The 121,896-nt window shown below is 39.0% G+C and overlaps 1 protein-coding gene across 1 annotated transcript; it reads right to left on the bottom strand.

The window, feature by feature from the left end:
* Positions 1 to 996: 996 nt before the first annotated feature.
* On the bottom strand, positions 997 to 50,634 carry CNGB3 (cyclic nucleotide gated channel subunit beta 3). The gene is made up of 18 exons (XM_054167474.1): positions 50,501 to 50,634; positions 47,061 to 47,136; positions 40,146 to 40,257; positions 29,572 to 29,726; positions 28,132 to 28,326; positions 26,863 to 27,071; positions 24,393 to 24,443; positions 23,202 to 23,288; positions 21,903 to 21,967; positions 20,329 to 20,451; positions 15,587 to 15,728; positions 13,113 to 13,272; positions 12,642 to 12,739; positions 11,423 to 11,506; positions 10,004 to 10,122; positions 5,033 to 5,179; positions 2,501 to 2,681; positions 997 to 1,430 (listed from the first exon to the last, which is right to left on the bottom strand). Exons 1-18 carry the CDS (start codon positions 50,606 to 50,608, stop codon positions 1,197 to 1,199), a joined length of 2,346 nt encoding a protein of 781 aa, XP_054023449.1. The 5' UTR covers positions 50,609 to 50,634; the 3' UTR covers positions 997 to 1,196.
* Positions 50,635 to 121,896: the final 71,262 nt, after the last annotated feature.

Below are 121,896 nucleotides of genomic sequence, written 5' to 3'. Positions count from 1 at the left end.
CCATGGAGAAGTAAAAAGTAATTGACAATTAAATTTTAAACACCACTTCAGCCTTTTGTTTAATACATCATTCTTTCCTGTGATGGGTCACTGCAGAAGACTGACAGTGTGGGATCTGTATCCCTCCCAGCTGTGCTTCTCATTAAGGATGTGTTTGGGTTCACAGGTGTGATGTAGCTCAGCCCCCGTGAAGCATGGACCTTGCTGTGCAGCATCAATTGAGGTCTGTGAGTGGGGGTGGATGACTGGAACATTGACTGAAACTATGCACCAGAGTCAGAAAGTGCAATTCCTGGTTTTTTTGTAGAAGAGCCTTTATTTTTTAATTGCCCCATTTAGATCCCAAGATTCTGCAAAATTTTAGTCCATATCAACTTATTACTCCTCAAAGAGTAATGTCCCAACTGCTGAGAAGATGAAGTGTGTGAATTGGTAGCCCAAAGTTAAAAGGACACTCCTGGGATGGGGAGGGCAATATCTAAATGTCTACCATATTTATTCACCTGAGTTAAAGACAACTGGAGCAGATGCGTGTGCTTTCAGAGGGCTGCCACTAATTCTGCTTTCCCCTTGCAGATTTTGTGGGTCTGTTTTTTGACAGTGGTTTAGTTTTGTAGCCCTCTGTCTCAAGCTAAACCATCTTGAGACATTTAACATCACATTGTTCTGCACTGAGCCATACTGGTCACAAAAGCAGGTCACTGATTATAAGAGGAGGAAAGAGAAGGACTGAGAGAAACATAAGGAGCCTCTGCAGCAGTAGGGCAGTAACAAGAAAAAGGATCACTATGGGAAACCAGAAAAGAAAATAGAGAAGAATATACACAAAAGTTAAGAGCAAACAGAGCAAGAGGAACAGCAGTAAGAAAGCGAGGATAAACAGGAGAGGGAAGAGGAGAAGCGAGAACAAGACAGAGTAAGAGGTAAGGGAGAGCATGGATTAAACAAGAAACAAATGGTCCTGAAGTACAATCTAGTTCCTATTACAACAAACGTTTTCAGCCTCAAGACTTAAGAGGTAAGCACATAAATAATTTGTCCAATTGTGTCAGAGGAGGAGGGAGAGAGGAAGAGGAATTGGGGTAGATTTTTCTCTTGAGTTGCCTCTACTTTTATTCTCTGTACCCAAAAATGAAGCCACCCAAGCCCTCTGAATTAAGCAGGACAGTAGATGGGACTGCAGCCCAAAGCACCATCTACTTGGGTTTTTTCTCTTTAACTTCAACTGTAAGGATCTCTCCTTCTCCTGCTCTGGGGGATGGGGCCATACTAATGATCAGAGACTCCTTAGAGCTTCTTCTCTGTGTATCTGCAGGTTTAGGCTTATCTGCATCTGGTTCTTTGTTTTGTGCAGGGGGTGCAGGTGAGGCTGCTGGTTGCGAAGGTTTCTTCTCTTGTGGAGGCTCGTTCTGTGTGTCAGCTGGAGGTTTCTAGAAACAAGAAGTTAAATGTTTTCTAAGGCTGCAGAAGAAATTCAGGAAGTAGCTTTGTATATGCTGTGGAAAGGCACAGCAGGCATGCTGTGGTTAATGGTGTGCAGCATACATACATTTGGGTTTTAGATGCTGAAAATCAGTTTCTAAACGAGAAATGCACCTTCAGAATTGGAATGTCAGCACAGAACCTCAGAAAACCTTGTAGATAGTGATATTGTCTGCTTCTTGGTTATACAGCACAATCAGACAGACATATTTTGAGGCATCTAACTCTGAGGTCTTGCCTTCCCTTGTGCTTACACTAGTAAGCACAATACTAGTAAGTATTGCCTAGTGCCCCAATTCCTTGGCCAAACCTATTTGCTGTGAAGTTTATAAATGCACCTTAAAATGAGCAACGTTTCTACTCAAATCATGATTTTGTTACAAGCAAAGCCTTTTCTTTAGCTTAAATAAAAATACAGCTGGTTCAGCTGTAGGGATAGAAAAGGATTCTGCCACCTTTGGGTTAAGCTGTAGAACTGAGCAAGTTCTTACTAATGTTTCTCAGAACATAGTGTGGGAATTATTTTTTACTAACCAAAATAACAATTTTCTCATAAGTGCTGCATAGTAGAGATTTAATCAGTTTTAGCTGTGTGTCTTTAGGATTTGTGAGAACCACAGACTGGACTTGCAATTGGGAAGTTCACCATATGCTTGAGTCAGTTGGATCAGATTACTGTGTTGAGATGTTTGTGCATTTACTGGTGTTTACTTAAAACTAGAAGATCAGATGCCCTTAGGGTCTCTGTAAAATCTACTTTATCCTTGCTACTTTTGAGGATTTTTGTTTTCTTGTTTCCCCCCTTGTTTTTTCTTTGCTTTTGTTTGCTCTGCAGAGGGTGCAGGTCCAGGAAGATCTGGGGTAACCTTTAGAAGCAGTGAGATTAGGTACAGTGATTATATCTCAGCTACTGGGAGTTTTTGCTGTTGATTGCAGTAAGGCTGCATTTTCATCTACTCTGTTTGCCCAAGCCCAGTATTTTTCAGCACTTGGAACTATCTGTTTTCTGTGGCATTACCTGAGTGTCTTGTTCTTTCTTCAGCTGCAGCAGTCTAGCAAGACCTTCTTTTCCTTTTCCTCCAAGCATTGCTTTAAACAATTTTGGAGTTTCTGGCTTTGTCCCAAAGAGACTGGCCAAGCCCCGTGGTTGTGGTGCTGGTGGTCCTGCCTGAGGTTTCCCCTTCTCCTTCAGTAGCACCCTAGAGACAGAAAGGAGCAAGAGCATAGACCAGCACTATGAAACTGAACAAAATTCCTGCCAAGGCAGTGTCATAGTCATGGATGAAAATCTGGCAACTTTTCCCCTTTTTTTTTCCTTTTTCTTTTTAGTCCCAGGTTGAGTGGCAAAAGCAAAGCTGTAAAGGGTAAGGATTTTACCCTAGGCTGTGGCAGAGTTGGAGGCAGAGTTCAAGTTTGGAGTTGCTTATCTGCATCCTGGAGAATAAACAATTGGAAGCTCAGATCAAGGTGTTTCAAAGCAGAGGATAATTTTACAAGATGAGACGTTATGTGGAGGGCGACAGCTGCCTTGTACCTGAGGTGGTGTTTTCTTACCTGGCCTTCTAGATACAAATTCAGAGGGCATTTAGTGCTCAGTTGGGAGTTCAGCCAGTGCTCGTGGAAGTGCTAGTTTGCTAAACTGACTTCCAGCATGGCTTATCTCTCAGATAAGAAGACACCCTGCAGATACAAAAATGACTGCCAATCGTGTGGCAGACTGGGTTTTCACACTCTTCCTTAGCTGTACTGATTTGCAGCCTTAACGACAAGAAGTGAGAGTGAGTGACGAGGGGAAAGATTCAAACAGCTCTGAGATAGGTGGAACCAGAGAGAAGCGGAGGCTTCCCATGTGTTCACTTTCTGTTGGCTTACTGTGCAGTTTTCAAGGAAACTTTTCTATACTTGCAGTCTGAAGGACAATAAATCTCATAATGCTACACTTTTCTCCCACATCTTGTACTTTGTAGTGAAGATATTTCAGAAGTGAAGATAGTACTTCCACCCCCTTCCCCCCAGTTATTGTTGTCATAAATTTAAAAATACACTTAAGCAGCTTGCTTGGGTGTGTTATGTAAAGACTCTTGGGTGGCTATCAGGCAGGTGGCAAGAGGACAAATTTCTTGATTAAATAAATCCTCAGAGTTTCTCGAGGAGCTCTTTGAAGGTGTGGGGTGGCCGATGCAATCCTACAGAGAACTCTTAAAGTAAACCTTCCAGAGCAGAGCGCCTGGTAACTGGATTCCAAAACTGATCCTAACTGCAATCTTCACCAAACAGTGCACATACCCCTTTTGGTGCCTAACTTTTCTAGGTTTGAGTGACCATACGTGGAGCATGGGAGTTTTAGAAGCATTAGTGCAGACCTAGGCAGGGGAGCAGAACACATGGCAGTGCAGGGCAGGCACAGTGATTCTTCAAAACTAAAGAGATTGTGCTGTATCTGTGTTACCTAGAGAGGGTTTTGCACTCAAATGGGAGTGCAGATATGAGGTATGAAAGTTGCATTTTCTGCAGTTGAGAAAGCCTGCCTGAAAGAAGCAGCTTTTAATGGTTTGGGTGGCAAGAAAGCAGAAGGTGGTAGTGTGGGACAGAGAGGCAAGAATAACAAGGAATGATGGTCACACGACTGTTTACAAAGAAACCGGAGAAAAGTCAGGCAGGATAAATTCTGAGGACCAGCAGATGGTGGATTTGTTTCACCTTTCTACCTGTTGAAAACTGGGCAATCAGCCCACTCTATCTAGTTCCTTGTTCCTTAGGGACACGGTAATTCTCCAGGTACTGTCATTTGACAACCAGGGCTGTTGAAACATGTGAATGCAATCACCAGCTTGTAGTTCCACCTAATAAAATACCACTCTGGTACTACATGTAGTCTTTGGTGGAATTTCAGGTCTGCAATTTCAAGCAACCTTACAGACTTTGATAGCAATATAAGGCAACAACTGAGAACAGTAAGAGTGCTGAAGGATACTAATATAGGCAAAGTGTTTCTGAGTATTTGGACCTTTTGACAAAGTAGTTGCACCCCTGTGGGGCACGGGGAGAGGGGGGAATGACTGTTTACAAGGTCATGGAGCAATAGGACAAGGGGCAATGGCTTTAAACTAGAGCAGGGTAGACTTAGATGGGACATTAGGAAGTTCTTTACTATAAAGGTCATGGAATGCCACAACAGGTTATCCAGGGCAGTGGTGGATGCCTCATTGCTGGAGACATAAAAGGGCAGGAGTCCTGATACCCATCTGCACCTCCTGTTTGTTTTGGTGGGGGTTTTGTGTTTGTTCATTTGGTTGGTTTTTGTTTGGTTTTTAACCTTGTATCTAGTCAATTGCATTCAGAATGTCATTCTACTTGCCACTTTTCCATGTTCCTTGGAATCTCTGCCACGATCATGACTTCCACTGGGCAGTACCAGGCAAATTTGACTTCTGAATACAAATGTGTTTACATTTGTTACTCTTCTAAGAAAGGAATGCAAATCTGTCTAGAAACCACAACTGCCTCTTCTGCTGCTAAATCATGTTATTTAAAAACTATTAGAACATACTTTGCTTTCTTCATGAGAAGTTTTTCTGAGTCAGGATAGTGCACCAAGATTTCATTGAGTGTTTTCTTGTCCAGAATGAAAAGGTTGGCAAAACCATGAGCCACCACGTTGGCAGTCCTGCGATTTCCTCCACCTGCAGCTAACAGGCTGGAATGAAAATAAACATTGTCAGTCACGCTGTAACTTTCCTTAGTGAGGAATCTCTTTGCTGGTGACTATCCATTAAACTAATCATAAAGCTCACTTATGCATCCGGTTGTTCTGTCTGGTGTTCTCTAAAGGCTCTTTACAGTCGGGCTCACAAGTATGTTCTTGCCTCAAGAGTGCAAATTGTCACTACTAGTCAGGTATATGTAGATGCTAGGGACTGTGAAATGTCTTCCTAGATAGAGACATTTTCCCCAGGAGACACCCACTGCAAGGACAGCATTTAGTTTAGTCCTCGTGGGAACATTTCCCCAGTTTCACTGCTGAAAATGATTTACATCAGAAGTAGAGCAGCACATAGTCCGCTATTATGTTAGGAGTTACTTAAAATGAACGAATAGTTCTCCAAGAATTTTCATTCTCCAAGAATTTTCATTCTCCTGAGTGAGTAACTTATGTGGCCCTCTGCTTCTCAGTTTTCTCGCATACCGTGTCTCACATTTGAGTGCTGACAGGTTGAATGCTATGGATTAGGAAGATCCTTCAGTCTGACAGTTCTAAATGTGTCTGCTCGAAAAGGAAAGCTATTTTACTTTAAAAGTAAGGCACTGGACCAGTTTATCACCAGTTTACCAAGCATCAGTTGGCCATAGGAAGGACATCCCCATACAGATTAGATGTTGCACAAATGTTTGTCTTGTAGTAAATGAAATTTAAAAGCTTCATTTCTCAGCTGTGGTCATAAGCAAAAGAAGTTGCATTTTGCTCTTAGTGCTAAAATTGCTTTTATCACTCTGTTGAGGGAGATATGCCCTAACATATTTCCCAGTGTGTTAATACTTTTAGAAAATATTTAGCTATCTCTAAAGGTTGTTAATAAAGGAAAGTCTGGATCCCAGAAAATAGGAACTAACACTGATTTGTAAGTTATTAGTCACGGATATGTAAATATTTGCTTAAATATCCTCCCTAAAAGTATTTAATATTAATAAATATTAGCTCATACAGATACTGTAACACTATAAGTTATATTTATTATGAGACTTTTGACACTGCTTGTACAAAGCCATTTTTACACGCATGCCAGGCTTTTCTGCAGCCCAAGACAGCAATCGAGATACATGAACTGAAGCTGAAAATGCAGTATTTCATCTGCTTTTTAAACAATGATGGGCAGCTCCTCAGCCAGAACAGAACTACTTGCACAGTAAGAAAAGCAGCTAAAGAAAATGGTGAACTTTTCAGTTCTGATGAATCGCTTCTCAACCCGTCACGAAAGAATCATTTTCAGGCTTTCCTAAGAGAGAGCTCATTTTGTCAGGGCAGACTAGGACTAAAGTGGTCAGCTTTTTTATTAAGGGGATGATGTAAGGTGAATTTTACAAGGTAGTGTCCATGCTTCAACAGAAGCATATTTGACTAAGGACAACGTAATGGATTTTATCATTGAATCTGTTCTGGCTGGTGTGCTAAGGATTACATGACAGACCAAATTTAGAAAGCACTACATTTCTCTTTGTAATGCAGTACCTATACTCCAGTTGTTAGTCTGAAATGAGATGATAGCTTCTGAACTCATGTGTTAGCAAATTTAATTTTGAAGTATGATGTTGTCAAAGTGCTGACTCAGCTTATCTGTTTAGGGTATATATATAGAATAGAATAAACCAGGTTGGAAGAGACCTTCAAGATCATCACATCCAACACCATCTAATCAACTAAACCATGGCACCAAGCACCCCATCCAGTCTCCTCCTAAACACCTCCAATGATGGCAACTCCACCACCTTCCTGAGCAGCCCATTCCAATGGGTAATCACTCTCTCTATGAAGAATTTCTTCCTGACATCCAGTCTAACCCTCCCCTGGTGCAGCTTGAGACTGTGTCCTCTTGTTCTGATGCTGGTTGCCTGGGAGAAGAGACCAGCCCCTGCCTGTCTACAACCACCCTTCAGGTAGCTGTAGAGAGCAATAAGGTCTCCCCTGAGCCTCCTCCTCTCCAGGCTAAGCAACCCCAACTCCCTCAGACTCTCCTCACATTCTGGACACATTCCAGCAAGTCAACATCCTTCCTAAACTGAGGGGCCTAAAACTGGACGCAATACTCAAGGTATGTATCTTTAATAGCTGGTATCTGTAGGAAGCTGCTGCTCCTTGAAATTAGCAAGTTGATCCCGGGAATGGTGCGTGTATTAGCTGTTAAGTATCAGGGTTGTGGTGACTCGGCTCACCACTTCTGTGTGTGGAAAGGGAAATGAGGCAGGATCTTGCTTCTGAGCAGGATGTCAGACACCAAAGGGCAGAGCTGATTGAAAAGCAGTAGCTGCCACTTGGGCCAAAGTGGAAAATGCAGTCTTTCACAGAGCTAAATACTCCCTGTAGTTTTGGGGTTTAAAATAAAAACTAAAGTTACAAAAATAGCTGAAAGGCTAAAGCTGAGAGCAAACATTACAAATGGCCCTGTCAAAAATGTAACCATAGTGGAGAAATATTTTCATTTTTCTAAAATTACCATTTTCTGATAGAAAATAGTTGCAGTGAAATATCAGTAAGGGGATGAATGAGGACATCTGGCTTAAAGTGTAAATTTCTTTGGGTTAATGAAGTCTTATAGCTGTATTTCTTCCTTTCTCAACTGTCTTTGCAGACAGGCTCATGTTGAGGCAGTAATCTGTTTGCCTCTGATGTTGTTTTTCTTCCCCAAACTGATACTATCTATACAGGAAGGCAGTAATGAGGTTAAGATGTTAATTGTAAGGCAATGCCTATTATTTAATCTCTCTCTGTAATAACTTATAAAGCTGACATTGGCAAAGGACTTGTTTGAACGTTAGTCTTGCATTGGTCCTCTAGTATAATGCAAGGAATTATTTTGGAACAAACTTTGGTTTTCTTCAACACCTTTGTCCTCAGAGACTTCTAAAGCATCATTAACATGGATTTTGAACAGTGAAATTAAATAGCAAGTGTCTTAGAAATCATGCACTCGGAATGAAGCTGACATTTCTTTAAACAAGTCTTGAAACAGAAATCAGAAGGAAATCTGTCTGATAGCTGGTGATAAACATGCTATGAATACTGAGCACATCTAAATCTTCTCCTAAATGAAGCAGAATTTCATCCATTAAAGATGATTTTGCTTCTGCTGTATAGTTTTTTAGAAGACCTTGAAAAAACCTCTATAGAAGGGCACTTTACAAACTCATTATTTTCTAACATTTCCACAAGGAAGAGGATAAATCTCTACTGATAAACTCAGTGCCTCATCTCTTTGCTTTTCTTCAGTTCTGGAGGTGTCTGCCAGTTGTGCTGTCTTTTCTCCTTGAGTTGATATTCATCCACTGCCTGACATTTATAGGCAAATTAGGTATGTCTGAAGGGGTTTGCTGCTGCAGTAGGTCAGTGATGAATAAAACAAGACTTGAAGCACACAGTTACAGCACTGCTGAGGTTTTTACCGGGCATGTTGGTAATTATGTAAAGAGTAACACGTACCAGGAAATGAATCTTTAAAGGCCTTTGTGTAGCTCTCACATGGAAACAAGTGCTCACCTCTATTCCATCAAAAGTTTGAAAATCCCTTGTTCTGGTGTGGGTTTTTTTTTAACTAATCATTAGCATTTCTCAGTTTAAAAACTGAAGGTCCTTCCTTCAAATAAGAGACTATGTAGTAAATAATGGAAAGCAATGAAACCATTACTGAAACCATCCTCAGCCATTCCACATAACTTAAAATACAGCATTTTGTTTTGAGGCTTTGCTCAGGCATTACATTCTCACACAGCAAGCGCTTTCAAGTAACCTTCTCTGAAAGAGCTAATACAATTTCAGTCCCACTCAGTGTAAAAGGCCTGTATCTATGGGATATATCAGGTGTTTTCCACTTGAGGTCTAAGCGAGCTCTCTGTGCTCATTACTGGATGAACAGGAATGTCTCCTCTACTACAAAGGAAGAGACAAGTAGAAGATAAATGGAAACCTGGCACAGAGCTGATTTCCACTTTTTCAAAAGGCAGACTAAAGCTACCAGCATGAGGATTAACAATAACAGGAAGGCAGCTGGAAGAAATCAAGGCTCCAGTTTATCACATACAGCAGAACTTGTATTTCATTACTTTTCCTCAGGCCAACCTCAGCAGGGGATACAGTGCCTAAAAACTAGCTGTTGATTGGCTATCTGGGGAACATGGCATAGAAGAGTTAATGGGTTTTGCATAGCAACCACATGGAAAATAGGAAAAACATTTGTAGCCACGAGGGAAAAATTTTCTCCTCTAGATAAACTCAGACTCAAAAATCTGGTCTGTCAGACTTTTTCTTACTTTGTATACTCTTAAATACATTTTCAAATGTGGATGCCTAATTTTTGGTGTCTTAGTCCCTGCTTCAGCTCCTAAATGAGCTATTTTTGTTTTCTGGTTTAGATTTGTTATCTCTTTTGTTGGTAATTACAATTTTTACCATCTGCTGTGTAAGGACACCTAGTCTCACTGTACAGGCAATAAAATGTCTTTGGGCCTGATGTATTGCAGACCTCAGAACGGGAAGATGTGCTCTTTTAAATGCTGAGGGAGGAATTTGTCTGTGTATTCCTAGGTAAATTGCCCCCCACCCCCCAGATGGTTTCAGATCTTGCCAGATTAGTCTCTGGTGCTTTGATTGTATTTTCCTTCACTTATCTGCATCTCCTTGTGTGCTCCTGGTTGATCCTACCCACTCCTTGGCCTCTCTGTGGTAGCTGTCATGCTTACCACAGAGAAGTTAAACAGCCATTGATTATCTGACCAGTTCTAAAGGAAGTGTTAAAATTTGTGATGAACCTACCTGATCTCCCCAAATACAGCTCCAGCTCTTAGTGTCACCAGGACTTTTGTACCATCAGGGCCTCCGAGGACTTGAACTTCACCCTGTTTGATGATGTACATCTCTCTGCCAATCTCTCCCTGGGCATACAAACACATAAAGGTTCAGTATTTTAGCAGGGCAGTGGTTTGGTTTGTTGGTGGTGGTGGTTGGGGTTTTTTGTTTGTTTTGTTTTTATAGAATAATCTCATAGGCTCTTCTGTGAATAGCTTTCCACTCTTTCACAGATTTACTTTTTGTATCCTGTAATCCATTCTTAATGTGGACTGTTTGAATCTGATTGCAGTATCAAGACCTAGAATCTGCTACTGTTGTTTATTATTTCTTGTAGCAGAGTCCCAGCCACAGTCTGAGATCCTTTCATGCTGCATACTGTACAAGCAGAGACCCCAATCTACACTTCTATCCTTCTTAGCCAATAGTAATTCTGGGGTTGGTCTCTGAAAGGACACACCTGATCCTTCAGTATATTCACAAATGTTCAATGTCCCACACTGTGGAGTCAATGGGACTAGCTCAGCATTTGAGAAGAGGATGATATGCTTAACTCTTGGAGGGAACAGGTTCTTAGTGAATGTGCTGGACCAGGACTGCCAAAGATAAGTGGAGGGATTCTGAGGGTCATTTTCTGACTGTGGTATGAACTAGGTCACTTGTCAGAACAATAACAATACTGCTACTCCTTCCACTCCATGCTCTAACTACATCCAACTTGCCTATGAGTATGTTTATTTGCCTTCTGAAGGGAGATGTGGGCTTGCTTGCTCAGGAGGTGAGCAGTCTAGCTGTGTTACTCTAAGGCTATCATTGAGCCAAAATGCTAAGGGGTGCTATACACCTTTGCTAAGGCACAGTGCAACAGCATTCAGCTGGACATCTAGAGATTACTTGGAGCAGGGGAGGCAGGGCAAGATCAGATTCTGGTGTAAACTGTGCTATGGGATGTGGTATATTTCCTGCATTCTTGGACAATTCCATTTAAGTTTCTGAATACATGAATGAAGCACATGCAAAACATCATAGATTGAGATCTGTAGGCTAGGCTTGTATGGCTATATGTATAAAAACCCCTAAGCTTGCTCCATTTTAAATATTAAGACTTCATGGTGTGTCTTTACACAAGCCATGTTTACATTAAATACTTTCCCATATTACTGTAATGTTCTGTTTGATAATACAACTAATGAAATCCATACTGTCATCTTCTGTGTGGAAACTTGAGAGCACATTTGTTATTATTGCACCAAGTACCTTAATTATGTTTATACCATCTAATTCACTGAAGATTAATTTTATCTAAAGGACACTTGACCGATATCTGAACCCTTTTTCTTATAATGCATGCTATCATTATTGTTTGAAAGAGACAATAAAACTCACCTTTTTGCATACAAAGTCCCCAGGTAAATACACAATGGATTTCAACCTTAGCAGCATGTCATAGATCATCTGGGTATCACAGCCCTGTTAAAACAGTCAGAATTGATTGCTGTGTTAATTCAGTCACACGAGTGCCTATTAGTGCTTACAGTGGGCATCAAAATCCAACAGCACATGAATGATCTGAAGATCCATGAGTGGAATGCAAGCTCAAAACATCCTAAGGATCAGCTTTTAAAGAAGAGCTAAGACTGAAAGAATTACAATTTCAAGTGCTTAGAAAGTTCTCCTTGGTTTAAACATCATCTCGAAGGTCTCTTCCAACCTGGTCTGGTCTACTTTACTCTATTCTATCTCACTTTTTACAAAGGAAGCTTCTGTACAGCTAAATTTGCCATGGAATCTCAGTTAATGCTATGTTCAGAGCTTTATGGGTGTTTCATGGGATCTTTGGTTGGGTTTAGTTTTTTGTTTGGTTGGGATATTTTTGGTTTATTTTGGTTGGTTGGTTTGGGTGGGGTTTGTTTGTGATACTTTTGGTTTGGGTTGGTTTGGGTGGGTTGTGTTCTTCTCTCTTTTTTGTTGGTTGGTTGGTTGGTTTTTGTTTCATTTTCTAAAATATCTTCCAGGGGCAAAAAAGTTGGTCCAGATCTATAAACTCTGCATCTTCAGCAAATGTGGCAGGAAGTGTGCAGCTATTTAATGTTTATACAGAGATACCACGTGATTTCTTGCAATTATCTTAGCAAATAAATCAGTATGAAGGTGACTGCATGTCAAGACTTCTAAAAATGCAGTGTCTGGTTTGCTGGCAGAAATCCCATCTTAAGTACCACATTTAAATTGTATCTCTGGAAAACTCATGATCTGAGAGATTTCAGCAGGGCGGGGGGTGTTAAAAACTGCTTTCTTCTATGTCTGACTTCTAAGGTGAGTTACACTCTGAAATCCCTTGCAGTCCTACGACAACATCAGCTTTAGTATGCGAATCTAACAGGACTGAGTCTTAATATCATTTCCTTTTTTGAAAGATATCTATGCTTTGACACAAAAAACCCTCAAAGGCAGGTCCTGGCATGTCTATTAACTGAGGTATTTCTTAGACCTGTTTTGCCTTCCATATTAACAAGCACATCCTGAAGTGCTGCAGGATGCACAGAGCAAGATTTCTGTCTCAGGAACACTGCACGTTTATGCATTCTCCTCTAAAACTACTTGCTTTGAATAAGTCAACTTTATTGACGATGGCAAAGTTCACATCAATTGCAATGGCTAATTGCATTTTGAGTGGCATCTGCTCCAGTAGTTCTGATTCATCTGTAAAAGGAAAAAGAAGGGCTTTGTTAGTTATAAAGGAAACAAGAATGAATATCCATGAAAATTAACATTGTAAAGAAAAATGACGGAGCTATTGTAGCATTTATGAGTTCAGATGAGGAAGCTGCTAATATGCTTTTATTCAGCTGCTGTCTGTTAAAGCAATATATCTTGTCTGAAGTTGTAACTAGAACATTATATGAATGAATAGAATTTCTGGAGTAGTGCATCATAGTGTTTTGGAATTGTTTTTCTTTTGTAAATTGAATACCCTCCTCTCACTTCTCACATGCAATTCAGAAGAGGAGAGATGTGAATTTCACCCTCTATCTATACTTGGAGCTGCCTTGTAACTGGAATTGAGAAGCCTTACCCAGCATTCCCTGAGAGTCCCATGTGTACTCGTACCAGGTTCGAACACGATTTTGGACCAGTTTTGGAATAGAATAGGTGTTCATATAGGAGACAGTGTTGTCCATACAGGAGCGGTAGTAGTTCTGTCCTGCTGTAGCTGCTCCAATTACATCTCTCATCTGCAAACATCAGGTGTCATTACTACACATTTTGGCAAAACCAGTCTTGATTTGCATATCTTGTCAACAACGTGTAAAAAGAACAAACCACTTGTTTACAAAATCACTGATTGATTTTGCATTCAGCTTCGTGTTCATACAGTCATAGAATTGTTAGGGTTGGAAGGATCCTCAAGGATCATCCAGTTCCAACCTTCCTGCCATGGGCAGGGACACCTCACACTAGATCAGGTTGCTGAGAGCCACATCCAGCCTGGCCTTACAGACCTCCAGGGATGGGGCTTCTACCACCTCCCTGGGCAACCTGTTCCAGTGTCTCACTACCCTCATGGTGAAGAATTTCTTCCTAACATCCAATCTGAATCTACCCATTTCTATTTTTGTTCCACTCCCCCTGATCCTATCATTACCTGACATCCTGAAAATTCCCTCACCAGCTTTCTTGTAGGTTCCCTTAGGATACTGGAAGGCCACAATAAGGAATAGGTGCTTCACCTGCTTTTTCCAGAAGCACTGTGGATTGGATCTAATTGTCTTGGAAAGTCTACACAGTTTTAAACTAATCATTTATGGGGTTTGGCTTATTCTTCTGATTATATTTCTGGACATAGAGGAAAACTATAGATAATGCCTTTCTTAAAAATCTGTAATAAAACCACTCTGCATTTGGTGTGCAGAGGAAGTCAGAAGTGAAGCAAACTGGACTACATAGCTTCTGGCACCATTACAATTAAGATCCTGCCTCTGTTTAAATAGTTAAGGGATTCTAGATTAGTCCTAAAGATGCACTTTGAGCTGAAAGGTGACCTTGAAGGTTTTAGTGCAGAAAATTCTTGTAACATTCCAAATCAAAATGAATTTAGCTTTTGTAAAGTGGATGCTTTAATGTTCATATGTATTCTTCCTTCTAAAGCATATCTGTACAGACATGTTTTTAGTAGAATGGGCTCATGTTGCAGTGGCCAAGGATTCCTGTGCCAGTGGGCTGAATTTTGCTCTTTATTACAGAGATGCAATTGATTGCAGTGGGAATAACAATTTTTAGGCAAGTATGCTAAACCAGGAGTAACTCAGTAACTTTAAGAGCCCTTTGTAAACAAGAGCTGTAACAAACTGCAGTGAAGCTGTTTGTGTGCTAAGATTTGAGGTTTATTTCTGCAAATGACTATCCTGGTGACAAAAATAATCTGCAGAATCATCTTGGGGGGTGGTGCTTTCTTTGACAGTTGTATCAATTTAGGGTACAATTATAAACATGCAAACTCTGAATATTGCTCCAATATACCCAAATGCAATGTTTTCCAGAAGAAATCTTTTGTATGAGCTACTTTGTTTCTGATAATTCTTGCTTGTGGATCCTACAGGCAAGAATCTGTTTTGTAATGGCTGTTTCCTCTTGCACTTCTAAACAACTTGTGGCCGTTTGAGGCTGTGCCTTTAAGGAAGGGACAAGGAAGAGATGTACAATTTTTAACTGAGCTTTTCAAGTGCTGTCTTCAAAATGAAAGTTAATTTTCTGGCTTAATTTTTATTTTATTTTTTTTTCATAGTAATTCTTCCAATGACACATAAGTATAAACCAAGAAGTATGGAATGATTTCTGCAGGAATCCACTTAAGACACAGTCTCACCTAAGAACCATGGTATTTGTTTTTCTGTAGGCAAGGTATTTTAAAACCTGTGAATCTAATGCTCGAGTTTAATAGTTCCAAGCCAGAAATATTTCAGTTTTATTCACTTGGAAATGCAGGTGTTTTACTGTGCTATGGGTTTTGAGTTTTTTTTTTTTCCTCCTGCCAAATGAGAGCCAAGAGAAACAGAAAACAGTTGATTTTCAGGTTCAGAAATACACTGAGAAGAGAGCAGAATTCCAGTTTGGCACAACAAATGGGCTTAACAGTATTTAATTGGCAGCAGTACCAAACATGACTTATTCAATAACTTTTACATATTAACATCATGCCTACAATTATAATTTCAATATCAGATTTAACAGTACGATGTGAATATCAGGGAGCTGCCTCCTTGGTTGTGAGGAAGAACAAAGGAATTACACAGAGTTTCAAGGATCACCTGTGTCCTGCAGAGTCTTGGCTTGAAATCAGCTTGTGTGCAAAAGGCCTACAAACCTGAGAACTGACTAAACACATGTATCTGTCAGAAGAATAAGTACAGATGACTTCTAAATAGAAGAACATTCAGATAGAAGCTAAACTTCTTCACAGAACTAAGCTCCATTAAATTAAATATATCATCACTACATGACAACAATTTGAGCGTATCCAGTTATTGATTTATTTTTTTTTCTCTGTACCTGACCAATCAAGCTGGAGAAGACAAAGACACCCAAGAAAAAGTTCAGCAGTTGAAAAACTATCTCAAACAGAGTTTGTGGTTCTGGAAGGCCACCGATGGTGATTAAAGTACGAACAGCCCAATAGTAACACCTCAGATACCTGTGAATACAGACAGAATGTTTGTTATTGATTGTAGTTCATTATGTGGTTGAAGTTAAGCATATACCTGCCTGAGCTGGACCTTTCAGTTGCTTTTTAGTCCAAAAGACATTCAGCTTTTTCTTCTTTGTTTTTTTTTTTTTACAAAGGATTATGATTTTACAAATGATACAGTTGTGTGAATAGAATTGAGCTGTATGTTCTCACCGAGAGCAAAATAACAATGTATGGGAAATGCAGCAACTGCTTACTCTTCTCCAGTAACTCAATGCAGCAGTTGCCAAGGTGGGCATTACAGTGTTAGGATGCTACTAGTGATGTCAAATGCAGTGCTAAAGTGTTAGAGACTTCCACAGTTTGTCTGTAGCACACTGGATGCACATACATATGAAAGTCTCTTCCACGGCTTCACTCAATGAACCAGCACAAAGCCTTACGGTGGGTACAATGCATACAGTGCTGTTCTCAGGTCTATTCAGTTTCCTACTCCTTTAGGGACACTGGTCTTCTTCCCACTCTGCTTCTGAGCACCCTTCCATGACTCCGCTTCCTAGGTTTTGTCAAACAGATGTTACAAGTTTCCACAAGATGTATGCTAATCCAGCTTCTCCAAACAGCTTTGGTTACGTGGTACTTGAAAGGCTGACTCTTGTAATAACTTCTCCTAGTGCTGGATTTTCACTACACCTGCTGTTGCCTTAAACACTTTCTTGCTTCTTCATTGCTTTCCTTCAATCCTGAAAATAGCTAGCTGTCCAACAATGGCTAAAAAACGACCTTGTTAATAGTTTTCAAGACTTCTCTTGAATTCTCAGAGTTATCTTGATCAAGAAACCAAAACTAGCAGTGAGCAATAATCAATCATTTTACTTGGATTCACCAAAAAAAAGTCATCCAGGTATGTTTTCAGCAAAGTATGCAGAAGTGTCAGCTTTCTCTTAGGTGTTCTGTAGTATAAATAAACATTAAGAAAACCCTCAGATTTGTTTTGAAGGAATTTAAGCAGAAAATGATGTCTCTAACTTGTGTGAAGGAACGCTCATAGCAAACATATTAATATCATGTTCGCTTGCTGTAACTGAGAACGTAGTTGTGCTTGAAATGTGCATAATTTATTAATATGAAAGTAAAGAAATTAACATTACTTTTGAGCTAGTTACTGTAGGAAACATAATCAATTAGCCAACTCCTCCCCCACAGTTACTTTGGATGTCAAGCTTACTAAGCCTTCCATGAGAGACAATATAATCTCTGTTCTGGGACTGCCTGCAAAGAGTAAAATCAGCTTCTTGAAGGAATTTAAGGGTCACATTCCTCTTTGCCCTGTTGTGTATCTAAAAGGTGTGAAGTGGTTTTATTTTTTTCAGATCTGCCCACCCTTTTCTGAAGATGTATTTAATACTGTATACTCTTCTGTAATTTGACTTCCAATGACATTTTCTACTGGCAAAGTCACATGGTATTCACTATCTCTTAGACGCAGGTTTTATATTTTCTCCATTTACACTCTCTTATTGGTTTTATTTTAATCTGAAATGAAAGTTACAGAGTGGAAATATAAAGCAGCTTTTTATCCCTAAGAAGGGGAGAAATGAGATTGTAAATTTGGTTTAAGGAGAGCCAGAAAAAAACAGACTCCTATTTCAACAGTATTAGCAGCTCTGCTTTCTACTAGCTAGTGTCTGGAAAAGATCATTGCTTACCGTACATCTTACTAGCCTGCTCTAAAGTTGCTGTTGAAGCAAACAACATGAGACAAGTAAGGGATTTTCCCTGTGCACAACACAGATAGTGTGTTTATCCTTCAGGCAATCAAACTACTAGATTTTTCCCTAAGGTATGTCCTAGGTATGAAAACATTCAGAAACAATACCTTGTAATACTTTGCCAATAGAAATATCTTTTCTACAGAAGTCCATTTCAGAATATGATAAACTTCTTACTTGGTTTTGGTTAACACAGTGAATTTTAATGTGGCATTCACATGCTCATTTCAGGCCAGGGAAGTATTTCAGGGCTATCACATTCGACTCCTCTTAGATTGCAGCCAGGATGGGTTTCAAGCAGAGTAGAAAGGTGGCCTTCATTAACTGGTACATTTATAACCTCCTTCTTGGTACCTATTCCTTGAGCAACTCATTCCTCAGGTGCATATGGGTATGATGATCTCAGACAGAATGATGAAAACTATGAAGCCATAGTATGCCTGCTCAGGAACCAACCAATCAAACTGATAAGGGAAACCTTTGTTTGTGTATTAGTTTTAGCCTGGAAAAGGGGATCCTAGAAGGGTTGACATTAAGAACTGGTTTTGGCCATAACTAGCAACATTTTATGGACACAGCGTACATGAAACACTAAATCAGTGCCAGGTCATTTGCTTTGGGTCAATGTAATCTGAGACCAATAGAATTTTGATTTATTTGTTAATCTGTTTACTGCCATTTTAAAGATTATCTAAGAAGCTGTGTTCATCTTATCTCTCTTCTGAATGTGTTCCCATTCTATGTGAGACTGATGACACATTGAGTTTCAAACACTGTCAAGGCTGACTGCTATGTGAAAGGAAATCTGCACTCTAGGGCCATTATATATACTGCAATATCTGGTCACTTTTTTTTCCCTGACAGATTTTCCCTGTATTGTTCTTAATTCCCAGTTTTCAAAGAAATGACTATATCTAGAAGTATCTTGTCTGATATATTTAAATTGACATTGCATCTCCAATAATAGCTTATGTTCACACAATGCCCCAGATACTGGACAGTCAGATAATATGTCATGTCTGATTCTCTGTGACAATGACTATCCCACATAGAAAGAAAGTTAGTGAGATACTAAACCATCCTATAAGAAATGCAGCTCAATGTGGGATACTCTTCAGGTTTCCATTAGCATGGGACCATATACAGGCAAAAAAAACCAGTCATATATTCTCCAACCAATGTCAAGATGAGGTAGATTAATGGCTTCATGAGGCTCACATGAATACATCCTAATATTCATTTTATTTCAGCATTTCTGTTTAGGACAAGTATTGAATTAATAGTTTATTACTGTTTATAAAAGAATATGCCCTAAATCTGATATGATTTTAGTATGACATCATTTGAGAAGTGCTTTTGTCTCTTCATGGAAAAGGAGTCACAAAAAAAAAGCACAAACCAATGATTGTAGGCATCACTGCAGTGCCTGTGATCAAGTTGGCAAATAAGTTTTACTGTTTCCTTAAGTGAAATGTAAAATAATCCTATCCATGAAAAACAGGAAGACTTTCTTGCCAGTTCTCTTGGCTGTTCTGAAGACACGTTCAAAACTTGAAGACTAAGTGCTCTAATTACAGAGATTTCAGGTTGCAGAGCCTTAGTGACTTCATTTTTTAATGATAGTGCAAGTAGTCCCAAGGATGACATTAACAAAAATGGCTATAATGGAAATTCATTCTGCATGTTGCTTGTCAGATTTCTGGAAGCCTTGATGCTGTGAATGAAATACATGTGCACAACTTTAAGTGGTCCCACTGAGCTCCGTGGCCCTGCTTGCATGTGTCTGACTAGAGTAGTCAAGCTGTGTGTTTTAGTGGTGTGCAGAAACTTCAGCCATGCCAGTTTTTTGGGGTTGTTTTTTGAGAGAGAGCCCTAATTAAAAAAAAAAAGGGGGGGGGGGGGGGGGGGGCAACTTTACAGAAAGTATGTTTTATTCCCCCAAACTGTATTTTTGTCCTTCAAAATAACTGCACACCAAGCTCACAAATGAAGTCTGACAAAATTAGAACTAAAAGGAGCATGTCTCCAAGAGAAATATGAGAAGTCATCTCAAGGGTGGCTTATGATAGCAGGATTATATTGTGTGTGGTTTTGCAAAGCATGTAATTAATGGACAAATTGAGCTTCTGTGACTTTAATTATATGGTGGCCCTTGGAAGAAATGGACATTCCTGCATCTGAACCCACTAGGTAAGTTTTTATGTAACTGCACACAAAATATATTATGACTTTGCTGTTTCATTTCACTTCCTCTCCATCCTCTTAATCAATGTCCCTCACTTGACCCTTACTCAGCCTAGTGCTGTCACAAGGAGTTTATGGAAAAGTGTGGCAATATCCAGTCCTTCCCACTGGAGACACATGTTTAAGCATGACCTTTCCAAAAGATCAGAGAAAGTGGGTGGAGGTTTTTCAGCCCAATCACCATGGTATTTAGAAGGCCTAAAATGCTGCATGTTAGTGAGGCAATGCTGTGTGACAGCAAACAAATAAAAATCTACATGTTTGATCCCTTTGAGGGATTGTTCTGCAATCCTTCTAAGAGTTCCCATGTGCATATGCAATCGGTGAGTCTTATTTATGGCCCTTGTTACTTTCTAAATGTTTAATTAAGTTGGTGCTTAGCACTGACTTATAAACCTATAAAAGCTGAAAGTGGTAAACTGATTGTTTGCTGCACCTGCCTTCCAAATATGTGTTAGTAATGAAAGCTGCTAATCAGCAGTCACAGTGCTAAAATTTTGCTATCCAAGCACTCATAAAGTATGGGAAAAAGAAGGGGATGCATGAATTAGCAAAAGCAACAGAAATCTCTTGCAAGAGAAAAGACTTACATGTTCCCTTCGCCATCATACACCCATCTGGTGCTGCCAAGTCCTTCATAGTCTGAAGCCCAGTAATACAGGCATGCATTAATGTGCAAGATAAACAGCAAGTATCCCGTTGTTCGAATGACCCTATAAAAGCCAGCAGATTCCTGTAAAGCAACTTAGATTTTTCCTTCCTTTTAATATGGAACTAATTCCTTTTTTGGATCAATGGTGTTTACATTAAAACATCTACTAAGTAATTCCCCACCTGCACTGATTCTGAGACAAAAAAATAGCTGGCAGTTACATCTCTTTTGTTTGTCCAAGGTCAAATAAATATCTTTCCTAGAATATCTGACACAGGGTAATTCTTAAATTATGGTTCTCTGAGGGCTTTGTAATCCACTTCTTTAACTGGCTATGAATATTTACAGAAATTTGAAGCTATATTAATGAGGCTGTAAGGTACAAATTAATGTCTTTGCCAAACAGTTCAAGATATCCTTTAAACTTGTGAACCAAAGCCAAGAAATATCTGAGGTCAGAAATGAAGTACTTTACAAGAGCTGTGCTAGAAAGCCTGCACAGATCTGTTAAATAGTGTGATTTAGTGGCTACAGCAGAAGTTATATCATTCCTAATCCCAGTTCTTATGTTTATGGCCAGTTCTTTGAAGAACACCAAAGATGAACTACTTAAGAACCAAGCAGCTTTCTGTTTAATACAACAATGATCTCATTGTGTATCTTCTGTTCAGTGCATGAGGATCAAAAGAAAGATCTCCTGGATTTATCTCTCCCTTCAAATATTCATACAGGCAAGGGATAAGTAAGCAGGAAAAGTACAGCAGTTACCTAAATGCAGGGAGGCACAAGAGCTTATTTGCTGCAGCTAGAATTCAATGCATTTTGCAGTGCACAGTAACTGGATGCAGGGGTCTTAGCAGCATCACTGACAGCTGAAAGACCTCCTGAACTTGCTGCAACCACGTCCATGAACTGTTTGAGTAAGATCCAAAATTCTTTCTGTCAGTGCAGAAGGTGAGAACATAGTGCAGTGGACAACAGTTGCAATCACTATTTGAGGTCTGTGCTGAACTGATTCTCATTCCATGTTTAGTCAATTCAATGGAGCCTCAAGTATCTGTATACATCAGGTTCATGCTGAGAGCATACTTGACTAAAAATGTTGACATAAGCTCAAGCTCATAACTCTTATTAAGTATAAATAAACAGTTACTGAGTATTTGGCACTGCTATTAGCAACATATAGTAAACATTTTTTAGGTCTTTCATTAAAGAAACTTCTTTCTGATACTTCTGAGCAGTTAAATTTTGGCAGGAGCCTCAGCTTGGTGAACACTTTGCTTGAAGCAGGCCAGCTGAACTGAGCTGGATTTCATGTGTGAGTGAAGTTTTACATTTATTGTATTAACGATTGCAATAAACCAAGATGTATAAAAAAATAAATAAAGCTTAAGTTGAACAGTTAAAGATGCATCATATTCCACCCAGTGCTTCACTGACAACTCATGAAATCAAATGAAATAACGTTCTGTGCCAAGCTCTGCGTGTTACTGGAGTTTAATAAGCACATACCTGTAGATGTATGCTTTGTCCAGAATAGCTTCCAAACGATCATTAAACTCAAAGAATGTGTTATGCTGAATGGAAAACAAACAAAAGTAATCCAAGCACTAGTCCTCACTATACAGCTTTATATAGTAATACTGACATTAATTCATATACACATTGTAAAAAGAATGGTTTGGATTTTGGTGTTTGGGGTTGGGGTTTTTTTTAATTATTTTTTTTTTCAACATTCCTTCTTTAAACAGGTGAACTGCAAAGTAAAGATGAAAAAGTAATTAACATTGTTTTAGGTGTTGAGTGGACCGTTAATCTCAATATAGAAATCATCTCAATATAGAAATCACCTTGCTGCTTAGGTCAGACTGCTGCAGAGGAATGACTTCTACCTCCTCAAACATATGTGATTGCTGGGCAACTTGATCAGAGAGATTCACATGCATAAAAATCCATGTTTTGTCTCTCTGGAATTCCAGTAATTCTCAATTAAGTGATCATATATATCAATAAACAATTACTAGATGATTCTAGGTAGGGTATCGATTGCTGTATTGAACTCTTGCTGTTAATTGTTTGTAATTTACTTGTAGCTATAGCCCCTAATATTCACATGGAACTTGTTTCAGTACATGTCTTTGCCTAATATGAGGTAGTATCTAACTTTTCATTCATTAATACTGCTTTGATTCTGATTTATTCAATGTTGGGGGTTTTTTAATTGAAAACTGAAGTGAGGAGCACCCTCATTTTATTCTTACTGTTCTTGTGTTTCCCTCCAGCTTTGAGGACTGTTGTCTAATCCCTTCTCAGGCCCTTCATTACATAACTCCAGATATCTTTGGACTTGATAATAAAAGTGAGTTTATGTTTAGTAAATATGCTGTGTACTGTTTCTGTTGTCCTTAAAATTCCTTCCTTTCCTGTTAAATGCCTGGCACTAGCAACAGAAGGGGAAAAACATTGGCACTAACTAGTAATCTTTTTTTTTTATTCCTTTAAATAAAACTTTGAAAACTAAACCAGTAATTTAAGATTCATCTAATTTAAATAATGGGAAGCAACTAGTCTTAATCACAAAACACCTTTTGACAGTAGGAAATTATAAAGTCAGAAGAAAAATAAGAGAATAAGATTTCATTTGACTAGGCTGCTATCTTGTATTTTTTGTTGATTTGTTTACTGATGTTTAGCTTATCCTGATTATACTTTCCAATTGTTTCTATCTCTAAATATTATAACAACTTTTCATTGGGTTGTTAAAACATTTATATGTTTTTACATGCCATCCATCACTAACAAAGACCTTACCTTTAGCATCCTGTTTGCTCTAAATGCTGGGTTAAATCCAAAGAAGAAGTATAGAACATCAAACGGCAATACTGATGCCACATCAAGCTGTGGAAGAGCAGAGAGGTCAGTTTAAACTTCACAAGAATCATAATGCATTTACTTGCTGTCAAAAACCTATTTGGATTGAGTATAATATTTAAGCAGTCATCATGCTAAACCCATAACTTTCTAATCACTGACAGGCAAGATTATTTCTTTGAAAGCACCAACGGCTTTACTCTGCCCTGCTTTTCTGTCCCCTGTGCCTGAGATTTTAATCTGTTTCATGGGGATTATGAACAGTTTCTCAGGAATTTGTTTACTAATATATTCTGTCTAGTTCCGACAAGGCTAAAATGGTAGATGTGTGACTGGTGAGTGGAAATGGGGTGTGCTCCACCAGTGCTCCATAAGTGCTCCACAAGCGCTCCACAAGCACTTTTTGGAAGTCCTGTGGCTATAAAACCCAGGCTGCACTTTTGAATATCTCAATCTCATGTATTTAAGTAGTGGTATCACAGACACCGAGATAAGTTTAACTCTGAAGCAAGGCAAGTGCAAAAGTATTTACAGGAGAGGAAGGAGCAATGACTGAGATGTCAGAGATGTGGTCACAGTGTCACAGAGCTGTGTGTGCATCAGGAATTCAATAACTACCTGTCCTCTGTTGGCAAAACCAATTATTTAGGAACAAAATGAACAATTTTCCTAAATAAAAATGCATCTTCATTTTTACAGTGTGCAGTGATCATCAAAAGTCTTAGTCTGAATTTTTGTTGTGTGAGTACCACAGCATTCTTCATAAGTGTTCACCCAATACAGTTATCATCTAGCGTCAAGATTTATGTTGTTTAATGAATCTCTGGCAAGCTGTTCTTATTGCCTTTCAGTGTGTGTGTGTATGACCTCATGCAGATTCCTCAAACCAGAATTTTATTACTTCTATTTTATTAATGTAATTATCAGAATTAATAATTATTCTGTTTTGCAGCTAAACACTGTTAAAGACAATGGCAATCTTCAGCTGGTGAGCGTTGACATGCCATCAAGCCACTGTTTCGTGGCGATGTTCTAAACCCAGCAATGATTCTAAGTGAATGGAAAAAAATTCCTCTGAAATCCTACAGCCAGAAGTTACATTTTGACGCCAGTAGCATGAGGTCTACTTACCCGAAACTTCAGAGAGCTGTAGTAGAATTTCTTCATTTCCACTTTGTCTGACTAGAGGAGAAAAAGGTACAGTCAAGAACAGAAAGTTAACAATGAGCTCCTGCAACTCAACAATAATAATTCTCTTTTGATAGTAGGGATAATGACAGTTGAATGGAGAAATTCCTGTAGGCAGAAACAGTACTTTTCTTAGACCAGATTTTATTAGACCTGCTTGAAAAAAATCAGGTTTGGAGTTTGATTTTTAATTTTTTTCTAACTCTGGCTGTTGGTCTAGCAAAATATTCTGCATTCTTCCCACAACCTTCTCTGTCAAGACACCTAGATTAGCTGGTGCTTGAACTAACCCTCTTCAATTTCATGGCTAAAACTCCATTTGACTTCAGTGGTTCAAATAAAAATGCAAAGAACATTTATGATGGCGCTGTACAAAATTAGCTCTTTGAAAGCTAGCATTCTCATGCTACCATTATTAACCATTATAATAATCAACAATGCATCCATTAGAAATTACTAGGTTGTTTTTTGTTTTTCTGGTGAGGGGTTTTTTTTTGGTGTGTTGTTGTTTGGCGTTTGTTTGTTTTTTTCTCTCCATGGGAACTGATGCTAATAACTTCATATGAAATTGTAATCTCTAGCATCTAAATAAGTGATTCTATTCTTAGACTTTCTTTTATTTATACCACTAGCATTTTAAAAATAGCTTTGAAATGAATGCAGGAGATCAGGCAGTAAATAATTTCTTTACACACTAAAATCTGTTGAATTGTGCCAACAGCTTCAAGGAAAAAAAATAATAAGGTAAGCTTCCTATGCTGGAGTTTTATCTTTGTTCATAAGACTTAATTTTTGTAGGATTTATAAGAGATTGCTAGTTAATGACTGTCTTGGCATGGAAAAATACACTACACTGCACTGCATTTAATATCAAAGTATATATCCGAAAGAATTTTGGCCAGCAGATCAAGAGAGGTGATTCTGCCACTTTGCTCTGGTAAGACCTCAGCTTGGGTACTGTGCCCAGCTCTGGTGCCCTCAACACAAGAAGGACTTGGACCTGATGGAGCAGGTCCAGAGGAGGGCCAAAAAATGATCAAGGGCTTGGAACACCCCTGCTATGAGGACAGGCTGAGGGAGCTAGGGTTGTTCAGCCTGGGAAAGAGAAGACCCTGGGGAGACTTAATAGTGACCTTCCAGTACCTGAAGGGAGCCTACAGGAAGGCTGGAAAGGGGCCATTTACAAAGACCTTTAGTGATAGGATAGGGACAGTGGTTTGAAATTAGAGAAGAGCAGATTTAGATTGGATGTTAGGAACAAGTTCTTTACCATGAGTGTGGTGGAACACTGGAACAAGTTGCCCGGGGAGGTAGTTAAGGCCCAATCCTTGGAGATATTCAAGGTCAGGCTCAAAAGGGCTCTGGGCAACCTGATCTGGTTGGGGATTGTCCCTGCTCACTGCAGAGGGGTTGGACTAGATGACCTTTGGAGGTCCCTTCTGACCCAAACCATTCTACGAGTCTATATTTGCAGTTTTATTGGTAAAGGTATCTGTAGTACCTTGTATGCATAATGTGTAAAATTCTGTGCAGAAGCACTGACCTGAAGCTAATTTCAAATTACATTTGAGGTTATGTAATTTAGAATTCTCTGTTTGTTGGGCACAGTAGTGCTACACTAAAGATATCAAAAAATTTGTTCCACATTAGGTTTTCTCCTATTAAAACTTAAAGAAAAAAAAGTAGAGGAGATTTGAAAGAGTAAGTTGATGTACTACATGCCCTTTGGATCTGTTATGGGCAAGACTTTACCTTCTTTCAGATACTTGGTTAGAGTTTTATTTTGCATTTTTTCTATAACAACAACGATAACAAAAAGTAGTAGCAAGAATCAAATTTGAATGTAAATGTTTTCCCAAAATAAAATGTATCAAATTACTTTCAAAGCATCCAGAAATTACAAAGATTTGTTCTGATTTCATGGAAAACAACATATCTGCCAATCTGTAGCAGAACACGCATATCCTGTCCGGCCCTAGGAGAACATGCACTGTCTTCAGTTATGATTCTTGCACAAGATGAATAGAAAGTTGAAAGTTTCACAGATGCTTACATATAAGAATATATATCATGTATGTCATATATGATCAGGCATATAATCACTGATTCTGGTGAAGCTGCCCTAGTTTACTCTTGGTGAGAAAGAGCAGAAAGAGCTTGATGTCCGTTCCGACTGCTCTCATCTGTCACTGTCAAATATTTTCTTTTTCATTCTAAGAATGTAATCAATGGATACATTTCCTTCTTTCAAAATAAGATAATGGAAAGTCAGTGGAGAAGAACATAGGCATCCTTTGATAAAAAAGTCAGACATGTTTGACATAGTAGGAAAAAGTGTCAGATTAGAGGTAATTTCTGTAATGTACTATGACACAGGACCACTGCCTGTGAAAACGCAACATCCAATACTTACTATGATATCTCCACCTCTTAAAAATTGCACTCGGGGCTGGAAAACCAGCAAGTCACACAGGTAGCAGATATCACAAATTATATCTATGGTAACCCAATAGATTGTGTTACTGGGGGTTTGGTATGGGAACACGAAGCGTAGAGGAATAAACCAGCAATTCCAGTTATAGGCGATTGTCACGAGCATGAGCCACGCTACGTAACGGCGATCTGAAAGACATGACATCGAGGTTAAAGGCATAAAGCTTAAATGCTTTCTTGCTCTTTTAGACATATTCATTCTGCTGCAGCCTCTGGGAATGCTTCTGCCTACCACTCTCCCTTTTTCAATGGCACAGGCTGCTAAAATTATATCACAGAATCACAGAACCTTACTGATTCTATGATTCTAATTTCAGGGGCTGGAAGGGACCTCGGAAGATCATCCAGTCCAACCCCCCTGCCAGAGCAGGATCACCTACACCAGATTACACAGGAATGCATCCAGGTGAGTTTTGAATATCTCCAGAGAGGGAGACTCCACAACCTCCCTGGGCAGCCTGTTCCAGTGCCCTGTCACCCTCACAGTGAAATTTTTTCCCCCTCATATTTACATGAAACTTCCTATGCCACATCTTCCACCCATCGCCCCTTGTCCTCTCATTGGGCACCACTGAGCAGAGCCTGGCTTCATCCTCTTGACACTCACACTTTACATGTTTATAAACATTGATGAATTCACCTCTCAGTCTCCTCTCAGTCTCCTCTAAGCTAAAGAGCCCTCAGCTCCCTCAGTCACTCCTCGTATGTAAGATGTTCCATTCCCCTAATCATCCTCGTGGCTCTGTGCTGGACACTGTCAAGTAGCTTACTGTCTTTCTGTAGGTTGGAACTAGGAATTACATGAAGAATTTTCAAAAGGGTAAAAAGATCAGTTTAGGAGATCATACAGGCTTTAATGCAGCTGAAGAAATTTGATATGTTTTGTGTGCTTCTGGTGTATAAGTGGCAAAAGAATTACTGGGCCTAAGTGAATGGGACAAATTCTAGATCAAGAATTGGAAGACCTGGGTTTTAGTTGTGGTTTGTCTGCATACCAGCTTTATGACTGTTGTCACTTTTCATGTCTTTTCCCTGTTTGGAACAAATCTTTGTGGGATGAGATTTATGTGTGTTACTCTTAGTTGCAAACTAGAATGTGGATCTTAGGGCGGTTCAGGGGTGCTGTGTATTACTAAGTCACTTCAATATGCCTTTACCCCTATTTCTATTGAATAGCATTTGATTTTACCTGTGTATGAGTCTATGCTTTCTGGTAGCTGCAGATACTCCTTGTATTTTTTCAGCGGAGGTTTTTTGAATTTACAGCACAGCATATCACAGTAGTGATCCTCCTCTGGCTTTGCTTCTGCTTCTTCTTTCTTTTCTTCTTTCTTTTCTTCTTTTTTTTCTTCTTTTGGTGGGGGTGGAGGCTTCTTTTTAGGTGCTAGACACATAGAATGCAGCAAAGGGTGACATTTTAATTAATTACTCAATTAATCAATTACTACAGTGTCCTTGGACAGTGCCCACACTAATGCCATAAAAGACTGACAAGAAATAAGGTAATTAATAATTCAGCATTCATTATTGCAACTGGGCATTTGTCTTTGCAGGATTGTTGCAAATAATCCATACAGTTAGGATGGAGATAAGAAAAGACATCCATGACATGGGATGATCTCTCCCCTCTCCTGAGACTTGGCACACAGCAGGCAAAACTAATAGGAAATGATGGGTTTGTACATTTCTAAGCTTACAAAAGTCACCCTTTTGAACCAGATCTTTCATCTTTGGGCTGGACAAATGTGTCCATGCATTTATCCCTTTAATTCTGGTGGCTTTAGCTCTGAGTGGTCTTAGCAGTGAACTAGCAAACTGTATCTGTAATGATTTAGGACATAAATGATTATAAGCTCTACAAAGAGAACAGAAGAGGTAAATAGGCAAGGAAATAAATTTCCAGAAAAGGAATTATTTTATCAGCTGGTATAGTTTGTAATACTTCAGGCACTATTTTTTTGTTACAGCTTATTAGAAAACAGAGAAGCCATACACATCTTCTAAAAATGTCAGAATATAAAATCATCACACTTAATTCTTTGTGAAAAGGAAAAGAATCAGACTTTCCTCTGAAGAGGAAAAATATGTTTCTCTTTTGCATTGTACTTTGTCAATGTTTAACTAATTTCAGATGAGTTTGCTGTATTCAAAGCACGAAGTGAGAGTCCTCAGTGTGCACAGAAGATTGCTGCCATGGCTAAAATTTTATTTACTTTTACACAGCAACTCTAATCTCAGAGTGACTACTATCTACTCACAGGGTATGTATGATTCTTCATCTGTTTCAAATCCATCTTTATGAATAAACATATTTAGGAGCTCTTCTTATAGAAATATAGAAAACTCCTTTTTTAAAAAAAGGGGATGTTTCTAGATACTGTTGTGTTTTGAGTTTCCCCCCCCAAATTCTCCAGTGGTTGGGTTCAAAGGGAGCTCATCCTTAAACACCTGAACTTACTGTATCTACTATGGATACACTGACTCCGGTGGACACAAACTGATCCATTTCAGTAGGTAAACACACTTAGTAGGTTATACATGAAAGTTCTATCACAGTATTTTCTGTTCCTACAAACTAATTTTCACCTTTAAACTCAACCAATGCACAGCTATTTCTAGAGTTACTTACTAGATGTGGGACTGCCTTCGGGGGAGGACAGCACTGGGTCCTTCAGCTTTTCCTTAAAGGCTGTTGACCTTTCCCGCAGTTTTTTAGCAACCTCTTTGAGACAAGCTTCAGCATGCTCATTGATTTGTAAATCTGCAGGTGCTGGATTCTGTGTGCTTATTGGGAAACAAAACAAAAGATAAAAAGACAACAACAACAAAAAAAAGGTGGTGGGGGGAAAGGGTTAATATACTAGAAAGTAGTGGAAGGAAGTCAGACATCAGGATTGGATCCTTACTGGCTACAGCGCTCATTCACATCATGAATTCACGGTAAGTAGACACCTAAGTCCTTCCTTATGCCAGCAGCAGTCTACACAATATTTCAAGCAGAGGAGGTTGGGTCACTCTGTGCTCTTCACAGCACATGACACAAGTGTTTTCCCACTGCTGCTTTTCACCAAGTGCTACTGTGGCTATGTAAGGCTTAGAGCTTATGTATTCACTAAGACACAAGGCATGCTTTTCACATCTGTGCATAAAAATGTGCTTGTTTTTACATAGAAACATTCTAATGATATCTGGATGTAACTGAGTTAAAGACTGATGTGCAGGTGAGGAAAAAGAGACTGTGCTTAACTCACTCTTTCTAATACTGTGGAAACTGATTTCATCTAGGTTTTGTTATGGGTGTAGGCTAACACAAGGTAGAAAATGCAATTGTTCTAAGTGAAAACAAAACACTGGTGTTTTTGCTGTAGTTTCTTCTGTTTCCATTAGGAGTTTACTCAGGGTCCTAGTATCACTGGGATAAAATTCTAATGCTTACAGCCTTTCTTTAAACCTGACATCTATTTTCAACATCTATTTTCAAACACCTGTGAACTCACACACCGCACTGAAAGGAATCCTTTTAATGAGATCTATTCATGCTGCATAGTCAATTAGAAAATCTAGGTGAGAGTGATTCTTGATCAACTCTTTTGGGTTTATTCATACTTAAAATTTATTCTTCAATTATTTGTTGTTGCCTGCATATGCAAGCTGGGGCTAGTTTGTTATGTCACCCAGGTGACAGAGGGGCCATGCATGGACCATGGGATATTTCTTCTGTATCTTAGACTAAACTCTTTTTGTCTGATGTCACACATTGATGTTAGAGCAGTTTGGAAATGGCTATGACTGGTGCAGGGCAGCTCAGTGCCTCCTTCCACATAGGTCACAGCTGCAACCACTGTACTGAAGCCCTGCCAGCTACACACAATAAAAGGAGCAGAGCAGAGAACTATTCTTTCTTTCTTATCAGTTTCTCTTCTTTGTCCCAAATACCCTGGAGATGTCAATCCTACATCAAGAGAAAAGGCAGAAAACAGTGAAGCATGCCTGAAATTCCCAGATTCTTGAGAAGAACTTTGCAAAGGTGAGTAGAGGGAAAGTGATATGACAGCACCTTGGGTAGGGAAGAAATGGAAAACACTGGAAAGTGATCTTTGAATAAACATCATGACTGCTCAAGACCCAAACCTACTTTGAAGTTCTTAACAGAAGGAGCTGTAGCTAAAAACAGAGAGTGTCAGAGTGGGATGCGGGTAGCTTTCTGAGAAGCAGTTTTCTGGAGATACAACACGTATCATGGTGCTCAAAGAAGTATAATTTAATGAAGAGAAAATTCTTGAGAAATGGGATGACATGGAGATAAGCTGCTAAGAAGCAGAAGTCTGGAAGTAGGTGCTTATTATTCCTCTAATTTAGGTTTTCTGTAGTGTCTGTTTCTTAAAACTCACCAGACAGAAGATTAATCAACCAGTTCTGATATACTTTGTAATCTCATCACAGTTCCTTTTATGTCACGCATTCCCTGTGCTCAGGCCATCTGCAGTGTAATGAAATCCTTTCTTGTTTAGAGCTAACATGTCACAATTAGTTTTTCAGATTCTATATAAAGACTTTGTAATAACTCTTACTCTTTGCTGTTGCTGTATTTGCTCAGGGCATTAGCTAACTTACAGCAAAATATTCTTATAACAAGTCTCATGCTCAAGGCCCCTTCTATCTGCTTTCTAGGGATAAGCTATAAATTGCTTGTGATTTTCTTGTTATAATAGCCTTTCCAATAACAGTTAAAGTCTCTTCTATCATAAATTTGGTGCTTTATCAATGCAATGTAGTCTAAAGGAACCATGTTACTCAGTGCTGATTAGACACTGTGAATTTGTTTGAAGTTATTTGGCCACTCTTGATGAGAAATTGATTTTCCTTGCCGTGCTTGTCATTGGGTTTGCATTGTCTCCTCTCCTATTATTCTCTAGTAATTCTTACTTTAAATTTGCTCTGCTTAATACAGATGGAAGAAGCTCCATGTCACACACTGCTAATTTGAAGGTGCATCTTGTACATGTGCTTTGTGTGGAGATGTATTTTTGAATTGCCTTGGCCTATTCAAACCTGACAAAAACACTCTCAATAAACTTTGTTTCTAGCGTTAGGTGATGCCAGGATTTGTCTCTAACATGAAATGTTCGTTAAAGGAAATTTATCTCTGACCTTTGTGCAATATGTTACAATATGCCTAGGTCTATATTCCTTACTGTACCATGCAGTTCTTTACAGATGGAAAATGTTCCCTGCAGAAGTAATAATTCCACCTAGCTGGGGAAATGAAAACAGCATCACTACTCATGTACTATGCATGCAGTTCATTATTACCTCAAATGTATTTTGTTTAACAATAGCAACATATGTAATAAAAGTAGTATAATAATAATAATGTAGGGTTCTTGTGTTTTTGATTTGTAGGTATTATATATATTCAACGTGAAGGTTTAAGCTTGTTTGTTTAGTGAATGAAATGACAATCCTTTAACTCTCCCCAGGCCAGTAGGAAAGATTTAGACATTTACAGCACAGTGGAAGAAAATGGCCTTGAAGGAACAAGCCATGAAATGACTGTGTCCTAAAGGGCAGCTGTCAGGAGGAGAGAGACTCCCTTTTTACAGAGTAACATGGTAAAGACAAGGAGTAATGCATACAAGTTGCTACTGGGGAGATTCTGACTGGATGCCAGAATTTTTTTTTTCACCATTCAAACTATTGGACATTGGAATAAATTCCCAAGAGAGGTGGTGGATTCCCCTACATTAGACAGTTTCAAGGCCCAGCTTGCCAGGGTGCTGGGCTGTCTCATTTAAACTATATTCTTACCCTTTTATGTTGTGCTAGATGATCGTTGAGGTCCCTTCCAAATTGGTATTCTGTGAGTCTATGAATCTATGAATTTGTGCTGGCAATCCCAGGGTGGGCAATGCTGTAGAAATTAGTGTCCTCTATCTGTCCCAGATTGCAAGTTTAAGCTCACACATCCTAAATGACTAAGGAATCTAATGTTTCTCTGTAAGAGAGAAACACCTTAGTCTTCTGTTTGGTACAGGAACAGGGATATTAAAAATGTTTAGCTATTCTGATTATGCTCCTTTTATAGTCATTAGAAGGCTGCTCTGAGAAGAGTTTCAGAAAGACTAAGAAGGTTTCTACTCTGAATTGCCTGCCTATCCTCTTTTACCCATGCAGGAAGCTGATGGAGTTTTAAGAGTGAGCTTCAATATTTTCTTTGATGACTTTGGTACAAAATGTAGTAGTGTACTAATGATGTTTGACAGCGCATTGAATTTGGAACATTTACAAACTAGGACTGGTTCCTATCCACGTGTGAGTATCTGAATAAGAATTTTTTAGCTGATATATGCTTCAGGAAGCTTTAATTCAACTAGCAAGGGTAAAAATAACAGGAAAAGAGGTGAAAACATAGATTCAGCTAGTATGGCATCTGAAGTTGTACCACTATTGGGAACCCTGACAGAATTTCACAATACACTGAACTTCATGCCATGTGTTATAGCTAGCTTGGTGCACCCAAGTTTGTTGCAGTTCTGCTTTTCTTAGAAGTAAACTCCTATGCAGCTGCCTGTGTAGGAACTCAGTTCATTTAGCTTTTCCCATATCATGAAGAAATGTGATAAGAAAGACCCGTTCCTCTGAGATGACTTCCAATTACCATTATCTAAGACCATCTTTACTCTTTCTGCAGGCTCCTACCAGATTATTTTGTAAACTCAAAAAACAAAGTGGGCATGTTCCCTGCAGACAACAGATCATCACACATCTCCTCCAGAGTATCATTTGTCCAGGGCAACAAATAAGACTGGGATGCCAGACTTCTCATCTGCTCTCTGCCTTTGTCTGTTTCTTCCTTTCTCCTCTTGTGCTGCACAACATGGGAAGTTTTCATTTTAAGTAGCTAATATTTGGAAAATGAGTAGATAATCAGAGACATTATGCCTTAAAAAAATCTGTTGGACAAGAGTAATTATAGGCACAAATACTGAACTCTTGTGATGAAGTAATAATCAGTTTTCCTTTGCTAAACAATAATAAGCACTCTATCTTTTATTTATTTGTCTCAGGTTTATTAAGAAAGACCCGGATGTATTGGTATTTAATTCATACTAATTCACAGTGTTTCTGTTCACATTTATTCTTATTAAAATGCTATTCCTTAGCTCAAATACCTCTTTTCCCTACATCTTCTCCACCAAAATTTGAATTTACAGACAACAATCTTTATAGACAACAATCATATTGCCTCTCAAATCCATATTGCTAGCCTTTTAAAGCCATGTTTCCAGCAACCTTGATTATTCTAAGAGGATTTATATAGTTTTCTATGTGTATTCACTTCTGGAGTGGTCAGAATAGTTCCCACCATTGGCTTATACACCAGAATAGAATAGAATAGAATAGAATAGAATAGAATAGACCAGGTTGGAAGAGACCTTCAAGATCATCGTGTCCAACCTATCATCCAACACCACCTAATCAACTAAACCATGCAACCAAGCATCCTGTCAAGCCTTGTCCTGAACACCCCCAGTGACGGCGACCCCACCACCTCCTCAGGCAGCCCATGCCAATGGACAATCACTCTCTCTGTGTAAAACTTCCTCCTATCCTTCAAAGATGCATTCTATGGTTATGTTTGCACCATTTCTTTTTATAGCCAGATTACTGTATGGCTCACATGCCTCATAACTGCTGTTAACTAAAACTCAGATCTGTATCCTCTTGTTATCTGCAACTGATGATCCCACCATTTACAAAGTAAATTCTTACAATGTTTTTCAAAATGTATCTCTGCATTATGTAGTGTATTTGCAAATGTCTGGTGTAAATGTAATTTAAATGGAAATGCAATTAAAAAATAAACATTTCATATTAAACACAAGTGTAAACACAAGTGTACCTGTCACAATTTTCATTGCTTTCCCTTTTTTTTTTCCCCCTGAAAATTGGTTCAACGGATCATAGTAGAGATAAAATTACCATTTCCTCCTTCACAAGAAAACTCCATCTTTGAAAAGTGTTAGGTCAAGGGAGGACTTAAACAAAATGCTTTTAAATTAAAGAAACAAGTCAGTGGCAAAGTCTGACAAACTAAACCCTTGCTTTCTTACATATTCTGATAAAACCATAGAAATCAGCCACTTAGAATTTAATATAAATAAATATCTAATGCAAAATAATGGCAGGAAACAAAACCAAACCCAGCAGCATTTCAGTCAGTATGATGACATTCCTGTCCCTTTGCTTCTTCTTTTAGTTTTCAAGGAAAAACTTCTGAATCTGCTACATTTTAAACTTCAGGCTACTTATTTGATTGTCATGCAGGGTGAGTGCCTTTAAATAGCAGGATGACTGCATCCTGCAAAATGGATAAAACCTGAAGGCTGTAGGAAAATCCATCTCGGCAATGACCACAGCAAGTTTAATCCATTTCGGTACAGGCAGCACACCATCACTTTCCTATTTAATTTGCAGGTTCTCAGTTTAACCATTGCAGAAATTCACATCCAAGCACTAAAAGTGATGAGCTCTGAAAGAAAGACCTAAGTAGAAGGAATATAAGCGCTAAGAAAAGTACTTGGGTTGGGTTTTTTTACATACATTAATGTAGGTTTACAAATGTCCTGGATATGCTCCATCTGTTTACAATTTCAAATACCACACTAATTAGCTGGAAACAACTAAGGAAAAGTATTAACCTCTTTATGAAATGTGCTCATAACTATGTTTATACTGCTTTTTTTCCTGAACTGTCCACCACTGGCCTTGTTTATCTGAAATCAATTAGAGTTCAGGGCCACAGGTGTCACGTTTATGGGTCCCTAGCATTGCTACGGTAGTCAGGGATTTCTGGAGACTCTGCAGAAGGCTGATACTGGGTCTGTTGCACCAGTATGCTGAGATTCTGTTCTTTTAATAGGACATAGTTTCTCTGAGTTGTGTCTGCTTAGTGAATTGATGTGTTGCAACTAGAGAATGGCAATCGTTAATAAGCCTGGTAATTTCCTTGGTTGAGGTAACTGGGTTAAATGAAATGCATTACTCACTAAGAACATCCTACCAGTAGGAGTTCTCTTTATTAACCTGGCTATGCACTACATAGCAAATTGGATCTTAATCTCTTTTTTTTTAGCCAGATTAGAAGGGGGAAAAAGAAAAAAAGGTCCATTATGGACCTGGGAAGGGCTGATATAGCCTAGTATGTATTAGTAATCTGCCTATGAAAAAGGCAAGATAGGATCACAAAACTTGGTCGTTCTGAACCGCCTGCATCCATATGGCAGTTGGCTGTGTTTCTGCATTTGCAAAACCAGAATCAGAAGAATATGTTTACTAGGCAGGAATATTAGACACACTTTCATATTTTTTTTTTCCCTAGTTTTATTTATGTTTCATAAAATTTTATTTATTTTATGTGAACATGTATTGTTCACAGTACCTAGATTCTGAACATAAACCAGAATGTGTATGATCTTGACCTGAAATCTAAAAGCATCCTGGCTACCCACTGTTACTTTTTTCTTTAGCTACTTCTTGATAAGTAGCCTGCAAGTATGGTTTGTCATTTTGCACAGCATTTTGCAGAGTAGAGTTCATGATCCCTCGCTGAGGTTTCAGAGTACTGCCTCAGTATAAATAGTACATTGTAATCACCTTGATAATCTGGGAAGATGAAACACACAACTTCAGCCAGATTTAAAGGCTTTTAAAAGGCACATAGGAGAGAAGAGGTTATGGAAGTGCTCTGTGTCCTTCCATTTTCTCTGATCTATGCTCTCAAATGCTTTGTCTACCTTTCTTCCACACTCTACCCTTTCTAGGACATTTTTGTCTCATCCTCTGATGCCAGGCATCCACTATTACTTCTTCCTTAGGTATCTGTCTGTCCTCTACTCTTACATGCCAAATAATTTATACAGGCCCACTCTTCATCAGCAACAACCTGGGACTGGCTCTCTGTTGGTTCCCAGACTCCAGTGTAGAGTCATACAGAGGTCTCATATTTACTTCTCCTGTGTCACCTTTGTGATGATCTAAATCATATCTGTTTAATTTGTATTAATTTGGTTGCTGTTAGAATTTTTAAGCCAAACAGAACCCTCACAAAACATGCTGCTATTTTCTTTTAGGTACAAATGGCTGTATTCCTCTGCAGAGGTCTGGAGACCTTTTCTGTGGGTAGATGGTGGCTGTAGTGTTTGACCCATCTGAGTGGCAGATGGGACCTGATATGGGTCCTGCTGATCCTGACCCACACCTGCAGCCTGACATCCCATCTGGCTGAGGCCAGCCCTGTCTGGCTGTCTTGCTGCTGTGCTGATCCCAGTTCCCCTCCCTGGGCACTGACTGGTTGACTGCCTTCCCATCCTGGCCCTGGACCTGCCCTGTCACACAGACTTGACTGGTGATGTGGTCTCTGGGTTGGCCTTGGCTGCTACAGCTTGGCTCAGGCTGAGCAGCTCCCTGTCCCTCAGGCAAGTGCTGGTCCATGCAGCATGTTGGTAATGCGCTGCATTCACTGAAGTCCTGGGCAGTACCTCATGTGAAATGCTTGCACCATGCTTTAAAAAAGTGCAGGACTGTGTTCACACAGACATGCTTTTATGAATCTTCTCCAACAGAAAGAAACCTTGCTATATTATAAAGGCTGCAATGATGTTTCTTTTGGGGTGTTTTTTTGTGCTGGTTACCTTTTAATAAGACTCCACTGTCTCCCATTAGAGTGAAAATTAGCTCCTGAATGTTGTTCTGTTCCCTCATTTCTTGCTGTGAAATACATTGCAGTCTTACCCCTTCCCTCCAGAAATTATTATTGCTTGGCAAATAGCTATTCATGGAAATTGCCTATCATTTTCTTACATTATCATTAAGGATGGAGGGAAGAAACAAGTCATTAGGAAACAGATACTAAAATTTTGGTCACTCAGTTGTAATTCAGTGCCTTGGCACTGCTATTCTTGTATCTCCTCTTTCAGAGGTAGTGTTCAGGTGGCTGAGAGCAGTGCTAAATTTGTTGTGCATTTAGCAGGATTTCCAACCTGAGCTACTCTGTGACTCTTCAATATCTTTGTCAGTGACATAGATGGTAGGATCAAATACAGCCTCAGCATGTTAGCATATGACACCAAGCTGAGTTGTGCAGCTGACATGCCTGAGGAACTTGATACTATGGATAAGGACAATTTTAAGGTGTGGGCCCATATGGACCTTATATGGTTCAACAAGGTCAAGTGCAAGGTCTTGCACCTGCTACTTGGCAACTTTCCCCTGCAACCCCAACCCACCCCAATGCCCATATCAATACAGGCTGAGGGATGGTGGGATTGAGAGCAGCCCTGCAGAGAAAGATTCTAGTGGATGAAGAGATGGATATGAGCTGACAATGGGCACTCACAGCCCAGAAAGCCAACCGTATCCTGGGCTGTATCAAAATAATTGTGGCCAGCAGGTTGAAGGAGTTGGTTCTCCTTCTTTGCTCCTCTCTAGCGAGACCCCACCTGGAGGACTGCATTCAGCTCTAGAGTCCTCAGCATGGCTGTGGCATACATAGTGCCTTGACATAAACATTACAGTATGACAGACACCTGACAAAACACCCAGGCTTGCTAAAGGCTGATAAAAGATCAGACAATTGGTGCCTCCTGGTCTAGGCTCTTATCCTGATTTTGTGTGGGCTTGGCCCTCCAGCTGATTAGAATTGACCACAGAGCACTTTTGACTTAGGGCATAAAAGGAGTCCTGCTGCAAAGGTTTTTCTCAAAGCAAGCAGTGTCTGGTTTTCTCCCCTAAAACCAGGATGCCATCTAAGGATACTTGTGCAGACAGAGTCCTCACACCTGCTTTGGTGAGTACGTACTTTGGGTACCCTTGAGTTTGAAGTTTCCACTTTATGAGTGACTGCACTCACATTTTGGTTTCTTTTTCTTGGAAGAGTATGTGTTGAAGCCCAGGGTTAAAGCTTAGCTGGTTGTGTAGTAGTATATTACTGACATGCTTCTGAACTTGTAATTTTATTGCGGCAGAAGGAGCGCTGAGAAGTTTTGGTTACAATAGAGCCACACTTTTGGGTAGCTGTTGCAGTCTTTTGGGAGCATGTCTGCATTAAGGAGAAAGACAAGGACCTATTGGAGCAGGATAAAATGAGGGCCAGAAAAATGATCAGAGTTGGAACATCTCTCCTGTGAGGAAGGGCTGAGAGACTAGGGGTTGTTCAGCTTGGAGAAGAGAAGGCTCTGGGAAGACCTTATTGTGACTGTTGAGTGTTTAAAAGAGTCTTATAAGAAAGGTGGGACCAAACTTTTTAGCAGGGCTTGTTGCAATAGGACAAAGGATAGTGTCCAAAGGATAAACTAGGAGAGCAGATTCAGTCCATGTATAAGGAAGAAATTTTTTTGTCATGAAGATGGTGGAACAGGTTGCCTGGAGGAGCAGTAGATGTCCCATCGCAGGGAACATTCAAGGTCACGTTAGATGGGCCTTTGAGCAACCTGATCTGGTAGAAGATGTCCTTGTTTATTGGAAGAGGGTTGGACTAGATGACTGTGAAGGATCCCTTCCTGGCCAAATGGTTATAACAATCTAGGAATCTATACTTTTCCAATGAATGGAGAATATTCCAAGATTACTGTTTTTGGACTTGCTGTTTATTTCTATTTTAGCAAAATAGTCACCAAAGTCTTTTTCAAAGGTTGAATAACTTTGTATTCTCCTGAATGAATGTTACTGTTTAATTTATTTGTCTCTTTTCAAGAAGAGACAGACCTAGTCCTCTGGTTGCAGAGACTAATGTTGATTTAATGGTGTAATTCAGCAAGAGAAACGTGCAGGGTAAAAAGTCAGAATGATGTGACAAACATTCTAGCTTTTCAGGGCAGTGTCCTGGCACTTACTGGTTTGGTAAAGTAGAATAACAATAGCTGATCAGCATCATTGTTTACAATTAGTATGTAAGTATAGCTGAGCAAATATTTTCCCTTGTTCCTGAAATTTACAGTGGTGCATGCAACAAACCAGCAAACCCACATACTAACAGAATACCTCATATATACGGTGGCCTTGGAATTGAAATAAATCTCTTCAGATCCTTGCAGGACAGGAGGGACTTATAAATAACTGATATATGGCATACAGAAATGTTATGGCAGGAAAAAAAACCTTAGATTTTTATTATTTATTTTCTTTTTAGTTGAATTTACTCACCCAGCATTTTGTTTCCCACCACTGAGCTGACACTGCTCCTCTTGATTTGTCTTAGCTGGTTCAGTTGATTTTTCAGTGTTTGAAGGCTCAGGTGCTTTTGCCGGTACTGTATCTAGGGGGGAAAAAAGTTTTAGTTTCTGAATACCACTTTTAAAAGAATTGTGATAACACTTTTGAAGGCATCACAACATGGGTGTCACTATTTCTTCAGCAGGCAAGCACTACACAGCACTGACTCTGGGACCTGTCCCTTGAATTATTTCCTGCATAAATCTGTTTCAGTGCCAGCTGTATAGAGCATGTTTATGTTGAGTGTCCCCTACAGAATAGGTAACACTTCTGTGGTTTTTAAACTAGAGTCATCTATCCAGCTCCACAATGGTTAGTACAGAGCTCATCTATTATGAACAGACACTAAGTTTCTTGAGCTGACTTTCACACTTTTACTGGATAGAGAATTGATTACTGGACCAGAAGAATATTTCCAGCATCTTTTTCATAGTATTTAGATGAATAGACTAAACCAGGTTGGAAGAGACCTTCAAGGTCATTGTGTCCAACCTATCATCCAACACCACCTAATCAACTAAACCATGCAACCAAGCACCCCATCAAGTCTCTTCCTGAACGCCTCCAATGATGGTGACTCCACCACCTCCCCAGGCAGCCCATTCTCATGGGCAATCACTCTCTCTGTGTAGAATTTCTTCCTAACCTCCAGCCTAAACCTGAAGCACTGTATAAGCCCTGCTGTGGAGGAAATGATTTCTTAAATAGGATCTAAGACAAGACTTAGATAGAGCTATCTGTGAATGCCAGAAATACTCAAGCCAGAGTCAGACAAGGAACTGAAGAAAAGGTGAATAAATGGATGTTCCCAAATATGCTGGTCAAAACCTGGGTTTTGACTTTGCAAGTTTAGGGTGTAATTTTCTAACAGTCTCTTGTAGAAGCATGCTATTGAGTATGAAGAGACAGGGTGCAGGGTTTGTATTGCATACCACCTATATTCTGGGAAAGCTTTCATGAGGAATTTCATTTAAAATTCTGACATTCACTTGGATTTATGGCTCAAATTGATAACAGTACCTTGATCATTTAATGCAAAGGCAGATTTTCTTTTTGCTGCACTTAGTATTGCAGTACCATCCTGAGGAGAAGTCTGTTGAGAATACAACACTAGGGAATGTTCCATGTTACCAGAAGATCTGCCAGGGAATATTCAAAGTGTGGAATAGCACGCATTCAGGAAAGTGAGCACTCCAAAGAGGACTGTTGCTATTCCTGGTCCCAGGAAGGTTCAGAAAAGGGTGAAAGCATTTCTTACCACTTGGTTGCAAGAGTCCAAAATGCTTTTCTGAAAGTTCCTGTCAAAAAGACTTTTATATGAAGGAGGAATTTTAAAATGGGTTCAGGCTTCTAGCACTGTGAATACATTCACACAGTGGAATAATTAATTTTTCCTAGGAATTTCATCCTCTGTAAGAAAATAGCAGAGGAGCTGTGGTTACAGAAAATAAGGGAGTTTTGGTCCTATATATAACTGACTATTTTGTGGGTATTGCTACTGAATCTTAACCTGTTACAATTCTATTTAACCCTTATCCCAGTGGATCTTAACCAATGATGCTACTGACTGTGCTTTCCTTGGCACACAATCCTCTTGTGGTGACAGAAGAAGGGTGCACCAGCCAAAAATGTCAACTCTTGTTGCACTTTCTACTGTTTTATTAATCTATAGTTCCCCCTGCCCTGATTCCCACAGCCAGATTGCCATGTACTCAAGAGTGACAGCAAGGTTAATCTCAACATTTCTGTAATTACCTCACTTGGGGAAATCTCTTTTTTATAATAATTGCCCCTAGTTACATGTATCCTAGCAGAGAATGCAACCTGATAGGAATAATCAAAACAGTGAAATGGTGCTGAAGGCAACGGGATTTCAAACCAAGTCTATTGTGATACTCTGAAGTGAATGATTATCAGCAGTGTAAGTAAAATAGATTGACTCAGTGTGTTAATTCTGGCTTAGTTTTATTGTAAAGAAATCCAGTCATCCATTCCTAGAGGATTTTTGTGGGGGGAAAAAAGAAACAGAGCACAGTAGGGGACAATCAGATTTGTTTCACAAGGACATTCTTCATCTCAAAGTGCCAGCACAGAAAACCTGTCTCTGGAGTGCAAATGTGTATGGGAAGGGAAGACCACAAAGTACAAAAACAAGGTGCTTGCACATGAGCATCCCCTTGCAGAAGGATAATGGCTTCTCAGCCTGCTAGGATACTCTCAAGGTATTCAACCTGAGGTCTGAACCCACGTCAATCACTAGATGGTGACTGGACACAGACTGATGGAAAACATTGTACTCCTGCGAATATTCCAAACCTTTGCAAGTTTTTTTAGAGTTCATAAATCTCCATGACCAGCACAGGGCTCATTTGCATTAGGTTGCTGTGGCCTAACACCACTTCCAGCTGTGTGTCAAGTCATCATAGAGACTGAGGTGCTGAGCTGCTTGTCTGCTGTTCAGAACAAAAGAAGAGATTGCTTGAGCAAACAGGGTCTGACTCTTACTTGTGCTCATTTGAGCAGCAGCAGGAAGTTTTGGGACAGGAAAGAAAGTACTTTGTGCTGTGAAGACCACCAACCTTAGTGGTTATCAGCAGGAAGAGGTGTGCCTCTGGGGTGGTCAGACAATCTGAAGGGACTTTCTTCCAGGAATTAATGAAAGAAAAATCTCTCAGTGACTAGGCTGGCTTTAAAAGTTCTGTTTCTTGGATCAGTTATTTCCATAGACACATTCCACAGCCATCATAATTGCCCTTCAACATCACAAATGTGTTACCCTTATTGCAAAAGAAGCCAAGTGGATTAGCTTTTAAACATAAAGATGTCAATTAATGTCAGGAGCTATGTCGTGGCAGCTAAATCTATTCCTGTGTACAGAACAGGAAAAATGCCTTTGCTTTGCCATGCTTCAGAAAGCAAAGACTTCCCTAGAATTCCCAGCCAGCTCCATGGCCTTGCACTAACAGGGCTGACCAGTATCTTATCTCTGCTTCCCCTTCTTTTCTGGACTGGTTGTGTATATGTCACAGTAGACCTTTTAAAGGTCAGTTACTTGCAGCCCTTATATGAAAAGCAAATATTTCCCTGGGCTCCTGATTGTATAAAAGCACATTTATTGCAGCTCATCTTAATCTTCAGTGGCTAACAAAAGTGTTACAAAGTTTATTTTCTGGGTAAGGAAAGATTTGTATGGAGAAGCTGGGTTTGTTTTCCTAGCATTTACCTCTGTCACTCATGTGAGAAATGAAGATCTGCAAGGAATTTAAAAGACTTCACATCAGCAGGAGTGGATGCAAGCTCATTAAACATATTCAAGTTCTTGGTAAGCTTTACAGAATACTTTTTTATGGTAATAATAGCTGCCTGTTGACCGAGTACCAGTGAAGAGTATAAAGGATAAGACAAGGAATAAGAATATTATTTAAGTCTGTCTGCATTGACAGGTTTGGTTCATTGAGCTGCAGCAATTTATCAAAATGCTAATACTTGATCCGTGTTTTTGAAACACAAACCACTTATTTAACCCTGGATTTTGAGGTTCTAGGGGACAAGTTTTCTTAAGCAGCTTAAGAGTTGGATTCCTAAGAGGCCAAAAGCAAGTTTCAGCAGTAAAAATGTCATGTTTAATGCAAATCTGTCTTTTCAGGTGCTTTTAACTCCGTGGTAGCCCAGGTAGAATTATTTGGACCCTAATTAGCAGAGGTTTCCCAGCAATAGGAGCTTGGCACACTCAATATATTTCTATCTTTAGGAAGTAAGAGTGACCGTCTTCTGTGTAAAGCCAGTGACCAAAGCTTTCCTCTGGGAAGAGGCTATTTTTGTCTCTGGGCCTTCTTTATTTGCACTATGATCAGCATCAATTGTGAGAATTTTCCCTTTTCTAGAATATTCAGGGTTGTTATAGAGCAAATGCCCACTGACATCAAAGTTCTTCATTCCTTCTCCAAGTTTAGTGTTTCAATTAACTGCTGGGTTAGTTCCAGGCTCCATGTTGTACTTTATCTTCTCAGACCACACATTTTTGCATTCTTTTCTGCATGATAGCCCAGCAATTAAGAAGGTCACAGAATTTCCTCTTACATCTCTCTAGTCCAGACTTTCTGTGGGTGGTTGGAAAACCTAATGAAATGTGAGATGAGTTTGAATTCCCCTTCCATGAAAGCAGATAGGCTGATATGGGAAAGATGGCAGCTATCAGCATCTTCTGCTGCTTTTATATTTTAGACCTTTTAGTGGGGAAAGTGAATGTTCCTAAACAAGAGTGTGGTCACTGGTAGCAAGTTTGTAGTGAACTGAAGTTACTGTTGAGCTTCCCCTCCTTTGAGGTGCTACACATTTGGAGATTATTAAAATTCTTTGTTGCTTGGTTTTGTGAAATTTTGTGATCCTCCTCTGTAAAAAAGTACTTAAACCTCAGGTGCTAGAGAATGGCACTTCCATTTAATCCATGTAAATCACCTTTTATATTTTCTGTGTTCTTTCCAAAGCACTTAGGCACTGGACACACTAAATATCACTGAAAATTCACATGGTGGATTCCCAGGTGGGAATTTCAGCCTAGTTTCTGACCAAGAGGTACAATTGTAGGTAGTTTTAGTCTAGCTTTCTCCTTCAGGTCCTGCCAAGAACAAAGCGATGACAATATGGACTGTGAAACTATGTGCATGAATCCAGCTAAAATCTTTGAGATGATTGTTGGTTTAGTAGAAGTAGGAAGAACAAAACCCAGACTATTGAAATAGGGTTGGTTTTGAGTGAGGGAAAAGTGGGAAGGGGATAAGGACAAACTTCAGAAGGATAGTAGGTGAATGTAGTGCTGAGAGTATTTAGAGAGAAAAAGGCATGGCAGGAGATGAGTTTGAAATTACCATATTGGCAGGGTATTCTAGAAGGATGAAAGAAGTTGTGATATGGATAATAGCAATGCAGACACCAACTAGCAGGTGGGTGTTGGATGTGGCCTTCTAAACAGTATAACGATCAAAGGAGCTGCTGAACAGTGCACAGAACAAACCAAGCATTTTTATAGCCAGGCAGTTATGAAAAGTGATAAGTATGCAGACAAACTTCAGCAACTGGATAAACACCTGTTCTCTATGATATTGTGTAGGTGAATCACACTTTACATGAAGGAGTGCAGGGAATAAATTAAAAGATTAATCCATTATGGAGCAAACTAAGCACAGAGAATTGATTGGAGACTGTACTAATTATGCAGAGAACAGAGCAAGTTTACGAGAGAGGGCAACTGAGGAAGTGGAGGTGAAGTCATGAATAGCCAACAAAAGTGCCAGAACCAGATGTTGCTGAGTAGTGCAAGTTGCCAAGTTTTAACCAAAGGGGCTCCAACTATGCTTCCTGATGAGTTTTCATCGGTGCCGAGAATGACACGCTGCCTTGGGAGGTGCTAGGAGAAAGGGAGAAGGAAGTGGCTTGATTTGGCCATAGGGGGCTGAAAATAAGCTAAGCACTGTCTGTTGGTTTGTTTTTCAGGACTAAAGAGCTGCAAAATGGGACTATGATTAGGAGCTTTACAGGTCTATTTTATTCTGGTTATTCCAAAGAAAATAATGAGAAATATTGGAAATGGTTTTTTCTAACTAGTTTCTGACTTCATTTTAGTACTTAGAATCATAAGATGGTAGGGGTTGGAATGGACTTCTGGAGATCATCTAATCCAACCCCCCTGCTACAGCAGGATCTCCTAGGGCAGGCCACACAGGAACACATGCAGGCAGGTTTTGAAAGTCTCAAGAGAAGGAGTTCACCACCTCTCTGGGCAGCCTGTTCCAGTACGCCATCACCCTCACAGTAAGAAGTTTTTCCTTATGTTGACTTATGGTGGGACTTCCTGTGTTCCAGGATTTCCCTTAACTAGTGTTGGTTGAGCCCTGGCGGTGCTTCTAATAACTTTCTCTGAATGTATGTGCACTGCAAAATGCTTTCTTTGGTCTCTTGTTCTTTGGTTACCCACAGATGTTCTTATTTTCTTCTTCTACCAGCTGTCCACATGATTTTAGATCAGATAGATCACCAGGTTTTGCAGGATTCTTTATCTAAACTTTCCTGTGGACTGCTTGAGAACAGCTTTACTTTTTCTGCTCAGAGATAATGAGTTCCTTATTTAGCTTGCATGGTGATGTCTTGCATACAGGGTGCTGGAATTTATCAGCATCTTCTGCCTGTGTAAGTTCTCTGGTTTGGTGGCTTGGCTAGCTGTTGTCCATCTCCTATCCATATGGAAAAGCGGACTTTCTTGTGGCTGTTTGAAAAGAAAACTTGAAGCACCTTCCAGAAAACTTCATGTTAAAAAACATCCAATCAACCAATGTAGCTTAGGTTGTAATAATTTTCTAAAGTAATTGATGAGGTTGGTACTTCTATACTACTTCTGTTTATTTTATATTTTACAAGGGGGGGGGGGGGGAACTTTAGTATCCCAAAACAGACTAAAATTGGATTAATATGTAAAATTAGATCAGATTTTGGATGGAAACTACACCATTTTTGACAATAACTCCACTTTCTCATGGGATAGCAGCTGTGATTTAATGTTGCTAAAAAGCCATGAAACAGCAGATTTGGTATTTTTTCCATTGTTGGCTTATTACTACAGAAGGGATTATGTGTTTGAAAGCTCGTTGCCTTTTATTTTTATTGGATAGTGCTTGTGTTTCTGTAACAAATAATTGGCTTGGCCTCAATGAGAATTTGGAGTTCTTAATTTCTTCTGTAACTGTAAAACAAGATCAGCATTTGGAGGAAGCACAATTTTATTCACAGCCCTATATACTGTGCATATATTTTGTCCAGATAAACATGGAATACTCATAGCTTATTACTGACCTTGCTGCTTTGGTGCCGGTTCTGCTTTATTATTGGCATCTGCCTTCTGTGGTTCATCTGTGTTTTTATTTTCACCCTTAAAAAAATGAATAGGATTAGACACTGTCTGCTTGCTGCTGAAAATAAGGATGGCTCAATGTCTGCTCTGCAACACTCTTCTAGGAGTTTGATTAATCACGTTGATTCACATTAAGCTTTGTTTCTGGATGGTCTCTTTGTGTTTTTGGACAAGGCTTTCTAGATAGGTTGACAAAAGGACTTAGATACTGAAATAAAACACGGATGTCTTCATATCTGCTGTGCAAACACAGTTACTTAGCCTGAATTTCTGCTGCTGCGTGTTTGCAGAGTCTCTCATGTTGTCAGGGCTGACTTGTTCAGTGCTGCCACTCACAAGCCAGTCTGCATTTCTGATTTAGTCCTGTCTAGACCTTCTGCTGGGCTTATTGACCTGTTACGTTTTGAGCTACCTTAACCATGGTGACAAATCTTAGTCTACAAAATTCAGAGACAGTGTCAACTTTCACTGCAAAAAATGAACTTCCTCCCACTCCTGCTAGCTTAGCTTCAGTAACCAATGTGTCACGTACCTGTACTTTGATTTGTCTTGGCTTTGACAGTGACCCTTGAAGGAGGGAGTGCTAAGTGCATGGGAAGCCTTAGGTGCACAATACTGTGTAGCAGCATAGTGCTAAGCAAGCTCATGAGCATTTGTTATCCCAGAGAGAATGGCCCTGCCTGGTGTTTATCATGCTGATTAGCAGGGAAAGATAATGGTATAAGCATATAGAAAATTATTTCTGTTTAGGAGATTCCAGGTCTTCATGCATACTTCCTTCTCTTTCTTTTTTTTCCCCTTGAATTTGAGATTAATTTGGGGTTTGCCTTTTTCTTAACACTTTTTTTTTCCTGTCTGCTTTTATTCAGAAAATTTCACACTTAATTTCTAATACATATATAGATAATAATAAAATTATACATTAAAAGATGTGCACAATAGCATAGAATCAGAATTCTCTCTGTGTGTGTTCATATAAATGAAAACTTTAAGCCAAATCAATCTTTCAATGCTAGAGGAACTTGCGTGTTGTTTTATTTGTAAAGGTTGTTTTCTTTGTTTCCAGTTTCTCTCTCTGGGCTCCTCTATTTAAGGAGGACATTGAGATACTTGAACATGTCCAGAGAAGGGCAACAAGGCTGGTGAGAGGTCTAAAGCACAAGCCCTATGAGGAGAGGTTGGGGGACCTGGGGTTGTATAGCCTGGAGAAGAGGAGGTGCAGGGGAGACCTTATTGCTCTCTACAGCTACCTCAAAGGAGGTTGTAGACAGGTGGGGATTGGTCTCTTCTCCCAGGCAACCAGTACTCCAGAACAAGAGGACACAGTCTCAAGCTGTGCCAGGGGAAGTTTAGGCTCGAGGTGAGGAGAAGGTTCTTTGCAGAAAGAGTAACTGGCCAGTGGAATGTGCTGCCCAGGGAGGTAATGGAGTCACTGTCCTTGGAGGTGTACTGTGGTACTTGAAGCCATGGTTTAGTTGCCAGGAGGTGTTTGGTATTAGGTAATAGGTTGGACTTGATGATCTCTGAGGTCTTTTCCAGCATGGCTGATTCTGTGATTTTTGCAATAACCTAAGAACATTAATGGAGCATAGTACTCTGTGGTTACCAGATACACTTTGCTCTTTAGATGGTATCTCCTTATAAGCAGAATATACCTTTAATTCTTGACCCATTCTCCTGCCCTCGTATTAACCCTCACTACCATCAGCTCCTACTAATATAGAATGATCCGAATGTTGTGCTGCTGTATGGAACTCTGGTGAAAAGTGTAATCCATGTCTCCAGGCAAAGCAAATGTGTTTTTCACAGAGCAGTTTGCCAAGTGAGTTATCAAGCTGTGTTGAAGTCACCTGTTGAGTTTCAGGATGTATCCTTTTTTTTTAAGACAATGTTTTATTGACCAGAGAAAACTGACGTGCAGTATTTTGAAGAAAAATGAACAATCCTTTGCCTGCAGACCTGCAGTATATGAATTTATTGATCACATAAATGTTGGCCATTTTGTATGGATAGAAGCGTGGATGTGTCTGTTCATCAATGATTTATGGGTTTCTTCTTGCACATCAACAAATCGAATCTGACTCACGGTTATGCTGAACTTCAACAATACCAATTCTTGAGGTTATACAAACTTCAGCTGAAAAATGTTGCAGAAAACATTTGTAAGACTGGAAAATGTGGGGTTTTTTTTATCAGCTTTATTGAAAACTGTAACATTTATGGAACTTTTGTACATGTAAATCAAGGCTCCTGGAAGTTCAGTTAGTCTCTGTATATGCCTGAGTGTTGTCAATGGGCTAAAAGAGACTGCTTAGTTAAAATTAACTTTAAGGGTAGAGTTTCAATTGTTTTATTAAGCATGAATTGAGATTAAGAGATCAGGCTGATACTAAAGAATGAACTTGTTTTACTAATTAATTGGCAACAATTTAGAGCTTCACTGTTTTGTCTTTAAGTTTTGATATTGTTAAGCTGGACAAAACCAGGAGACTTTCTAGGGCATTATTGGGGAAAGATGAATATTCAAGGTAACAAGTGAAGAAGTATCTATCCTTCTGTCTCATTTAAAAATAGAATAGAATAAACAAGGTTGGAAGAGACCTTTGAGACCATTGAGTCCAACCTATCACCCAACAGCATCTAATCAACTAAACCATGGCACCAAGCACCCCATCCAGTCTCTTCCTAAACACCTCCAGGGATGGTGACTCCACCGCCTCCCTGGGCAGCACATTCCAATGGCAAATCACTCTTTCTATGAAGAACTTGAACTTCTTCTGAACATCCAGCCTAACCCTCCCCTGGTGCAGCTTGAGACTGTGTTCTCCAGCCCATTCTTTTAATTTTCATTGATAAAATCACTTCTTTACAGTATAGGCAGAAGACAGTTATGATTTATTTTTTTTTAAACAGGAATTATATTAGCAAAACTGAAGCAAATAAAATAGTTCTTAGAACTACTCAATTACTTTACCTTTCCAACAGATATTTAGAAGCAGGCTCATATAGCCCTCTATGCCATCCCACTATTAGGAAAGGATATTTTGCTTCTGATGTTTTCCTCCAGCAGGGAGCAAGATGAATACATCAGCACATCAAAAGCAGCTGTGCCACTATTTGCAATTCTACATTTGCAGTGCTGATCAAGATAACTTTGTACTTCCAGCTTAGCTTTATTTTGAAAAGCAACTTGCAAAATGAGGATTTCCTTTTTTTCTTATGTAAAGAAAAGGTGGGAAAGAGAAGGGGAATAAAAGCATTTATTTGCCAAATAAAGCTTGATACAATGCACAGGTTGAAAATATAACCTTCAGTATTTATGTAAGTGAATGCCATCTTAAACTAGTACTACTGAGTCTATACTAAAGAATAAAGATCATACCTGTCCTGTAGATGCCTTGGATGGTGGAGGATCATCTTGATTCTTGCAGTCCACTTGTTCAGGGGCTAATTTTGCCCTAGAAAACAGTACCTTTATTTTTTTAAACATTGTACTCGTTCAGCTCTTCCTGTAGTGTCTTAACTCTTTTACCATGAACACAAATATAGCACATGCTTTCTTGCCATCAGTAATCAAGCCAATTAGACACCTAATCAGATTTAGGTCTGATTAATGCCTTAAAGAAATTTCTTGCACAGTTAGTTTCACTGAGGGCTTTTTCTCACCATGAGTACTTTTGTTTTATGATGTAAACTAAGTTATTTCTGGATCTGATGATCACAGTACATATAAACACAACTCTTTGTGCACTTTGAATGGTTCCTGGTTAGGATAACTCAGTACCTAATTTTTTTTAATGTACTGGATATTAAGCACTTAGTTTATATTTAGAAATGAAACTAAGTCCTGAAGACATCTGTAGTTCAACCAGGAAAATGAAAGGATTACTTGACCAATAATCACCAGTTATTCAGTATATTACATGAGATCTCAAGAGGTTCATTTTCCTTGCAATATTGAAATCTTTAAAATGTTGATGTATTGTTTGGGTTGTGTGTATTATGGGGTTTTGTTTGTACATTTGTGTTTTGGTTTTGGGGTTTGGTTTTTTTTGAGTGAATTACATTGAAAGGCTTTCCCTCAAAGTGTTTATAAGTAGGACATAAGAGTTGAGATTCTATGGGCTTTGAATTGTCCTATATAGATCTGTATAAAATCAAGCGTAGTTTTACTTGGAGATAAGACTCCAGTTTCAGATACCTCTGGCACCATGTTGCTTCAACTGCTGTTAGCATCAATCTTCACTTCTCTCTTGTCCTTAATTCTGTGCTATTACAAGTCTATGCCTTCACTTCAAAAATCTTCATTTAAACTAACAACTTGATTTATGCTGGCCATCAAGAAATACACAAAGCTATTCCTTTTTTTCTCACCGTAATTATGCATCTAGCAATTATATGGAAGCATTAGAAATGTCTCTGTGTCTGCCCCCCAGGGGCTTCCAGTGTCTGGCAAGAATGGTTTTGAACTCTTATTCTACCATGATAGTAAGTGTAAAAACGAATCAAGTATTTTCACCACTTTGCAAATCTCTTTTTCTGCACTGACATTTATGAGTCAGGCCTTATAATAGTTGTCTGGACTTAAGCTTTGTACTTGGGAAGCCCTCCTCCCCCATGCATGATTTTCATAGCAAGAGCTTGGAACCTCTCTTTTTATTAAGGTCTGCACTTTGCTTTACATTAAAAGCAATGCAGCTCTTGCTAGTGCTTCAGTCTGGGATTGAGCTTAGTGTATGAATAACTAAATTACAAATAAGTGAAAGCAATTAAATGTTAATTTTAAGAGGTCTGGATAATAGCTGCTTTTTGATGTGAAAATCTTCCTCCATGCTCTTTTTACATTAGCTTATAATAGAAAAATCTCAGAAGAAATCATAGAAAACAAGTTCTTGCTTAAATCTTAGTGGAAGAAATTGGCTAATACAAGAAACTTTTATCAATTGCCACATACATACTACCTGCAGACTGCCTTATTGAGAGCAACTGGTTCTTATTATGATAAAGAACCTGTTAATGACTATGGACATCTGCACTTAATAAATGTTTTATTGGTTTAATCTGTGGCTAATTAAATGCTTGAAACTTCTTCATATGATGTGCTTTTGTAAATAATAAGCAGACCAAAACAAAGCTAATATTTTGATGCCAACAGAGGCACAAGTTTATGCCCTGACCCTGGTAAAATGATTAATCTGCCTCAGTATTTCATTTCTCCTCCATGTTCTATGGCTTTGTAGTTATTTTTATCAGGCTCTGAACATGCAAAAAGCACTTTGGTTAATTGAATATAATGATGCACTCTTAAGTAAGAAGATTAGGAGCGCAGCAGCAAAGCAGATAGCCTGTATCCAGTTAGCTTCTTAGCTAGGTTGGCTTTGACTGGCACTTACTATATGCTGTATTTATGGTAAACCCTAGAGGGCTTTAGGGTACAGGGATTTCAAGCCTGTCTCATATGTTCTGTAGAAACAGTTGAGGGTGCAACCTGGACTTTCTTAATGTAGCACTTGTCTTTTTTTTTCTCCTCTTGAAGGAAACTTTAGATAACGTGTTCTTTGAGGGATTTTTGGTTTATTCAAAAGTAAATTTGAAACAAAGCACTTGCAGAGTGTGTCTTATGTTTTAAACTTGTACAAGAGATTATGCTTCATGAAATGCAGCAGGTGTCTGTAGAAACAGAAGTAGTCTAAATGCCTTATGTTCACTTGATTTGTAATTGCAGTGGAAATGATTGGCAGGACTCTTTGCCAACATCCCATTTGAAGCTATATTTAAGTAATGGGAAGGTATGTCCTTAAGCAGTCATGGTCAGATGCATTATAACTTAGCATTCAGTGAGGTATTTTCAGAAATAACAAACACTGCTGAAACAATGATTGTGGCTATTTCTATTTAGCTAATTCTGTACTTATGAATAAGGTTTTCTTCTGTTGCAATTTATATATACTGGCACAAATTTACCAGAATGAGCCTCTGCATCCTATGATTGGGGTGTTACATAGGTCTTGTGGTCTGGAAAAATCTGTAAATAAATAATCTTGATTGGTTTTGCCTTCAAGGAATGCAGACTTAATTTTTCCTTTCAAATTCAGCTTTATATGTCAATTCCAATAAACAGGATTTGTTTGGCTTACATAAAAAACAGATGGGAACACTTCTGTGGCAATAGGCTGGAAAAGACAGGGTGCTGATATTTCCTATTCCTTCTCACATTCCTCTATATAGAATTACTTAGTTAAGGCAGGAGTCATATCCTAAACACTCCTTTTCTGGACCCATCACCAGATTTTGGCTAGCTGTGAGTGTGATACTATCATCAGGCCATAATGTGATGGGTGGGTTGGAGAAGGTGATAAAATTGACTGTCAGCCTGCCAAAATGGTGATGGCTGATGCTGTCTCTTGCTAGTGACCTCGTTTGATGAAAGTAACATGTGAACCAAAAGAATGGGGCATAAGAAAGAAAAGTGTAAGCCCATTTATGTTTAATTTTGCTATTGGTCTACAGGCATAATAATATGAAGCAAACTTCTCTACTAGTAGAAAGTACATCTCCCTTAGAGGGGGTGGGGGGTGTGAAGCTAGGTATGCCTTCTTCACAGAACAAAGATACTACCACTAGGCATTTTTACCTGGATTTCTTGTGCATCCTTTCAGGCAGGATTTCTTTTAGTAGCAGTAGGTTACTGCTCATGTGACTCACCACATAGAAAGCTGTATCAACTACTGTAGTGCTCAAAGTCTCTCTCTCTCTCTCATTTAAATGAATACCCAAAATAAGTCTCTGGACCTAGAAGAAAAAAGGAACAGACCCTCAAGAAAGGTGGTTGTGAGATATCCCTGAAGGAGCGTCATACATGGGCTAGATTACTGCAAGAATTAGGGCTCCTGCAGGTCTTCCTGAAAAACCATATAATCTCAAACTGGCAATTTAGGGTCTAACTACCTTAGTTGGTATGCAGTATTGATTTGGAAGGTATAAGAGGTTATTCTTGTAAGAAAAACAATTAAAGAAGCGGTGTTCTCATGCCACATTTAGTCATTTAGTAGTCTTATATTGCTGAGGTCATAGTGCACCTTCTCTTCCCATTTTTTCATGTATCTCCATGGAGAAGAATAGATTACTACAGAAGGGAATAGGTTCTCTGCCATCTCCTTCAGCTGGGAAATTGCCGACATGTGGTCTGCTGGGTATTTCCCATGGGAAGCCCTCTGTGTACATGAACCACTTCTAAGGAAAATGGAATTGTTCAAGTGCTAGAGTTTCTTAGAATATGAGATGAACTCAAACATCATTTTGTACTGCTAGATTTTTGTGAATGAGGACTGTAGCTGTTCACAGTAGGGAAGCTGGCAAGGCTCTTCTGCTGAATGTGTTCAGTTGGAAGTCCCAGGGAGAAGGCAGGGAGGGCAGACAGCCTTTGTATTTGAAAGGGCTGGAACAGTGTGGAACTGCATGGGCTGACTGTGCACCAGATTTTTGTTGAAAACCACTGGACAAGTTAGGTTTTTTCCTACCTGAAGGCTCCTTACATCAAGAGGTTGAAAAGTAAGTCATTTCAGTAAAATTTGCTCCTCCCCTTCAAATGTAGGATCAGCAAAATCTTTTTCGAATCATGGAAGCACACACTGAAATCTTAGGCTGCCAAAAGGTCAGGAAAATTCCAAGACCCCGAATCCTTCAATTGAAGACTTAGCTTTGATGATTTGTTTTCTAGCCTCTCTACAAAATGGAAATATTTCAGAACCACTGTTTTCCATATAACTTTATGCTCAAAGCTAGGATGTAAAGTTATTTTCTAGTCACTTCCATGCGATTTCACACATGACTCACTGGTTATGCCTGACTTATTAAACAGCTACTCATTGTTTCTGTTTTGTAGAATACCCATGGAGGGTTGTAGCATTTGCCTTTATGGAGTGGAGGGAAAGAATTTAATTCTCAAATAAAACTCACCTGTTTGCTTACAGTTTAACTTTCATGTGTGAGCACTTCAGGAAAATTCAATGTATATTAAAAGTGGATAAATTCTTGAACCATGACTGAATCTCAGATTTTTGGGAACATTTAGGTCTACAACCTGTTCTATTCTGGAAGTCAAACCCATTTAAAATGGTATCTCTTGCTCAGAATGTTTTCAATATATAATCTCATTCTTGGTGACTGACCAATGTCCTCCCAACATTCCTCAGTTATTTCTCTTGCAGGAATAAGGGTGGAGGAAAAGGCTTTTCAGAAGGAAATTTACACCAAAAAATCTGAGCATGATCGAGACAGAGATAGGTTTTTGTTGCCTATATTTGCAGGCTTTGAAGCTTCCTTTTAGAAATTGAGAAGTTTAAGAAATATAATCAAATGTCCTTTATTTTATATTTTTTTTCTAACAGTGTTTTACTTTATAATTATCTTAGCTATAAAAGCTTGACACATTTTCTTGAAGAGAAACTGGGGACTTGAACACATGGCTTGCTTTGGAAGAGAAAAAGACCTAGAGGTGTGAGGCAGGCATCTGAGGGGATGCAGAAATAAGCATGAAAGACCAACACCTGTGGCCACTGCATTCCTATACACTCCTGTAAGCACGACGCTTGTGGAGAGCAGAGGAGGAGGGAGTGATGCATTTAAGGTGTTTACTTCCAGTGATGTTTAACTCTTGTATAATGTTAACATTTCTGTCAGAAGGAAATGGAACTAGAAATCTGGTTATAAATTGCATCTCTTCTGGGAAGATGAAATCTAAAATTTAGGCAAAGAATGAAGCATGTAATGTGTTCCCCTAAACCCATCATATTTTTGGCCTGTCCTCACAGCATCAGCTTCTGACTGCAGCGATGTTTAGCCTCAGTTTTTCGAACAAATATTTAAAGCATGCCACCAACACAAACTACCTAATCTAGTCAACAACATAGCAGCAGAGAACTAAGCATTGTGAAGACAATGTCTTAGTGAAGAAAGAGCCAAACTCTTAAAAATCCACTTTAAATATGGAGCTCATTTGAAAAAGCACTGAAGAGAAAAGCACAGTTGATAAAGTGCTGAACTGGGACTAGCCCCAGTTTTGACCAGTCTGTCGCAACCTACAGTTTTCCTGTTTGTATTTTTCTCTACTTAAAGGTAGATTTGTAATTGCTGTCTGAGGAGTCATCCCTGCCATGCATGGATTGAGACCAATCTATTTGATCCTAGCTTGCTTTTTTTTAATGGTTTTGCAGTTGTAATGAATGCCAAATTGGTTGTGTGGATGGGGCAACCTCTGGAGAAAGGCAAAGCAACTAATGGCACTTCTAATGCAGATTAACAAGCTAGTTCACTCTGAGATAGTGTATTAGAACAACAAACCCAGATGTTAGGCAAACATTTACTTTTGTGAACCAGGCTACTCACACAAGAAGTAGTGTTTAGCATGATTAACTTCTTCAGAGTGCTGTACTGGCTTCTTTCTTTTCTTGTCTTTTATGAAAGAGTAGTGAGAATATTTCCATGAGACTCTCTAGTGGGCTCTAGCCTAAGCTCAAATACAGGACCTGGCTTCGGTTCTGACCTCTGAGAAAAAGGAATTCACATTCACAGCTCCCATTTTTCTCAGTATTATAATGACCTTTTGTGAAGATGAGAAGTACTATTACACAGAATCACAAAATGGACAGGGTTGAAAGGGACCTCTGGGGATCATCTAGTTTAAAACCCCTGCTAAAACAAATTCACCTGGATCAAGTTGCATAGAAATGCATCTGGGTGGGTTTTGAAAGTCTCTAGAAAAGACTCTACAACCTATCTGGGCAGCCTGTTCCAGTGCTCCATCTTCACATAAAAGATGTTTTCCTTTAGTTTGTGGAACTTCTGTGTTCTAGTTTGTGCTTGTGCCCCATATCGTATCATTGTGCACCTCTGAAAAGAGACTGCCCTCTTTCTCCTAACTTGCCCTTTATTCCTAAACATTGATAAGGTCCCCTCTATCCTCTCTTCAGGTTGACCATTCCTAAGTCTTTCAGCTTCTCATTATAAAGGATAGTCCACTCCCCTCATCTTTTGTAGCCGCTGGACTCTGTCTATTAGTTTTCTGTCCCTCTTGAACTGGGAAGCCCACAGCTGTGCACAATACTTTAGATGTGGCCTCACTGGGGCAGTGGGGAGAGAGCAGACCCACCCTGGACCTTAATGCACCTCAGGATACTGTTGGTCTTCTGACCATGAGGATGCATTGGTGACTCATGGTGAACATGTTGTTCACCAGCATTCCTAGTTCCATGGCAGGACTTCTTTCCAACAGGTCTAGCCCTCACCTGTACTGGTGCATAGGGTTATTCCTCCCCAGGTGCAGTACCCTACACTTAAGAAGGGTTACTTAACTTTCTGTGGCTCAATATATTGGAATTTGCTTGCACCCTTTTGAAATACCAGTTTATTTCCTGTGTCCCCACACAGGTGGAGTAATTCCTGTATATACACATACGACAGTTACTTATACTAGTAATACATCTACTTGCCATCAGCTATCCTGCCCTTTGATTCTGGGTTGGCTGAGATTCCTACCTTTGTAAAAGGTAAATTCCTTCACTGAAATTGTGAGGGGAAAGAAATGGAATTATTATCTGATGGAATTATTCCTGTTCAAAGTTCACCATGTCAGTAAGTGTTTGGAAGCCTTTTTTTCTTAAGTGTTAGGAGTTATGCTTGAGTGTTTTAGATTCTGAAGTACTGTATGCTGGAGAACAGAGAATCACAGAATATATCTGCTTGGAAGAAACCTCGCAGATCATTCAACCCTTGATCCCGCACTGAAGGGTCAACACCAAACCATGTTCCTAAGTGCAGGTCCACAAGCTGCTTCAGCACCCACAGGAATGGTGTCTCCAACACTGCCTTGGGCAGACCATTCTAATGTTACTTCTTCACTGAAAGGGTTATTTATTTCCTAATAGTCCTGTCTCTTGACACCAAGGAAAAGAGGCTGGCCCCCTTCAGCCTCCCTTCAGGTAGTTGTAGAGAGCAATGAGGTCACCTCTCAGCCTCCTTTTCCAGACTGAACAACCCCAGGTTCCTCAGTCACTCCTTATAGGCTGTGTGCTTCAGGCCCTTCAATAGCCTTGCTGCACTTCTTTGGGCATACTCCAGCCCCTCAATGTCCTTCCTGTAGTGTGGGGCCCAGAACTGAACATAATACTTGAGGTGTGGCCTCACTTGTCCTGAGTGCAGAGGATGATCACCTCCCTGCTCCTGCTGGCCATAGTGTTTCTGATATAAGCCAGGATGCCATTGGCTTTCTTGGCCATCTGGGTACACTGCTGACTCATGATAAACCTAGATAGATTCCAAAGGTGATGTATTATGTTTGGTGGTAAGGTACAATAGAATATTTTCTTTTAAAGGTCAGTAGGGCTGGAAGTCTAGCTCTATTTACAGAGGGGTAAAAACCCACAGCACATCTGGAAAGTTTAAAGGAGAGACTAAAGCATAAACTTCTTCCCTCTCTTTTATTAGACTTTGCTTAGGTTTAAGCTTGTTCTTGGAACAATGCAACTTTTATCAGTGTGGGAAAAGAGATTTATTTAGCATTTAAAAGCTCTATCTGTGCTGTGAAAGCTGGAAAGAAGCCATTTCCCTTTTGTTATAGACTTGGCTTGGTTATGGCTTTCACTGCTACGAAGCAGCTATTTCTTATTCAGATAAAATATGACTTTTTTTCCTTTGCCCAGTCATTAATCAAAAGCACTAGTAAGTTTGTGATTAAGTGGTTTATGAAGAGCAGTAAATTTTACCAGGGAAAATGAGAGATTTATGTCTCTTTAAATCTATGGGTTGTGTGGTCCTCCCTCCCCCCCCGAATTATAAAGCAGAAGACCAGTAGTCAGCTTTCCTTCAGATGAAATCCTAGAGGAGTTCTTAGTTATAACCTTTCTGTTTATTTGTATATAGCTGTCTGATCTTTGGCAAAGACCCCTTACTTCTAAGGGCATCTGCACGGTGAGATCCTGGATAATCCCATTCTTCTAGTTCCTTCTATGTGCATATGTGTGAACATGGAGGATGGAATCAACTTGTGCCTCCCGTTACCCTGGTCATTTACATCCTCAACCCCTGCATATTGTGAGAAATAAATTCGTTTAAGTTAACAAAACTTGCTCTGGAAATTCCATTAATCTTCCTATCAATTGTATAGGTATTGATTTTTTTTTTTTTTATTTTTTTTTTGTTGTGTAATCATTCAAAATTCCCTTCTTCCTCATTCTGCAAAATGTCATAGAATCAGTCAGGGTTGGAAGGGACCACAAGGATCATCTAGTTCCAACCCCCCTGCCATGGGCAGGGACAGCCCACACTAGATCAGGCTGGCCAGAGCCTCATCCAGCCTGGTCTTAAACACCTCCAGGGATGGTGCCCCAACCGCCTCCCTGGACAACCCATTCCAGGGCTTCACCACTCTCATGGTGAAGAACTTCCTCCTTGCACCCAGCCTGAATCTCCCCACCTCCAGCTTCATTCCATGTCTCTGAAATACTTATTTTTTTATTTTTTTTTTTCATCTTATCCACAAGCACTAAGTATTATATTCTTTCTTAGGTGCCTTATCTTGTTTCCTACCATGCCAACACTAGAGCATCCCAAGATCCAGTATCGTTGAGACCGCTAGACTTCTCTTGCTGCTCTGGTCTGCTCCCACATTGAATCTTCCTCATCAGGGCAGATCTTATAGCAGATCTCCTTCACTTGCTTCTTGAATAATTGTCTATTAAGCATCTGTAGTTTCTTTTGTTCTGTCATAAAGAATACAGCCTGTACAAGCTGATGGTGATGCTTTTTTTGGGTCTCAGGTGGTGCTCTAATAGCTAGTACCCTGCCAACTTTTAATGGTCAGTAAAGTTCTTACACTTCTAATGTACAAAACAAATTACAGTTTAGGCCAACAAGAGACCACAGTGGCTCACTAGGTGTTGTTTTTCTGCTTACTGATCAAAAGTAATGAGCTGAAGAGTATTTATCAGTACATACACTGGACTTGATTGAATGTAATACTAAAGCCTCAATAGAAGACTGGATTTGTAGCATCCTTTTTCATACCAGTAAATGACAAGTCTTTGGTAACAGCTAAGTGGTAGATCTACAAAGCTGTTTCATTGCTTACCTGCCTTTTAAGTCAACAAATACTAAATGACTATTTTGGTATAAGGTGCACAAATACTTTTGTGACTGTAATCCTGAATGCTTAGGAGCCAGGCCTGGGGAATTTGCAACCAAATTAGAACTGGAACTTCCTGCTGCAGTGTCTATTCTCCTGCTGGGAGAGTACTTTAAAATGTTCATGCGTTAATTTATTGGAGGAGATAACATTGCTCAAAAAGAGGACTCTTGTGTCATCAGGTCTTGCTTCACTGTTGCAGTTGGGAGATGTGTTACGGTCCTCTGGAAATTAATCAAACTTAATCTTGAACATTAGTCAAACTTTTAGCTAGAGCTCTCTTTATCCCAAGGTTGTTCTGAAAATGTGCACAGGCTGCAGGTAAACTACTGATATGTCCTGTAATTTCTCACAAGTAATCAAGCTCTGCTTTCAGTACTATGTCTCCTTTAGTGGTGCCCTCAAGCATAAGTGATGGAGAAATTGTCAGGTAATTGCAGCCCTGTCAGCTGGACAAAAGTGTAACCTTCGTACGCTCAGCTGTATTGGTGATCATGAAAATAGTAACATTTCTGAAGTGTGCAGATAGTCTTGAGCTCACAGGAGAAGCCTGTTTGGTAAGATCAGGTCATGTCTTTGCAGTCTCTTTTCACGTAGATTGAAAATTGTATCTTGCTACTTCTAAGTGAGATAAACAGTTCATGGTGAATATACAAGCTTTTAAACATAGATTAGTTTCTTCCAGACTTGTTTTGTTAGAATCAAGCATATTTTCCTGTACTGCTTTGTAGCACAATAGCATGAGATGACTGTGTCCTATGGGATGAGCTATACGGAAGAGTTTATGCATTCTCATTGGATTCAGTAGCCTAAAAATGTCTTTGAATCTGCCAAGAAACCAGATTTCACTGACAGAAAAATACAACAACCTCAGGTACCTACTATGCTTTAGCCTTTAACAAATAGCAGGCTCCAAATCATCAGTCACTTCCTTGACAACTCTTCGTGGTGTATTAATTGTTTCTTAATTCCACTGTGTATTTTATTTGCTCTCCTTTTCACTCTGTTGCACACCTGCCCAATGAATTTGAAAATGACAATTTGGAAATGGAGTCTTTTGACAGTTATCACTGTAATTAAAACCTCAGACATGGTGTTGTCAAGTAACCTGTAATGTATTTGTTTATCATTTCTTTGCTGTGTCTTCGACTAGTATCACTGGGGAGCTGAGTGCAGAGACAGATTCATCTCAACTGTCTGGAGGGGGAGCAGTAGACATCTTCAAGGGAGATTAGGCTGATTTACATCTCTATTCCCACAACATTAAACAATAATAAAGACAAATGAATTCTTGAGTTGGGCATTTTTCTATGAGTGCCTGTAGACAAAGTTACTTGACATCCTCTTTTCGAGGACTTGTTACGACGCCACAAGAATGTGCGTATCAGGAGTTCTCTAACAGATGGGCAAATTTTGTTCAGTGGTGCATGTTAACTCTATAATAAGTCCTAGCACAGAAGGCATGATATTGCAGTAGTACCCAGGGATGGGAATGTTCTTCCACATTTCCTTCCCATTTTGGAAGATGCACAGCTCTTCTGTCTTCTGGACTGAGTCATCATGTTCTGTTCTCAGGATCGTTTGTAGCGGAGTTCTGCGCCATCCTTACATGTACAACATGGCTGCCATTCTATGTTTTGTTTGTTTACCTGTGTAAAGATAGCTCAAAGAATAATATGGAGGGGGGTGGGGTTGAGGTTTGTTGGTGGTTTTTATGTGTACCCTCTTTGGGGAAAAGATGTAGGTATGAAACTCCTACCACAGTTGCTGACTTTGGATGCTAGATAAATTCAATTAAATTATGTGCTCCAGGTACCAGACAGTTACTGGGTGCATGCAATAAGAATAAGGAGCATTCTGTGAAGGGAGAATTTTCTATAGAGCACACAATGTTTATACAAGGCTGCACATCAAGACAAACAAGGAAATGTGACTTGATATCAGTCACAATGAATTCAGCGTGTCCCAAACTATCAGTCAGAAAAATGGGAGGAAACCCCCCCAAACTTTCCCACCTTCTCAGCTGCTTGCAGTGACATCTTAATCCTGGAATATGTCTCCTGCTTAAAGACTGTACTTCCATTTCTACTGTGTATTAGAGCCTTAGTGAATGGATTTTTCCACTATTTGGAGATTTGTTTGTTTAATTGTTCAGTAAGTGTCTTCCTGGGAATAAAACCAAATTAAGGAAATAAAATGTTTCTTTGTTTCTCTGACTCGGCAGTATTCTATGAAGCCATAAACCCTGGAGTCACATCCTTGTATAGAGTGATCGCTGCTCTCTGCAGTTTCCTTTAACACTAGTTTTACTGACAAGAATTATCTCTGTGTATATATCTTTAATGCTTTGCGATAGCTCCATAGGATTTGTGAATCATGGACTGTACTGAGTCTGATAGGAGAATTTGTATTTGACTAGGAGTGTTAATAAGTATTTCTTCATATAGGCTTGTTTATCTGAAAGAAAGCTTTTTAAATCTCTTGAAAGAGATCGAAAAAAATAATTAAACTGAATACATAATTTTAGGGAGAAATTGACAATAAACAGAGGAGGGAAAAATTGCATCTTTGAAAGCAAGCTAGTGGAGCAGTTACTGAGCCATAAACAAAAGGAGGATCAAATATATTGAGTTCTTAAAGCATATTTCAATAATATTAAATTCAATTTTCAGCCATGCAATCAGTCACTTCAATGATCTCCATTATGAAGGAAAGAAAGTCCTTGTCTTTGAATCCATGCAAGGTAAATGATTTTGAGCAGTCAATCCCAGCAGATTTTTGTTTCTGCAACATTTATTTCAGACTTTCACCGTTTGCTGGCTTAGAACAATTTTTAATGCTCCTCAGTTTATAAAAGGCTACAAGAGGTTAATGGGAGCTCTTACTCGAGGAACCCACATAAGAATGGATGAATTCCTACCCACTATCCTGAGATAGAATAGCAGTTCAGATGAGAGTGCCACATCATTAAGCCTGTCCTTGTCAAGTCCATTTTATTTATCAGTAAGGCCACTGTCACATAAATAGCTTTTACATGGCATTGTAATGCTTATACCATATATACTGAGTACTATATTTGCAGCAGTTTTACATCTTCTAGCTGTGCAAAGTGATAGAATGCTGCAAATGTATGCTGCATTTCTGTTTTGGGTTTTTTTTTTGACTGAACTTGAGTGATGCTATGTCTCTGCTCAGCTTCATACTAGTCAGTTGAGTCTTTTCAATGGGAAACAAAAAGTATTGTTTTTGAACAAGTATCTTATAGAACTCCTATAGCCATGCCATAAATGTGAAGAGAGAAAGCCTAGCTGTTTTCTGTCTGCACCTTACATAGAAGCATGTAGATTTCCTAGAGTATAGAGGTAAGACAAACCTGTAAGAGCCTGTAATTGCACAGAATCAGACTTAGCTATGTATGAGAGAAGTAGGCTCTGTGGAGACTTTTTGGTGTCTTGTCTGGCAGCAGACAAGGAAAGCTGCCTCAAGTAGTGGGAGGACAGGATTCCCTCCCTGCTGCGTTTTTCCCTCAGATCTATGGGATAGCTGTGTTTGATGGAAACATGTATCATAGCTGGGACATATGGCAACAGGCTGTGCCTGGTCTCATTAGCCCCATTGCTATTGCTCTGTGCTGCGGAGGGCAGGGGCAGCTGCCCTGAGACCCTGAGTTCTGTGCAGCCAGGAAGGTGTGGTCTGGCAGGAGGTGACACTGAAGGATATGCCTCATACCTGAGATCTGTGAGCACTTAAAAACTTTTGCTGTATCAACTAGCTTCTGTGGCTGCTGCTCACATCAGCTTCAAAACCAGGCATTTTAATAAAGGGAGGGTGGGAGCTGCAGCTTTAACAGGCTTTTTGATGGGCAGACTATCTCTGGGGCAGCAATTTTGGGCACCCAGGATAACGCTTTTGAAAGAGCAGCTTGTCCAGTTTGAAGTTACAGTGGAAGCATAGCTGAAATGAATATTGTAACTTTCATTAAGTTATTATATCCTTGAAGGGAATAAGTTAGTGGAATATTTTCCAGTCAAAAGGCCTATTTTTCCCCCCTACCAGAACATGTTTCTTCAACAAAACTGAAGTTTGTTTTTTTCTGAAAAGTACATATTGGATCTGACAGGAACCACTCTTCCAGTGAAGGAAGAATTTCCTCAAGAACAGAGCAGGAGACAGACTGAATTTTAGAAAGGTACTTTTATTTTTAGGAACGCTGCTTGTGGTTATGTGGATCAGGTTTGTGTCTTGACTTATAACCTGTACAAAATGAGTGATTGCTACACAAGGAGGACAGTTGAAAGTAGGATCACTCAATTCTATGGACAATCGTATATCTCATTTTTCTGTCAGTGAGATTTGGAGGCAGCTCCAAGCTGTCATGTAGAAGCTTGAATCTTTATACTCACATCCACACCTCTTCACAGCTTAGCTAGCAGTTATTGTAAGGTAGCTGCAGATTTTTCCAACAGTAGGAGTTGCTGTTACAAGAAAAGGAATATGCAAAACTTTCACACTGGAGTTAAGATATTTAGTATAAATATCAAAACTAGATGGCAAAAAGTTCAGACCAGGATGAGTACAGTATTTTTCCAAATGAGATAATCTCCTTGAGTTAGATACAAAGTTCAAGTATTCTCAAGTCTAGAACTGAATTGATAGAGAGCGATGGTAATAGTTCCTGTGGGAAATAAGTGCCAGCCCACATCTGTGACCAGCAGCTATGGATGGTGGGTGCTACTGTATGTAAAGGTAGCTGTTCTTCAGGATTCCTTTCTCCACACATTTAAAATTTCTTCATGTATGTTACTCTATTTTTAATATTTTTTTCTTCTTGAAGACAGCACTCACTGGAAAATTAAATCATAATCCTACATACAGTCCTTTATAGGTAACTCCTCCAGCCCTTTCTTTTGTAAGCTTCATCACTAATTTCTTGGAAAGTTGTTCTTTATTCTCCTTATAAATGGTTTTGAATGTGCCAATGTAACCATGAGAGTCCAAGACTGAGCAAGAAAATAAAAATAGAGCATTTTTACCTTTCAGGATATGTCCAAAGATAGTAAATTAGTAAACTACTAATAGCTGCTTCTAGAGCTCTGAAGCTTTCAAATTTACAATAAATCCCAAAGCATTCTCAGGTCAAATAAGTAATACTGCAAACATAGCATTTCCTTTGTTCTGCTTTCATTTAAGGTCAAAGTTACATGGAGCATTGCATTAAGCTTTTAAAACATCGTGCAGAGTCTTCACAGAGCCAGAAGATGCAATTATTTCCTGAGGGTATTTAACAGTCTTTTATGTGATCTGCAGTACATGCTTATTCAGGATTTCTATAGGTTTGCAGTTCTTTAAAACTACCCACTACAAATGTGACTCAGTGTAACAGAACAAAGTTGCTTGGATTAACAAAGTGATAATGCTTTTAGCCTGACTTATTACTAAAACCAGGCTTATGCGGTCACGTTACCTGTCTTAGGTTCACCCTAATTTATCTTTATTTTTCAGTTTAGCCAACTTTTACAAAAATTTCTCCCAAAAGAAGAGCTCTGACTTGATGTTCCTGCTGACACTGCAAGTAGATGTTAATCTTCATCTATCAAAGAGAAATCATAGTATCAGTCAAACAAGAAGTCTGTGAATACTTATCAGTTTGTCCATAGCTCTGAATAAGCCAGCTGCATGCTGGCTTGCTCTTGGTCAGAGTGGTGGGGCAAATGGATGGGTCTGAACTCTGAGGCAGGAAAGGGAAATACTGTACTTGTGAGAGGTGCTGCGGGACACACATTAACAGATAACTGAGTTTTACTATTCCTGTTCAGGTACTAACTTGGAAGGCAAGAGATGTCCAGATTTTGTTTTTAAGAGGTAAAATACAACAACAAACCTCAACTGAGCAATACCAAACCAACCAAACAAAAAACCCTCAACCCCTCCATCCTTGAAAAAATAACCAGACCAAAACACCTACCCACAAACTTATCTACTTAGGAGGAATTTTTGAGGAATTTCTTTCAATGCCTATTGTCTTTCTGTAGTCATTTGAGCTTTGGAGCAAGTACTGTCTTCAAAGCTCCAAATCATTTCCACTTGCAAAAGCTCATCAACATCTTGAAAGAGAAAATGAAGACTGGAAGTCTGATTGCATCTCATATAAGGTATATCCCAGTACTATAGTTCATGGTTTGGTTTAATTTATGATGAATAATCACCTCAAGTTCTCCCTTTTTATAAACTACTGTAATGCTTATTACGACCCTGGAGAATTTTAGCCGAGTGTTCAAAAATGTCTGAGACCTTAAGCCTGAAAAATACTAATTTTTGTTCAGTGCTTTTGATTTCCCTCCAATAAAACAATGGGAAACAGAAAAAAGAGAAACCAACAAACAAACATTTGAGTAAAGGGTCCAGAAAACAGTCTGTTAGCCGAATAATCAAGTGAGTGAACTCCTTGACTTTCCTCCTTTGGTGCTAAATGATGATGATTATTTTTGTTTTCTTTTAAAAGAGACAAAAGCAAATAACATTCAAACTGATTTTTATGTGGATGAAGAATTCGTGCTATTGAAGCCAATTACTCCTCAGATTAAACCTAAATGAAGACCAACTTCTTTGAAGTCGGTGGAGTTGTTGTAGTGTAAAATTTGTGCTATTGTGAGGGTAATTGGGTCAGTTAGTGGCAAAACAGAAAAGATGGTGCTAGTTTTACTCCTAGGAAGTAGATCCAGTTACTTTAGTCTCTGCAGGATGCTTCTCTCGCCACACTTTGCTCCAGAGAGTACAGTCATTAGAGTAAATATATTGGTCACATTCTGAAAATTAGAATTACCTAAGGCAATTATTAGTTTGAGTGTTCAAAATATTTCAAGATGAGACAAGCAGTTTTGCATACTGAGATCCAAAGCATGACGGGTAGGCATGTGATGTTATTTGCTCTGAGAGAAAAAAAAAGTAAGATCAGAAGAAATTCACTTCTGCTGAGATTGGAGGTGGCTTCCCCTCAGTCTCTCCAGTAGCCCTGTATTTGGCAGATGGTCATTACTATTTTTTTAATGTGGAAAGAGCAGTACTGTTGTGGTTAAATCATGTACCTTAGCATCAAAGATTTCAGATGTATTTCTTTGCACTGTGAGTAGTGTAATTTGCTTTCTCCCTAAAAAATAAATGCTTTAAAAATAAGTCAGTTGCTATTAGAGTAACGTTTGATACCATGACAATGTGGCTCAGATTCTCTTCTCTACCAAAACTCCCCCCAGTGCAGAAATAGGCTTGGGTAAGTAGAAATATTCATAATGCCTTTGTCCTTAAAACTGAATGGTGTGACTTGCACTCTGGTAAGTTAAGTGCAGCACAGTGTAGAAATACCCATTCTAATTCCTCCACAGGTATTTTGGGTAAGTTACTGAAAGCAGTAAAATTCATCAGGTTTTGAAGTTTTAGCTGGGGAAACTGGACTGCATGAAGGAGTATTAATGCATAAATGTTAGGGTACATATTGGAGGAAGAATTTATGCCAGTCCCCAGTCCTTGCTCTTAAGGGTATTTCATGCATTTTAAGTCAAGCTAAAACAAAACAAAACCTTCATATACTCATGAGAACAGAGGTTGATAACCATATCTGTCTTGTTTGTTTGGGTTTTTTTTGCTTGTTTGGTGTAGTTTGTTTTTCTTGGGTTGGTTTGTTTTTTTAGGGTTGTTGTTTGTTTAGGTGTTGGTTCCTGCCCGCCCCCCACCCCCCATAAGAATGCCCTAGCCTTATTTTTCTGGTGGTTAAGATACTGTTATGGAAAATGTGAACTTCATCTGGATAGTCCAGATGTCCTGCTCCCTAGAGGAAACTTCTAGGGTAGAGCAGAAGTCTGGCAGCATTCATTTCTCTTCAAGCCATGTATTTAATGGGAACAGCTGAAACTGCTGTGCTTTGCGTGAGCTTCTGCACTGGCAGGGTGTTCTTAGCATTTCTCTGGGGCTGGGCTGCTGAGCTTGTGAAGTCCAATAGGCCTGCATATGAAACAGGGAACACAATTGCTAGCACAGATAGAAAACCATCAGTTCTGACCATTAGCACTAGCAAAATATAAGGCATGCAGTTTCTCTAGGTATGATGTTAGTGGCTTGCATTTCTTAGGTGCTTTCATTACAGGTAATTTTCACCCAGTGCTTAACAGCTTGGGGTTTTTTAAATTACAAGTTATGCAGATTTTCTTTCACCCTGAGGAATGTGAGGTATGATATGATGAATACTATTCTCTAATTGTGAAAGAGTGTTTTGGAAATAGATGCTGCAGACTGAGGTGGAATGCTACCAGGTGGTATGGATAGCACTGGATTAGAGAAGTGTGTTAAACTTGTCTGCTCACTCTTTGTTCCTTTGTCTTAGTAGGGATAACAGATGATGGAAACATGAACAAATCAACAATGTTTCCAGAACTCTTTTCTTTTAAGGAAAGAATATTTAAGTCTTGCCCAGTCCCATTCCAGCTATGACACACAAACAAATGCCATTCCTCTCCTCTTAATGCATGAAGAGTGGAGTTAAAAAGCAGGGCAAGAAAACTAAGAGCACTTGATTGTCCAGAGTTTCTAAAACCAGGCTGGAAATTGAGATAGCTCCCCAGATGTCATGGTGTGGTGTTCATTTCCCCTTCCATTCTGAGGGCTGGTTTCTGCCGCACCTGGGAACTGATGGCAACTATGTTGGTGAAACAGTGTTACATTCTGACCATATAAGTAAAAGAATTGCAAATCGAAGTAAGGCAAGTGAGAACAACATCATGAACAATGATTTGTGTAAATTACAGCTTACATTTTCAGGCACAATAGTTTGTAGTCACTTTTGCCATGCTGTATTCTGGATTTGTGTTTATTTTACAAAGTAAATCATCCCTGTAGGGTTTTGTTTGTATTTTTGCCAAACTACTACACAATCTTACCTTCACATGAGATATTGCAAGGAATAATTTATATCCTGGCATTTTATTTATGCATTTCTGGGAGTATTCATATGGGCAAATCTTCTTGGTGGTACTGAAGAAACTTGTTTACAGCCTGTGTTTTCCTGATCTACAAAAATCTGACAAAACACAGAATGTTTTTTGATAGTTCAGGTCATTGACTGTCAGCTCACCCTTTCTTGATGGTTATTCCTTCTTATCACTCTTCTTTTCTTCACCTTGTTAGTATCCCATGCATATCACTCTTTTGTTTGCCCTGTCCTCTTCTACACTACAAGTTTTTTGCATTAAGTATCATGTTTCTTATTAGTGCACAGTGCAGGTTTACAGTTTGCTTATTAACATGGTTTACTATTACTTATGAAGATTCCAAAGGTTTTATTTTTTCCTGCCTCCCCTCTTATCTGTCATTCTGATTGTTTCAGTGCCTGCCTCTCATTGTCTAACAATAATTATAATTTCTCCTCTTTCCTCTTATGAAATAGAGTAGGAAGCCAGGCTACTAATGCTAGAGAAAGTGGAGACTTCATATAAATTGAAATGTAAAATAGGTGACACTAAAAAGGCACTGCATTGCAATGTCCTTTCAATCATGTATCATGATGTTTTAGTTTACAGTAGCTCAAACTGTTTGGATGTGATGAAGGGAGCTGAAACAATGAAAACAAGGGGCTCCATCTTGCCTGCAGTGAAAATAGGATGACAATGAGAATACAGACTTCCTCCTTATCATGGTTAATTAGTTTTTATGCTGTCTGAATACAATATTTTATCCAAAATAAAGACTGAGGAAAGTGAAGTTAACCTTTTTTTTTTTTTTTTTTAGAGTTTGCTTACACAGGAAAAATTCAGAAACATTGAAAACTGATGGAGATTGTCAAGTCACTGCCAGCACTCTAAGGATGACTTTTCAGCTACTTAAAAAAGTTATTTTACTTTTTAATGAAGGAGGTCATACAGAGATTTAATACCTGCTAAAGATGAGAACTGAATTTACACCATTAATATGTTCGCCTGTTTTGAATATTGAACATAGTCTGTAAAATAGTCTGAGTGAATAGACAGGGGAATATTTAATGTAAAGCTTTAGTTTTCTAATTAGGAAACACACTTACTGAGATTATTTGATGTAGGGTAAGGAGAAAATTCTTGTCAGCCTCAGACGTCAGTGGGATCATAAAGGAATACAAATGAATCTTCCCCTAAGCTCCAACTTGCTAGTCATAACATTTATCTATGGCAGTTATGTATTCATTAACAGATATATAGAATTATTGTTCATTAAAGTCTGGAGTACACAGTTGTTTAGATTTGCTGAGGTTCATGAAAGTCAGAAAGCGAGGAACATGTTTTGTTGTTTTTTTTATAACACCCTAGAGTGCTTGGAAAAGACTTAACACTTTCCATTGTTCTGGGTGTCCTGGCATTAGTAGCGCAACAAAATCCCAAGCAGATACGTTTTAAAGAAGTAATCATTTTTAAATCTATGATTTTTACTTGCAACCAGCTGGAATCAGAAAGTTTCTACCATATGGTAGCGAAAGAATATGAAAACATATGCATCCGGCACCGGTACTGTGTTCCTGAGAAAAACCAGTTTGCTAATTTTATACTGGCCGGTAGGTGTCAACGCCCCGAAGTGAAGACACTACCCAGCAGCCAAGACACAGTTAGAAATCTGAGTGTGGCTGGAACAGGAAGTATGTGTGTTTAGGATGTCTCACTTGGAAACCTGACTTTGTGAAGTTTTTCTGTGCTTCAGCACAGCCATTGAGGAAGTTGTCTTCTGAGGGGAAAGGAGGAAGGGAGAGCACACAATTCTTCCATGCCAAAAAATGATTCCTCTTAGCTTCTTTTCCTACTGATTCTAGTAGTAGTTTTTTCTATCCCCCTTTCCCCATCACTGGAGAAGTGATTGAAGAGTGGGATACTTGGCTGTTTTCATCAGTGCAATGGAGTTAATCAAAGCTGTTGAAGTGCTACTGCACACTATCTATTTTTCTCCTAAAGGTGCTATTCTAATACATATTAATGTGTTTTAGACTTTTATTGCCTAGAATCTTGTCATGTTTTGTGTTGTTACATGCTATGTCTCGCTTAATTTAAGACTTTGGAACTTCTTCAGTGAATTGCAAAAAATGTCTGTCAGTGTCAATACAGATTAAGGATTGTGAATGCAGACTGGATAGCTCTAAAGATGTACAGTTCCTTAAGGTATTTCAGCCTTCTTTTCACAGTTTCCACAGAGGTGGTGCCTGTGGGATATGTCCTACTCTTTTAAACACTGCCTAACCAGAACAATTAAATGTTGCATTCTTTTACTGACTTTTGTTTGCTTTGTTTATTTTTAGGTAACTTCTCAAGGTAGGACATTTTACTCTGGAACAGCTTTTTTGACCTCTGTCAATATGCAAACACTAGGAAAAAGCATAAGTCAGGCAAATGTAAAATTTATCATGCTGCTCTTCTAGGATAGTCTCTGTCATTCACTATGGAATTTCTGGCTGATGTTGAATGTTCTGAGCCATTGAAATTCTGGCCTTAACTTCCTACCAGCTGCTATTTTACACTGAGCTGTTATGAGCTGGATATTTACATACTCCATTTTTAATTTAATCAAATGTTGTCAGTCAGCATTGCACAGTACATACTGTATCCATTAGAAGGAACTTATAAAGCAACAACCTGAGAGATTAAAATCCTCTGCCTCTTGAAGATAATAATCTTGGTGAATTTTGACAGATTGCTTTAGCAGATGGGGATGTGATATTCACTACAGTAAATTACATTAACCTCCTCTCAGAGATGTCACATTTGCCACAGTAATTTACATTACCTTGATTTCTGATTTCCCAAAAAGAATTGGAAATAATGTTTGATGATTCCCTTTGACTTGTCACTTCTTTAGATAATTGGCAGTCTGGAGTGGGACACTTTTGTTTTCTTTATCAGTGGACTTGATGATCTTTGAGGTTTCTTCCAACCTTAGTGATACTGTGATACATGGTGAAGAAGGCATTAATACCATTTTGCTGTGGCCATCTAGGAAACAATATGACGTGCAGGATCCTGCATGGTACCACACCAACCCCATGTGCCAAGACAAAGGATCTCAATTATTGATACAGACTTGGGGAAAATAAGATACATTTGATTCAGTGTAATAGATTGATCTGAATCCTGGGCACAATATTTGCACTTTTGTGTGTATAAAGCTTTCAAATACTCCAGGAAATCTTGTCACCCACTTTAATAGGTTGATGGAAAGAACTCTGAGAAGAAGTTTAGTTATCTCTACTGAGTTTGCAGCTTCAGCCAGAGTGCTGTGTGGGTGCAACTCAGCTGTCATCCAGTACTGTGCAGGGAATCTGAGAAATGTATTTATGATGGCATCTGCTACAGTTCTTGAAAGAAAGTATGCCTACATCTCTGTGGATTATGTGAAATAACTAGTGGTCCCAAGATGTTCTTAATCTAGTTCTGAAATCAAAGCAGAACATACAGAACCTATAAGCAACAAACAAGCCTAATAAAGCTGCTTTGGGAGAAAATGAAGCAGCCGTCTGAAGCATTACGGAGACGCTTTCAAGTTCTGTTCCTCTAATTATTGGATTTCTGAGTAACACAAGCAAAAGGCTCCAAAGTTCCTGCTATGGAGCTTCAAAGGAATTCTTATGGTCAGAGGATTAGAGGCCAGCCTTGGAGAAAATGCTTCAAAGATATTTCAGGAGGGTAACTTGAGGCTGTGGTGAGACCATTTCAAGTGTTTGTTTCTGTGATTTCACACAAAATAGATCTAAGCAATGACCAGAACAGTTTGGGAGGCATATTTTCTTGGATTATGAAGCCCTAAAGTCTTAAACCCCATCCTGCTTGGAAAAACTAAGGATACATTTCCCCAACTAGACGATCCTATATAAAATAAAAACCTATATATAACACTTCTACATGCCTTTTAGAAAAGCTGTTGCTGTGTGTTGGGGGATACTGAATGATATTAGGATGTTTAAAAAGGTTGTGCTAATGCAAGACACTCAAAGTCCTAATGACTCTCCAAAATACTGTCAAAAGGCTGTGTGGTGGTACATAGCAAGATTTGTCTGGTTTTGCTTGGCTTTAATGTAGGCATTCATGCTTGAACTCCTAAATTGAAGAGTATATAATGTTACACAGTTGTAAATCAGATTTTTTTCAGTGTTACCTGGAGAGAACTGTTAATGGAATTCCTTAAGATAAGCATCATTTTAATTTCAGTATAGTACATACACTTTTTCCATGCAAATATGAGATAGCACAAGGAATCTGGACAGCAATGTTGCTACATTAGAGCGTATAAAAGTGAAATACAGAGAGAACTAGTTCTTGCCTCTCTTTGTTTTGGGAAAAAATGAGGTGCAAAGAACTGCATTAGTCTGGAAGGAGTGGATGGCACACTATCAGGCTGTGCTACCATTCAGTGAGACCTTGACAGCCTGGAGAGCTGGACAGAGGTGAAACTCATGATGTTCAAGAAGGACCAGTGTAGGGCCCTCCATTTAGAGAGGAATAACATTGTGCACCAGTACAAACTAGGAATTATCCTGCTGGAAAGCAGCTCCATGGAGAAGGACCTTGGAGTCCTAGCGGTCAGCAAGTTATCCATGGGACAGCAGTGTGCCCTTGTGGCCAAGAGTCACGCATCCTGATGTGCATCCTGAGGTGCATCAAGCAAAGTGTGTCCAGTAGGTTTAGGGAGGTTCTCCTCCCCTTCTACTCTGTCTTGGTGAGAAAACAGGTCAAGAGAGACAAGGATCTACTGGAGAGAGTCCAACAGAAATCTGAGTGACTGTGGGACTTGAACATCTCTGCTATCAAGAAAGACTGACAGAACTGGGGTTGTTTAGTCTTGAGAAAAGAAGGCTGAGAGGGGATCTTATCAATATGTATAAGTATCTGAGGGTTGGGTTTCAAGATGAATGTGCCAGTCACTTTTGGGTGGTGCCCAGTGATAATATAAGGACCAATGGATTCGAGCTGTCCAGTTCTGGGCTCTGCAGTTTGAGAGGGAAAGAATGTCCTGGGGCAGTTTAACCTGGAAAAGACTGAGAAGGGATCTTACTAATAAATATGTGAAGGTCAGGTGTCAAGAGGATGGGGGGCAGATTCTTTTCAGTGGTGCCCAATGACAGGACAAGGGGCAACAGTCACAAATGAGAATACAGGAGGAGGTTCCACCTGAATATGAGGAAAAACTTTCCTGTAAGGGTGACAGAACACTGGAACAGGCTGCCCAGAGAGGCTGTGGAGTCTTCTCTGGAGACTTTCAAAACCTGCCTGGATATGTTCCTGTTGCATCCTGCTCTGGGTGACCCTCTTTTAGCAGGATAGGTGGAGTAGATGAACCCCAGGGGCCCATTTCAACTTCTAACCTTCTGTGATACAAATTTATACTTGAAAAAAACCTTCACAGAAGTCGGTGGGATTTCATAGAAGCACTAGAATCCATCTGCATGTATCAGCTTGAAGGACTGGGGGTTTCAAAAATTAATATACATGGTGAAAAGTAAAGCTTTAATAGTCTAAGACATCTTCAGTAAAACTAACATATTGTCCTGGTGTTGCTGGGGCACAATCCCAGTGCAGCCATGGGCTGCAGACCCTGTTCTGATTCATCCAGGACAGCTGACTCCAGTTGGCTACAGGTGTGTCCCAGACCAGCATAATATTTAGCTAAAGGGGGAAATTTGCAGAGGACAAGGGAGCTTTCTGTTAGAGCTTTCTTCTTGAGCCCATCTTAATCCTGCTGCTTTTCCATCTCCTGGTCTTGAGGACTGCCTTCCTGGATATTGTGACTGGTGCACTTTTGCAGGGATGAGTATGACCTCAAATAATTTATACTGACATAGGGATCAGTTTGTCCAATTCATTCAACCTGTTTTCATTTCAGCCTGTGGGTCCTCTTTTACTGATTCTTCTTCTGTGCTAGGGAGGGGTCATCAAATGCTAGCACAATTGCTGCAGGTTAGCCTCAGGTATGGGCTAAACACAGACACATATAACATTTATTGCTCTTGAAGCTGTTTCAGAGCAATGGCTCATACTTTGTGAGGGAATGTGTGTGATGCTGCTTGCATTCAGAGGGAACTAATAGGTTAGAACTGGGCATAGAAGGGTGGACAAAATACAGGGATGTTTCCAAACTGTTGGTTCCAAAGAACTGTCATTCAAGAACACTGAGCAGCACTGCTATGCTACATGGTTCACTTCATCTGAGTTCTCTTGAAAAGTTTGGTTTCAGTCTGGCCAGTGAAAAATCTTGGATGCTGCTGAAAATGTTACTCTATGTTCTCAAAATACAAAGTGCAATAAATACACTCATTAGAATTGCAAAGCACCTTATTCAGTTTGGATCTATTAAACAGATTCATTTTTTTTATTACTCTGAGAAGATATCCCCAATCTTGTCTTTTTTTACACTTTGTGGAAACAGAAGGGTTGAGTTGAGTTTATTTTTATAAATAATCTGCATTTGTAGGTGCAGTTTGACAGAATGTCACAACTTGCTTTCCGTTTAATTTCTAGCAATTGTCAGTCTATGCCTTCTGCTGAATTAGAATAGAATAAACCAGGTTGGAAGAGACTTTCGAGATCATCACATCCCACCTATTATCCAACACAACCTAATCAACTAAACCATGCAACCAAGCACCCAATTGTCTCCCCCTAAATACCTCCAGTGATGGTGACTCCACCACCTCCCCAGGCAGCCCATTCCAATGGGCAATCACTCTGTGTAGAATTTGTTCCTGATCTCCAGCCTAAGCCTCCCCTGGTGCAGCTTGAGACTGTATCCTCTTGTTCTGGTGCTGGTTGCCTGGGAGAAGAGACCAACCTCCACTTGTCCACAACCTCCCTTCAGGTAGTTGTAGAGAGCAATAAGGTCACCCCTGAGTCTTCTCTTCTCCAGGCTAAGCAACCCCAGCTCCCTCAGTCTCTCCTTATAGGGCTTGTGCTCCAAACCCTTCACCAGCTTCGTTGCCCTTCTCTGGACATATTCCAGCAAGTCAACATCTTTCCTAAACTGAGGGCCCCAGAACTGGACACAGTACTTAAGGTGTGGCCTAACCAGTGCAGTGTACTAATACTGGCCAGGGTGCCATTGGCTCTCTTGGCTGCCTGGGCACACTGCAGGCTTATGTTCAGCCTACCATCTACCAGTACCCCCAGGTCCCTCTCTGCCTGGCTGCTCTCCAGCCACTCTGACCCCAGCCTGTAGCACTTCATGGGCTTGCTGTGGCCAATGTGCAGAGCCTGGCACTTGGATGTGTTAAATCTCATCATTAACAGCCTGGCGACAGGCACATTTCACATTCTGACTCAGCTGAACTGACATCTAACCTCTTTTTTTTTTTTTCCTTGAAAACTTTACATTTACTGGCAAATTGCATTTATTTATCTTTAATTTTATAAAAATAAATTCTAGGTACCAGCTCTGAGAGATTTCCTAGCACAAATTATAGTCATTGCTGCTGATATTCCTTGAGACATAACTTTACATTCAGTCTGTGATGTAAAATAATGAGAGACCTGTACAGATTTTCCTGAATGCTTTGTTTTCAATTCAGTGCTCCCAGGTTGACTCTGTAGCTCTGCAGTGTGGGACTAGTGTAGTTATTCAAAAGATACTTTACTGTCATATGTCCTGGTTATCCTGGCTGGGGATTATGAGGAAAGCAGACAGCATAAAGAATCAAATTGCACCAGTGGGGTGGAAGCAAGTCAGTAATGACTGTGTCTAGCAAAGGTGCTTATTTTTCTGTTATTACTATGGTTATTAGCAAAACTCTTGCTGGTTTAAGACTGGGACCAAGCTGGGCTTGCAGTTAAGAATAATTGTTGTTGCTGTTCTGTGCAATGACTTACTAATTCCTACTGGGCTTATAATTAATTCAGAATGCCCTGGGAATATTACATGGACATGTATGTTGCCTGATTCTCCTTGACAACAATGTAATTGTTGAACTTAAATGCTGGGATCTGGATTGACCCACAAGTCTGATAAAAATAAGGTAAAAAGTTGTTGTCTGCATACAGTGGGATTAGGCTTCTCAGTTCTCCTCTGTGTTTTCCTTTGCTGGAAAAATCACTAATGGATGTAGAGAAAATACAGGGACATAGCATCTTCTTGTCCAGAACAGGAAAGAGGGAGATTTTAGACCTGAGATCCCCTTTCCCATCTCTGGTCAATGCCAAGGTCCTGGTTTATGGTTAATTCTGTGTCTTAAAATTCCTGTCAGTGCCTTTGCTACTAATTTTCAGGACTGAAACTGAAAGCAGTAGGGTCTTGTTTTCCCTCACTGTCAGTGATGATAATGTGGGATTGTTTTGTGGGGCAAAAAATGCAGGAGTTTGTGATCTAGCTAGGAGCATCAGAGACTAGCTGCTTTGTAGATGATGTTAAACAGACTTATGATGGAGTGATAGGGGACTGTGTTGACAGGGGACTGTGGATTCTGTGATGCAGGAGGTTCAACCAGGAGGCCTGGAGTTACGGTTCAGGAAGGCTATACAAAAGGGAATACAGTCTACAGTAATTTGGGGTTTATGCATTATACCACAATGTCAAATGCTATCATTCTGGTCTTGTTTAGAATCTCCCATGTATGTATTCTGTAGATATATAAATCTGTAGGAGATAGCATGGCAGAGAATCTAAGCCCTTGGACATAATTGCTGGTGTAATCCTATTGATTTTTATTTGAATATTCTGCTGTCCTTTCCAGGTGACTGTTTAGAAGTGGATTACCCTGGTTACTGTCTTGGTTAAGGGTCTGTACAACTCTGCAGCACTTGCTGCTTCAGCCACAGACAGTGATCAAGTTTGCTCTTCAGTACACATCAATTCTGGTAGAAATAAGGGGCTATGAAAGTGGTTGAGATGAAGCTTTAACTCCTATACAGCACTTGAGGTTTATATGTGATCTTACATCTAAGACTTTGTCATTGAGAATCTCGCCAGGAGGGCTCTGTATTTCTGACAGGTTTTAAATTGGACTGCCTTTTGCCTTGCTAGCTTGTCTGGCTTCTAATATTTCCTTAGAGTAAGAGCAGTTCTTGCAGTATACATCATTTATTTAAAACTTGTTCTAATGTCTAAATCTTGTAGTGACACCTGCAATAGCAGAGAAAGGCAGATATTGCCTTCAGTCAATACCTTTCCATCATATTCAGTCTTGGATTTTAAAAAGACCTCTTATAAAAGCAAAGCAACAAACAGCCCTGCTTCAATAACCTCATTGTTATTTCATTGTTTCTGATGGAAACTAATAAGTGGACAGGAATTTTTTTGAGAACATAAAAACGTCCAAGCACACAAACCTGCTGAATCAAGGTAATTGTACAAGCCTCACACTGTATTTATTTTTTTGCTGGTGACAGCACAGGCTGTCTTTTACATGATAGGGACCTGATATAAGGCAATGGAGCACATGAGCCAGTAACAGCAGATGATCTATCCCATGTGCTCTTTGTTGAGGCTTTGAATTCTTACTGGGCTTCTTGGCTTTTCAAGGAAATTTGTCTATGCACAGTGTTACAGCAGTCACATCTTATGATCTTTGATTACCAGAGCATTTCTTTTATTTTTATCTTGTTGTGCTCCTGAAGGATGTTACAAAACTAGCTTTCAAATTGCATGTTGGAAATATGGGTATGAACTTCACATAGGATATATGATCTGAACTTAGAGAACCTGACTAAATGCATGAGAAGAAGACTTTAAAACTAATGCTTCTTCCCGGCTTGGTGTCAGCCTCAGACATTTTCATTACCAAGACCCACTGTAGTTCTTAAAGGAGATAGTATCAAGCTGAGAATAGCATGGGGAGTGTGGGTGTAAAAATGCTGCCATCAGAGCTGCTCACCAGGTTAGTAATAGAGAATAGCATCACCTGTTAATTGAATTCTGACCACGATTTGTGTGAGTGTAACTCACATGGCCTCAGCTCTAGTGTGAATTCAGAGATTTATTTTTTTCTGTAAGAGTGCCATGGTTAGGTAACAACACTTGATAGACATATAATGTAATGAAGGATACATAATTTCTTATGGGTCTTCACTGCATCTGCTAGGAAACTTTATTTCTCTGTCCTCCCCCTCTCCCCCCCAAAGTTTCTAATCCTTTTCTTCATTATCACTCTACTCTTAAACTCACAATATCTTAATAGCAAGGGAAGGGAAGTTTCATTATCACTTTGGACACTGAGGCAAGGTACCATAAAAAAAATTAATAGATTATAACATACATTTACTTAAGGTAATGTTGGGTGATTGCTCATCATAGGAAGTTTCATGAAGAAAGAAATCCTCTTCCAGAATTCCAACAGGTTAACTAAGCAGTGAAGCATTCACAGTGAATAATCCATAGGCTAAAATAACTGAAATTTTAAGATGTTAAATGAGACTTCATTGGTCTCAAAGCTTTGCATCCCAAGGGGTTTTCATTATGCTTAAACTACATGATTACCAGACCCATAAAACCCTAGTATTTATTACATAAATTCATTCTTGAAAAAGTTCTTTTATCTCTCAACATGTCTTTCATCTACAAGTGGGATTTTGAAACTAATTCTCTCTATTCCAATATAGTGAAACTGGAAAGTTCCTCTTTGTCCTTTTTCCTTTTTTAAAATAGACTCTTGATAAGTTAGGATTAACCATTAGACTTTCATTAAAGTATTTTCTTGATTGACACTTTTATGCCTTAATTTCTTTGATTAAAAAATAATACACAAACTTTTCCTCTAATGTTAGAAAAGCTTCTCATTGAACATAAAACATTTTAAGTCATTTGCCATGAAAGATTTCAATTGTGCTCTTAATGCTTATACAACTTTCCCCTTCTACTGACAGCTGCTTTTGTGTATTCTACCTTTCAGTCATCTTTGAAGAGCAGACACAGGAAAAGGTTCCTTATTTATGCATTCATTTTTCTTTCTAGTCAAGCATATGGGTAAAAAATACACTCCTTGCAGGCATTCTGTTTTCCCTCATTTGAAAATTACTTCTGATCTCTACCACCATCCACAGCACAGTGGCAACAAATTTGGAAAGAAGGATTCCACTTTAGTTTTCTACCTTGTCATGAACACATTCTGCTGTTTTATTTGGCTGCTGGTTTAGACCATCATGATGAGCAGGAAACTCTGTTAAATTCGATTTAATTGGCCCAGTAACAACTTGGAACTTGAATAACTAGGAAATTACATTTAAAAAAATATTAATACAACTAAAATTATCTGTGTTCCAAGTACTTATTTCATATTCATAGCTTACTATAGATTAAATGTTTTTTGGTTTTAATGAAGAAATTTAAATGTGCATAGCCCTGTGAGAGGATAAATAATTTATCTGTTCTGTCATAACTGCTTAGAGATTTGAGAATTTTATGTGATCAGGATGTCAAAACGTGTGCATTTATGCCCTGCAATGAACTTCCCCTGCTAATTCCTACAATTACTCTAAACCAGCCACCTAAATAATCTTCTGATAGAGGCACAAGGTTCTACTTTGAAGTATCTGGTCGACATAAATTGAATACAAGACATTATGTGATGACTCTCTATCTTTTCAGTTAAAGAGCAAAATAATCTATGAACTAGAGTCTAAGGTAATTTTGTACAGCTGTAGAGTCTCACAACCTCTTAGTAATTGTATTTGACCATGTACATCTCAAATCTCTCTTCTGGGATATCCGTCCAGCTTTAGCAGAGAGGTATACAATGGCTTCTATCATTATATTGCATTTTTGTGTCTCATGAAAGACACAGGTGAGAAGTAGTTTTAAATCTGAGATGTTGAGCAAGTGCAGCAGCAAGAAGCCAGTATGTGAAACTCTGACTCTAGGGATCACTGCCTTGCTAGTGTCACTTTTTGTTTAAGTCTACAAAGGAGCTGTTAGGTGAGAATCTGCTACTTGTGGAGCTTGTAACACATTTTCTATCATGTCTAAATTGGAATCTACGACTTGGGCTGTGCTACTCAGAATGGTAGACTCTTATAAACAACTACCAGGTTCTGCTGAATTTATATGTGAACAGGTCAGTGTGGGAGTCAAAAAAAAAAATGCTTGAACTTGCCACCCAAAGATATGGAAAGTTAATGTTTCTGTTTATTGTGTCTATTCTTCTTGCTTCCCTTGTTCGCCCTGTTGTTTTTCAGGACATATGATGCTGGTGTTCTGAACACTGTCAACAGTGTAAGTAGCACAACAATTAATTGATAAAAGTAACCTTGGAACTACATACTAACTGGAAAATTGCTGATATTACTACTCACTTAGTGTTTGCTACTTGTCTAAATTTCTTTGTTTGGATATCAGATGCACATGCTCATTTTGATTGTGGATGTAGGATTCATCTCAGCCAACTTGAGATTTCTAATAGGCCTAATTATCTAGGTTGGCCACAAGTCATCATGGATGTCATAAATGGGTCCAGCAAATCATCCTTATAAGTACCTGTTTGCCTCTACTAGTTTTCAAGGGAGAATACAATTAGCCTGTATAAAACCTAATGAACATGAACACAAATTTAATTTCAAATATCAACCACTTCTCAGTTATTTTCAGCTCTGACAGGTGCAACACAAAAAGAGAACATGTTCTAAATGCAGGAAAAGGTGGGACAGCTTTCCAGCATTTCCAGTTGCCTCAGGAAGTGTCACCTTATTTAGCATGATGCACATTTTAAAACATACTTAAAAGTCCAGGTCTTATTATTCAATAAAGAAAGAAATAAGGCTCTTACACTAGATTTGTGAGCTCCATTCCTGAAACTCGGTTCTTAAAAGTTTCATTTCATTTTATGAAGTGTGACTTCTTGTTATCCCTCTATAGTCTTTGATCCTACCTCAGTACTTAAATACTGCTTCAGGTATTCCCTTTAGATATTACTATGCTGCTCTCATTTGAGCAATGCTAGGCTTCTTTCTGCCAGGCTACTTGAAGTGATATATATGAAGTGCTTAGTATCACTCTAGCTCAGAAAAATCTTTTAACCATTTATAAATTTGGACTGCCATTTGTGACAAGGGTTGTTGTGAAGTGCTGTAAGCATTTCACAAATGCCCACAGAGATGTCTGAGATCATTGGGTGCACTTCCTATAACTTGGCAGGAGCATTATTAGAGTAAAGCATTTTTCCACTTCATGGTACTGCAGGATTGTAGGGTTTGCATGGTTAACTAGATGTGGCTGAATGGAGAAGTCTGGAACAGAGATTGCTATAGATGATAGAGACAGCTACAGATGGGAGGTGTCCAAATAGAAGACTATTGAACAAGGTATTCTCCCTATGCTATAGTTAGGTATACCTGATCATAATGCTTCGTGGCTGAATTGTCTTGTTCAGTGTATGCCAAGATTGCAGGAACTTGCATGGCTGGAATCACTAGTGTCCCATCAGTGTTGACTGCTGTGTACCATGGGTTCTGAATTGGTTGGATTGTCTTTGGCATTGTTTTAACTAGCCCTGTAGTATATACAGGGACAGAATCACATTTTTCTAACTCAGTTTCTTGCTTGTGAAATTGCACTACTGCTCATATAGTTTTAAAAGTAATAGCTTGTCTTGAAAGCTCCTTAAAAACTGCTCTGGTACCTGTTTGTTAAGAAAAGCCTGTCCCATAGAAAAGGAGAAAATTCATGCTGTTTAGATAATGTAATTTGTGTTGATAATATTGAACCCCAGCATGTAGTTAGACAACTGTTTTGGCTGCCATTGTGGTCTTGTGGAAGAATTATACCAAAGTCATGTAGTCTCTACAAAGCATCACAAAAATCTCAGTGTGTGTGTATAACAAAAATTAAATAGATATATATTCATATTCTAATTCTAACAGAACTTGTATTTCTCAAAGCAAGAATAACTTGTTCATGCTTATTCCTTGACCTGGAACCACAGTAAGCTAGCAAGCCTTTAATAGCTTCTGTATTATGAGACAAGCCCATTTAGGCTGGATGTTAGGAAGAAGTTCTATACAGAGAGAGTTATTGCCCTTTGGAATGGGCTGCCCAGGGAGGTGGTGGAGTCACCATCCCTGGAGGTGTTCAAGAGGAGATTGGATGTGGCACTTGGTGCCATGGTCTAGTCATGAGGTCTGTGGTGACAGGTTGGACTTGATGATCCTCGAGGTCTCTTCCAACCTTAGTGATACTGTGGAATTACTGCGAAATTCTCAGTATGATTCAGTGGAACACACTTTAAGTCATAAGAGGATTTGAATTTGTCATGCTTTTGTCTGTTTGGTGCTGTTTTGGGTTTTTTTGGTTGGTTTTGGTTTTGAAAACACCTGTTTGCAAAGAAGCATGCAGGATCTCTTGCCTTGTAGTTTCAAGCTCAAAATATAATTTATTTGCTAAATTGTTTAATGAACTTATGGACATGGTCTTCCTTGTGACCTTACCTTTAAACTCTAGGCCTTCTTTGACTAAGGTAGTCAATATACTTAGCAATAATAACCTTGACTAAGGCAGCAATATACTTAGATTTTCATAACTGTTATTAAAAGCAGCTAGAGCAGGCTTATTCTGTCAAACAGTGATGTGAGTCCCAAGCACAAAGATTTGGGAAATAGTGCATTTTTAGGACCCCTGTTCAGATTATACCAAAGTGCTTTGGGATTCATAGTGTTAAGGTATTTGTTATCTTACTTCAATTTAATATTCTAAAATGCTAGCAAAATGTCCAGAATAATATTTTTCTCTTACCAACACAGTGGGGAAAAAAGGGTCTTTGAAACTGAACAAGCTGGAAACAAACCCCAGGACCTGATCCTATTTGTCTAGATTTTCTTTCTACTTCCCTTGCATTAATTGATGAGATTCAGCAGTCTATACCTGCTATATATTCTTATTTCACAGGGTAAAATGTCCTGCATTACCACCTCTACCCATGCGGGAGCTCTGTCTTCCTGGTCATGAGATACTACGGAACATAAAAACATAAATGTTCTTGTTTGAGGCGATTACAATCTCTGTCCAGGTCAGGCTTCTGAACAAACACAGAATGAAAACCTCTAGAGGAAACACTCCTAATGAACCATAGCCTGTCCTGTAAACTTCACCTTTTATTGTATTAATGTAATTATCTTGACTTTTATAAGGCCTCCCCTCCAAAGCCCCAAAAGATTCCCCTTGCCACCTCAGGGAAAACCTAACAGGTTTCTTCCACTCTTCTAATCATTTCACTTATAATAAGTTTCTTTGGAAAACACTAAGCTTCCTTCTGATAGCAATAGCTTTGGGCTTCTGTTAAGTATAACTCTCACAATTCTATAATGCATATCTTTTAGAGCAGTGGGTAAAGAGAAATTAGATCATTTCAGCTCTATAACTGGATAGTGCTGCTTCAACCTTTTCTGAAAGGGTTTGCTACAAATTAGTGTTTCTCTCTCATATGTAGGATATATTCAAGATGACTAAAGAAAGCCCTTAAAATTTTTAAGGCTTGATTTTTATTGTCTTTGACATCAGGGTTTCTTTCATGTTCATCCATGGCAGCCTACTTTGTGCAATAAGGTTGGACTCGATGATCCTTGGGGTCTCTTCCAACCTTAGTTATACTGTGATAATATGAGATTCTGATTATGCTGTTCCTCATCCAACATCCCAGCCTTTCCATGGATTAAGAATTCCTGTGGTTTGAATCTAAATTCAATGTTGATAATGAAAAATATTTGATTATTTATTTTTTTACTTGGGTTGCAATACTGAAGTTTCCTATGGGGAGTGTCTGGGGGAGATGAGATTGTTCAGTCTGGAGAAGTGGAGGCTCAGGAAAGACCACATTGTTCTCTACAACTACCTAAAGGGAGGTTGGAGGCAGGAGGAGACCAGCCTCCTCTTCTTGGTGTCGAGTGACTGGATTAGAAGAGATGGTTTCAAGCTGCACCAAGAGAGGTTCAGACTGGATAGTGGGAAATATTTATTCACAGAAAGGGTTATCCAGCATTGGAATAGTCTGCCCAAAGTAGTGGTGGAGTCAACATCCCTGGAGGTGTCCAAGCAGCATGTGGATGTGTCAATTAGAGACATGGTTTAGTGATGACCCTTTAGTGCTGGGTTGATTCTTTGAGGTCTCTTCCAACTGGATGTTTTCTGTGATTGTGTGACCTCATCAGTGCCAAGTACCAGGGGACAATCACCTCCTTACTCCTGCTGAATGCAGTATTTCTGATACAAGCCAGGATGCCATTGGCGTTCTTTGCCACCTGGACACACTGTTGCTCATTTTTAGCAGCTTTTCCATTAGAACCCCAGGTCCCTTTCTGCCAGACATCTTTTTAGCCACACTTCCCTAAGCCTGTACTGTGGCATAGCGTTGTTGTGGCCCAAGTGCAGGACCTAGAATTGGTCTTTTTGATGTTGATACCATTAACACTGGCCCATCAATACAATCTATCCAAGTTTCTCTGTAGAGCCTCCCTACCCCTGTGCAGATCAACACTCCCACCTAACTTGGAGCCATCTGCAAACTTACTGATGGTACCTTCTCTGTCCTTATCAAGATCATCAATACAAATGTTAAACAGAAATGTTCTCAACACTGAGCCAGTCCTTTATCCAGCAGATTGTATGCTCATCCAAACCATGAGCAGCCAGTTTTACCCAGAGAATTCTCTTTAAACCCTTTAAAATGAAACATGTCACAGGGACAAGACAGAGCCTGGATCCACCCTGCAACAAGAGGAGTAAAGTCTTTGGCTTTATTAGAAACAGTGGTGTACTTGGGAGTATCACAGAACAACACATTTTTTTAGAATGAAGTCAAATGAAGAGATGTGTTATGATTAAGAAATCTGGGTGATGTTTAGTGGATTGCACATAATGAAGAATAAAAGGGGGGAGAAAAGGATACAAATGGGGGAATGAGGCTCCAGGCATTAGCAACACATGACTGGCACTTTGGAAGTTTTAGGAACCTCACAATAACTGGCCTGATTATGATCTCAGCTTCTCTGCTACAATTGTTTACTTTGACAGAGCTACTCCTTGTTCAGAGATAAGAGATCAAAGCTGACTCTTGTATGACTAGGAATTAGTGATGTGTAATGATTATAGGAGCAGGCAAACATTTTATTAGCTGTGTTATACCTGGAAATGTAGCAAGTTTTTCTGGATAAACTGGAGAACATCAGTGCAGTGTGGTTCCTGCCCTACTCCCAGCTGCCTGTAGCAAGGGCCAGCTTCTCTGCAGTATTTGATTTATTAACCTCCAGCATATTCTTTGAGTATTTGTGTTAGATGCTCTTATGGGATAGTGAGGAGCCCCTTTTTCCCCTCAGTTTTTCCATGATATACCACTTTTTATGTTGAATCATTGCACACTGAGATTTAGGAAATCCCTGTCTCCACTTCCATGCCTTCTACAAGCAGCAGCTTTCCTTGCTGGTCCCTTATTCCTGAGTTGTACCTATACAGAACCTGACTGTGAAGCTTGGAGACAGAAAACTGTGTTACAGCTTGGTGCTTGGGGGAAACAGGAGTAGATCATGCAGAATATTTCACAAAATTGCAGTTCTTAAGGGAGGAATGCCTTGTTTATGCAGTTATGTTACATGCAATAACATGTGAAATAAAATAGATGTAGGGCCATAGATTTACCAAAATGAATCAAACTTGTTAAAAAAAAAAATTCACTGCAATTATTGGCGTGTATTCAACCTTAAAGCTTCCCTCCTGCAGTTTGGCTATCAAAGCTGTCCTTTAAACCTGCCTAACTGACCAAAGGAGTCATTTAGAGATTGGTCCATCTTTGGGACCTCTTGGGTCTGCAGTTCTCCTCTTTCCATTTTAGAAGTTGCTTGCTGAAGCCTTTCAGGGCAAATTTAACTTCTTCAGTCCCAAATGAAATTATTTGCATTTCTCTTTCCTGCTTATTATCTTCTTGTCATTTCCTTTGAATTAGCACCAGGATGTCATCTTACAATGAAGGAAACACTTCCTTTCACTCTTCTTCTTAAATTTCTTGATTAATATCTCTGCACCTTAATTAACACATTCCTAGATTCAGGTTTCTTTTCTCTGTTACTGACTACTGAGAGGGAAAGTGGAAATATAGCATTATGAGAAGTATTAATACAGTTTTATTATTGGATGCATACTTCCCCCCCCCCCCCCCCCCCCCCCCCCCCCGTAAATCTTATGTAAATATTAAACATGAGCTAGCAGGTGGTGATACTGGGAATGCATTGCTCTGAATAATAATCCCCAATCCTCCACCCCTGGAGTTTTAGGGGAACCCTCATGGGGCCCTGCCTATTGCAAGACTAAAGCAGAAAATACATGTCAAGACACTGATTCTCATTAGGTAGCAGTTTGTAACTGAGATATTCAATCTGTCAACATAAAATGCTTTAGAATAACACCATTAAAAAGAAACTTATGTGATTTAATTTACTTGTTTCTGCACTTGTCATTGGAAAGTGTGCTCTCCTTCATCTCTTTCCCCAGAGTACTTTGAGTGCTTAGCCTTCTTTGTCTTTTTCTGCTGGAGCTGGAATATGCAAGTGCTTCAGTCTTGTTTCTTGATAATTTTCTTGACAGTTGTCTTCTCAAGATTAGAAGTGTTTTGATGACTAGTATGGAATTCAAATAAGCAATTTGACTTAATTTATGTTGACAATGATTATCCTTCTTCAGATTTAAATGGAGACTGGCTATCACAGCTTAGATTTTACTCATGAACTCTTCATCATGTGAAGATTTAAAATTTTGTGTAACAGATCATTTGACAATTCATTTGTCCCAGGGTTACTTTCCCTCTGTTTCTCGTACACTTGAGTCTTGACGCTCTTATTTGGAGACAACATTTTAGCTTACCCCAGATCCTTCTCCTAACACTATGCTTCAGTTCTAGTGATTTAGCAGTGTGCCATCAGGAAGCACAGGATGGTAAAATCTGATTTATATGCAGTACACTCAGATTGAAGCAATATTGCTTGCAGTATTGCCACAGATATTTGCCTGTACTTCAAGAATGCCCTGAGCACAGGTTATTCTAGGCAAGTGTGCCACTATGCAACAAAACAGCCAGTTCCCTCTAGGCTAAGAGAAGAGACTTCAAAAGAGAATTGCTGGATGAAACTCAGGATATGTAAATGCAGCTATGTTTCCACACTCCTTGCTCTCTCCTTCTTCCAGGCTCAAATTCTGCAACCTCTTGTATGATTTGTGCACTGCTGCAGGTTCTGGCATCTCAGCCTGTGGTCTGCTCTTCTCTCTCCTTAGTCCTCACTACACATCCATTTCTGTTACATTAAGCAGTGTGTGTGAGACAAAAGGGGCTGCCCCCAATATTGAACTTGTAGTCTCCTGCATGCCAGGTCAACATTGATAACTACAGTGTAAATCACTAGATTGAGGCTCTTCTAACACATGATAAAAATCTGCAGGCTCAAAATGAATTCTCAGGGGTAGAAAGGGTTGAGGATACATACTTACACCAAAAGAAATTACTTTTAGCAATCTAAGTCAGAGGTTCCTTTAGAGACTGTAATTTACCAAATTCTTTAGAATGCTTGAAAAAGAAACTAGGATGCTATTAAACAGTTTAGGTGGGTTGTAGCTTTAGAATCCTATTCTTGCTTATGCTGTGCTTTGGTTTTTAACAGTTAAGAGCATGACTTTTTATAATCATGGGAGAAAGAAAATAATTCTCTTTTGCTTCTGAATAGATTATGTGCTTGTAGCACACGGACAGCTTGTGCATGGTCAATTTTCCACAATGTTTATTCAGATCATTGAAAGAGAAGTGGGAAAGAAAAAGGAACTTCTACATGGGGGGAAGGGAGGGGGAAATCCCAAACAAAAGAACCCTGAGCACCACTACCACCTTAAAAATATCTTTATTTGAGACTCAAACAATGTATAATACCTGAAATGAACTTTGCCTCATATTTTGTTTTATTCAAAATCAAGTATATGTCAAGGTTGGATTCCCCTCATGTCTCATTTCTTCAAATAATCAAAAGACTTTTATGACCATTGAAGAAATAACAAATGAACGTGCAATTAAAGTTTGTGCAAGGGGGTAAACATGTTTTACTCTGTATGGTGACTGCTTTCATAGAGGTTAATATTTTATATGAAGCATTAAAAAAATGAATGTGCACTACAAAGTCAGTGTTTTATCAGAAATCTTACCAAAAAGGGATGTAGTTTCTTCAGTTGCTGGTGGAGTAGCAGTAGCTATTGCTGCTTTAATCCATTCAAATGCACAAAGCCAGTCCTAGTGATAGAATCATAGGATCAGTAAGGTTGGAAAAGACCTCAAAGGTCATCAAGTCCAACCCGTCACCCAAGACCTCATGACTACTAAACCATGGCACCAAGTGCCACATCTAATCCCCTCTTGAACACCTCCAGGGATGGCGACTCCACCACCTCCTTGGTAGCCCATTCCAATAGCTAACAGCTCTCCCTGTGAAGAACTTCTCCTAACATCCAGTCTAAACCTCCCCTGTTGCAGCTTGAGACTGTGTCCTCTTGTTCTGGTGCTGGTTGCCTGGGAGAAGAGACCAATCCCCTCCTGGCTACAACCACCCTTCAGGTAGTTGTAGACAGCATAACCCTATTTTTATTCTTTCTGCCTATACAGGACCATAATACAGGTTAGAAGGGATCTAAGGAATTCTCTACTCGATCCAGCTCCTACTCAAAGCAGTGTCATGGGATGAAAGATCTTTCTTATCCCTGGTGCGAACCTCCTTGTTTGAATTTATGCCCCTTCCTCATGCTGTAAAACTCTAACTCTTAAGGCTTAGTATACTAAGTCCCTAAAATACACAGGAGATTCAGTATATCACTCTCTTTACCAAAAGTTGGTTTGTCTGCTTCAGCACCCTACTTTAGAATGGCAATGAAAACTTTGAACTTAAAATGGAGTCTCAGTGCTCATATGAGTGTAATTCCTCCATTCTTTTTGAAGAGGAGAAAATGACAGCTCTGTCTGGACACATCTTTCACTTTTCAGAGCTCTCTTCTAGTCTCACTCCATTCATCTATCATCATCCTTAAATGTTTTAGAAGAAAATAGCATAGGAGATGCTGATTACTTTGACATATCACTTTCTCTGAAGAGTTCCTGAGTTCTGAGATTGCCTCTATTTTCCCCCTCACCTAGCCTGAAATCAGCTCTTCATGGTGACTTTCTGGACATATATCAAGGCTCATTAGGTTTTATTAGGCTTTTGAAAACACAGAAGCTTGTGCAAGGTGTTTTTCTTTGGCTGTGTATTGGGGTTTTTTTTGTCTTCAAAGGAGTGAGACTGATATGTTTCTTTTTCTGTATTATTTGTTGCTTAAATACCAGGGAAATATTTTGGTGGTGTGTTTTTTGTTTTTTCTTTCAACACTTTCATATGGAAGTAAAATGTAAATTTAATGTTATGATTCAGAAAACTTTATGATTATACAGAATAAGTAAAGTAATGGAATCAAAATATAAAGCAGAGCAACTGTATTGGTGTAGGATTTTCATAATGAGGAATTGAACAGGCAAATGTGACATCCTTGTATAATCAGTTACTTAAAGTATTTATTATAATTGAAATTGTAGAAATCATGTGGATAGCAATCAGTTTTCATTCTAGTTCTTTGCACACTTCAGTGTTATAATTAGATTGTGGCATCTGTCATTGCTGATTAATTTGTAGACAGCTCTGGTTTCCCATTAAGACTTACTGTGTACCAAGGCATACATTTTCACTACCTGAAAATGTGAAATAAAAAGCAGTAGTAGATTGTGGGTATTAGCTTTTTCACCTTGTAACTGTATAACTGAGAATATCTTAGCCGTATCTGTGCCATTTTCTTTGAGCAGTGCTGGGTGGAAGGAGCCCAACCAGTTCTCCTAGGGCTTAGAAAACCCAACCATTTCTTTCTTCAAACCTTTCACTATAAGCTTACACATTTGCAGCTCAGCAGTCCATGAAAATCTGGTTTAACAGTAGGAAGAGAAGAAAGCTTTTTGAAATTGCAAAAGATAAAGATTTAACTACCTCTAGTGTTCCTTCTGTGGTCTGTAGAAGCTTGGGTATGGCCTCAATCGTATTAGGAGGGGTTTATACCTATATTTACTATTTTGCATGGTGTCTGGAAAGCTTTCTGCTCTATGGTCTGCCATAAGTAAATTAAAGTTATAATGTCCCATATCTGTTCACTCAGCTGTTGGGATGTCAGAATGTTGTGCTTGCTTCGTTTTTGCAACTGCATGTAATATATTTTGTCTACAGAAAGATAAATACAGCTGATTTATTACCTGGGTTAAGTCTATGGAGCTACTACATTGCTCCTCTTGTAAGTTTTACTTGGGCTATACTGCAGGGTTTACTGGATTTAGCAGAAAAAGTAGTTTATGAAGTGGTTTTTCCTACAGCTTGTTCTCACCTCTCTGCACAATCTCCTTGGCTGTGCTGGCAAATTTTTTTTGTTATCGTCAGTAGAAAATGAATCACTGGTCTCGTCTAAGCCAAACGATAACCTTCTGAGAAGAAGACACAGACAGAAACATATGGGAAGAAATGGAGACAAGATTAAGAAAGATGGGAACTTCTTGATCTGTTTCTTTGCCAAGATTATAGTGTTGGGACTATACAGCTCCAGTCTAGTGTGCTGCATACTAAATCATAGGGAAATCAGGTGGAATTAGGCAAAGCCACCAAAGTGAGACATACCTTTCATGCACCAGCTCAGAAAGAAGAGCATAAAATATTATCAGGTCAGGCTTTACCACTGAATACAATGCAGTAGCTAGAGGAGACAAATATTAGTATTTAGTGGTAAATTTGTTTTCTGTATAAATATTTGGTCATTGCTGAGAAGTTCATTTGTCCAACCTATCAAAAAACCTGTTGGTTACATACCCCAAACTTCTCTGTGTGAAACTTAATTCATGTATTGGGAAGTATAAAAATATGACTAGGATTCAAACTTGTGGAAAAAGCTCTCCCTTTTTACTTTGGCAAAGAATTTGCTTCACAGGTAGTGGTAGGATTACTGCATGTGTGTCTGAAGAGAAAATCTGAGTGACTTGAGATTGTTTGCATCAGGTTTAGCTGCAGAGTGATGTGGAGGGAATTGTTCATAGTACTAGGCAAATATTGTAATTACTAGATTATAGAAAAGAGCCCTGCAGCAACTGTGTGGAACAGAGCAGTCTTGAGCTTTATGTGTTTAGATTCTCCTGCTACTGAATTCAGAATCGCGGCAATATGCAATTATTTTCTTCTGAGACTGTTGCAGTTAAAATGTAAGATCTTAATTATGTACAAGTCTTGCTCATCTTAGGATAAGTTACTGATGCTTAGTTTGGTAATTCCTTCTTTTATTTCATGGAAGCATGTCTTCCAGTAGATTTCCTGCCCCAAACATTCCCCTCTTCCTTTCAAATGAACATCTTTTGAAATGACTAATATATTCTGATTTTGATTCTTAAAATTCACATGTGTGCAGCACGTAGAATCACTGCAATAAAGGTGTGACCAGTACAGTATTTCACTTGAATCATTGGATGGCACATGAGAAAACTGTTGGCTTCTGCAGATGCAAGTCAAGCCTGGAATCTTAAGAGGTTTCCCTGGAAGCTGAATTCTACTTGCACCAAAAAGCATCTCAAAAGCACAGAGGTAGTTTGAATGTCTGTGGCTAATGTGATATGGGTGTGTTTTTCCATACATAGTGCAGTTTGTTCACTCTAACAGCCTTCTTAAAGTTCTGGTTTGGCTCTCCTGTTGAGGAAAGCTGCAACAGGACACAACAAGATAAATGGAAAACCGGTCAACTAGATCACTCAGTTACCCCGGTGCTGGATGTTGCAACAACCTACAGTAGCCTGAGGAAAAGGAACAAAAAAACACTTGGTTAAGCCAGAAAATGATGTCAGTAAGAATTTACAAACCAAAGTGTAATCTTAGGCTGAAAAGCCACTCTCAATATGTCAAATAGCTTGTCATAAGTCTTAGAGAGATGCAAGTGCCATTGTTTCATACTTTCTAAGTGTTGGGAGGCTTTTATTGCAGTACTAATCTGTGGTGGGTTGAAGTTTCCCCCCAGCATTAACTTTTAGCCCCATCAACTGAGTTAGAAGCAGATGAAGCTCTATTTACAAGCAAAAACTACTCTCTAAAATGGATTGCAATGAATATGCACGATATTTACAATTGGCAACCAACATGAAACCCCCCTCAGTCAGAAGACCAGAGAAGTCTGTTCCACTGCTCCCCGCTCCACCAAGCCCCCTGTCCCAAGAGAGAGAAAGGAGTTGAAAGCAGTGGGTTAGACTTATTCCAAGGTCATCCAGAAGCACATTATCTTCTCCTGAGCAAAGCAAAACAGCCAAGATCAGAAGAGAAAAGGAACAGGAATGTGAAATGTGAAGACTTGTTATGATACAGCTTCTCTTATTCCAGCCATTTTTTCTAGTGAATTTGTTTTGAATAATTTTTTGTTTTCCTTTTTACACCCAATAGTGATTTATTTATATTTTTCTACTTTTCTGCTCAAAATCTGCAGCTAAATTTTAAAGGCATAGCCTAAAACTACCACAGTATTTAGGCATTTAACTCCAAGAAATACTTTAAGGCTGTGAATCTTAAGACTTGTCTTAAATGAATACAGATCCATCAAACCTTTCTTTCAAGAAACCACCAAAGATGGGGGAAAAAAAGAGGATGTGATCTTTTTTTTGCAGTAATTCTGTGGTAATGGATTCCACCTGGGAAGAGTGAGATCAAAAATACTACTTTTCTCTCCCATCTCAAAGGTTATATGCTACTTTGGGATGAAGTATTCTTGTTTTTTGTCTCATTGGTGCTGCTATTCAAATCTTTTGGCCAGGGAAAACAAAGTTTTTTTAATCCACTTCTGTTTAGCTGACTTTGGGGCAGCAACAGGAGTCCATGGTGTGTGACTTGACCTCAAGTTTTCTCTCCCTTATTCTCTGCTTTCACCTGATCTTTCTAGCTAATCCTATATTGTCTTCAGTGTCTCATTGATTGGTGCAATATCAGCACAGTTGATGTGTGTGTTTTGAATCTGTTGAATGAAGTCTTGAAAGGTGGGTTCCATCCATTTGCATGTAGGCTAGGGAATGAGCTGACAGTTCCATAGAGTTGTTGTGGTTGGAAAAGGCCTGTAAGATCATGCAATCTAACCATTTGACATGGAACTGTGGCACAGCTATCACTGAGCAAGTTTTAGCCCGAAAGCAGGAGAGAACATCTTCATTTATACGCTGGATCTGACGTCCCAGTCAAACTTGTCTCTTGTAGCTTGAACAAGTAAAACCTAAGCTTGCTACTATATTTTTAGAAGTTTTTTCACAGGTTTGTGGAGCCAACCATTGCAGTGTTAAGGCTTTAAGGTAGCGATGTAAGGGTAGAGAACTCGCTTCAAATTTGTACATTCTGCTTCCTGGAAGTAAAAATTTAAAGCCTGATACTTGGCACTTTTAGTGGGCTAAGACACATTAACAAATGCAAACAACACAACATCACAACTGTTTTCAATTTTTAATCTTGAAGACCAATCAGACTCTGTTACATATTTAGCAGTAATTCTAGTTGGTATCTTTGAGAGAAGTGTCTTGGAGGAAGATGGCTATGGGACATAATGAATTCTTTTATGGATATTTATTATTTAAAATATAATCCAGAGTTTACAGTGTCAGGACTTTGAAACAGTCTTAGGCAGTCAATCTCTTTGCTTTCAGGAAGCCATTCAATAATTTACAGCACTCATGGTGCTGCTATTTTCTTACAAGAGAAAATACAGATCGGCAGTGATGATTTTGTCCAAGATCCAGACAGAAAAATATATGCATGTATATATTTTGAAACAGAAGCTTCATTCTTGCTGATGCACTGAAAGCTTTCTTTGAAATATGTTCTGTATGACCCATTAAATCATCCTGATATATCCTGTGTAGTTTAGCTGGTGTATGGCAGTCTGATGTATCTAAGTTTATACATGCCTAACTATAGGCTGTAAGGGATAAAAAGAGGTACATATATAATAATGACTTGTTTATTACTTGGTGGACAATCCTGTTAGTGGAAGAGTGAAGAGGGTGTGGGGAGGGAAATGCTGCAAAAAAAAAGATGTCTACTTTAACTAAAATAAAAGTTTTACTCTCCAGGGAGCAAAGATAGTAGAAAGACAATTCTGTAGTGAAATTTCTCAGGCTGGGCAAGAGAAAGTAGATTATTGAACACAGAAATAGGAATGGAGACAACCTATCATATACTTTGAAACTGGAAAAAGGCTTCCACACATCATGAGAATAATTTCAACAATCTTTCAATGTGAGAAAAATCATTGATAGTTGGTTCCCTCTTCCCTGCCCCCTTAAAACAAAGAAACAACAGCAACAGAAAAAAACAGTAAGCAAAACCAAACCCCAAAGGGCACCTTGACTGAATAAACCCCACCAGAATATGCTAAGAATTAAAGAAATAGAAATTTTAATGTATCTGAAAGCCCAGAAAGTTGGATTTTGGAAACTGGCTTTATGATTACTTTTTTTTCCAGTAGCTTCTTGCATTTTGCCAGTTTTTAAGCTTTGACCCATTTTCTCATAAACCAGTGTCAAAGGTACATAGCCTAAAGAGCAGGGCACCTTCATAGAGCAGCATTTCCCAGATTAATACACTAATATTTGGTTCACATGCATCACTGTCATTTATGGGCCCTCTTGAGAGGTATGCCAACAAAGTTAAGTTTTATTCTGTTAATGGTTTTTGCAATGGGCTTAAAACTTGGTTTTAGTGTTCTTGAAATTGGAAAATCAGAGTTTGGCAGGCAGCATGGCAATCTGTGTGGAGCTGTAGAAATCACTTTCTTTAAATGGAAATGTAAATTGTTTAATCAAAATGGATTGGAGGCAGTCAAAATATCTCGTGGTCTATAATGGTGTTTCCCAAGTGCTGGAAAGTTAAATTAAACTTTCAGAAAGCTTTATGCTTTCCGTAATACAACTTGGTGGTGTTAGATTGAGGCACATTTAAAAACAATGGTTACTACAGAATGGAAAACTGTTTAGGTGGTTGGTTTAAGTGGACTTAGTCAAAAGTGCAAGTGGAGTAGAAAGAAGACATTCTAAATTTAAATGTGAGGCTGTATGGGAATGTAAGTTAAACCACTGCTGCTTTTGGAAGTGCTACTTAGAAATGTCAATGCCTTCTCCCTTTTGGTTCCCATTTTCACTGCATGTGCAGCCTTTCAAGCCATCCTCCTACTATGATCTCTCTCTTAAAAAGAAAAATTAAAGTTGAGCACAAAGTGCCTTCAGATCAAGGAATTGAATTGCAGATCTCTACTCATATCATTACTGACGTTTCTTATGCACACAGAGGTACACTCACTGCCATCATGCAGGCAAGTTCCTGGTACTAGGAGATAGGTATTTCATTGGTAGGCCTCTAACTATTTTTTCCTGACAATATTTGGAGAATTATCTTCATCTTACAAGTGCCACAGCTTGCTGTTTTGCCAGGTCAGTTTTGTCTTAGCAGAGGGGTTAATGCAATATTGTTATGCAGTCCTAATACATTTGCTGCCCACTTCCACAGCCACATAATGGTTGTGTGAGAGAGTACATGTGCTTCCCAGTGCACACCATTGTGCTGTGGATATATCTGTAAAGAGAGTCTTTAATTACTGCCCATTTTAAGCCCCAGTCAGATAGCAGTGGTCTGTTTAGCTTGAGAAAAATTCTACCCCAGTGTTTGTAGACTATAAAGTGACAAAACAGAGTTGCTCTGTTCAGCAGATTGTGGATCTTAAATGTGCAGAAAACACCCATTACTTTAATTGTGTAATTAAATTTCACAGAAAGACCTCTTCACAGGGGTGAGAGACAAACATTTCTGACACCCAGACTCTGCTAGCAGCTTTTTCATTTGCCTGTTAGTGATGGCTTCTAAATGTTGATGTTTGTATTCAGTGACTTATTCCTAGTTACCCACTCTCCCACCTTTCTCATCTTTCACATATCGAATATTCCACTTTCTAGCAAAAAGGACATAAATCAACTGCAATACAGAGGAGAGATCACTGCCAGGTAGTGTTTTCTGTGGTTTTTTTTCTGAATGGCTTGTATGGTTACTGTGTGGAAGCTTACCACTGTTTCTCTTACTTCCTCCTTGTTATTGTTATTGTTTCTGCTTTGACTATTTTCCTGCTATTAGCAGTCACAGGTCTTATGGTTTTTGTTAGATTTATAGGTACCTGTCCATGCCACTTGGAGCAAACCACAGGGAGAACAGCAGAGGTGTAATATGCTTTGCGCGCTCAGGAGTTGACAGAAAGCTATTTTGATAGACACAATAATCATATCTTGAGGAATGTCTCTTATCTGTCTGTGTGACCCCAGTTTCAGCCATTAGGAGTAGACCCTAGCCTTGTAACTTCCAAGGCACACTGTGGCTGTCAAGTTTAACCTGAGATGCTTTTGAAAGGGAATTGCAAATGATGCTCCACAAACCTGACTGCAGTTGTACAGAGGAAGACAGACAAGGCCATTCTTGACATGTAGGATCCTTGCACATGGGAAAGGAGGAGGAGTCTGTAAGTTTAATTCATTGTAGTTTTCATAGATGGAAAATTGGGCATGAGCTTACAGTGTACACTGGCTGTCCAGAAATCTGAATGTATCCTGGGCTGCATCAAAAGTGTGGTCAGCAGGTCAAGGGAGGTGAGGTCTCACTCCGGTGAGGCCCCATCTGGAGTGCTTCATCCAGATCTGCAATTATCAGTACTGTTGGAGCAGGTTAAAAGGAGGATTACAAAAAAGATCAGAGAAATGAAACATCTCTCCTAGGAGGAAATGCTGAGAAGAGATGAGATCATTCAGCATGGAGAAGAGAAGGCAGCAACCTTATTGTGGCTTTTCAGTACTTAGAGGGCTTAAACAGAAGATGAGGACAGAATTATCAAAAATAGAGTACTAGAAAACCAAAAGAAATGTTGACATGGGAGTTACATCAGTATATTTTTATCAGTACCATTGGCAGACATTTTCTTAACAACAAAGCTCTGGTGAGGAGACTATATTGAAGGCTAAATTAAATCCTGACATGGTTATTGTGTCAACAGATGATAATTTCCATATGATCAATGACTTCTAATTTAACTGATATCTTAAAAATAGTGATGCCTCTTCTTGGGGCTTCTGTAATATCTATTGAGCCTGCTGCAATCTTTATTTTCTGTGTAGTTATTTAGTTTTTCTTGTATGTGCAAATAGCTTCCTCTGGTGTATCTATATCAAGTGAAACATAAATTGTATTGGCACCTCTGGGCTTAATTAATCTTCTTTTTTTTTTTTCTTTTCCAAAGAAGATGAAGAGCAGTAATACAGGAAATAAATATTGTGGGAGCAGATTTATTTCCCAAGTGAGAGAAAACAGACCAGCTATCTCTAACAAAGGAGCTAGTTTGGTCTGTAAAACCTACAAGCATGGAAACACTAAAGGCCAAAATAAAAACAAGGGAGAGGAGGAATAATAGAAAAGCCAAGCTGAGAACATATACACCTATTTATACTTCTTTAATGCTGCCTAGTCACTGCCTTTTTTATATTCATCCTCAGGTTAAAACAGGATGCAGAAAGGAGTTATGTCAAGCCAGTAGAAAAAAAAGGCAGAAAGGGGTAAAATCCTAACAAAACTCATGGAGGTTAGATTGACCAAAGAGAAACCTTAAATCTGCTTTAGAATGGCACACTGTCTTAGGCAGCCTAGGGGATATAGTAAGAGGAAAAACAAACTTGCAACACATGTACTTCAGGGCTTGAATTAGAATTCATCACTTTGGGGTCATAGTGTTTTGCTTGTCTGGCATTCTGCAAGCCAGACTTTATAATTTTAATCTATTCTAAACAATTACAGAAAGGAGCTTCTCCACAAACTTCCATTTCATCATTTTAGGTTATCCTCTTTTCATGTTTTTAAATTTAATCAGGAATGTACAGTTCTTAATAACTTCTTTCTTTCTGTGGCTCTAATTTTCGGTTTCCTATGGGCAAGTGAAAAAACCGAACAACATGGGTTTAATTTCACTCTTTTTAAGATTTAATGACCCACATTTTGTTAATATTGTAGAACTGTAAAATGATGGTGTTTATTAGATCATGAGATAATGTTCAAATTTTTAACCTTTTTATAGAGAAGTATGTATTTTTGGAGGCTTGATGGGGTCATTGTTTGCCTGGTTTAGTTGATTAGATGGTGTTGGACACAAAGATCTCCAAGGTCTCTTCCAACCTGGTCTGGTCTACTCTATTCTTATGAATTTTGCATGTCATACAGAGGCTTAAAGGGGGAAGTGAAATTTTGCTTTAAATAAAAAGGAAACACTTAGGAATATCACTTTCTCTGTAGAAGAATGGTCAAAGTGTGCTGGTGATGCTTGAAAAGAATCGAACCAATGTGTCATCATCTAATAGTTTCTAATGACAAAATGACAACAGGAAATATACTTGCTCTGGGATATACCCAGCAGGGAGTCAGGCCTCACCCAGCTTCTCACTCACTCTCTTGGGGCATGGCTGTGTGAATCAGAGGGGTGAAAATATGATAACTAGTTTGAGAAAAAGACAGTTTAATAGGGAACCCTAAACCTGTGTGCAAAAGCAAAGCAAACCAAGGAATTCATTCACCTTTTCCCATGGGCATGCAAGTGTTCAGACATCTCCAGGAGAGCAGGGCTCCATCACACTTAACACTTGGGAAGACAAAAGAACCTAACTCTACATGTACCCTTTCCTTCTTCCTGGTAGCTTTATTGTTGAATATGATGTCATCTGGTGGAGAATACTGCTAAGGTTAGTTTGGGTCAGCTATCTCGGTTGTGTTCCTTCCCAGCTTGCTTGCTGGGGGAGTCGTGTGAGAAGCAGGAGCTTTGCTGCTGTGCAAGCACTGCTCAACATCAATTAACACACTGGTGTGTTAACAAGACTGTTTTGGATGCAAATCCAAGATTTCCTCTTTTTATCCTAGAAGTTTCTGTCAGCAGTTCAGCGGTGCAAACCGGATGCTATATGCTGCCTTGGGGACAGATTGCACTATGCTTGCTCAGCACAGGTGTGTAGAATCAGACCTGCCTGCCTTAATCAGCAGAGTTCAGATCTGAAGACTAATGAACTTTGACACTTACTGTACAAACTTATAACTTTTCTCTGCTTCCTCCAATAGGCTGAATTAGAGGTACATAGCCACATGGCTAGAATTATTAGATAAACTTTGATTCAGACCTGGATTTTGCAGTTAGTGTTATCTACTGTAATGCCTATGTCATGAGGTTTCAGGGTCCAATAACCTCAGACAATTGGGAATCTTAAGAACAATTCAGAACTTGTCACTTGTACTAGGTGGCTTTACTTTTATGAATCCTTAGGCCAAAATTGTGGGGACTGAGATTGCAACTGCTTCTTAAATAGTTCCTCCCTAACACAAACCATGTAATTAAAGATTTTTTAAAACCTCTCCAACACATATCTCAAAGGGGGAAAAAAAACCACACCAAGACAACAAAAAAACCCAAAACAAAACAATGAAAAAGTTACCAAAAGAAGGCTAAGCGTGCACTTCACCAAAGAATTGAAGTGCCTAAAAACATATAGATACACTGTTCTCCACCAAGAACTGTATTCAGGCTGCCTGAGCAGTGGGTTGTTCTGGTAGTAGAAATAATTGGTGTCTTTTATGCAAGATGTCTTGAAGGGATATCTTGAAATCAGAGCTGATGAAGACTTAAGTAGCCAAGGATTGGTGAGGTCTTCTGCGAAGAAAGCCATAGGATCCAAATATAGCTTAAAGCCAAATCTATTGTTTTACTACACAGTGGAACTAGGGAGAAAAAAAACCACCAAACACAATGACCATTGTAGTAATGTAAAAATAAAAACAGATGCATCATTTTGTTCCAGTGAACCAAGGAGTATATTAGTGAGAGAAACTTTATATAAGGTAGCTGATTTAATTTGTAAAGTTTAGCTAGCAAGTACATGATTAACACTTTAAATGCAACTGGTTCAACATAATTTTTAGCCCTTACATTAGCTGCATGGAATTCTGAGGGGCAAAGTTTGCCTGTGAGCTGCTTCTGGAATAGAAAAAGGTGAAAGCAGTTTTGGGTAAAGTTGGGTAGTTTTGTTCCAACTATGCTCTCACTGAAGAGGGAATATTTACTTGTATTCCAAATCACTGGTTAAAGAAATTAGAATTCTTGCCAAATTCAAGAGTTTTAATACTTTTTATACTATTAAAATGTATCCAGCTCTTTGTTTCACTAATGACATTTTCATTTGTAATACTATTAGAATTTCTTATACACTTCAAATAATTATGGAGGACCTTTAGTGGCTGAAATTGTGTATAGCTGTATTACTTCAGGTGCATGAGACACATGTCTTATGAAATTGTCCCTTTATGTTTTAGGGGAACCAAAATTCCTGGTCAACCAGTACATGCAAATTTATGACAATACTTACCTTAAGAAGATGAAGGATGTTTAAAAGCTGAGTGTTAATGTCTTCAGGAAAAAGGTTATATGAATGCTTGAGAAACTCTAAGTATTATGATCAAAACCAAGTTTTCTCACTGAAGACAGGAAAAAACAATTTTAAATGGGTTTAAGGGAAAATTCCAAATGAAAGAGAAGTGTTCTAGTGCAGTATAGAATATGACCTGCAATTTGCAGTGGTCAGCCACAGTGCCTTCCTTTTTGATGGTCCTCACTCTTGCTCCTGCTGTGTCTTTAGGCTGCAGATTTCTTAGAAAAAGGAATGTTGGTTTCACATTTGTCAATACAGTACTAGCAGAAAAACCAAAACAACAAAACCCCCCCACCCCTGATACTGAGATTGCACTGCAAGTATATATTTTATTATGCTAAGTGATGATCTTTAGAAAAGGCACTTATGTTAGTAAAGAAACTGAAAATTTAGTACTGATTTTTTTTAAAGACATTATTGAATTTCTCTGTGCTGAGGAACTGATCGATTAATCTCTACTGTTAGTGAATCATCTATAGTAATTCTATACTATAATAATTTTAATGACTCAAGTATTTTGACTATTTTTGTACTAGAAACTCAGAGTGAGCCTTTTCCTTGTCTTTTGTCTGGTTTCTCCCTGCACTCAGTGTTTTGTAGTTTGTGCAGGCATAAAATATTTGCTGTGCATAGTATATGCAATATCAGCCACCTATATGGTTTAACTGACACTTCAATTTCATTAGCTATTATTACTTTCAAAAGTGTGTTATCACCAAATTATTATTGTTTTCATGTTTATAGTCATGCTGTACAATTTAATTTCAAGATGTTAATTGATCTGTCCTCCAGAAATGTCAGGTAATGCTGCTGCCACTTTCATTTGCTTAGCTGCCTGCATGCATCCTTTTGTAAGAAGCTGGGAATGGTGGGGAAATGTGTAAAGTGACTCTGTGTGTGTGTGTAACTTGTAATTAGTAATGTCAATTGATTTAATCTTTGTAGATTTGACTCAATAACTGACAAGAGGAGTGATATATAAGACAAATAGTGATGTTTGCTCTCTCGCAGCTTCAACGCTGCTGTCAGAGTTCTATGGGTTCAAGCGTAAAGGATTGTCTAAAAAGTATTGTCTAATCTCAGAAGTTGAACTTTGTCACTAACACAATAAGTGGCACAACCTCTAATTCATTTTGGAGATATCTGAAAAGGTGTTCTGTGTTTGCACAGTTTCAGTAATATAAGTTCCCCTCAAGAAGCATTAATGATTCAGCTGGAACTAAAAGCAAATGGGATCAAAGATGCCCTTTGCCCACTCCTGCTATTTCTGCAACTCTGCTGACATAACTAACATTGCTTATTCAAATGAGTATGTGAAATGATCTCTGTAGAAAGCAAGCATGTACTTATTTAGTTGGCTAAACAGTTTTTTCTTAACCTAGATCATTTCACAAATATAGCTTAGGGAAGGGTTAAATGCTTGTCAGTATAACTGGCAGGAGAGAAGTGTGGGAATGAACAGCTGACAGTGGGTGGGAGGTGATAATGATTTAAACCAGACCTGTTGCTGAGAAGCCTCTAATGTAAGTCCTTGATGTAACCGATCTGCTATATTCCAAAGAAGGGAAAATGGAAATTATTGGAGATGACGTCAGTGCTCAATAGGACCAGAATTTCATATTTACATAAGTTCAGTAGCAAATTGCTATAGAGTTCAGTTAGCATCACATCCACCGAAATCAACAATAAGGAGTAGTCAAAGGATACACTCTGCCTCTCTAAGTGTCTGATACTACATTGTCCCTAATGTGGTGTAAATGTGAGCTGTGTTAAAAGAAACTCCCTCCTTTCTTCCAGTCCTGCTTTTGGCTGCATGTGTCCAGTATTTCCCTTGAGTCAGATCCAATGACAGAAATTTAGCCCACCACTGAAAGGATAAACCCAAAACAAACAAAAATTAGTTTTCCATTAGACTAGGTTGCTGAAGTGACTCATCCTGCAGCTGCAGATTAGTTAACATCTGCTGTAAGGGAGTGAAAGAGCAGCTGAGGCTGAGGAAGAGACCACCCTAGTCAGTGACAGCTCAGTTTCTCCAAACATGCTGTCATGTTCTGGAAGAAGCAGCCTCAACCTTCAGCCCACTTCCTCCCCTCCCATGAGCATAAGCATCTGTGTGGTGATGATGGGGAGGTAAAGAGCAATATTGCTAGCCCAGATCAAGGATGCTGAATAGTGTTGCTCTAAGGGAGCAGGGTTTAGTGGCCAGGACTAAAGTGAGACTGCTTTTTACAACAGGGATGCTTGCTTAAAGTGCATACAAAGCTCTGGATATAGGAGATAGCTCTCAAGTATCTTAATGTAATCTGAAATACAACTTCTATGCCCATACTGCATCTTTTAGTTTCCTCCTTGGCATTTGGGCCAGGATTCTTGTGCTGTGATGATGATTACCAAGTTCAGAGAAGTAATCTGTATGACTTCTGAAATGGCTTCATTGCTTTCTCAGGTGAATAACAATGGAAACAGAAGAAACTCTGATTATCATAGCCCTCATTTTAGATCTCTTCAAACAGCTAGTGAACGTCTCCCTCAAATGTATCTGCTGTGGGTTGATGAAGTAAGAAACAACACTAATCTGATGCTTCACTGACCCAGATATGAACAGCTGCAAGACATTAATAAGTTTTACTGAGGTGAGAAAGAAAGATTTGGCTAGCTTTTTCCCTTTTAGTAGGAAAATACTTTTATAGACACTTAAAATTTCATCCCTCATTGCTAATTGGTGACAATAAAACTAATATTAATCTTCCCTCTGCTATTTCCTAGTCTTAGCACAGTGAATGAAATCGGCGATCAGAATCTACATCAGTGGAAGAAACAGTATTTTTTGTTCCTGTAGGATTTCTTTATGCAGCCAAAGGTAGGGTATAGAAATGAGTTTCCTGATAATGAAGGTGATCAAAAGAATGATTCTATAATAATTGCAGCTGTGAAAAGCTATTTGCCTATTACAAAGAGAAGGCTTTTTTTTTTTTTCCCCTTAACCTTTTGAATTATTTCTGGATGTATTCATGTAACTCATTTTGAAGGGGAGATGAACTCATAAATTGGCTGTGAAAATATTCAGTTTGAGCTTTCAATATTCCATGTGGTTATAAAGTCTCTTGCTTTTGCAGTCTGCCAGAAAGTTTCAGACCCTCTAAGAGGAAATAGGAAAGGGAAAAAAAAAAAATATCCCTTTTAGTCCCATCAATTAAAGACTTTTTGTATGAGAAGGGAATGTTTTCATAAAGTTGCACTTATTTACAAAAATATTTTCTCATCTGCAGTTTCTATTGAATATCTGCATTCTTTTGACTCCCCTGAACAGAGATATGAATAACAACTTCAGGCTTTCACCCTGTGTTTGTTTTCCTTTGATCTTAACGGTATTACATTCTTGTGATATTTATACAATTTTCTTTTGGCTTCCTCTGGTAAATGATCATATATGGAGCTTTTAAAATTTGCCTCAGTGCAGCTAGTGGAAAGGGAGCTACATAAAACCATCCTCTCTCCAAAACAACAATCCCAGCTAATGATTTTCATGTTTGTGGGCATCCCCTGCATCAAGACTTTTCTGAACTCCCACGATTCTAGACTCTCTTGGTTTCTGACCTCCCAAGTAAAAATTACAGTGGAAACACAGTGCGAAAACACTTTTTTGGTCTCTCTTAAAAAGCTCTTTCTTGTTACAGTTTTGACTTCTTCAGCTATAAATTACTTAATTACACAACTGTTAATTAGGTCCATATAATAGTCACAAAAAAATCTCAAACTTTTAACCTCTGTTGCTGTCTTGTGAGGAATTAAATCTTTGTAAATTAGTCAATACTAGTAAAAGATTATATCATAGAATATTCAAGTTTATGCTTCATTATAATCTGAAAAAAAAAATGCTAAATATTATCTCAAGTATTTCCATAGTGATAGAACTCCTTTCTTTTAGTTGTGTTTTCTTTTTTCCCTTCTAAAATTGTAGGGGTAGATTTAAAAAAGTTCCCAGAGTGAAAGAAAATACAACAGAAGAGAGTCTGTCTCTGTCTTGCTTGTACAGACTGAGAAGGTCCACCCTGGGGCTTTTCTTCTCCAAGCTAAACTCTCTCAGGTCTCTCATCCTTTTCTGACAGGATAGATGCTCCAGACCCTTAATCCTCCTCACAGCCCTGGATTCAGCACTCCAGGTGTGGTCTCTACAGTGCTGAGTAGAGCGGCAGGATCATATCCCTTTGGCTGCTGGTAATACTTTGTCTGATGCAACCCTGGAATATTGTTGACCTTTTTTGTTGCAAGGGCTCATTGCTAGCTCATTCAGCTTGGTGTCCTCCAAGAATCTCAAGTCCTCCTCTGTCAAACTGATTTCCATCTGGGTGGCCCTCAGCATATATCAGTGCATGGGGTTGTTTCTCCTCAGAAGCCGGACTTATCACATGCTGAACTTCATAAGGTTCCTGTGTGGCCATTCTCCAGATGATGAGGTCATCCTGCATTGCATGGCTAACAAGACCATTTTTTCTGCTCCTGTGAAAAGGTATCTCCTCACCTAGTATAATATGAGCTATGAAGTTGTTTTTTAATTCTCTTGAACCCTGTCTCCAAATCAGTCATGATCAGGCCCTTAGTCCTTAAACTAGAGTTTTTGTTTTATATGCCACTTACGGATGTTTATTGAAACTATATATAACAATTCCCTAAGGCATATTGGCATAATATTGATGTGTTTGATGTTTTTCTTTCTAATACATTCAATCTCATCAAATTCCTTAAGAGCAAGATTACAACAATTCCGGTTTTAAAGAATCTCTTTTTCTGCATAATTATTGTGTGATATCTAAATAAATGTAGTCTGGATTGCCATAGAGTCATGTGTGACAGAACAAAGATAAAACCCTATTTCTATTTAAAAATGGGATCAGTTTCAGTGCTATGTGGTAACTATTATTTCCATGGCTCAACTAAATTACATTACTTTCCTTAACATCCTTTTTAACAGCAGTCATTTTGGGAATAGATGAAGATGTTTGCAGAACTAATAAGGCTTTGGGAAGATTGTCTGTTTCAAAACCTTGTATGAAGCCACTTTGCAAAATGTTCTTTCAATATTTTATTCTGAGTTGAAGTAATAATCTTCGAAATTCACCTTTCCAATTGGGATAAACTACTGAGTGGACTCTAACTTTTGCTTCTAACATACATATGATTAGCTGACCATCAATGATGTTATTAGGAATCTATAATAGCTACCGCTGTTGCTGATGCTAAAGTTTAGGTTTTTAAACACTTGGAATCTTTAACATAGCACAAATAAAAAATAAAAGGGGGAGGGGGGCAAAAAAAAAGGAGAAAAGGCATAATCTGCATGTTTTCCAGAAGATATTGAATTTTGACTAAACCTTTCTGCTCAAACTGTTACACTTATGAATCCATGTATACAGTCCCTGAGTCGTTAATATCTAATTTTTGAGATGGCTGGAAAACTTGGCTGTTTTTACTGAAAAAACACATAAACAATCCCAAACAAACTCTCCCCAAAATCTGTGGAAAAACTGGGGGACGTAGCCTAGCTTCATGAGTGAAGTGTGTGGGGAGGGAAGTACTTTGCACATTTCTGAATTGTTGTTCTGGATGAGCTTCATAGCTTGAGACACCAGAACTTCCAGCACAGACTAGTTCCAGAGAGCACCATCCAAAAATCACAGTCATTACCACAGCCCAGGCACTAGTCAGCTGTTTCCACAGGATGTGTTAGCAAAACCTTTTCACGTCAGCAAAACCTTTAGATCAAATTTCACTTCTCCCAAAGTTATGATACCATCATTGGAAAAAAACAAAAATCTTCTATAAGAAGAGTCAGTTTTCATGTATAGGGCTGTAAAATGTGTCTTCATGAAAAAAACCCAACATGTAAAACCTCAATACATAAACCCAAGAACACAAGGTAGAAATAGCAGCATTTGAAAGGGAATCGTCCTTCTCTGGATTTCCTGTATCAAAATAAAGCTAAATCTGAACTGACTGTGCAAAGATTTATAGTGTATAGGTGAGGATCCAGAACATCATTTAGTGCAGTTTCCATGAGAGTGTACTGCACCAAAAGAACTGAAGGGTGCCTGCAGCAGGATGACTGTGGCAGGATGAAGGCATTTGGGTAACTGGAGAAAAAAATATTCTGAAAATGGCTCCACCACCTCTTTCCCTTTTGTATGGAACTTGGAGATGACAGCTTCTATCCTGTAGAACTTTAAAGAAGCCATTCCTTATATAACCTGGGCTTCTTAACAAACGTGTGACATGTGAGTCAGGTGACATTCTATTTCTGAAAGAAGATGAAAAGTAGTAATTTGCCTTCTATAAACTACTTGGATTGCTTAGATCTCTTTAATGCAAAGTGTGTTTCTATCCTCTACTAAGTGCATGTTCCTTAACCAAAGTTCTTTACCTGAAGCAGAAGTTCAATTTGCTGAGAGTCTTTAGTCCTTAAAACTGTTTTTTATTAGCTAGCAAAGATTACAGTATCACAGTATTACTAAGGTTGGAGGAGACCCCAAGGATCATCAAGTCCAACCTGTCTCGATAGACCTCATGACTAGACCATGGCACCAAGTGCCATGGTTGTATCAAATATGTTGTTAGACTTTCTCCTAATTTATCCTCAGCTTAGTAAACTGTGTGGAGTAGTCATTAAATTTATTAATTAATCAGAATTTATGTACAGATGAGTTATGCTCTTTGTTACTTTATCTAAAGTAAGCCAAAGTCCATCAAATTACATAGAACTAAAATCAGCCTGAATTCTTAGTCACTTGTCTTCATAATTATGTACAAAAACACACAGAGCCTCTGGGATATGTAGCTGATATGGAGAAAAAAAAAAAGTGTTGTAAGCATTAAGCATAAGTTATAGCATATTACCAGATAGATTCTGAATCATGTCTATGTACTCAGTAGAATGCAACATGAATTTGTCTTTCCTTGTAAATGAGTTTCCATTCTGATATCACCTGAGTTCTGGGGAGATTTATGTCACTTCATAACCTGCTGTTCCTTGTATCACATTGCACTTTTCACAGTTGCTTGGGTTTTGTTTTCAGTTTAAGTATCACTTGGTGTAGGGAAGTGAACTGAGACAGTCAGATTTGAGTATTCAATAGGCAGGTTTGAATATGTGTATGTGATTCATAGTATGTGCAGTGGATGGCCTTCATTTTCAGTGACTCTTCCATACTGCACAAGAACAATAATATTGGGTGGTAAGTACTTTTTCTTTTTTTTTTTTTAAATATGAAACACTGAAAATGAAAATACAACCTCCCATTACTACAGCAGTAATGGCTTCCTGAATTTTCAGAATAAAAAAACCCTGGAAAAAAGTGTTAGTGGTGTCCATTTTCTTTGCAGTACTGTCATGCTCAGATTTCCTTGTGGCAAGAGAAATATCAGTCTTGCTTACAGATGTTTTAGCAGAAGAATCTAACCAACATGCTTATCTCTCGATTGCAAGCTGCTTTCCTTGCTTTTTCAGATGCCAAAAATTCCAGCTGCCCAGTATCCTACTGTGAAAATCTTCAATTTCCCCTGGCAGCTTAAATGAAACAGCAAATATTATTGTTATAAAAACTTTATAGCAGATCTTAAGTTGAAAATGCTGGGGACAATCTAAACCCAGCTGAACAAAAGCTTAGAGCTTGGCTGCTGGTTTGGTTATTCATACTCAAACTCATTTAAGGAGAATCCTCTTTTTCTGAACAGGTCTGAGGCTGCTGTGAAGTTTTCTCAGAGTTTGTAGAATTGAGAAGCCTCGGTAACATTGAGGATGCTTCTATTCAGTGGCCATAGGCTTGGCTATAAGTGATTCTCTTCAGGAAAAGCAACAGAACCCACTGTGGTATTGTCTGTAGGAATGTTAGGAACCGGAGAATTTGCCAAAGTTCTAAGCTCTAATAAAAGAGAACACTAACAAAGACAAGGATACAAAACAGACATTGCAAGGTTGTGTTTGTGTCTTTCTTGATTGGTTGTTTTGTGCTATTTCTAATCTGCTTGCAGGGGGGATTTGTCTTCACTGTCTGCACTCATTAGGATTCTATGCATGCAGAACTCAAATTCTGAGTCTCTTACAAGCTATCTGAACTAAATAGGTACTGAGTTGCCTTTTTTACTACCAACTCAGCAGAATTGTTTGCATTGTCAAATGTGAAACATCTAATTTCACAAAAGCTCTTTGGACTACTCTGTTCATGTGTTTAAAAAAAAAGGCAAAACACCACACCTAAAAAACAACAACAGAGGGGCATGTTTGTTTTATTCTTTGTTACTCTCTATCTCACTTTGATTCTCAAATAACGTTTTGAAATGCATGAGATTTGGACATATGATGGCACTGTTGTGCCTAAACTAACTCTGTTTAGTGCTTACATGCCCCTTGCCACGTCTGTTTTCATTGTTGAGAAAAATACAACCTGAGGATAACTTCAGAAAGCAGTTTTGATAGTGTTTTAAAGAAAACTTTGCTCAGTAGTTCATCTATTTTCACCTCATCAGTGGCTTCCACTCTCTATTATTGACCATCTTCTTAATTTTTTCTAATTTTAAAACACTGGCAGTCATTTCAGGCACTGTTTCTTCTTCTTCATGTCTTCAAAAAAATAAGATGAAGTATTAGATATTTTTTTTTCTTGATTGTTTGCTGTCATCATAACTGATGATGGCTGATTCCCAAGCCAGTGTTCTCAAATAGGTTTCAACAGAACTCTTGGACTGCGAGCTTGCTTCTACAACCCGGGGAGCCTTTTGTAGACCCTGGGGCCCCATAAAACTTCCAGTCTAGTCACTCGAGAATGATAATAGAGGTATATCCTGCAGGAAGCAGATAGGTTTCCTGCTTCCTATTCAGGAGCAATAAATGGGACACCAGAGGTCAGGGGATCTGGGACGGTCAAGCAAAAGGAAGGTGTGTGATTTCATTTGCTAGCAAGCTGAAGCTGGCAGAATCTGAGTTGGTTGGTTTTGGCTTGGAGTTCTTATCTGAAAATAAAAGCTAGCTTAAAGGAAAAAGTTTGGTGGTTCATGGTTCTCAGAATGTTTTTCTCTGTTCTTTGAGTCAGTTCATGTGACTTCTGGTTTGCAGTGTCAACAGCTTTAACAGACATAGATGGCTCATTTTGCATCACTTTGCTGTTTGTTTCCCTTCAGGGAACCAACAGGCAAGTATAAATAGTGCTCCCTCCCCCTTTAGTTCACTCTAAAGGCACAAAAAGCTCTTTTTAAACCTTTTTTTTTCTGCTTTCCTCCCCCCCCGCCCCCTTCTTTTTAACACATGGAATGCCTGTCACCCTCTACAAGTTTATACTAGTGTTTTAGGCATCTATAACTTCCCTATGTTCATCACCCCTACCATGGCTCTTTTGGAATGTTCAGACCGCTAGGGTTAAATTTATATCTGTTACCTTTGGAAGTTTTTTCTGGTAATTGCTTGGCTGGAAGATGACACAGATGATTACTTGTATAAAACTATTGTGTAATTAAACAAGACAGATATGAGTAACAGCTTTTTAGGAAGCAGTTAAAGTTACAGAAGATTACAAAAAGAACAAGAGTCAGCAGTCTCATGATTTTGAAAGATGTCAGAGAACAGAAAGTGTGAGTAGGAAAATGCCTTATGAGTGAGGTGGTGCTTCCACCCTTCTGAGCTGATATACTGTGTCTGTTTTTGCTGCAAATGAAGGAAGGGAGACAGGCTGTGGAGTATCTAGAAAAAAGGTCACACAAGTGATCATGTAGGAAACATCACTTTTGAGTAAAATACAAATACTTTGTGGTTGCTTAGTAAAGTCTTACAGAAAAATATAAATGAATGGATTTTGCCAAAAGAAAAAGGTCTGCATGTTTTGGTTTCTTGTCCTGGCGTTGCTGAGACAGAATTCTAGTCCAGCCATTGGGCTGCAGACCTTTAGCAGTTTTGAGTCAGCCAGGACAGCTGACTGCATTTGGCTACAGATGTGTCCCGTCACACTCAGTGCAAAGGGAGAAGTTTGCTGAGGAGAGTAGAACTTCCTGCTTGGACTGCTTTTCCCTTCTGCTCCTAAAGACTTCCTTTCTGTTTAGTGTCACTGCTGTACCTTTTCTGGGAGTATATAACTTTATATATCTTATAGTTACATTGGTATTAATTTGTCCATTTTCCATCTGTTTTCATTTCAACCCATGGGTTTTCTCTCCTTTTATGATTCTGCTGCTCTCCTGTGCAGCGGGCATCAGGTAACAGAGCAACTTCTAGAGTTTAGCCTCAGATACAAGCTAAACATAGACAGTTTTGTTTGTGGTGGATAATAAACCAGTTGGAAGTATGGCAGGTGCTCACCTCTTCTCACTTGCATTTGTTGATTGTGCCTGTATTCAGCCAGCACCACCTGCCTGGCCCTTCAGTTCTGATTGCAACCAGGAGTGACAGAAGTAGCTGTAGGTGTGTGATTCTCTGAGGAAAAAGGACTTGAAATGGGGGGAAAATTGCATAACAACATCTTAACAACTGCATCAAACATTCCCAGGGAAGAATGAGGAGTGATGCAGTTTAGCAACTGTTATGACAGGAGAAAAATTGTCCCCAGTGCACAGTCTACGCAGGCAGAAGCTTGTTGGTTACTTTTAGCCTGCAGCTGAGTGGCAGGAAGCACGGGTAACACACCTCAGTAATTATTACTGCATGTGAATCTGTTTTGTAGTTTCTTTCATTTCCAGTTTTTTTTTGTTTCCAGTTGTGGTGGGTTTTTCCCCATCCAACACATCGTGGAATTTTAGTTCATCAAGACCTTTGCTGAAGGAGTAGTGTGGCCTCTCTGTGGGAAAGATTTGTTTTACTCTCTGCTCCCTGAAATAATTGTTATTAAAACAATTAGTTCAAGTTTGGATTGTAAATTCCCACCCTACAAAAAAACCCAAACATAACAAAAAAACCCAAAACAAATCAACAACAACAAAAATCCAGCCTCCTTTTATTGCATTCCACCACTGCTTTGCTTGTTGCTGTCATTTGTGTGCGCTGTTTTTTCTATCACTTCAGTGTACTGTCTGTCCACAACACACATACACAAAACTGACTGCAGCCTTTATTTTAAAGACCATCCTGGTCTCCAAACTGGTGAAACATGGGTTTGATGGGTGGACCACTAGATGGATAAAGAACTGGCTTGATGGGTGCACCCAAAGAGTGGCTGTCCCAGTGGAGGCCATTGACAAGCAGAGTCCCTCAGGGGTCAGTCCTGAGACCAGTCTTGTTCAACATCTTTGGTGACATGGACAGTGGCATTGAGTGCACCCTCAGCTAGTTTGCTGGTGACACCAAGCTGTGTGGTGCAGCAGACACGCTGAAGGGAAGGGATGCCATCCAGATGGACCTTGACAGGCTGGAGAGGTGGGCACAAGCCAACCTCATGAGGTTCAACAAGAGCAGGGTCCTGCATCTGAGTCGAGGCAATCCCAGGCACAAATACAGGCTGGGCAGTGACTGGCTGGAAAGCAGCCCAGAGGAGAGAGACTTGGGGGTGCTGGTGGAGGAGAAGCTCAACATGAGATCTTAATGTGCACTTGCAGCCCAGAAAGCCAATCAGATTGTGGGCTGCATCAAGAGAAGTGTGGCCAGCAGGTCAAGGGAGGTGATTCTCCCCCTCTACTCAGCTCTGGTGGGACCCCACTTGGAGTACTGCCTCCAGTTCTGGAGCCCCTATTACAAGAGGGATATGGATGTGCTGGAACGTGTCCAGAGAAGGGCCACAAGGATGAGCAGAGGACTGGAGCACCTCTCTTATGAGGCCAGACTGAAGGAATTGGGGCTGTTCAGTCTGGAGAAGAGAAGGCTCCAAGGTGACCTAATTGTGGCCTTCCAGTATCTGAAGGCTGGGGAGGGACTTCTCAGGATGTCAGGTAGTGATAGGACTAGGGGGAATGGAATGAAGCTGGAGGTGGGGAGATTCAGACTGGATGTGAGGAGGAAGTTCTTCACCATGAGAGCGGTGAAGCCCTGGAATGGGTTGTCCAGGGAGGCGGTTGGGGCACCGTCCCTGGAGGTGTTTAAGCCCAGGCTGGATGAGGCTCTGGCCAGCCTGATCTAGTGTGGGGTGTCCCTGCCCATGGCAGGGGGGTTGGAACTAGATGACCCTTGTGGTCCCTTCCAACCCTGACTGATACTGTGATACCATGTCTAAGCAGTATGCACTAGATTTCTTTCTCAGATATGTTCTGATAATATTTCTAAAAGCATTTAATTTGGTATTTAATTTTGCTCTCTTCATAATTTTTCTTATCAGAATTTTTCAATATACCCTAAACTTTCACCTTTGAGTATTGCAAAGACATTATTTTAGTCTTCTATTTAATGCTGTCTGTAGAGAATATGTTCTTGTTACTCAGACAGCTTAGCTAGCTCTTGGTTTTTAACAACACAATCATCTAGGTTTAATAGTGTTTCGTTTTTCCTCACTTCTCTGGTTCTGCTTCAATTAAAAAGCAATTTTATGGCACGGAAATGGAAACATTAACTCTTCACGAAGAGTTAACACTCTTGAAGTGAACTTTTCCTAGGCTTCCCAGACAGGTCAAGAGCTCCACTGTAGAGTATGTAGTACTTATTTTGATTTCACTTGTTTCCTTGTATTGTGTTTCAGCTCTGAGTGAGGCTTCGAAGTCACCATTGCAAGATTTCTTTCCATTCAGGTTGTGCTCTTTGGTAGTCCTTCTTAAACATGTGGATGTGTAACTTTACAGAGAGATAATGGTTTTCTACTTATGTTGTGAAAAAGAACACAAATGTGCTTGCTACTGCTTTCAGAGATTAGTTAGTATCACAAAGCTTATCACTGCACACAAATTGTCCAAATAATCTATTGGCACAGTAGCCACTATCTCTTTTTCTCAGTAGCCCTGTATTTAAAGAAAGTACTGCAGCAAAAATTATGACCATTTGGCCCAAGCATTTTGAACAAAAGACCTTTTCTAATTTTTACTAAATATGCTGGGCTGCCTATATCAGTAAGGAATTGCTCAGTTAATTTCATACTTACAGGTTTCTTTTTTTTATTAATACATCTCCCTGTAACTAAATACTATTTTTTTCGCCCCCATTTGGAACCATCACATTGTAATTCTGCTATGTTTCCCCAGAGAAACAATGTCTATGAGAATGAGCTCTGTGCCTTTTGGTTTCTGATAAGTTTAAAATCTGTAGGTCAATCTGTTTTCTTTATTCCACAAGCATTCAGAAAGGTGTGACATTTCTGAGTTGCTGTTCCTCTTCTGTTGTATCCTCATTGGTTGTCATACCACACCTCAAAAAATGCAATGGTTTTTGGACGATAATAAAAAATAGCTGTTCATTTATACAGAATAGCATGACTGGGAAATAACAACCATCATGTTCTATAATGGCCATAACATTCCAAAGCTGAGATTTTAAGCAAAGAACTAGTTATTTGGGGGGGTTCTGCCCTAAAACTGACTCTTGCAAATCATAACGTTCAGATGGGATGTAACATTTAGATGCAGTAGACAATCTTTAAATGGTAGGCTACATCTGTAAAAACACATCTATAGAATGTATACAATTGATCCTTGTAGCATTTTTCTGAAGCATTTTTGTAAGGCAAGTCTTCACTTTTTCTAAAATCAGGGCTGTTACCAGGGAGGAGATCACAGAGGCTTACTATTTACCTGTCGCTTTTGCACAGTTAAGTTCCTGATCCTGTAAGATAGGAGTGAGTGCAAAAGGGCAGGATGGATTTTGCTTTTTAATTGCAGGGACCAATTCTGTTATGAGGAACTTTCAGGCATGTGTTAAGAAATACAAAAACCAGCAATAGGATTAAATATTTACTTGGATCTTACTGCTTGATAATAGGAGATTCCAGGGTATTACATTAGAATTAGGTCCTCATCTGACTCTTCCAAGTAAGTTTGCCATCTTTTTATATCTAACTGGGACCCATAATTCTATTTAGTAATTGTGAAGCTAGTTCAATGAAATACATTTTTAATATAACTACTGTTCTTGTGCTAGATTGCCTAATGGAATGGGCTGCCCAGGGAGGTGGTGGAGTCACCATCACTGGAGGTGTTTAGGAGGAGACTGGATGGGGTGCTTGGTGCCATGGTTTAGTTGATTAGATGGTGTTGGATGATAGGTTGGACACGATGATCTCAAAGGTCTCTTCCAACAGTAATTCTGTACTATTCTAGATACTCTTTTGTTAGATGTTCTACTCAGTTTCTGGAAGATGGCTGCTTCTTGAGAAAGTTTTTTTCTTTTCAATTTTTATACCTATTATCTTTACATATTTTTTTCAAAGTACCATTTTCCCAGGTTTATATCAGTGAAGAATTGTTTATAAATCTATTAAATATTGCAAATTTTAGCTTCAAAGGTGTCTTAGAATACATTTTGAAACCAGAAAGAGAAAAGAAGGAAAAACTCCAACATCCTGTTTCAATGTACTGCTCAGCAGCAGTCTTGCCAATTCCAGTAAAAGCATAAACATACTACCTGTTTTTCAGTTCAGGCTGATTCCCTAAATAATACTAGAATAATGGCTTAGATAATGGGCAAAATGAAAAAAATTGAATAGAGTAGCTGAAGCACGAAGAAGAATTAGGGCTAGTTGTACCAGAGGACAGCTGAACAACATCTTGTTATTGTATATGATGCGTGAACAGAATTATCTTGGAAATTCAATAACGCCAAAGCACAAAATTAAATTCATAAACTGCAGAGTGGATCTAGGTCAAGTTCATGGTGATTTGGAAAGTTAGTCTTTAAGGAACCTGAAAGAAGTTATTGTGAAAACAACATTGAAACAAAGTGAAAGAAACTCTTAGTGTTGAGTAGAGATGGAGCCCGATGATAAATCTGACAGCTCCTAAAAGCTTTGTATGTGTAACTCTTCTGCTTTTGAGAGGAAAAGAAGTCTGAGGTCTACCATTTAAAAATATATATTTCCTTAAAATTTAGTTCAAGCAATAGAAATTCGCCTTTGCATGCAGAAATTTGTGCTTTTCTGAAATTTCTGCTAATGACAGTGGCCACAGCTTTGCAGGCTTAAATCCACTGCACTGTTCTGTTTACCTCCACATTACCTGACTCTTTAGGAGGCAGAACCATTTCTGCAGTTTTAAAGCTGGTTAATTTGTGGTAGTATGTGATCTTTGGGGTTTTTATCTTAGTCATGTTCCTCAACTCTGTACTTCTTCTGTGGCTTGATGAATGTCATTATTGGTGGTGTGCACTCACTATTTTTTCGTGTTTGGTTTTTCACATATTTCTGACATTTGTGAATTTATTTATTATAAATTTGAATGCTGTTTCATTTTTTTACTTACGTTTTTAGGTGCTCTACTAATATAGTGCAAGCACATAAACAAGCAAAACCTCAACCAACCTTTTACTTTTCTTTCTTAAGTAAAATAAACTCCTACACTACATTATGTGAACTACTTGGAAAAAGTGTTTAGAACTAATTTTCAGCTTACTCCTTTCCTAATAAGCAAAATGAACAGATATCTCCCATCAAATTAATCCAGCTTCTTTAAACCAGGGTCCCTAGTTTAGCAGAGTTCCCAAGCATCTGCCTACATTTAAGCATTGACAATTCAAATGTCCTCAGTTATAGGTTTCATTACGCATCTACTTAGATTAAGGGCCACACGATGTCTTGCTGTAGAGTTTTCTGTAGTCTGTTAAAGGCAGCTGCAGCAAGTGCAGAATAGTCTGTTCAGTGGTATCTTTAGAAGCAAAAATACAAGTACCTGCTGGTTTCTTATATAACACCGATCAACTCACAGGCTTATACCTCGGGAAGATTTCATGTTCAGTTTTCCAGTCTGGATAATTTGATCAATATGCATTTTCAAATAAGCTGCTAATAGTATTTTTTTTTTTTTATGACTAATGTCACATGAATGTTAATTTGGTTTATTTAAGGCAATTTTGTAGTTGATTATCATACGTCAAAATATTGTATTTCACGTTGATGCATTTGTGAATCCTGTCATTAAAACCTCTTGCAGCAATTTATGCAGATATTTTAATACAGCAAATTTTGTTAGTCAAATTTTCATTCAAGAATCGCATCAACATTTTAACCATCATTTGTTACTCATGAATAACAAACAGTTTTAATCACACAGTGAGTTGGAATATGTAAGTACTGTCTTAATTAGTGAACATGTTCTGTTAGTGTTACTTGATGTCTAATATTCTTATAAAAAAAAAATCAAAGCAAATCTGTTTAATTTTATAATATTTTGTTTCAGTTGTTTAGCTTCCTGTTCCAAGCTAGCTAGTTCTGCTCTTAAACCCAGAGTAATTGCTGCATAAAAAACATAAATCACAGAGTCAATATGTTTGTTTGCATACTTGTGGTCACTCATAATAATTTCTTGCAAAAGCATAATCATAATGAAATCCTAGGCAGTGTGTTCCTAGTAAAAAAATCTGGGAAGATCATATGATGAAAGGTTATTTCAGCAAAGATTTGTGTAAGGTAAGAGACAGTTTTTCTGTCTCCATATTCCTTTTTTAGTGGGCTTTGTTTTTGAATATGTTCTCTGACTGAGAACACTGTAGAAAAGAATACAGAATGGAAGGAATTTGTTTTAAAGTAGAAAAGTGGTATAAGGCCTGCTGTATGTGTCTGAAATGCCACTTTTATCCTCCTGTGACTAAGAGACAGAAGTAGACTTTCTTCTGGTAGTTCCTATGACAGTGCAGTCACCCTTAGCAGGTGATGATGTGTTGGTATTCATGAACAAAATCAACAGTTGTTACTTACCTACTCTTGTTCTAAGCACTTGAAAAGGAGGGTGAGCATGCACTTTATTTTTGTGTTATCCTGTCGCAGAATGGTAGAAAAAATAAGGCAGGGAAAGACCTTAAGAGATTTTGTAGTTCACTGAGGATGGAAGGCTGGGTTTAAGTATACTTAGATTATATCACAGTATGTGCAACCTTTTCCTAAATATCTCAAGGAGAGGTTTCACAGTGCCTCTAGAATACTTGCTGGTACATTTCATGGAGGAAAAAAAATTCATGCTGTCCATAGCTCTCTTTTACTACAAATTATGCTGAATCCTTCTTATTCTATCTCTAGGCATTTGGAAAACAATTGGTTGTCCTTCTCGTAATGACAGCCACTTAGTTATTGGAAGATTGTTATCAATGTCCTTCCTTCCTCAGTATTCTCTTTTTTCTAGACTAAACAAAGTCCTTCACCTTTGTTAGAGGTCATTTTTCTAAAACCCTAATTAGTCTTTTAACCTCCACCATGGAAACTTTCCAACTTGTGCTGAGCTGGGGTTGTTTTTTTGGGTTTGGGTTTGTGGGTTGGTTGTAGGTGGTTTTGGGTGGGGTTTTTCTTGGTGGTGTTTTTTGGTAGTGTTTTGTTTTGCAATCCCTAAAATGGATTATAAACCTCATAAAATTGTGAATTTCATATTCTAGAAGATTAGCATTATTCCAAAGGCATCTCTCCAGCAGGCATAATTGAGTGAATAATAATTTTGGGACATACAAGCTCCACCATGGCTATGTAAAGGAAGTGAAGGAAGAAAAGGGAGAGTGTAACAATTTTCTTATCTGTGTGAAGTAAAACCTGGTGGAAGTCAAAACAGCTGATAAGCTTTATATGGTAGCTCTGGATTATAACAAGGGCAAAGTTCTGTTTTGTAATTTCATTTTTGTGCTTCTAGTATGTTAATAGTGTTTAACTAATCTCATTTGCAGTATTAAGAAACCTCTTGAGAAATTAAAAGCGTAGTCCACAAAATTCATATCTCACTTGCACAATTTCGAGGCTTTTATTTCACTCTCCAAATATGAGCTTGAAAGCATGGTTTTCAATATGCAAAGCATCCTGATTGGAAAATGTGATTCAAAAGATGTATTTTGAACTCCATATTGAAATGACAGCATAATCATGTGTTTTGCTTTTGATTGTTTTGCTTTTGTTTGCTTGTTTGGTTGCTTTGTTTGTTCCTGTTCACACAGTTATCTTATCCATTAGAAGGTTGTAGTAGTTTATTTTCCTAACATGAACTTTTCATTGCATCTGCTGTGTTAACATATAATAAATGTAACTCAAGATCTACTGACTCTATGTCCCATTTTATTTTTAGGTTTTCCTCTTTTTTTTTCATATTAGGACTAATTTATTTTGTGGTGTTAAATGTTTCATGTTCATATCTTCATGTCCTTTGAGAAACCCCAGGGAAGGGAATGCACATTTAGTGTGGACAACCAGAGAGAACAGTCTCTGTAGATGGCTATTTGTAGAATAAAATTAACCAGGTTGGAAAAGACCTTTGAGATCTAGTCCAACCTATCATCCAACACTCTAATCAACTAAACCATGGCACCAAGCACCCCATCCAGTCTTTTCCTAAATGCTTCCGGTAATGGTGACTCCACCACCTCCCTGGGCAGCCCATTCCAATGGCCAGTCACTCTTTCTGCGAAGAACTTCTTCCTAACATCCAGCCTAAACCTCCCCTGGTGCAGCTTGAGACTGTGTCCTCTTATTCTGGAGTACTGGTTGCCTGGGAGAAGAGACTGACCCCCACCTGGCTACAATCTTCCTTCAGGTAGTTGTAGAGAGCAATAAGGTCTCCCCTGAGCCTCCTCTTCTCCAGGCTAAGCACCCCCAGCTCCCTCAGCCATATGATAGCTCCCCTGTTGTATGATCAGAGGATGATATGTTCAGATTTCTTGTTAGAAGGGAAGAAATAACATGAGTTACATTCTGAAATCTAGTCCAAGGATGGATTACCACTGTAGCTGTCAGAGAAAGAACTCTCCTTTACCCTATTGCTTGAAGAGGAAGAGAAGAAAGGGAAAGCTTGACAGAGATAAACCTTCATGGAAATCCCTTTATATTTTGACCCTATTGATCTCAGTGAAGGAAATATTCACATTTACATTTGTACTAGTTAATTACACTGCTCCACGTAAATCTCTATTTAACCTGAAAGAATCTGTAGTGCTGTTTAAGAGTGCTGACATAAGCTGATGATAAACAGTTTCTGAATATGTTATCCAAGTAAATTTATATAGACATATCAAGACAAGTTTTCCCATATGCCTGAGATGGAAGAATGCTTTCTACAGGAAGATATACGATATTTCTTTCTTATCCATAAGGAAATTAGATTTATTTAATATGATTGTTCTTGACAAATCTGTGCTGCTATTCAGCTCTTTAAAATTCATTTGGTTCTCAGGAATATGAACCACCCATTAGGGAGCGTGGTTTTCTGGATTTACTGTCAGAATTTGCATTATCATGCGCTAAGCGTGCACACAGAGCTATCGACAGCTGAGTGTTTTACTGAAGCTATACTCCACTAAATTTTTGAATGAAGGTTCAGGTGTTTGGACTATTTTCTTGCAGCAGTATTCTTGTCTGGGTCTATTGCTTCCTTTCAGGATCAGCCAGTTCTGCTCTTTTATACTGCTCAAAGAACAAGCATCACAGTCTCAGGCTGCGCCAGGGGAGGTTCAGGTTGGATGTTAGGAAAAAGTTCTATACAGAGAGAGTGATTGCCCATTGGAGTGGGCTGCCTGGGGAGGTGGTGGAGTTGCTGTCATTGGAGGTGTTCAGGAGAAGACTTGATGGGGTGCTTGGTGCCATGGGTTAGTTGTTTAGATGGGTTGGATTGGTTGATGGGTTGGATGCGATGATCTTGAAGGTCTCTTCCAACCTGGTTTATTCTATGTATTCATTGACCAAGCTTCTATTTTCTCTTTTTGTTTAAGATGTTCAGAGGTATAACATTTGTTATGTGAATAGCAGAGTAATGACACCTTTCAGTGATCCTGTGTTGTAGGAAAACATGGGTTTAGCTTAAGCTTGAGGAAGGCTTTTGCACTGCAGGTGCGCCCTGCAGTGATCTCCAAGAGGGAAAAGGCCTCTTGTATTTTCCAGATGTTGGGAAAGGCTTCTAAATTTCAGCTTTACACTTTGAAATATAGGATATCAGAATGCTTTGTGACTATGAAATTTGTGGAAGGATTACTTCGTATCTTTTTTTCTTCGAGTATTTC

Source organism: Dryobates pubescens, chromosome 14 (genome assembly GCF_014839835.1).
Source record: "Dryobates pubescens isolate bDryPub1 chromosome 14, bDryPub1.pri, whole genome shotgun sequence".
NCBI lineage: Eukaryota > Metazoa > Chordata > Aves > Piciformes > Picidae > Dryobates > Dryobates pubescens.
This window is presented reverse-complemented; position numbering and strand designations above follow the sequence as displayed.

Coding starts and splice junctions, on each gene's coding strand:
- CNGB3 (XM_054167474.1), bottom strand. CDS start 50,608: ATGTTTAAAAAAATAAAGGTACTGTTTTCTAGGGCAAAATTAGCCCCT. Junction 29,727..40,145: donor GGTGGGAAACAAAATGCTGG/GTGAGTAAATTC, acceptor TTTCCCAATAAG/CACACAGAATCCAGCACCTG. Junction 27,072..28,131: donor AAGCATAGACTCATACACAG/GTAAAATCAAAT, acceptor CATGTCTTTCAG/ATCGCCGTTACGTAGCGTGG.